The 107,533-nt window shown below is 41.8% G+C and overlaps 3 protein-coding genes and 1 pseudogene across 3 annotated transcripts; 3 read left to right on the plus strand and 1 right to left on the minus strand.

Moving 5' to 3' along the window:
- The first annotated feature begins 8,188 nt into the window (after window positions 1-8,188).
- Window positions 8,189-9,577, plus strand: LOC134368015 (protein crumbs homolog 3-like). The gene is made up of 2 exons (XM_063084638.1): window positions 8,189-8,211; window positions 9,268-9,577. Exons 1-2 carry the CDS (start codon window positions 8,189-8,191, stop codon window positions 9,575-9,577), a joined length of 333 nt encoding a protein of 110 aa, XP_062940708.1.
- A 13,153-nt stretch (window positions 9,578-22,730) lies between these two features.
- On the plus strand, window positions 22,731-73,588 carry ZNF157 (zinc finger protein 157). Its single transcript, XM_063083412.1, has 5 exons — window positions 22,731-22,782; window positions 24,413-24,600; window positions 70,844-70,970; window positions 71,261-71,356; window positions 72,259-73,588. Exons 2-5 carry the CDS (start codon window positions 24,529-24,531, stop codon window positions 73,479-73,481), a joined length of 1,518 nt encoding a protein of 505 aa, XP_062939482.1. The 5' UTR covers window positions 22,731-22,782; window positions 24,413-24,528; the 3' UTR covers window positions 73,482-73,588.
- Window positions 43,042-44,616, minus strand: LOC134367049 (UBX domain-containing protein 4-like; annotated as a pseudogene).
- On the plus strand, window positions 45,112-45,504 carry LOC134367747 (centrosomal protein 15). Its single transcript, XM_063084466.1, has one exon. The coding sequence runs from the start codon at window positions 45,118-45,120 to the stop codon at window positions 45,502-45,504; it is 387 nt and encodes a 128-aa protein (XP_062940536.1). The 5' UTR covers window positions 45,112-45,117.
- Window positions 73,589-107,533: the final 33,945 nt, after the last annotated feature.

A 107,533-nucleotide genomic window follows, 5' to 3' on the forward strand; every position in this document is an offset into this window, starting at 1 on the left:
AGGGTGAATCAGCCAGTATATTTCACCATTATACAACCAAATCCTCTTATGACCACTAAGTGCATCTTAGGATTTAGAAAGATACCTATATATAAAAATATCTATATATCACTAAATAGAAAATATTTAGAGACTTATTTTGATATGTACATACTCACACCTATTTTATTTATAATAAATATATTTATGGCACACACATATATAACTACAAATATCCAAAGACCTCTTATACCCCTATGTCCATATTGCATATATTTAGAAAGATGGATTTAGATATACTTAAATGCAATTTTATTATATATCCTGGTAGAAACATAAATGTATTCTGCACATATCTCTATATATGTAAATATAGTGTAATTTGTCTATATGTAGTATTGACCTTGTATCTTTGTGCATCTGTGAATGTATTTCCCTATCATATAGTGTACATGTGTTTATGTGTATCTATCTCCTAGTTATCTATTGCCATGTAACAGATTACCCCAAACCATGATGACAGAGGGAGCTTTTCTGTTGTTCCATGGAAACCACCTGAGATGGCACCCCTCCACCTAGAAGCCACCCACAGACAAAACCATGTTCTCCACCCTACATTAACACTGAGGTACCCCATTGGATGTGTACAATCAACTATGTTACAATAAAAAATAAATTAAATAACCAAACAAAAAAAACACCAAGGTGCCATGTAGTGGACTGAGTTATGCTCCCCCAAAACTCATTGAAGCTTGAATTTTGTCCCCCAAGTGTTATGTATTAGAAACTTGGCCCCCACTGTGACTGTTAAAAGGGTGGGAAATCCTATTATGATAATGAAAGGTGGAGCCTTGAAGAGATGATTGGATTGTAGAACCATGCAGTAGTGAATGAATTAATAATGGTGGTCAGGGGTGTGTTTCTGAGGGCTTTAAAAGGAGAGAGTCTGTCTGTCTGTCTCTCTCTCTGCTACACCATTTTCACAATGTGATACCTTGCCTTCACCAGATGTGTTCTCTGGAATTTGGACTTCCAAGCCTCTGAAACAGTAAGGAATAAATTTATTTTTCTTTATAAATCACCCAGTTTGGAATATTTTGTTATATGCAACAGAAATGGACTAATACATACTGGAAATGAGGAAAGTCCATGTGATTGTGAGAAGCCCGATGAGGGTTGTAGTAGTCCATTTGTGTATTCCTATAATAGTGATAGAGTTTGGATGCATTGTCCCTGCCAAAACTCATGTGGAAATTTGATCTCCAATGTGGCAGTGCTGAAAGCTGTTTGAGTCATGGGGGTGGATCCCTCATGAATGGATTAATGCTCTCCCTGAGGGGTGGGGGCGGGTAGTGAGTGAGTTCTCGCTCCATTAGTTACCACGAGAGCTGGTTGTTTAAAAGACCCTGGCACCTCCCCTCTCTCTCTTGCTTCCTCTCTCTTGCTTCCTCTTGCCATGTGATCTGCTTGTACCCGCCGGCTGCCTGCCACTTTCCGCCACAAATAGAAGCAGCCTGAGGCCCATGCCAGATGCAGCTGTCCCAGAATCATAAGCCAAATAAATTTCGTTTTCTTTATAAATTACCCAGTCTCAGATAATGTGTCATAGCAACACAAAATGTACTAGTACAAATAGATTACTGAAACTGGGTAATTCATAATGAAAAGAGGCTCATGATTCTGGCGTGGGCCTCAGGCTGCTTCTATTCATGGTGGAAAATGGCAGGGCAGCCAGCAAGTATGAGGAGATCATGTATCAGAGGATGGCCAGAGGAAGCAAGAGAGAGAGGGAGGAGAGGTGCCAATGTCCTTTAAACAACCAGCTCTTGTGGGAACTAACAGAGTGAGAAGTCACTCACTACCCCCCACCCCTGAGGGAGAGCATTAATCTATTCATGTGGGCTCTGCTCCCATGACCCAAACACTTCCCAACACTGCCACATTGGGGATCAGATTTCCACATGAGCTTTGGGGGGACAAACATATCAAAAGTATATCAAGGGTTGTGGGTGAGTGATGGGATCTGTTTGGTGAGTGGTCTATGAGGACAGTGATGGGGAGTCTGCAGGGGTGCATGTTGGGGTCCTAGAGTTATGTTGCTGAGTGATGGGCTCTGTGGGGTGAGATATGAGATGGCAGTGGGGTGAATATTAGGGGTCAGGTGAGTGATGGAGGTCTGTGGGTTGCTGAGTGATGGCATCTGTGAGTGAGTGATGAGTTCGTGGGGTGAGTGACGGGGGTGTGTTAGGTGAGTGACAGGTTCTTTGAGATATGTGTTAGGGGTTCTGGGGGGAGTGAAGGGGTCTGTGCAGTGAGTTATATCAGATCTGTGGGACAAATGATGGAATCTGTAGGAAGTGTGGGAGCCTGTGCGGTGAGTGATGAAATGGGTGTGTTGTGTGAGGAACAGGGTTCTTTGTGATGAGTAATGGTGAGTCTGCAGGGTGAGTGATTAGATTCTGTTCAGTGAGTGATGTGGGGAGATCTGTGGGGTGAGGAATGAGGTCAGTGTGGTGAGTGAAGGTGTAAATAGTGTGAGGATTGGGTTTTTGCTTTGTTTGGTTTTTGGCAGCTGGCTGGTAGAGGGATCGAACCCTGGACTTCAGTGTTATCAGTGCCATGCTCTACCCAACTGAGCTAACCGGCCAGCCCAGGAATGGGTTTCATGGGGTAAAAAATGGAGGGTGTTTGGGTTACGTTATGAGGTCTGTGCGGTGAGTGAAGGCGTTCTGGGGATGGGGATATCTTCCCGGTGAGTAATGGGAGTGTTGGGGTGAATGACGGGGTGTCTGTGAGGTCAGTGATAGGATCTGTTTGCACAGTGTAGGGGTCTGTGCAGTGAATGATGGGGTGTCTATACGTTTAGGGATGGGAGTCTGTAGTGTGAGCGAGGGGACCTCTGGGAGTGAGTGATGGAGGGGCTGTAGGTGAGCAATTGTGGTCTGCAGTGTAAGTTATGGTTGATCTTCGTGGTCAATGATCAGGGGTTGTTCATGGGCTGCATGATTGCTGCCTGTGGAGTATGTGATGGGGAGTCTTTGGGGTACATGATGGTGTGACTACGTGGTGAGGAATGAGGTCTCTGAGCACTGTGGGTGGTTAATGGGGGTCTCCTGCATTTGTAATGGGAGTCTCTGTTCAGTAATAGGATGCCTCTCTTTATCTCCTCTTAAATTTCCTCACTGATTTAGGGGCTGGCTGGTTAGCTCAGTTGTTTAGACCGTGGTGTTGGTTATCATGGTTGGTTATGAGTCAAGGGCTCAGATACCCATACCGGCCAGCTGCAAAAAATAAAAAAAATAAAATTCTCTTCACTGGTTTTCTGTTTTTCATCCATCTTTTTTTTTTTTTTTTTTTTCTTTTGGCAGCTGGCCAGTATAGGGGTCCGAACCTGTGACCTGGGTGTTATAAGGCTGCGCCCTAACCAACTGAGCTAACCAGCCAGCTCATGTTATGTTTTAATTTTATCTTTTTTTAGATAATTACCAGAGATTGTTACCTGTTAAATACCTTCTATTTAATATTTATCAGCCTTGTCTTGTTGTGCAGGTAAATGATAGGTATTTTAAGATTCGTATGGCTGTATGTGTGATTAGATCTATGCAATTTTGTTACATTTGTAGACTTGTGTTACCACCACCACAATCAGGATACAGAACGGTTCCGTCATTACAAAAGATCTCCTTCATGCTACCTCCCTATAGTCCCACCCCCACACACCACTCCAGTCCCCAATCTCTAGCAATCACTAATCTACTCCATCTCTGCAATTTTGTCATTTTGAGAATGTCACATAAATGGAATCATACATTATGTAAATTTTGAGATTGGGTATTTTCACTCAGCATTTCATCCAAGTTGTGTGTATCAAGAGTTGGTTCCTTTTTATTGCTGAGTAGTATTCTATAGTATGAGTGTACCACAGTTTAACAGTTCATCTTTTGAAGGATATCTGGGCTGATTCCAGTTTTTGGCTTTTACAAATAAAGCTGTTATGAACATTCATGTACAGGTTTTGTGCAAACATAGATTCTCATTTCTCTGAGATAAATGCCCAGGAATGCAATTGCTGCATTATATGTTTAGTTCTATAAGAAACTGCCAAACTACTTTCTAGAGTGGCTGTATCATTCTGTATGACACCAGCAATGTCAGCATGACCAAGTTTCTCCATATACTAGACAGCGTTTGTGCTGTCACTGTATTTTATTTCAGCCATTCTGATATGTGTATACTGATATCTCATTGTGGTGCAGGTAACACCAAGGTCACGGATTCAGATCCAGCAACAAAACAAACAAAAAAACAAAACTAAACTTGTATTTCCCTAATGGCTAATGATGTTGAACATCTTTTCATGTGCTTATTTGCCATCTCTATATCCTCTTTGATGAAATGTCTCTTCATGTATTTTGCCCATTTTCTAATTGGATTGTTTGTTTTTATATTCTTAGTTTTGAGAGTTCCTTATACATTCTAGAAATTGGTGCTTTGTGGGATAGATAGTTTGCCAATATTTTCTCCTAGTCTGTAACTTGTCTTTCATCTTCCGTCTTCACATGGATTTTGCAGAATAAAGGTTTTTAATTTTGATGAGGCACAATCGATCAATTTTTCCTTTTATGGATCATGTTTTTGGGATCAAGTTTAAGAAATCTCTGCCTACTCCTAGATCTCAAAGATTTTCTCTCGGGCCGAGCCCGTGGCGCACTTGGTAGAGTGCTGCGCTGGGAGCGCGGCGACGCTCCCGCCGCGGGTTCGGATCCTATATAGGACTGACCGGTGCACTCACTGGCTGAGTGCTGGTCACGAAAAAACGACAAAAAAAAAAAAAAAAAAAAAAAGATTTTCTCTTATGTTTTTTTCTTAAAGTTTTACAGTTTTACATTTTGCATTAATTTTTGTATAAGGTGTATGACTTAGATGAATATTTATTTTTTCGCCTATGGATATCCACTTACTCCAGCACCATTTGTTGAAAAGGCTATCTTCCACTGAATTGCTTTTGCAACTTTATCAAAATAAATTGGCTGTACTTGTGATGGGCTTTTTCTGGGTTCTCTGTTCTGTTCCACTGATTTATGTGTTTATTCCTCCACCAGTACTATACTGTCTCACTGTCTTGATCACTGTAGCTATATAGTAAGCCTTAATACTGAGTAGAGTGATTCCTCCTGCTTTGTTATTCTTTTTCAAAACCGTTTTAGCTATTTTAGTTCCTTTGTCTTTCTGTATAAATTTGAAAAAATTGTCTATGTCTACAAAACCAGTTTGCCGGGATTTTGATAGGAATTGCATGAAATCTATGTGTCAATTTGGGGAAAATTGGCATCTTTATTGTGTTGACCCTCCCAATTCATCAACACTGTATGCCTCTCCGTTTATTTAGGTCTTCTTTTACTTTATCAGGATTTTGTAATGCCCATCATATATATCCTTTACATGTTTTGTTAAGGGTGTACCCATGTATTTCATTTTCTTAGGACTGATTGTAAATCATATAGTATTTTAAATTTCACTTTCTGTAAGGTCACTGTTAGTATGCAGAAATGTGCTTGTTTTTGCTTATTGATCTTGTATCCGGAAACCTCGCTGAACTCCCTGATTAAGTCTGGGAGATTTTTTTTCCTGTAAATTTCTTGGAATATATTGCACAGATAATCATGTCATTTACAAATAGGATCAGTTTTATTTCTCCCTTTACAACCTGTATACTTGTATTCTTTTTCTTGTGTTATTGTGGTGGCTAGGACTTTTAGTGCTATGTTAAGTAAGAATGGTGAGAGAAGATATTCTTGCCCTGTTCTTTATATTAGGGGAAAATAATTCAGTCTTTCACTAATATGATGTTAGCTGTAGGTTTTTTGTAGATGCTCTTTATCAAGTTGAAGTAATTCTCTTCTATTCCTAATTTGCTGAGACTTTTTCTTTTCAATCAAGGATGGGTGTTGGATTTTATTTTATTTATTTATTTATTTATTTATTTTTTTAAAAAGATGACCGGTAAGGGGATCTTAACCCTTGACTTAGTGTTGTCAGCACCAAGCTCACCCAGTGAGCAACTGGCCATCCCTATATGGGATCCGAACCCATGGCCTTGGTGTTATCAGCACCACACTCTCCCGAGTGAGCCACGGGCTGGCCTGTTGGATTTTATCAAATACTTTTTTCTGCATCAACTAATATGATTATATGATTTTTCTTCTTCAGGTTGTTAATATGGTGAATGACATTGATTGATTTTCAAATATTGAACCAGCCTTGCATGTCTGGAATAAATCCCACTTGGTTGTGGTGTATAATTCTTTTTATACATTATTGTATTTGGTTTGCTAATAATTTGTTGGAATTTTTGTGTCTAAGTTCATGAGGGACATTGGTTTGCAGTTTTCTTTTTTTATATTGGCATTGTCTGGTTTTTATGTCAAGGTTATTCTGCTGTCATAAAATGAGTTGGGATATCCTCTCTTCTATTTTTTGTAAGAAGCTGTGTAAAATTGGCTTTAATTCTTCTTTAAACGTTTAGTAGAAACTCCACTGAAACCATCTAGATATGGAGATTTTATTTTCATGAGTTTTTAAATTATAAATTCAGTTCAATTTATTTAGTGGTTATTCAGATTATCTTCTTCATCTTTGGGTTTTGGTGGTTCGGGGATTCTGAGGAATTGTTCCATTTTGTCTAAGTTGTCGAGTTTATGAGTATAACATGTTTTCTAGTATTCCTTTATTATCTTTGTAATGGCTTCAGACCTATAATGACATTCCCTGTTTCATTTCTGATATTTGAGATGTGTGTCTTCTCTCTTTTCATTTTTGTGCATCTTGCTAGAAGTTTATCAATATTATTGAACTTTTTAAATAACTAGCTTTTTGTTTCATTGATTTTCTCTATTGTTTTCCTGTTTTTAATTTCATTGATTTCTGCTCTTGTCTTTATTATTTCCCCTTTCTCCTGCTTGCTTTGTGTTTATTTTGCTCTTTGTTATCTAGTTTCATAAGAATCATTGTTATTGATTTGAGATCTTTCTTCTTCTCTAATGTAAGCATTTGGTGCTGTAAATTCCCCTCTGAGCACTGCTTTAGCTTCATCCCACATGTTTTCATATGTATTATTATTTTATTTAGTTTTATTTATTTTTAAAAATTCTATGAGATTTCCAATTTGGCCCATGAATTATTCATAAATGTGTTTAGTTTATAAGTGTGTGTTCAGAGATTTTCCTATTGTCTTCCATTATTGATTTCTAGTCTGATTCCATTTTGGTCCAAGAACACACTTCAATTCTTTTGAATTTGTTGAAGTTTGTTTTATTTCCTAGCATATTGTCTGTGTTGGTGAATTTTCTATGGGTGTTTGAAAAAAAAATATGTATTGTGATGTTGTTGGGTGGAGTGTTTTATAAATGTCAAGTAGATACTGTTGGTTTATTGTGTTGTGCAGATTTTCTGTATCCTTGTTGATTTTTGTCTAGTAGTTGTATAACTTGGGAGAAGTGGGTGTTAAAGTTTCCAACTGTAATTGTGGATTTAATTATTTCTCCTTTTAGCTCTATCATTTTTTGCTTAATGCATTTTGAGGCTCTGTTGTTTGGGGCATACACATGTAGGATCATTTTAGCTTGCTGGTGGATTGCTCCTTTTATCATAATGTAATGTTCCTCTTTTTCTCTACTAATTTTCATTTCTCTGAAGTCTGCTCTGTCAGGTATTAACATAGCCACTCCTTTATTTTTTATTAATATTTGCATGGTATATCTTTCTCTATCTTTTTAGTTTCAACCTACATATGCGATTGAATTTGAACTTAGTTTTTGTAATAGAACATAGCTGGGTTGTGTTTTTTTAAATCCATTCTACCAATCTCTGTCTTTTTGTGTGTGTATTTAGACCATTTACATTTAACCTAATTACTGATATGCTAACTCTTGAGTTTTCCACTTTATTATTTGTTTTCTGTTTGTATTCTTTGGTTCTCAGTCCTTTGTTTCTCTTTTCTTGCCTTACTGTGGGTTATTTGAATATTTTATAGAATTCTATCTTCAACTATTTAGTGCTTTTGAGTGTATCTCCTTCCTTGTGTAGTTTTCATGGCGGTTGCTCTGGGTATTAAAATACACATATGTGCCTTATTATAGTCTACTGTATATTAACCATGTCTTTTTATTTTCTCTTTTCTAATAATTTGCCATTTGATATCTTGCTGACCATGGAGGGGCTGCCCCTCCCAAGGTTAGTCAATTCCTAGAGATAATATGCAACTTGCCCCTGTGTGCACCTTTTAAATACAAACCAACCAATCCAAAGCCCATCTTCCCAACTACCTACTCTATAGGGCTGTCACACTCCAGGCCACTATCCCCCTTTCCCTGATCACCCCAGGGCCAGATACCAGACAACTAGAGACAACCCCTCTGCCCCAGAGCCTGCTAGCTGATATTGTTCAAACTAGCCAAACCTAAACTGGCTTACCTTACAGAGAGAGAGAGAGCACCTTGGTGTCTCTTCTTATATATAGCCACATTGGAGCTAGGGCTTCAACACATGAATTTGGGGCAGGGACACAGATATTCAGTCTATAACACTCATGTTTTCCCCATGCTCCCTCTACCTCCTGACTAATCCTGGTTCTTCCACATGTGGCCCCCTGCCTGGCATGCCCCTCCTCTTGGGATCTTTGTATATAGAAAAATATCTTCTCAGGGACAACCATCTCCTGATCTGTTGGCCTCACAATACTTGAATAATAAGAAAAATCTATTGTCTTAGTCTGTTCAGGCTGCTATAACAAAATAGTTTAAACTGGGTAATTCATAATGAACAGAAATTGATTCCTCACAGTTCTGGAGGCTGGAAGCTCCAAGATCAAGGTGCTGGAAGATTCAGTGTCTGGTGAAGGCTGCTCCCTGGTTCATAGATGGTGCCTTCTATGTATCTTCACATGGCAAAAGGGGAGATCAAGCTCCTTCAGGCCTCTTTATAAGAGCACTAATCCCATCCATGAGGGCAGACCTCCTAAAAACCCCATCTCTTAATATTATTGCATTGGCAATTAGGTTTCAATGTATGAACTGTGGGAGGACACAAACATTGAGATTAGGTGGGGTCAAACCAAGTGACACACGGCTAGGGCTAGACCAAGGGTTCCAGCTGGGGACCCAGACAGGGAACCTGTGCAAGGTCAAAGACGCCTGGACCAGTTACCCAGTCACTGTTGCCCCCTGCTTGAGATGCAGTAGGAGCAGCACATGAGAAGCCCCATCCCTGGTACCACCAACCTGTTGCCAGGCCCTTGTTGATCCCTGACCTGGGGCTGTTCTTGGCACTCTGCCTGCCGCTGCGGCCAGGCCTAGGGACAAACCCCACAGCACTGGACTCCTCTATAAAGAAGAACAGCACCATTATACCCAGCATCCCTGGCTCCAATGGGGCCCTGTCTCAGGAGGCCATCACTGCCATCATTGTGGTCTTCTCCATCCTGGCTGCCCTGCTCCTGGCTGTGGGGTTAGCATTACTGGTGCATAAACTTTGGGAAAAATGTCAGATGGAAGGCACCAACTGGCCCAGCAGCGAGGAGCAGTTCTCCCATGCAGCCTAGGCCTGGGGCCCCCAGGACTCCAAGGAGGCCGTGTGGGGCTGTCTGTCCATCTAGGTACCCCTCCCTCCATCCATCTCCTTTCCTTACTGTGTGACCTTAGGGGAAGGCAGAGCCCACTCTGGGCAATCAGACCCACTCAGTGTTTATGAATAGATGGGATCCCTGCAGGGGTGGGGGTGGAGTGGGAAAGAGGGTTGTCCTTGAGGGCAAAGGAGGGTGGAGCTGCTCACTTTTTATATATTTATATAAAATTGGTAGTGAGATATAATAGGAGCTTTTTTGAGCTGATGGGAGCATTAGCCCAGATGGAGGAGATGAATTGTAAGGTTGAAAGGATCCTAGAATACTGAAGTGCCTTCTTGGAAGGGGGGGGGCTTTTAGATGCACCTAGGAGCCAGTTAGAGGCAGCCTCTGGGAGGAGGGTGATCAGGGGAGCAGAGAGAGAGCCCCCATAAACTCACAAGGAAAAACCAAAAAACAAAACAAAAGAAAACCTAAAAACCATTCAGACCACATTTTAAGCATACTGGTTGTATTAGTCCATTTTGTGTTGCTATAACAGAATAACTGAAACTGAGTAATTTATAAAGAATGGAGGTTTATTTGGCTTACAGTTTCTGAGACTGGTAAGTCCAATGTCCATCTGATGGTTGCAACAGTGACTCAGGGGTCTCACATTGCAAGATGGTGGAAGCAGAGAGAGCAGAGTGAGCAGAGAGAGAAAGACTCTCCTCTTCTTTTAAAGCCCTCAGAACCACGCCCTGACCACCATTTTTAATCCATTCACTACTGCACGGTCCTACAATCCAATCATCTCTTCAAGGCTCCACCTTCCAATTACAATAATAGGATTTCCCACTCTCTTAACAGTCACAGTGGGGGCCAAGTTTCTAATACATAAAACTCAATTTGAGCTTCAGGGAGTTTTGGGGGGACATAATTCAACCCAGTACACTGGTACTTACATTTTTCCACTTTGAGTCAACTGTGGAAACCTCAGTTCCATTTAGGTCCTTTACCTTCCCCACTTTTAAATATCATTGCCTTGGGCCGAGCCCGTGGCGCACTTGGGAGAGTGCGGCGCTGGGAGCGCAGCAACGCTCCCGCCGAGGGTTCGGATCCTATATAGGAATGGCCGGTGCACTCACTGGCTGAGTGCCGGTCACGAAACAGATAAATATCATTGCCTTAGTATTAGATGGTGTTATAATTTTTATTTCAACCACCAAATATGATAGATAAAACTCAAAAGGAAAAGGATAGTCTATTTTATGTACCCATCTTCCTGTTCTTTTCTTTTTTGTTTTTTTTTTTCTTCTTGCTCTTCATTGAGTCTTTTTCCTTCCTGATGCTCCAAAGATTCTTTCTTTCCTTTTGCTTCGCTCTCTCTCTCTCTCTCTCTCTCTGTCCTTTTTTTCTCTTTCAACTTCCTTAGCCAATTGTTAAGGGTAGGCCTCTTGGCAAATTCTTTTAGTTTTTCTGTCTATGTCTTTATTTCCTCTTCCTCTCTGAAGAATAGTTCAATCAGATACAGAATTCATAGTTAACAGTTCTTTTCCAGCATTTTGAAAAATGTTGTGCCCCTTTCTTCTGTCCTCCAGGTGATAAAACTGCTGTCATTTAAATTGGTGTTTCCAGGCTATCAGGTTAGCTCAGTTGGACACCAAGGTCAGGGTTCAGATCCCCATACCAGCCAGCCACAAAAACAAACAAACAGAATAAATAAATAAATTGGTATTTCCCTATAGGTAATGCTTTGTTTCTCTCTGGGTTGCTTAAAGTTATTTTCATTATCTTTATTTATTTATTTATTTATTTATTGGCAACTGACTGGTATGGGGATCCACCCTTGACCTTGGTGTTATAACACCGAAGTATAACCAACTCAGCTAACTGGCCAGCCCTATTTGCATTGTATTTAGTTTTCAAAAGTTTACTAGTGATATATCTTGACATGGATTTCCTTGAGTTTATCCTGTTTCAGTTTCCCTGAGCTTCTTGGACCTGTAGGTTTGTGTCCTTCACCAAATTTGGGACATTTTATTCATTATTACTTCAAATATTCTTGCTCTCATTGTCTTTTTCCTGCCCTGGGACTTCCATGGTATGAATGCTGGATCTTTTGCTATTTTATCACCAGTTTATGAAGCTCTGTTCAACATTTTCGATCAATTTTCTCTGTTTTTGTTACCGAACTCAGGTCCGGCTGCCTGCCCCCTTGACAAGGAAAGAAAAAAGACTCAGAAGTCAAATGGTTGGTGTTAGAAAAGCAGATGTATTCAGCTGAAGGAGATGGTAGGCTGTCTCATCTCAAAGATTTAGGTATACTGAAGGGTTTTTAAAGGAAGGGTTGAGGGAATGGAATATGGGAGGTGAAAAGCAGGAGAGAAGGAGATGTGAGTTATGAGGGGTCCATGTCTGTGAGCCAGGTACAAGGTCTTGCCGAGGCCTCATCTGGTTTCTGTTCTCATCTTCGCTGTTCTCTCAGGACCCTGCAAGATTTTGATTTGGACCAGTGTGCTTGGCTGGTGCCCAAGGTCAGCTTCCAGTCGTTTGGCCTTGATCATTTCTCAAAACTCTACAAGTCTCAAAGAAAGAACTGTTAGCTTTGCAAAGTACGAATTAGCTTCTCAGCCTTGTTTTCCTACTTAGCGAGCAAGATAAGAAAGTCAGGGGATGGGAAGCAAGAGTGGAGAGAAGAAAACTGTCCTTTTAAAAATCCTCCCCCGCCCTGCAAACCAGGCAGCTTTAGGTCCCAACATGGCTTCAGTCCTGCTCACTCCAACATTTTGTTCAGATTGGGTGAATTCTACTGATCTATTTTTAAGTTTACTGATTCTATCTTCTGTCATCTCCACTCTACTTTTGAGCCCATCCAGTGAGGATTTTATTTCTGTTATTGCACTTTCTAGTCGGGATTTTTTTTTAATTCCTATTTCTTTGCTGAGATTTTTTAATTTTCTAATTTGTTCCAAGAGAATATTTGTAACTGATTGTTGAAATCTTTTTTGTTTTGGTACAGGGATCAAACCCTGGACCTTGGTGTCTGTCATCAGCACCATGCTCTAACCAACTGAGCTAACTCGCCAGCCCTAATTAATTCAGTGTCTTAATTGAAAAATAAAAATAGTATATATTTATTGTGTACATGATGTTTTGAAATATGTATACATTGTGGAATGGCTAAACTGAGCTAATTAACATATGCACTACCTCACATATTTATCATTTTTTGTGGCGAGAGCACTTAAAATCTACTCTCAGTGAGTTTCAAGAATACAATATTGTTATTAACTATAGCTACCATGTTGTTCGATAGATCTTTAACTTATTTCTGCTAACTGAAATTTTGTATCCTTTGACCAACATCTCTCCAAGTCCTCTCCCTCAGTCCCTGGCAGCTACCATTCTACTCTCTGCTTCTGTGAGTTCAACTTTTTTAGATTCCACATACAAGTGAGACTGTGCCATATTTGTCTTTCTGTGCCTGGCTTATTTCATTTAGTGTATTGTCCTCCAGGTTCATCCATGTTGGCACAAATGATGGGATTTCCCTCTTTTTAAAGGCTCAATAGTATTCCATTGTGTATACGAGAGTATTTCAAAAAGTTCCTGGACTGTACCGGCTAACTGCCAAAAAAAAAAAGAAAAAAAAGGTTTCCAGAAAAATAGAATTAAAAGATAAAATGAATATTTCCATGAATTTTTAAAAAAATCCTCATATATACATTTTCTTTATCCATTTATGTGATGATAGATACTTAGGCTGATTTCGTATCTCAGCTACTGTGAATAGTGCTGCAATGAACATGGGAGTCCAGGTGTCTCTTTGACATACTGCTTTCATTTCCTTTGGATATGTGAGGGTATTCAAAAAGTTTGTGGAAAAATTGAATTAAAAGATAATACAATCTTTCCATGAACTTTTTGAAGACAGTGGGATTGTGGGATCATATGGTAATTCTGTTTTTAATTTTTTCTCTCTCTTTTTTTTTTTTGGCAACTGGCTGGTAAGGGGATCTGAACCCTTGACCTTGGGGTTATAAAGCTGAGCTCTAACCAACTGAGCTAACCAGTCAGCCCCCCCTATTTTTAATTTTTTGAGGGGTGTCCTGGTCATTTGGTTTATTATATTAGGAGACTCTGGGTTCTATATAAGTCTTTTATTTTAGCAGGCGTTCCCCCTGTTTAGGTTTAACATGAAGGTTTTGGCCTAGTTTTTGTACTGTGGTTTTAATGGCAGTTTAATCTCAGAGCCTTTGTGGTGTTATTCTCCTCTTCTTGGTCTATCTGGTGCCTCTCAGGCTCCCACTTGTCTCTGCTGGTGTTGCCTGAGGGGGCAGGAGGGATTTCTACAGGCCAGGCCTCCTGGTGTTTGTTGGTGTTGGAGGGATGTGATGGGATCCCCTACCAGTGCCTGCCAGCTGCCCAGGTGTCTCTCTGAAAGGAAGGGGAAGGGCTGACCGGTTAGCTCAGTTGGTTAGAGTGTGGTGCTGATAACACCATGGTCAAGCGTTTGGATCCCTGTACCGGCCAAACACCCACCCCACCCCCCAAAAAAGGAAGGGGAGTCTCAGGCCTGTCAGGTCAAAGAGGCTTCCTGGGACAGGATGCTTGTTGTGACTGGGTCTCTCTTGCTGGTTCTGCCTGTCTGTCCCAGTGACTCTGGGCAGGAGAGGGGCTTTCTAAGCCTGGCCACCTCATTTCTGCTACCTCTTGTTGGGAGGAGGGAATCTCAGAAGTCTCAGGTCTTCGAGGCCCTCAAGGTAAGAGAGATTTTCCAGGCCTGGCCTCTTGCTGTGGCTTTGTCCGTCCTGCAGGTGTGTGTGTGGGGGGGTGACTCTCATGGGAGAGGGGAGTCTAGGGCTCAGTGGCGAAGGAGAGCACTTCTCATGGCACTTAATGTTAGCAGGCTCCCGATCCATCCCCCTTGCTCTTGGTGTTGGGCTTGCATCATGTTGTCACAGGGACTTCTGTTTGATCCAGGGGAGGAACGAGCCTGTTTGGGCTGCCTTCTGTTGCTAGGATTGGGGTCGGGAAATACTGGCCTTGAGTTGCCTTCTTCTGTTGGGTGGGGGGGACGGAAGATGTCATACAGTTGTGCTGTTCCTACTCTTGTGTTGTTGTTACTGAAAGAAAGTGAGCTGAGACACTGGGTACTGATCAAGCTTAATTAAAGGAAAAGAATCTGCCGGGCTGTGCTCAAAGTGGCAGGCAGCCCAGGGCTGCCCTGAAAATGGGGGACAGCACCAGGTTTGGGGGTGGTAGAGCTTATATAGGGTGCCAAGGGCTGGCTGATACCATCAAGGAGGGGCATTATGCTAATGTGGAAACTATGCAACCAGGCTGGAGAACTGCACTCTTCCTGTTTAAGTCACAAGGCTTCTCGTAAAGGGAAGCGGGGAGGGGTTTGGTGCTGGAGTGGAAGGCGAGGCCGGCAGCTATTTTGTGCTTATTGTGTGCACAATGGCTCTGGTCAAGTCCAAGATCCATCAGTTACCAGCAGATCAGGCTTGGCTTGCCCTCTCACACTAAAAAAAAATGACTCGAAAGTCCAGAAGTGGTGCAAGGATTGGAAGCTTTATTCAGATAACCGGCATCTGGGGGATGACCAGTCTAAAATCATTCCACCTTCTGATGCCTGTTCTGGAGTTTATAAATGGGAAGAGGCAGGCAGATGAGGTAAGGGTCTTTGTTCTGTGAAAAAAGTGGGAGGCTGGGATTAGCAGATGGTCTGAGTCAGATGTCAGGGTCCCAGGATGGACTGGGAACTTCAGTGTCACAGAGTCTGCAGCCAGCTTCAAGTCCTTGATGTTACTTCAGGGTTGGAGTCCTTATCTCCTAGGGAGAGCTCAAGGATAGTAACCTCAGTCAAACATCATAAAAATACCTGACTTGGATTTCTAATTAACATGGATGCACTTTTCCTTCAAGTAAAAAGGGGAGTTTATAATCAGCTAGGTTGTCTTGCCTCTCTCTTATATCTCCTCTTGCTTGCAGCTGATTAGAGAGGTAAGAAAAACAAGAAACTTAGTTTCAGTCCTTAATTGTAGGTGCACAACGTCTGAAGTAAATCAGTACAAGAGGGGGTGATTTCAGCTCCGGTTGGGCTCAGCCATGTGGTCAGTCTCTCAATTCTTCTGCTAACCTCAGGGAATTGATGATTACCGGTTCCCAAGTTAGTGGCTGACTGAAATTTTCTGCTTGGTCTTAGTTACCCCAAAGATATCTGTTTTTCCGGCTAGGGTCCATTTCATTATTTCCAGGGCTGATAGTTGTGCTTAGCAGGAAGGAGCAGGGAGAAATGGGTCTATGCTGTCTTGTCCAGACTGGAAATCTCTATTTTTTTAACCCTCAATGCCTCTCAAGTCTGACCTCAAACCCAGGCCTCTGTTCACTCTTCCACTATCAATGCTACTTTGGTTTGTCCTTGACTATGGGCTCTGTCAACAGATTGTGACTTGTGCTTCTGACTGGCTGGCTATAAATTGGGGTTCCTGCGATCCCTTCCTTGGGTTCCATTAGTTTGCTAGAGCAGCTCACAGAACTCAGGGAAAAAATTTACCTACCTTTGCCAGTTTATTATAAAGGATATTACAAAGGATAAAAATGAACAGCCAGATGGAAGAGAAGCATAGGGCAAGGTATGTGGGAAGGGCTGCAGAGCTTCTCCGCCTTCCCCAGGTACTTCCACATATTCAGCTATGGGAAAGCTCCCCGAACCCAGTCTTTTTGGGTTTTTATGGTGGCTTTGTTCTGTAACCATCTTTTTTTTTTTTTTTTTTTTGCAGCTGGCAGGTAAGGGGGTTCGAACCCTTGACCTTGGTGTTAGAACACCATGCTCTGGGCCAGCCCTGTGGCGCACTCAGGAGAGAGCAGCGCTTGGGAGCGCAGCGGTGCTCCCACTGCGGGTTCGGATCCTATATAGGAATGACCGGTGCGCTCACTGGCTGAGTGCGGTGCAAGCGAAACCACACCAAGGGTAGGGATCCCCTTACCTGTCACAAAAAGACAAAAAAAAAAAAAAAAAACCCCGAAAAACAAAAAAAACCACAAATAGTCTGGGAGATGCACGGGTGTTTCCTGGAAGGGCATTTCAGGGCCAGCCCGTGGCTCACTCGGGAGAGTGTGGTGCTGATAACACCAAGGCCATGGGTTCAGATCCTATATAGGGATGGCTGGTTAGCTCACTGGCTGAGCGTGGTGCTGATGACACCAAGCCAAGGGTTGAGATCCCCTTACCGGTCATCTTTAAAAAAAAAAAAAAAAAAAAAAGAACACCATGCTCTACCCAACTGAGCTAACTGGCCATCTCTGTGGGCACAATTAATTAAATCATTGGCTATTGATGATTAACTTAACCTTCAGACTCCCCAGCCCTCCCCTCCAGGCCTTGGTCTTTAAGGTGACCAGCCCCCCTCCCGAAGCTTTCTGGAGGCCCCAGCCACCACTCATTCATTAGCATACAAAAGACTCATGCTGGAGATTACAAGGATTTTAGGAGCTATACGTCAGTAAACAGGAAGACCAAATATGTATTTCATAATACAGCTCTAACACCATCATTGGCATGTTGTCTAGAATTGTGCCATCTGATATGGCAGACATAGCCATGTGGCTATTGAGCACTTGAAATGAGGCTAATGAGACTGAAGGACTGAATTTTAAAATTTATTGTAATTAATTTAAAATTTAAAATAGATACTCAACTCAATTATTGGAAAACTTTTAAACTATGTTTGGAACAACTTGTGGATGTTAATCCATATTTTCAACTGTAAGTTTTATAAAATCTAAGTACACGTCAAGTGTTTCTGGTGAAAATTTAGCATTCAAATTGAGATGTAGGGCTGGCTGGTTAGCTCAGTTGTTTAGAGCAAGACCAGGGTCTAGGGTTCCATCGCTGCCCCAGCCAGCCACCAAAAAATAAAAATACCCATCAAATTGAGATGTGCTGTCAGTATAAAACATGCATACGATTTCACAGACTCTTTTTTTTTTTTTGGCGGCTGGCAGGTATGGAGAACCAAACCGTTAACCTTTGTGTTACAAGGCCTTGCTCTAACCAACTGATCTAACTGGCTGGCCTCTAATTGCAGACTTATTACAACAAAATGAATGCCAAATATATCGTTACTAATTTTTAAAGTTGATTACACCTTGAAATGATGTTTTGGATATGTACTTTAAACAAACTATATTATTAAAATTAATTTCACTTGTTTATTTTTTAAATATATTAATTGGATTTTATTATTATTTATAAAATAGAATGAGTGTTCAATTTAGCCTAGCAGAGGAGGTTGGTTTTATAGATAGAAAAAGGCTGAGGAAAACAGAAAACAAAAAGCCTCTTTTTCTTTTTAATGAGTCATCTGTCTGCAGCCCTCAAGTTAAATCTCCTCCCCCTCTTCCACCTGGGTTGGAAATTGAGGCTGCTGCTCTGTGTCAAAGTGATTTAGATCCTCCAGGCATGAGCTTTCACTCTTACCGATATAATTTGGAACAGCCAGGTTATTTCCGCCTAGAGACAGGGATGTCTGAATTTCACTGGCCATGGAGACTACAGCCTGCCTCCCGCACAGAGCCACTGGCCAGCTGCGCAATCTGTCCAAAGCAACCTCAGGCTGTGCCGCCACCCACTTCCACTTCTCCCACACTGGCTTGGCCGGCTGTGCCATCTTATCTGTGCCACCTCAGGCTGTGCCCTGCTCCTGCCCGCATTGGACATGGGGACTTCTTCTGATTACAGACCAGACAGCCTCATATGGACTGGGGAGACCAGATCCTGATTTTTTTTAAAAAAGATGACCAGTAAGGGGATCTTAACCCTTGACTTGGTGTTGTCAGCACTACGCTCTCCCAGGTGAGCAACCGGCCATCCCTATATAGGGATCCGAACCCATGGCCTTGGTGTTATCAGCACCGCACTCTCCCAAGTGAGCCACGGGCCGGCCCCCAGATCCTGATTCTTACATTCAGCCATCGGCTAAGTGTGTCTTCTGGCTACAGCCTCTCAGGCTAGCTTTGGCTGCCTCACTTCACATGGCAACAGGGGTTAGTTACTACCTAGTAACAGCTTGTCATTACCTACATAGGCTGAAAAGGCTAAAGCCCAGCTTCTCCGTGCAGTCATTGGTTAACTGTTTGTAGCAACTCAGGCCGCTTCCACCCTGCACATAGCAACAGGGGCTTCTCCCTAGTAACAGGCTGCTGCTTCGTTCCATTGGCCACCAGAAACCAGATCCCACCGCCCATCCACAGTCACTGGCCAGCTGCGCCATCTACCTACTAACCCTCAGACATGGTCTAGACAAGAGATCTCAAATTGCCGGTTTCTGTGAACTCTTCCACCACCACTGCTCATCTGGTTGGCCTTCGAACTTGGTCATCTGATACCTAATCCACCATCAATAACTCCCTTGTCAAAATCTGAAATCTGGGCCCCTGTTAACATTTCCACCACTTCTGGACCAACTTCCAGCCTCATCAGTATTACTGTAGTCTTACCTCAAATTTAGAGATCTGATAACTCTTTCACCATCAATGCCTTTCTGGTATGGTTTAGCATTCAGCCTTGGATTAACTCTTCCCCCAGCAGTGCCCCTCTGATCTGGAGCCTGAACCAGGCTTGTTAAATTTGCATTAGGGCAAACCATTAATGCATATTAAGTCTCAAGCTTGACCTCTATGAACTCTTCCAACATTAATAACCTTGATGAGACCACTAGGATCACATCCATAGTCCGACAGAAATAGGTTCATTAACCTGCTGGAGCAAGGAAAACCATACCCCATAGGAACTGTGGAGATGTCTCACGTAGAGTGACCAACTTGTTCCAGTTTGCCTGGGACTTTCCTGGTTTTAGCACTGAATGTCCCTTGTCCCAATAAACCCCTCAGTCCTGGGCCAACAGGTTTGGTTGAACACCTGTAGTGTCACCAAACAAAAAAAGAGATGGGTTACTATAGGATTTAGAAATGGATTACTGTAGATTTAGGAGCGGAGTTTAAGTAAACTTTAAATTATAGCAGTGTTTTGATAAGCCCAAAGCAAAATGCGTTGGTATTTAAAAAGGGCAACATCAGGTCTGAACTGTAAAGTGGACCCAGGGTCCTTTTTCTTTAGAAACGCTAAAGTAAGACAGATATGAATTGTTGGCTCTAGATATGCCTTATCTGAAGCTCGGCACCTGGGTTGGAAATCCAGGCTGTTTCTCTGTGTCTAAGTAACTCAGATCTCCCAGGCAAGAGTGAGATATTTTATTCTTACTGATATAATTTCAAAGAGGAAACACAATAGTCTATGATTTTAGAGAACAAGGTTTCTCTGCAGGGCTAGGACTAGGGTGGGGTGAGTGACACAGTCAACTCAAGTGCAAAGTTTAAGGGGGTGCCCCCAAAAAACCCTCAGTAAGCAAGATCAATACATTTTTTAAAACAGTATTTTCAAAAGTGAAAATTAATGAAAAAAAATCCACAATGAACAAAATGCCAAACCTTTAAATAAATGCTTGTATTATTTATCTATTGCTGCGTAACAAATTACCCCCAAACACAGAAGCTTAAACCAATAAACATTTATTATCTCACAGTTTCTGTGGGGTCAAGAATTTGGTAGTGGCTTGATTGGGTGGTTCTGTCACAGGGTCTCTTGTAACACTGTAGTCAAGTTGTTGACTAGGGTTGTTGATAGCTGGAGGTTTCACTTCCAAGCTGGTTCATTCGAATAGCTGTAGGCTAGAAGCCTGAGTTTCTCACTGGCTATTGGCAGGAGTGCTTGACATATGGGCCTCTCCAAAGGCTGCCTCAATGTCGATATGACATAGGAGCTGGCTTTCCCCAGCTTTTCCCCCTGGATGGTGATGATGATGATGATGATGATGATATATAGAGAGAGATGGGGTGGGGGAAACCACAGTCTTTTGTAACCTAATCTGACATAACATCAGTTCTGACCTTGAACCCTTGAATGCTAGACCTCCATTAGCTATTCCATGTCTATATCCTAAGAAAATATTAACTTTCTCATCATCAGTCCTCCTGGTTTGATCTAAAAACTCTGTTAATGATTTTGGCAGAAATCACCATCTTGTTTTACCCGCAGCAAAGCCAGACATTTAAGCAATCTTCCACCATGAATGAACTTTTACCTTCAATGGTTCTCTGGTCCAGTTCTTGAGCCCGGGCCTCTTTACAAACATCATTGCCCCTCTGGTTTGAACTAGAACCTAGGCATCTGCTAAAAGAGGTCTGTTTGGATATCTAATCAAAAGGATTTTGATGGTAGAAAAGTTAACCGTGGTCCCATAGTTGAGATATGGAACAAAGAGGCATTGACAATGGAAAATTAACATATGCCCAGTATCTCAATCTGTGTGCGTGTGTGTGCATATATGTATACATATATATATATGTAAAAAATATATATGTATATATATATATTTTTTGGGTGGCTGGTGGTACAGAGATTGAACTCTAAACCTTGGAGTTATCAGCATCACACTCTAACCAACTGAACTAACTAGCCAGCCCAACCCAGTCTGTCTATGTATAAAAGAAAGGTACATATGGTATACCAGTAAGGTGTAGCTTGGAATCGGGGTGAAAATACAAGGACATTCCTAGACAGTATAGTGGTAAAAAACAAAACAAAAAAGGGACATGGATGATGGAATCATTAATACAGAAAATGAACTCAGATCAGATGAGTGCAAAATAGGTGTTAGTAGAGTTAAGAAAGGCCCATGTTTGAGATCAGCCCAGAGAGGCATTGATGGTGGAAGAGTTAGAGAGTCCAGGATTTGAGATGTTGACCAGGAGTTACAACAATAATAAATTTTGGAAATTTTTGTAGAAGTCTATGGGTTACAGCAATATTCTCACAGATGCCATTTTGTCTTCCATTCAATTTGTAAATACTGCAGGGGAGACAGAAAAAATGGGAAAATCTGAGAGGCTGATACTCTAACTCTTCAGATTGTTGAGCTGAGGCCCAGAGAGAGTATTCAAATTCCTTAGGGTACCCAGCAATCCTTACTCAGGGTAAGCCAGAGCCTGCCTGCTATGTCTGAAACACCTTCAGCAGGGAAAAGAATCCTCCACCTCCTGTCAGAGAAGGCTTCTGGAAGAGGGTATATTTGGACTAGGTTTTTAAGAATGTGTAGGAGTTGGTTAGAGCATGGTGCTAAAAACACCTAAGTCCAGGGTTTGATCCGTGTACCAGCCAGCTGCCCAAAACAACAACGACAACAAGAAAAATGTGAAGGAGTTCACAGGTAAAGAACATCCTGAATTTCTATATAAGAGAGGCTAAGTGGCTGCAACCTGGTTGGCAACAGCAGGAGTTGGGGACATGTTTTGGAGGTGCATTTTCATCAAAAGTATGCTTATAATGTTTGTAAACATTTTTCTATTGACAGTTTGGTAAAAAATATTAGTTGTCCAAATCAAAGGCTATTACTATTATACCTTGCTACTATCGTTTTAGTAGGGTGATGGGGATAATGGAGATTGAGGGGGATTCAAGTCCCCTCGATAGCAATTCCAGCACATTAAGAGGAGAATCTATCACCCTGACTCCTCCCCGCTCTTCGCCAGTGGTATCGCCCAGGAGATTAAAGATTAATCTGACCTCTCCCCCTCTTGCCAGTGGTATCTCCAGGGAGGGGATTGTACCACCCTGACTCCTTTTCACTCTGGCTCGGTGGTGTCTCCTTTGAAGATCAGGACACGCCGCCCTCCGCCCCCGAAATGGGGGCACTTCTGCTTCTCTAAACGTTAGAAAGACCTACAGAATCTAGTTCTAAAGATCAGCTTCTCCCGGAAGCTTGCCCTCAGAAGGTTTCTACCTCTGAACACCCCCTTGTCCCTGTCTCCTGTGGAACAGCCCGGTGTACGGAATGGGCTCTAAGATGGCGGCGCTCATGGAGAAAGGCCTTGGCGCAGCCATTTTTCTCTCCCGACAACGCCACTCGTGGACAAAGTCTCTACCGATCCGTAACGGCGGCTTGTTCAGTGTGAGTAGACTACAACCACTCAGCCTTTATGATCGTGTGCAAAACCAACAGCCCTAGAAGGGGCAATGTCAGGGGTGAAGACAGGAAACGGAAATGGCCCTCCGAGGCCGTTTAAGTCTTGTTGGCGCGCGGCACTAAAGGGAGTGCATGAGGGTTTATGGCGTGACAGTCTCAGGTGTTTTTGAGGTGATGGCTTTGTTGGCTTTTGGAGATGATAAATTGGCAGTTTGTGGTGTCAGGTGGTGAGGAATTAAGGAATCTAGCGAATGGGAATTTGTGGGGGTCAGGAATGGGGGGGTCAGGTTTTAGATCCCTTGCTGCATCTTGTTGTCAAGTCTTAATAGTATGTGTTTAGTTTTTTTCTTGATCGGTCTTTCCAGAGGTTTGCTGATTTTATTAGTCTTTCCAGAGAACCAACTTTTGACCTTGTTGATCTTCTCTGATATACCTTTGTTTTCTATTGCCTTAATTTCTGCTCTTACCTTTACTATTTTGTCTTTTCTTAACTTCTTAAATTGGATGTTAATTCATTAATGTTCAGCCTGTCTTTGTTAAAAAAAAATTTAAGAACATAGGTTTCCCTTTAAGAATCTCTTTATCTGTATTCTGTAATATTTTGTATATACCGTCTTATTATTATTGAGCTTTGTGTTTGATTTTTCTTATTTACTTATTTATGCTTTTCATTACTTTAACATAATACTTTTGGGGGGTTGACATTTTTATTAAATCTTCTTATCCAGGGATATGATATGTCTGTGTGACTATTTTATGCTTGTCTTTTTTTTTTTTTCTTTTGTAATTGTATAGGTCCAGCCCCTTTAAAAAGTTTATTCTTACATAGTTGATATATTTCGTGCTATCATTTTTAATGCATTTTTTCTGTTTCCATTTGCTTATTGCAACTATAGAGAACAACTATCTGCTTTTATAATTTTATCTTGTATCCAGCCCCCTGTCAAATTACCCTATGAATTCTAGTATCCTTTTGACAGAGTCTGGTAGGTTTTCTATGTATAACATCATATCATTGGCAAAGAAAGCTACCTTTTCATCTCTTCCCAGTATTTACTCTGATTATTTCATCGCTATTGTGTGAGCTAGGGCCCACAAAACACTTTTGAGTTACAACAGACATCCCTATCTTTTTACTAATTTTTATGGCAATAGCTTCATTCTTTACTTTTTAGCATGGTATTTCAGGGCTGTGTTTCATAATTGATTTTGTGATATTTAAGTGATTTACTTCTTTCCTAATTTTAGTTTGAACTATTATTAGTAATGGCTGCAGAATTGTTTAGACGTTTTTTGGTGAAAGTTAGTAGCAGCATGTTTCCCCTCCTAATGTGTTGATAATATTTCTAATGTTGAACCACCTTCTGGAAGGAAGAGGCTAAAGGCTTCCCTGCAGAAAAACTTAGGAGGGATTTTTCACCTTATAATGGAAAAATAAGACACAGAAAAGATGACTCATTTTCTTTCACTCAGATTACTGGGTTTCCAGGTTTACTCTCTGCACAGTCATCCACCAGGTTCCCCATGGACAAAGTCCCTCCCTGGTCCACCCCATGAGCCTTAAGCACCATTTACTGCCCCATTCTACCCTCCCCCTAAACCCAGATCTGCCTTGAACCTGAATTGAGGGGTAGGTTGGCTGGGTAGGGTGTGAAGCACCCTGTAGAGCCATCCAAGAATTAGCGACTCCAAACATCATGATCATTTCTATAACCCACCCTGACTAATACAGAGTGGAAGTTGCGGAACTTTGTGGGGTGAATATGGAATGACACTGATCATATGGATACTGTCCTTTTAGGATTTCTTGGTGTCTCTGTGGAGCCACTGAGCTTTACCCCTTACTGGAGGCTGCAGGATCATCTGCATACAGACACCCCTCCAGCTTTGGAAGGTGGGCTGAGGCCCAGGGTGAACATGCCAGCTAATGGGAAGTCACCCCAGAGGTTCCCTTCCCTGATTCCAGGAGAACCTAGCAGATCATTTGAGGTAAGGAGGAGGAGCCTACTTTTTTGTATTTGTTCTTGCTTTTATTAATTTTTTAGTTAAATTTTTATTTTGAAATAGTTGTACATTCAAATGCAATGTACCATTTACCCAGTTTTCCCCAATGGTAACATCTTATAACAAAATCACAACCAGGATATTGACATACAGAACATTTCCATCACCACAAGGAACCCTGGTGTTGCCCTTTAATAGCCACAACCACTTCTGTCCCTCCTCGAGCCCCTCTTTAATCCCTGGAACCACAAAGCTGTTTTGCAGTACTATAATTTTGTCATTTCAAGAGTGTATAAATGGAATCATACAGTATGTAACCGTTTGGAACTGGCTGTTTTCACTCAGCATAATTCTCTGGAGATGGCAATAGTTAACAGTATATCAATAGTTCTTTTTTATTGCTGAATAGTATTTCATGGTATGGATGGACCAGTTTAACCGTTCACTGGTTGAAGGACATCTTGGTTGTTTCTAGTTTTTGGTTATTATGAATAAAGCTGCTATGACCATTTGTGTAAGATTTTTGTGTGGGTTTGATATTGTGAAATATATATTTGGTTTTTGACCTATTTCCTGGCATAAGCTCCTAAAATCCTTGAAATTTTTTTTTTTTTTTTTTTTAAAGATGACTCTTAAGGGGATATTAACTTTGACTTGGTGTTGTCAGGATCACGCTCTCCCAAGTGAGCTAACCAGCCATCCCTATTTAGGGATTCGAACCCATGGCCTTGGTGTTATAAGCACCACACTCTCCCAAGTGAGCCACAGCCGGCCCACATTCTTGGAATTTTTACTGTAATAAATGTCTTTTTGTATGCTAATGAGTTGACTGATGGCTGGCAGCCCCTGGGTAGCTTCAGGATGGGGTCTGGTCTTGGTTTTGGGAAGACCAAGGCAGGATTAGAGGCTTGGGAGTGGGGAGGAGCTGAAAGTCAAGTTGATTATTAGTGGCCAATGATTTAGTCAGTTATGCCTATGTAGTGAAGCCCCTATAAAAATCCAAAAGGACAGGGTTCTGTGTGCTGGGGGTGCCTGAACAGGTGGAGGTTCCTGGAGGGTGGCACACCTGGGGAGGGCACGGATGCTCTGCGCCCAACCCCACATGCCTTGCCCTGTGCATCTCTTCATCTGGCTGTTTATTCGTATCCTTTATAATAAACCAGTAAGCATAAATGTTTCCCTGAGTTCTGTGAGCCACTCTAGCCAATTAATTGAACCCGAGATTGTGTGACCTCGAATTATGTTCGGGAGCCCTGGACTTGTGCTCCTGGTAGTCTTGGAGACTGAGCCCTCAACCTGTGGGACCCGACGCTATCTTCAGGTAGATAGTGTTGGAATTGATTTGAATTAGAAGATCCCCAGCAGGTGTCCACTGCAGAATTGCTTGCTTGCTTGGGGTGTAGGGAAAACCCCTTCACATCTGGTGTCAGAAACGTGTTATGAAAGTATAGTGGGAGAAACTGACTTTGGTTTTTCCTTCATCATCAGAATTGGTGTCAGTGAAGCAGGATTTCCTGGTTCATGGAAACACGTGGTTTGGGAAGAGAAAGGATGAAAGGGTGGGGGATGAGGAACTTTTGATTCCCGGATGGCTACCAGGTCATCTGTGGTGTGAAACTGCAGTTGCGCTGCCTTCAGTATAGGCTGATGTTGGTAAAATGGAACAATTTGGTCAGTCTCCCCTCCTTGGAGCCGGTTCAGGGTGGTTCGGTAACATTGAGTGTGTGCGTGGAGTAAGTGCGCCCCAGGTCATCACTTTTGCTGGTGTTTTACTGCCTCGGTCTCCTGCCCTGTGCGGCCATGTTTTTCCAGACCTGCAGCTTCCAAGGACCGTGTGGCCAGTTGCCTAGCTTATAGACCTGCGTGAAGGGGTCTGGTGACCCAGCCTGGCGTGTGAAGGGTTTGTGACCCAGTCTGTGAATGGGCTTGAGGGGTCTGGGAGCTCCAGACCCAGCCCCAGCTCAACCATTGGCCCAGTTGGTGCAGGATTACCAGCAGGTAAAAGAGCCACGACAACTAGCGTGGTCGCCTAGCGTTACAATTGGCATCACGAACAGGATTAAGAGCTAGACAACTGGTGCTGTGAGCAGGATTTGTGACATCAGCCTTAGCCTTGCAGTAGCCCTTGTCATAGCCAAACTGCCGAGGTAAAGGTAAAAGTTACCAATGGATTTCGACATGGTGGTAGACCTAACTCCTGAGCAGCTGGCTAATTGGATACATAGGGAAATGCAAAGTGAGCATGCTGAACACACAGTCCCTTGTTATTGCTACAGGTAGCAGCTGAGATGAAAGTAAAAGAGAGTGCCAGGTTAGGCCTTGAGGCTGGACCAAGCTCAGATGTCGGTTTGTCTGGGCTCAGGCCAGTAGCCTCAGAGCCACCCACAAAGGGGGAAAATTATGCCAGGACAGCAGAAAGTAGTACCTCGGAGACCTTTGGTCACCAAGAAGGAAGTCAGTGTGGGGGGAGGGCAAGCCTGAGGAACTGCTGAGATCAAGGGGTGTAGTGTAAACGAACTGAACAATCACGGATGGCCGTATGTGATTCAGACACACGGGAGGTCACTCCTGAGGGAACGGCCAGCCTGGTGGACTGGATAAAGGCCACTGTGAAGTGTGTTTACCCTTAGAAAGGGGGCTGCCCAACTCCCCCTTATAAATGCCAAGTGGAATATCCCAGATGAAGCAGCTGGTGTGCTTCATACGCAAGCCACGTGGAACTGGCTTTATGGTGACCTGGATGTTCACCTGCTGAACAGGCCCATTACCCAGGTCATGGTAAATGCTGTGATTAAGGGAGCCCCTTTTGTGTAGGTACCCCATGTGACATTACTCCTGCAAATCTGAACAATGGAGAAGTCTCATCTGACTTGCTGTTTCAACTTCCCTGTATGGGTCTTGCCAATACCAAGGGCATTAAAGTGATAAAAAGAAAATGGGGAGAGAAAGAAGAAAAGAAAGAAAATGAGGAGAGACAAAGGGGAGAGTCAAGGGAACTCTTCCCAGCAGGGTAGAAATTTTGAAATGGTTATTGAAAAATGGGATGAATGGGACGGTGCTTTTGCTGAAACAAAAGTGTTGATGCAGCACCATCGTGGCTGCGTGGGCCAATGGGACCCCTGCTGGCCCTCCAACCTTAAAAGCCCCCAAGCAAGTCAGCTCCATTTATACCAACTTGGAGGAATTTAAAAAGCCTATGATTATGATGAGAAACCCACCTGGAATCACGTGGGGCAATGGTTAGACTGATTAATCAGGGTAATGATTGGCAGAGAGGCCTGGATCTCCTGGCGTGTGGGTAAAATGGCCAGATGGGGGAGAAGAAACCTTTTTGGGATGTGTTGTCACTTGGCCCAGTGCACTGTGATCCTAAAGCCTGTTGGTGAACTCTTTTTTTTTTTTTTTTTTGTCTTTTTTGTGACCGGCACTCAGCCAGTGAGTGCACCGGCCATTCCCATATAGGATCCGAACCCGCCGCGGGAGCGTCGCCGCGCTCCCAGCGCCGCACTCTCCCGAGTACGTCACGGGCTCGGCCCCTGTTGGTGAACTCTTAACAGGGCTGAGGTTAGATTGGGAGGATATGGAGATGCAGCTGTTGATGGGACTAAGTTAAGCTTGGATGAAAATTTGGATTTTTGAACAAACTTTGGTTTGTCAAAGAACAAAATTACAAGAAACAGATGAAGATCTCAATCAGCCTTATTGCGATTCCAGAATCTGGCAAAGCTTTATTCTGTAAAATAGAATAAGTGTTCCAACGAGCCAAGCAGAGGAGATTGGTTTTATAGACAGAAAAAGGCTGAGGAGAGAAGAAACAGAACACAAAGCAAATTGGTCATTTCTTTTCTTTTCTTTTTTTTTCATAAAGATGACCGGTAAGGGGATCTTAACCCTTGGCTTGGTGTTGTCAGCACCATGCTCTCCCAAGTGAGCTAACTGGCCATCCCTATATGGGATCCGAACTCATGGCCTTAGTGTTATCAGCACCGCACTCTCCCAAGGAGCCACGGTCCAGCCCCCAGATTGGTCATTTCAAAGTTACTTTCCTTGTTAGGAGGGGACCGGAAGACAGAACAATGGAAAAATAACATCAGGTTACTTCAGGCTCTTTTGTGTAAGGATTAAAGCAGAGGGAACTTCATTATCATACCTACTGAAGATTTGAACTACCCTGTTGGGGAAAAATTGGCTGTTATCTTTCTCCTGACTTCTGGGAAGGTCTCAGACCACAGCCTAAATGAATGGAACTTAGCAGGGGTGACTCCATTTTGATTTTCAGTCTGATCTTTTGGGGTCTAGTGCAGGAACTTAGTCCAAAACAATGGCCTTCCTATGATTTTTATTTAACATCAAAGGACACAATTACAACAAATTTATTTAAAGATCTCCAGTTGTCTTTATTGTGACTCTAATTGGGCAACAGGTTATTCCATAATAAGTATTCCAATGAGCTGAGCAAAAGACTGTTGATTTTATAGATGGAAAGAGGCTGAAGAAAACAAAGAACAAAAGGAGGACTGGTCATTTCAAAGTTACTTTATTTGTAAGGTGGGGACAGGGAGATAGAACAATAGAAAAATAACTGACTAGTTAACATCAGGTTACTTCAGGCTGTCTCTTTTGTGTAAGAATTAAAGTAGAGGGAACTTCATTATCATGCCCTTTGAAGATTTAAACCCTGTTTGGGAAATTGGCTGTTATCTTTCCCGATTTCTGGGAGAGTCAGATAACTACTTAGTTTTATTTTGGTGACTGGAAATTTAGCTGGAGTGTCTCCATTTTGATTTTCAGTCTGGCCTTTGGGGCCTAGTGCAGGAACTTAGTCCGAAACAATGGCCTCCTATAATTTTTATTTAACACTTTATATGGGGTGGTCACGTATCCTTTACCTGATGTATTATTGGGATGGATATTATGTCTGACTGGGGATTGCTTCCCCTTCCCAATACAGTCGACCCTCAGTATACACAGGGGATTGGGTGAGGGTCCCCCCCGTGGATACTAGATCCTGCAGGTGCTCAAGTCCCTGATATAAAATGGTGTAGTATTTGCATATACCCTACGTACGTCCTCCTGTATGCTTTAAATAATCTCTAGGTTACTTATAATACCTAATATAAATGAAAATGCCATGCAAATAGTTGTTATACTGTATTGTTTAGGGAATAGTGACAAAAAAAAGTCTGTACACGTTCAGTACAGACGCAACCCCCCCTCCCCCCATATTTTCGATTGCGTGGCTGGTTGAATCCGCAGATGCAGAGGGCCCACTGTATTGTAAAACAGAAGGCTTGCAGGTCCGCCCTCAGGCCTGTCTTGATGGGCCGTGCTAAAAAGGGAAGCACTAGAACTGCCAGAACCCACACAGGTGGTTAATTTAAAGCCGTATAGAATACCTGCTGGGCAGAAAGAGATTGCCACTTTAATCAACATCCTGGAAGCTGGAGTGCTGATACCAATGAACTCTTTGAACTCTTTGTACAGTAGCCTTGAGCAGCCTGTGAAAAGGGGGGATGGCTCATGGAGACTGACAGTCGACTATCAGTGGCTTAACTAAAGTGGTACCACCTCAGCAGTCCCAGACACAGAAAACACAGCAGGCTAGCTGGCCAGTTAGCTCAGTTGGTTAGACTGTGGTGCTGATAACACGAAGGTCCTGGGTTTGATCACCATCTGGACCAGCAAGGGAAAAAAAAAAGGCTAAAGGAGAGGAGACTGGCTTTCTTCTCTATCCCAGTTTTGGAAAAAAGGCAATCATAGTTTGCTTTCACATGGGATGGATCTCAATTTACATTTACCATGCTGCCACTAGTTATCTGAATTCACCAGCTTACTGTCATAATTTGGTCAGGAGAGATTTGGACTTGTGTAGTAATATGCCATATCAGTGATGTTATGATAATATCGGAAACTGAAGAGCAAGCTAGGACTGATTTGAATACAGTGGTGACTCACATGACCAACTGAGGCTGGTTAGTAAATCTACCCAAGGGCCTGCCCAAACGGTAAAATTCTTAGGAATAACCTGGGCAGGAGCCACTTGGAATATTCTACAAGTGACTGAAAATAAACTGCTGTTGCTACCCACCCCTAGGACCAAAAGGAAGCTGTTGGGAAAATAGAATAATTTAATCAGGCCCCCTAGCCTTAGGCATGGTTGGGGGTGGTGCAGTGCATTCTTTGTAAGCAAATTGTGTGTGTGGGTGGAGTTAGTGCAGATGAGGCGGTGCTGCAGCTTGGCTGGCTTCTGCCTTGGGCATCTGGTCTGGGTGGCCCTGCTCTCGAACCTACATCTCCAAGGCTCGACAGTTGGCCCAGTCGGCAGGATTACGGGTAGGTAAAAGAGTGCAACAGAAGCCCAGCATTTGGTCAGTTTGTTTGGATTTTGGAGAACACACATTCCACATCTGGGAATATTGCTAGCTCCTATCTATAAGACTACCTGAAAGAAAGCTATATTTGAGTGGGGACCTGAACAAAAGCAAGAAATGTCTGAATTAGAAAAAGCAGTAGCTCCCTCAACACCTTTGAGCTCCCATGATCCCTACTGAGATAAAATTTTGGAAGCGTCTGCTGCTTGCACTCATGTAGATTGGAGCTTGTGGCAAAAGCCCATGAGCGCTTCCCAGTGGCTACCACTGGGCTTTATGTGAAGTGGTTGCATCTCTTTTACCTGAACGTATTATGGAGATGGACATTGTATCTGACTAGAAAGTTTCCCCTTCCTAGTATTGTAAATCCACTCTTCAAGCAGTATTACTTGGATATGCTAAATGGCAACTGATAAAATTGCCCAAACCCACAGAGTATAGAGTAGAACCTGGAGTGCTGATACAGACAAATTCTCTGTACAGTAGCCCTATGTGGAGCATAGACTGGGGCTTTTGGCAAAAGCCTGTGAGCACCTCCCAGTGGTAACTACTAGGACTTTGGACTAGAGAATTTCCATTTGAGGCGCAATTACTAGTTTGCTATCAGACATTAATGGAAACAACCTTCTGATTGCAGGGCATAAAATAGTTTTGAAACCTAAGATACCCATGATGTCTTGAGTGATGGAGAAATGCTCTATAGGGGAGGGCAATGCTCAGAGGACATCCATAATAAAATGGAAGTGGTTTGTACAGGAACGTGCTACCAGGGGACTGTAGGGAGTTAGCATGTTCACGAGCAGGTAGACACTTTTCCCCTAGGACTGATACGTGAGGAGCTGTCGGATTCTGTTGTCACTTGGACAGGGCCCTAGCTCTCGACTGACCAACAAAGAGCTGCTTGGTTTCTGGATGGCAGTTCCAAGGTGAATGGACAGCATCCTGTTTGGAAGGCCACCACCGTGATTGCAGAAGGTAAAAACAAAGCAACTGAGTCGGCTGAATTGCTTGCTCTCTTCCTAGCAGTAATGGAAGAATTGAACAATATTAAAAGCCCCTATGTTTGGGTTTTTACTGATTCATGGGGGGTGGCCACTGGCCTGGCCATATGGTCATGCAGAAGGGCAGTAGAAAACTGGCCTGACAAAGGCCTGGCCCTGTGGAAGTCACTGTGGGAATTTGAGGGGTGCATTAAAGTAGAATATGTCAGTCTCCACCAGAAGCCGCTGCAGCATTGGAAGGTGATTGGAATCAACAAGCAGACCTCCCTGTGTGCTTGCTTAAGGCGGCCCCCTGTGTCTATGACATGAGTGGGTGTGGGAGTGCTGCAACCGTGCGGGGATGGGCGAGAATCTAGATGTGTTCCTCTTGCATCCCTCGAAGCACAAAATGCTGATAACTATTCTGTTTGCCAACAAAAGAGACAGAGACAGCAGATGGCTATGTGGCATATTCCCCAGGGCCCTGAACGTAGCTGGCAAGTGAAACTGTTGCCAGTAGCCCCAGGGGGCCACAAATGAGTCCCGACAGGAATAGACACTGTCTCTGTACTGGGCTTTGTTTACTGGGTGGTAGATGCAAATATGGAAAAACCAGAACAGCAGGTATTGCACCAGTTTGGGCCACCAAGTCACATTTCTTCAGACCAAGGAACACATTTTCATCCTCAGAGAATTTGAACAGGCAATTTAAACATTGGTTGTTTAAAACGAGGGGTGGGGGGAGATATAGACATGAAGGACTGGCTTCTACACCTTCATGAGTGTGTGAAGTAAGGAAGTGTCCCCACCAAATAGACTGTTTTTCTGGGGCAGTGGGGGTGGGGAAGGATGCTTAATGTGACTGTGTAATTCTTCCCGAAGTGGGAAGATGCTGGTATGATAACTATACTATTTTCTTTCTTTCTTTCTTCCCCACATCACCTCAACTTTCTTTTTTCCTACTTGATGCAGTGGTCACAGGACCAGGGCTGCAGCTACAAATGTTGGAAGCAGGAAGTCCATCTGGCAGAATCAGGCTCAAAGTGAATGCAGCTGTATTGCTTGATGGTAAATAGCCCACTAGTTGTGCACCTGTGTAACCTTGCCCTATCCGAATGGGAGTGGACGAGGGGCCAGTACTTGCCAAATGAGTATTGCCGCCTGCAGTCTAGACAAGCACAGTATTCCTTCCAAAGGTGGAAAAATTGGGGTAAAAATGGAGAGAAGTAGGAAGAGTAGCTTAGAGTAAAGGAATGAATGAAAGGGTTGTATGATGAAGGAAACCCAGTAATGTATTAATATCTCGAAAGAGTTTGGGAACAAGAAATGATATTATCTCTTAGCTCAATTATACCACATGCCTGAAAGGGTGAAGTCACGTATTGCTGAAACCACTCCTGCTTTTGGAACCTGGCAAGGTCGAATGGAAGCCTGCAAACCTGAGTAGCCTCGCCCTGGGCGACGTGTTCATGTAACATGATGATGGGCTGGACAGATTGTCAGTGACTTGAATGGGCCTCTAACAACGTGCCAGTATCTTTCGACTTAATTTACGATCCTTTTGCTATAAGGAATCTGTGGTCAAAGACCAGGAGTGACCTGTGGCATAACGTAGTTCATCTTTTTTCATAATGATATTTTATATTCTGGATACTAACTCTTTGTCCGTTATATGTATAGAAAATTTCTTCTCCCTGGCTGTGACTTTTCTTTTACGTTTTTGATAGTGTGTTTTGACGAATAGATTCTGTTTTGTTTCAATAGTTTTTATTTAAACCATCTCAAGCTTACAGAAAAATTGCAAATGCAGTAAAAATACCTTTTATTCTCAACTATTTGAAAGTAAGTTGCCGACCTGATGCCCGTCATCCCTGAATACTTCATTGTTTTCTACAGACAAGGACCTTGTCTGATATAAGCACAGGACAAGCAGCAAAATCCGGAGATATACATGATGACCCCCTCCTGGGGGTCCCAATAGCGTCCATCACAGCAGGAGGATCCACTTTAGGATCGCGCTCAGCCTTTAGTTGTCATCGCTTCAGCGTTCTTCAGTCGGGAAGGGTTCCTCAGTCTCTCTTTGTCTTTCATAACCTTTCGAAGGTCAGGGCAGTTATTTTGTAGAATGTCTCACAACTTGGTTATGCCTGATGTTTCCTCATGATTAGGTGCAGGTGATGTAGCTCTGTCAGAGAAGTCACAGAAGTGATGCTGTGTCCTGAGTGCATCCAACCAGGTGGCCGTGATATCAATTTGTCCCACTACCGGTGATATTCACTGTGATCACTTGATGGAGGTGGCTCTGCCAGGCTTCTCCACCACAAAGTCGCTCTCTGCCCTTTGTAACTAATAAGTAGTTTGTGGAAGGGCACCTCGAGAGCATGTGAATATCCTGTTCCTCATCAGACTTTCAATTTATTCGTTTTTTAAATAATCAGTATGGACTCATGGTTTCCTATTTTATTCTATGGGTTCTAATGAGTTATTGTTGTTATTTATTTAAATTTTTTTATATTATTTTTATTCCACAAATTAGGATAAAGCTGGAGAAAAATGAAGTAATGCAAAAGGAAAGCAGCAAATCTGAGCAGTCACACAAATGACTGTGTATAGTACATGTTAGCTATGCCAGAGCATGAGTAGCGAAATTCTCCTGAGTGAAATATTCATGTGATGTGATTTGACAGTATTACTTTAAGATGTCAGTCTAGCATTTCCAGTCGAGCATGTCCATCCCAGGTGAAATAATAGAAATAGCAACAAACCCTGAGAGCTAACCATGTGTCAGGTGCTGCTGTAAGTGATCGCTGCGAAACCCATCCACATTTTACAGATGAGGAGACCGAGGCTTGGAGGAAGTGACTTAGCCAGGGCCGTGGAACGAGAGTGTGGCAGAGCCACGATTCTGACCCAGGCGGTGTGGTCTCACCGCCACGTTCTTGCTTGTTCTTCTCTTTTGCCTCCAGAAGATTCTCTCCTACCCGAGCTTATTCTCAGCGTCCTCTGCTTACTACTATGGAGCCATGATCTAAGCCAGGGGCACATCCGTCCTGGGTGAGGTGCGCATTTTTAAAAACTAAACTTTTGAGTTGAGATCATTGTAGACTGACGTGTGCTTGCAGGAAATAATACGGAGAGATCTTATGTGCTTGTACCCAGTTTCCTCCCATGGTCACACCTCAGAAAACTCCAGTACACTGTGGCAACCAGGATATTGCCATTGCCACGATCCCGGGATGTCTCTTGCTGCCCTTTATAGCCACGCCCACGACCCTGCCACATCCACGACCCTGCCACGTCCACCTCCTCCTTCACCTCCATCTGTTCTCTATCTCTAGAACTCTGTCACTTCACGACTGTTGTATAAATGGAATGTGACCTTTTGGGTTTGGCTTTTCTACTCAGCATAGTTCCCTGGAGATTCATCCAAGTCGTTGCATGTATCAGCATTCCGTTGCTTTTAATTGCTGAGCAGTGTTCCGTAGCCTGGATGTGCCATAGTTTGTTGACCCACTACCCTGTCGAAGGACCTCTGGGTTGTTTCTGTAAGACCCGTGCACTAAGCACAAATCCCACACGTCAGGGGTGGCTCACTTCACCAAGACCACGAGACAAGAGATCGCTGCAATCAAGCAAGAGGAGTTTATTTCAGCATGCTGGGTCGCTTTGTCATAAGCGGCCCTGAGTTCTTTAACATCAAGGTTTTTAGACAGTTTTTTAGACAGTTTTTCATAACAGAAATAATTGCTAATTAACTGAAGTGCCTTAACAGGCTTGCACCCTGATAAGAGATGATAAGTTTTTCAATCGTTTATCTTCCCTGGTCCAGCCAGGTGTCTTGAAGATAAGGGGGGGGAGGGCTGGTTTAGTCCTTGGGACCAACTGGTTCCTGGAATGTGTGTTTAAGTCTTCCTGACCTCTTCTTGAACTCTTAGAAGCTGCTTTACTTAAAATGCCTTTAGATATGTTTCCCCATTTTAGCAAGCGTTTGCAGAATTGTGCAGGTTAAAGCTAGCAAATTGTGCAGGTTAGAGCTATATTTTTCTATTACAATTTGTGCAGGTTAAAGTTATACAGGCAAATAGTGTAGGTTAAAGTTACACTTTTCTGTTACAATTTCTTTTCTATTACATTTCCAGTTTTTCACTAACACTAATAAAGCCGCTATGGACAATCATGTACAGGTTTTGTTTTTTGTTTTTATTTATTATTTCATTGTACATGTTTATGGGGTATGGTTTGTTGTTTCTATACACACATATGTTGTATAATGATCCAATCAGAATAGTTAGCATATCTGTTACCTAAAGATTTATCATTTCTTTGTGGTTATAACATTCAAGATCCTCTTTTCTGGCTATATTGAAATATACAATACAATATTATTAGCTGTAGTCAGTCACCCTAGAGCACCAGAACTCAGTCTTCCTATTTAACCGTAACCTTGTAACTCTGTGCCTGTTTACCAGCTTCTCCCCATCCTCCCCCACTTCCCCTTTCCTGCCTCTGGTAACCACTGTTCTACTCTCTATTTCTTTTTAATTTATTTTTTCTTAATTGACCCCATGTACAGGTTTTTCTGTGAACATAAATTTTTATTTCTCTGTGATAAATGCTAATTTGTGTGAATTGCTGGATTACATTTAAGTGCATTTTAATTTTAAAAGCAAACTGCCAAGCTCTCTTTCAGAGTGACTGGACCATTTTGCTTTCTCAGCAGCAATGTATGAATGATCCAGTTTTCCACATACTGCCAAAATTCGTCACTATTTTTTATTTTAGTCTTTCTGATAGATGTGTAGTGGTATTTCATTTGTTTTCTTCTCTAATTGCTAATGATGTTGAATATCTTCTTATTTGCTTATTTCCCATCTGTATATCCTATTAGATGAAATATTGCTTCATGTCTTTTGCCCTTTTCCTGATTGGATTGTTTGCTTTTTCACTGTTGAGTTTTTTGTTTGTTTGTTTGTTTGTTTTTGCAGCTGGCCAGTATGGGAATATGAGCCCTTGAACTTGCCATTCTAACTGTGCTCTAACAAACTGAGTAACCGGCCAGCCCATTGTTGAGTTTTGATAATGCTTTATATATTCTAGTTACACGGACTTTGTTGGATATGTGGTTTGCACACATTTTCTCCCAGTCTGTAGTTCTTCTTTTCTTCCTCTTATCAGAGTCTTTCACAGAGCAAACCATTTTAATTTTGATGAAGTCCAATTTATCAATTTTTAAAAAATGTTTTATAGTTTTGGTGTCAGATCTAAGCAATCTTTCCCTAAATCCAAATCCCAAAGATTTTCTTTTTCTTTCTTTCTTTTTTTTTTTTTTGTTTTTTACAGCTGGCCAGCATGGGGATCCCAAAGATTTTCTAAAAGGTTTTTTTCTAAAAGGCTGTCTTTTTTCTATCAAATTGCTTTTACATCTTTGTAAAAGTTCAGTTGGACATATTTGTATGGTCTTTTTCTTTCTGGGTTTTCTCGTCTGTTCCACTGACCTATGTGTCTATCCCTCTGCTCAGTCTTGATTACTGTAGCTATATAATATGTCTTGAAGTTAGGTAGACTGATTTCTCCCACGTTATTCTTTCTCAAAATTGTTTTTAGCTGTTGTAGTTCCTTTGCCTTTTAATGTAAATTTTAGAATAAGCTTGACTAATATCTACAAAAAGTTTTCTTGGGAATTTGATAGGAATTGCATTAACCCTGCATATCAATTTTGGGAGAATTGACATCTTTGCTGTGTTGAGTCTTCCCTTCCATTGATGTTGGAGGTAGGGTCCAGCGGGGCCTGATAGTAGGCCTCAACCCACCCTGTCCTCTTACCAGGTTCTTGAATCCATCCCAGAAAAGAATTCAAGAGCAGAGTCACAGTAGAAAGTGAGAATAGGTTTAATATAAATGAATAAGAAATATAGATTTCACAGAGAGAGTGCAGCATAGCTCCAGAGACTGAGCAGGGCCCACACCAAGTTTAACACAGAAGCAAGAAATACATACTTAAAGCTCAGTACAAAATGCAGGCTGGCTCAAGAGAGTGAGCAGCTGCTTGCTGAAAGTAAGTTTGGTACAAAGAAAGGTATACACACCTCAGCCAGCAAAGTGTGGGTTGCTTCCAGGAAAGGGAGCAGCCACTTCACCTTCTGCTGGGATTTGGCTTTTGTAGTTTTGCTATCTAATGAATACTCAGTTAAGGGTGATTCCCAGTTATGTAACATGGTCTTGCACATGCTCAGTTGGTTTCTTCATGGAACATGTTCATTGGTCAAATCTTATCACATGTACCAGACATATTCAAGAATATTCTGTGCTTTCCAGCACCTCTAGTGGAAGGTCATTGAGAGGGTAAACTCCACTTTACTGAGCATGCCTGGCTACTAGGGTTATATAACCCTTCTCTACTGAGCATGCCTAGCCACTAGATTTGCATAAGCCAGCCCCTTGTGGTCTCATTTTCCCAGGTTGGTGCTGAAAATAGGTCAAACTAGCAACAGTAACTATAAGGTCCTGGAGGAAGGAGACACTAGCCAGCTAAAGGAAGAAAAGAAGGTTTTAATAAAAGTGGCAAGCGGACCTGCCAGGCTGAGCCAAAAAATGGCATCAGCCCTGAGAGGCAGTTGGGTGTCTTCTTTTATAGGATTAAGATTAACATCTGGCCCAGCCTAGGAAGACGGTTACAATTGTTCCATTCCAGGCACAGCTTGCTCATAGGAACAGAGACTTAGGGAGACAGAAACCTTGGACTAACCCAGGGAAGCAGTTACAATGTTACACTCTGGGTACAGCCTGCTTAGCCTGCTTGTGGGAGCAGAGACTTAGGGAGATAGAAACTTAGAGGGATGAAATTGAAGGGTGGGGGCTTTTTAAAGGTCAGGTTCTCCATTCCAGGGACCTAACAGTAACTTTCTTCTGGGGAGGGCAGAGAGGATGGGCCTGAGACCTCAGGGAGTGGCTTGAAACACAGAGGCATGTCCTGAAACCTGAGCCCAGGGAAACTGAGCACCTCCTATCTCACGAATGCATTATATCTCTCCATTTTCTTAAATCTTTTAAAATTTCTTTCATCAGTGCTTTGTAGTATATCTCTCCATTTTCTTAAATCTTTTAAAATTTCTTTCATCAGTGCTTTGTAGTATTTAATATATGAGTCTTATACATGCTTTGTTAGTATTTAATTTTTTGTATTTAGTTTTTGTGCAATTATAAATGGTTTTATATTTTTTATTTTGATGTTCATGTTTTTATTGTAGAAATACAACTGGTTTTTGTATGTTTATCTTGTTTACTGTGATCTTGCTGCTGTCAATTATTCTACTAGTTTTTTTTTTTTTTTTGGTAGATTCCTTGGAATTTTTGACATAGGCCATCTGTAAATAGGGACAGTTTATTTCTTCCTTTTTATTCTGTATACCTTTATTTCCATTTCTTCCTTATTGCACTGGCTAGAACTTCCAGCACTATGTTGAATAAGAGTTGTGAGAATGGACATCCTTGCCTTGCTTTTGATCTTCATTATTTTGCCATTAAATTTAATGTTATCTGTAGTTTTGTTTTAGATGCTTTTAATCAGGTTTAGGAAGTTCTTCTCTATTCCTATTTTTCTGAGAGTATTTTTCAGAAATTCATGTTGGATTTTGTGAAATGCTTTTTCTCTGTTGATTGATATGTGTTATGGTCTGACTGTATCCCCCAAAATTCATGTGTTGAATCCCTAATGCGATAGTATTGGGAGGTGGGTCCTAATGTGAGGTGCTTAGGTCATGCCTCATTAATGGATCAATGCCGCTATCAAAAGGTCTTGTAGAAGTGGTTTCTCTCTTCTGCTCTTCTACCATGTGAGGATACAACATTCCTCCTCTCCAGAGGATGCAGCAGCAAGGCACCATGTTGGAACCAGAGACTGAACCTGCCAGTGACTTGATCTTGGACTTCCCAGTCTCCGGAACTGTGAGAGAATAAGTTTCTGTTCTTTATAAATTACCTGGTCTCAGGTATTCTGTTATAGCAGTACAAAACAGACTAAGACAATATGATTATGTGATTTTTCTTTATCCTGTTAATGTGGATTACATAGATTGCTTTTTGATTATTGAACCGGTCTTGCATTCCTGGAAAAAACCCCACTTGGTCATGATGTGTAATTGTTTTAATTATAATTGCTCAATTCTTTTTACTAATATTTTGTTAAGAATTTTTGCCTTTATGTTCATGATGGATATTGGTCTTTAGTTTTCTTTTTTATACTGTATTTGAGTTTGTAATCAGGAAATGTATTAGTTTCACGTAGCTGCTGTAACAAATTACCACAAACTTGGTGGCTTAAAATAACAGAAATTTATTCTTTAGTAGTTCTGGAGACCGGAGTCCAAAATCAGTATCAAAGGGCCAAAATCAAGGTGTTGGCTGGGCAGTGCTCCCTCTGGAAGCTCTAAGGGGAAAGTCTTTTCCTTGCTTCTCTCACCTGCATTACTCTTGTCATTGTGGCCAACATCTTCAAGTCTCTCTCTCCTCCGTCTTCACTTTGCCACCTTCTCTGTGTGTGTCAAGTCTTCTTCTGCCTCTCTCTTATTATGATAAGATAGTGACTGCCCTTTTCCATTGGTGTTCACAACATAGCTGTTTGCTTCTTCTTGGCTAGCAAGAGAGTATCTCTTTTTCTCCTCAATTTTTTTTATTATGATAAAACACAATAAAATACACTGTACAGTTCAGTGCTTTTAGATGCATTCATAATGTTGTGCAACCATCACCACCGTGCATCCCCAGAACTCTTTTCATCTTGTAAAACTGAAACTCTCCCCATTTCCTAATGTCAGAATAAACAGACCAAAGTGTTTTTCCTATAGTCTTACTCAGCAACAATAAACACAGAAGAATTCTGTGACCAAATATATGGGTTTTTTCCCCACACACCAAGCAAGCAATTCTTCAGTGAACATCAGCTGATGTCCTCTAATTTAATTCAATTCCAACACTATCTACCTGGAGATAGGGTCAGATCCCATAGGTGAGGGCTCAGTCCCTGGGACTTCCCCTCCCCCCGCCAAATCCTGATGCCAGCCACAAGCTCCAGGTGTTTTGCCTGTGCTTCTGACTGACTGGCTATAATTGGGACTCCCATGACCTTCTCCTTGGGTTTAATTAATTTGCTGGGTGGTTCAGAGAACTCAGGCAAACACTTAAGCTTCACCACTTATTACAAAGGATACAGATGAAGAGATGCATAGAGTGAATTATGGGAGAAGAGGTGTGCCACCCTCCAGGAACCTTCATGTGTTCAGCTATCCGAAAGCTCTCTGAGGGCCGGCCCGTGGCTCACTCGGGAGAGTGCGGTGCTGATAACACCAAGGCCCCGGGTTCGGATCCCATATAGGGATGGCCAGTTAGCTCACTGGCTGAGCGTGGTGCTGACAACACCAAGTCAAGGGTTAAGATCCCCTTACCGGTCATCTTTTAAAAAAAAAAGAAAAAAAGACAAAAGCTCTCTGAACACAGGCCTTTTGGGTTTTTATGGAAGCTTCATTACGTAGACATGATTGGTTAAATCATTTGTCATTGGTAATCAACTTAACCTTCAGCACCTCTCCCCTCCCTAGACATTGGGGGTGTGTGGCTGAAAGTCCCAACCCTCTAATCCTGCTTTGGTGTTTCCAGTGACCAGCCCCCATTCTGAAGCTATCTAAGGGCTGCCAGCTATCAGCCAACTCATTAGCCTACAAAAAGATCACTTTGGAGATTCTAAGGATTTTAGGAGTTGTATGCCAGGAAAGGGATTGGGATGAGAGGACCAAATACATATTTCATAATATCACACCATTAAGCAATAACTCCCCGTTCTCCCCTCCCCCTAGCCCCTGGCAACTACTATTCTATTTTCTGTCCCTATAATTTTGACTATTGTAAGTATCTTATATAAGTGGAATCATAATATTTATCTTTTTTTGTGACTGGCTTATTTTACTTAGCATAATATCCTCAAGTTTAATACATATTTTAGTATATATCAGAATTTCCTTCTTTTTAAAGGCTAAATAATATTCCACTGTACGTGTATACCACATTTTGCTTATCCATTCATCTATTGATGGACACTTGGGTTGCTTCCACATTTTAGCTATTGTGAATAATGCTGCTATTAATATGGGTATACAAATATCTCTTTGAGACTCTGCTTTCAATTCTTCTGTGTATATACCCAGAAGTGGAATTGCTGGATCATAGGGTAATTATATTTTTAATTTTTTGAGGAAGCACAGTGGCTGTACCATTTTACATTCCCACCAACCATGTACAAGGGTACTATTTCTCCACATTTTTGTCAACACTTATTTTCTGTTTTTGTTGTTCGTTTGTTTTTGTTTTTTTGGCGGCTGGCCGGTAAGGGGAACCGAACCCTTGACCTTGTTATAAGGCCATGCTCTAACCAACTGAGCTAACCAGCCAGCCCCATTTGGTAAATCTTCATATGGATGATGGAAACAATATCTTCAATTACAACTTTGTTATAAATTCTATTACAGGTCTCCTGTGGCTATTTTTCTTTTTGAAATGATTTTTCATTCAGTTTTTAAGTAAGATTAAAAACTGCGAAATTTTGCTTGCAATTGATGAGTGATAAAGAGAAAAGCTAAACATAAATTATCATCTTAATTGGTTAATCAAAATGCTTCTGACCCAGAGTCAAATAACTCAGGGATGCATCAGTTACTTTGCATGGGCTTAAGAGTTTTAGAGCAAAATAACTTGAAACAAAATGAGTCGTCTGAGAGCATATGGGCAATGGGTAATGCAATAACTGCATAAGAAAGCCGATGGAGAGTTGTGTCAGAGTTTTTGATTCTTTAGGTTCCTAGCAGTTGATTACCATGTGCAAAGACTTAGCAGCTATTTGGTTACTTTATCTCTTGATTTTTCTGAGTTACTATTTTAACCCACACCCTGTAAGTGGAATTAAAGAGATACTTTATAATAAAGATTAGTTGGAAAACATAAAAAGCAGCCCCACATCCCCAGTAGAATTTTAGTTGAATTAAATTGTAAGAGAAGCTATGACTATTGTACATACTGTACCTGTCTCTCTACATCCGAGTAGCATTTGCATTCCAAGCGATTTCACCTTCACCATCATCTTGAATCCTCAGTCTGCCCTTTTTGAAATCTTCCTCATGGCTTTTCCAGCACTCTTTTTTCTGGTTGGTTTTTTTTTTTCTGAGTTGTCAAGTGGGTGCACAATTTGAGTGTTCTGATGAAGTTGTTCTCAAAAAAGTCTGTGCAGGTGGAACATTACTAAATAATTAAGTGCTAATCAATATCCAGATGATGAAGCATTGTCCCCAACAGTGTCCAAATATCTCTACTGGAAGAGTGTACCATGGCTGTTGTTGGTCTTCCTGCCTGCTATGCTTCTTCTTGAGGAGCTTCCAAAGGGTACTGATGTGTAAAGAAAGAACCATCAGGAAGACAGAATTGAATTGTTGCAATAACACTTCTGTCTCTCACATAAAATTCTTGAATTCCATTTCTGCCTGTTTTCAGCAAAGCAGCAGCTTTGACAGCTTCTGCTTTATCTTTTGTCTTTGTAAAATGAGCAGTGCTCTCTGCATGGTCCTCTCCAATCTGCCGTTTTATACATCCTTGAGCTGCCCTGTCTTCTGCCTTTTCTGTTTCTTTGTGCTTACATTCTTTTTAACTCTTGCATTCTTTTAATATTCAACATTTCTTTTCCAGTTTTCCTCCTCAATTTCCTTCTTAATCTCTCTTTGTTCTTTCACTTTCCTTTTCTTTCTTCTTCTTAAATGTTTTGGTTAGTCTGTTCACTCTGACAGTGAGGTGCTTGGTAGGTCTCTGATTTGAACTTCCGTTAGGCTCCTGAGAGGGGATAGCACGGCCTGAACTGTCTCCTCCTATTTAAGTATCTGACTTTGTATCAGGAGAGGTGGGTGGTATATCACAAACTCTACATTTCTGGACTGAGAGTTTTCAGAAGTGTTGGGTTCAAATGAGAGATGAAACAGAGACTAAGCTTTCTGACTGGCTCCCATTTGCAATTGATGTTTCAACTTTTTTTTTTTTTTTAAATTTTATTTTGTCAATATACATTGTGGCTGATTATTGCTCCCCATCACCAAAACCTCCCTCCCTCCTCCCTCTCCTCCCTCCCCCCCAACAATGTCCTTTCTGTTTGCTTGTCGTATCAACTTCAACTAATTGTAGTTGTTATATCTTCTCTCCCCCGCCCCCGGTTTTCTTTGTGTGTGTGTGTGTGTGTGTGAATTTATATATTAATTTTTAGCTCCCACCAATAAGTGAGAACATGTGGTATTTCTCTTTCTGTGCCTGACTCGTTTCACTTAATATAATTCTCTCAAGGTCCATCCATGTTGTTGCAAATGGCAGTACTTCATTCGTTTTTATAGCTGAGTAGTATTCCATTGTGTAGATATACCACATTTTCCGTATCCACTCATCTGATGATGGGCATTTGGGCTGGTTCTAACTCTTGGCTATTGTAAAGAGTGCTGCCATGAGATGTTTCAACTTTTAGTGTGTGGATCTTTTGGTATTGATTTTAATAGTAACATGACTGTTTAAGGATGCTTCTGTCACTTTCTCATCTTCCCAGTTTGCAGCCGTCTGTGTATACTACTCATCATCATCTGTTACGAACACCATGAAGACCATGCTGCTCCTCTTGACCACTGTGATGGCAACCTGAATGGCCCCTGGAACCACAGCATCACTCCCCTCTCCTCTTCTGTCTGTTAAGAGGACACTTGTCATTGGATTTAGGGCCTACCCAGGCTAGGATGATCCAACTCAAGATCCTTAACTACATCTGCAAAGATCCTTTTCTCAAATAAGGTAACATTCATAGGGCTTGGGTTGTTAGAATGTGGGCATATCTTGCCCAGAAGAGCTCAGAGGCGGGCTCGGGCAGTCACCTTCAGCTTTTGTGCCCAATCATATGATTTGCCTTCCTGCTTGGGGCCTTCGAAGCATTTCGCTATACCTCTGTCTATATTGGCCCAGGCTCTTTAGCCAAGGTGAGCTTTCTCCTATTTTCATGTACCATGAAAATAGGTTTTCCTAAACCCCCAACATGAGAGTGCTGAGCGGCCAGGGTAAGAAAGCTTATAACACACCTTTCATTAACGATGACTTCCTTGTTCGCTCAAGAAATTCGCCTTTCTAAAAGACATGAAGAAATAGTATCACAAAGATTAATGTTACTTCAACAAATGGAGAATAAATGTGGAGATCAAAACACAGAAAAGGCATCTCAGCTGCAAGCAGCTGAGATTGCTTTTAAAAGGAATCTTAGTCTTTTAAAGGATATAGAAGCAGCAGAAAAGTCTCTGCAGACTAGGATTCACCCACTTCCACGGTCTGAAGTGGTTTCTCTTGAGACTCGTTACTGGACATCAGTAGAAGAATATATTCCCAAATGGGAACAGTTTCTTTTAGGAAGAAAACCATATCCTATTTGTACTGAAAATCAAAATGAGGCAGAAAATACCATTCAAAATGAGGCACAGCGATAACTTCTTCACATGCTACTTCAAAAAACCTGTTTAATAATACTGAATAGTAAACTTAATAGTATGTAGGTAATTGCAGGAACTTTAGGAATTGAATATGTTCATATTGTTTCATTATCTCCTAAGTGACAATGAAGATATGAGAAGCTACTGGGAAGTTTCAGGTTATCACCTACTAGTACTTCAAGGTTATGAGTTTGCTTTCTATCAAACCCATAGACATGTTAAAAACTAAGAATTAAAAGTGAATTGTTTTAAATAAAAAAAAAAAAAAAAAAAAAAAGAATGTGGGCATATCTTTTGTGATGGCACCATTCAACCAACTACAGCTCGTCCTCCTCTGGAACCCAAATCACATCCATCCTATATGCAAAATACATTCACCCCATCCCAACAACCCCAAAAGTCTTAACCCATTATAGCATGAATATCCATCTGTGGATCTGCAAAACTAGAAAACAAGTTATATGCTTCCAAAATAAAATTGTAGGACAGGCATAGCCTAAGCATTCCCATTCCAAAAAGGAGAAATGGGAAGTCATAAAAGGGTCAATAGTCCCAAGCAAGTTTGACATCTAGTGGAGAAAAAGATTTCTTTTTCTTTTCTTTTTTTTGGCAGCTGGCTGGTATGGGGTCCATTAGATTTCAGGGCCTGAAAATAATTCTCTGTGGCTTGATGCTCTGCTCTCTGGGCTGGCAGTGGCTCTATCTTTTGGACCCATGGCAGCACTTCGAGCCTTTGCACTGTCTGTGGTGGCTCTATGGGCCTTTGCCTCTGGGCCATGCCTCTGTCCTCAGCCTCTGCACCTGTGGCTCTGCCTGTGGAATCATTCTTTTTCTTACAGCCAGGTAGTTCTGTCAGCCTGTTTTCTGCCTATAAAATTCTGGAAGTTTGACAACATTCTGTTATTTTGTCCTGTCTCTGTCCCTTTCAGTTTAATCTGGCAATGTTTCTACTGATATAAGATTCTCAATAGCTTTGTGGCTCTCCTATGTATGTCCCCTTTAGAGAAAAAGGTCCTCCACAGATCTTTGTTGGATAATCCCATCTCTATTCCTGGCTTCTGCCAAGATGGTTCAGTGGATCTGTGAGTCACATACCTAATTTTCAAGAAAAGAAGAGCACACTTTCCCAACAGTGAATTTTCTAATTTTAGCATCTTTTGCAATCTGGATAGGCTGAGACTCTCCCAAATCATCAAGTGCTGGTTCCTTTTTGCTTAATACTTTCTTACTCAATATATCTCTTTTGTATCATGTTTTACTATAAGCAGTGAGGCAAAGTCTGGCCACACCTTCAACACATTGTTTGGAAATCTCTCAGCTAAGTAAATACCCAAGTTTATTGCTTATAAGTTCTACTTTCCACACAGTGTAGAACACAAGTCTGCCAAGTTTTCTGCCTCTTTATAACGAGGAGAGTTTTTCCTCCAGTTTCCAGTAACATGTTCCTCATTTCCTTCTGAGTCCTCACCAGGAGCATCTTTAATGTTTATATTTGTACTAGCATTTTGTGCATGATGATATGGGTTTTACGTAAGATGATAGAAGCTTTCTTGACCATGTTCCTCACTTCCTTCTTTTTCTTTTCTTTTTTGGTTTGTTTTTTGGCAGCTGGCCAGTACAGGGATATGAACTCTTGACCTTTCTTCACTTCCTTCTCAGCCCTCTCCAGCAGTGACTTTAACATCCATATTTCTGCCTATAGTCTCTTCAAGGCAATCTAAGTTTTTTTTTTCATCATGTGCCTCAAAATTCTTCTGATCTCTGCATGTTATCCCATTCCAAAGCCATTTCCACATTTTTAGGTATTCGTTACAGCAGTGCCCCACTTCCTAGTAACAAAAATCTGTGTTAGTTTCCTGAGTATGCCATATTTAATGACACAAAGTTGGTGGCTAAAAACAGCAAAAATTTATTCTCTCACAGTTCTGGAGGTCGTAAGTCTGAAACCAAGGTGTTGACATGAGCCTGCTCTCTTTAAGGTTCTAGGGGATTATCCTTCCTTGCCTCTCTGGCTTCTGGCAGTTCCAGGCATTTCTTGGTTTTTGGCTGCATCACTACAGTCTCTGCCTCTGTCTTCACATGTCATCTTCCTCTGTTTGTCTTCTCGTTCGTTTCTTATAAGGACATTTGTCATTCAGTTAAGGGCCCTCTGGGTACTCTGTATGAGTCAGGGTTGTACAAGAAAAATAGAACCAGTAGGGGTTATATGTGGTGTGTGTGTATGTGTGTGTGCGTGTGTGTGTAGAGATTTATTGAAAGGAATTGGATTAAGCAGTTATGAAGGCTGGCTAGGCAAGTCAAGAATCCATAGGGTAGGCCATCAGGAAGTGCATGCTTGAAACTCTCTAGCAGAAGATGACATTGCTGTCCACAGGTGGGGTTTCTTCTTCCTCAGGAAACCTCAGTTTTGCTCTTAAGGCCTTTCAACTGATTGGATGAGACCCGCCCATGTTATCAAGGTCTTCACAGCAACAACTAGGTTAGTGTTTAATTGAATAAATGGGGACTGTAACCAACCCAGTTGACACATAAAACTGACCATCACAGTCCACACTTGTTATCTTGGCGTCTGTATATGTCTCGTTAAATCATACTTAATCTCCACATAAAGATACTAGCAAGCTCTTGCTTCTGCCTAACACACACAGTTATCATATGTACAACTGAAAACACACTTTGTCCTCAGAAGAAGATACAAAGTCATTGGGTAGTTGTTCACACTTCTCATCGATATCCTGTAACTTAAATAAATACCGTGATATAAAATTAACTTATTAATAGATTTTATATTAGATGATGAGGATAAGAGAGGGGACAAAATAATTTGTGAGATATATATGTGCGTATGTATATGTACACAGACACGCACACATATACACATGTATTCATAACAAAATAAGGAAGAAATACTCATAAAAATTACAGTTCTAATTTCTTCAATGTCACATGGTCATAGCTGGTATTTATAACTACCCTCTTCTACTACTCATTTCATATTCCCTTTTGCCTCAGCAAGCACCTCAGCTGGTCACGCTCCTTTACCTGGTGGGTGACCCAAACCTTTCCTGCAGAGTCTAGGCTATAGTTAGTCCTGCCTGAATCGGGTTGTAGTTTTCCATTGACTTTAATCACAGGGCGTGGTAGTATGCTTTAAGGGGTTGTCTGTATTCCAGACATACTCTTCCTTACCTCTATTGTGTAGTAACAGTCCAGTTGCCCCTTCCTTGGTAATCAGGATCAGTCACTCCAGCCAGTGCAGTAACTCCCTTCCTTGCTTATTGATTCAGAGGCATGAGGAACCCAAAGTGACTGGGTGGCAGTCTTAGCTTCCAGTTCAATGGAGGCACTGTGTCTCCTGGTGGAAGCATTTTTTTTTTAATTGAGTCATAATTGATTATACATATTTTTGGGATTCAACGTTGACACATGTTGATCAAATCAATATTATTAGTATGTATATTGTTACAAATTGTACTTATTCTTTATGCCCCTTGTCCAATCTCTACCTACCCCCCTCTCCCTCCCCCCTCCCACCACTGATAACCCTAGATTTCTTCTCTCCCTCTGAAAGAGTAATGGTTACTAAGACCTCTACACCAGCAGAGCATAAATTCACAGGGACACGAAGCAAAAATTTTGCTAGTGGGTCACTGGGAGTAATAGTGAGTGGTGGCATTTCCGCTTTTACTCCTTGATTCCTGGACCTGAGAATCCTGGCTAAGAAGAAATAGCACTGTATATTATATGCTGATTCAGAGAATATACAGCTGCCTGGGGGACACTGCTCCAGCCCTGCAAGGTATTGCCACCTAGCTGGCACTGTAACTGAGTCTCCAAAAGGCCATTCTACCATTCTTTCAACAAGCTGCCTCAGGATGGTGGGGATCATGATAAGACAGGTGAATTCCATGAGCATAGGCCCACTGCCACGCTTCTTTTACTGTGAAATGAGTTCCTTGATCAGAAGCAATGCTGAGTAGGCATTCTGTAAGCCCGCAGATGGTAGTTTGGGCAGAAGCATTGTGTGCAGAGAAGGCAAATTCATATCCAGAATAAGTGTTTATTCCAGTATGAACAATGCACTGCCCCTTCCATGATGGAAATGGTCCAGTGTAATCAGCCTGCCACTACACTGGCTGATCACCCTGGGAAAAAGTGCCATATTGGACACTCAGTGTTGGCCTCTGCTACTGGCAGAATGCATGCTCAGCAGTGGCTGTAGCCAGATTGGCTTTGGTGAGTAGATGTCCATGCTACTGAGCCCATGAATAACCTGTCCCTGCCACCGTGGCCACTTTGTTCATGAGCCCACTGGACAATGACAGGAGCAGCTGGGGATAGAGGCTCACTGGTACCTACAGAATGGGCCATTCTCTTTACTTGATTATTAAAATCCTGTTCTGCCGAGGTCACCCTGTGGTGAGCATTCACTTGGAACACAAATATGTTTATGTTTTTATCCCACTCAGAAAAGTCTATCCACATACCTCTTCCCAGAGCTCCTTGCCACCAATTTTCAATCATATTCTTTCCAAGTCCCTTATCAACCCAAACCATTGGCCATAGTCCGTGAATTGGTATACAACTACACATCTGGCTATTTCTCCTTCCAAGCAAACTGAACAACCAGCTGAACACTTTGATGTTCTGCCCACTGGGAGGATTCCCCTTCACTGTCCTTCAGGGATGTTCCAGAGAGGGGCTGTAGTGCTGCAGCTGTCCACTTTCAGGTGGTGCCAGCATGTTGTACAGAACCATTTGCAAAGCAGGCCTGAGTTTTTGTTCCTCAGGCAGCTGATTATGGGGAACTCCCCAGGAAGCCATAGGTGCAGGCAGGGAGAGGGAAAGTAATGTAGCAGGAGTGGGGGCCATGAGCATTTGGGCCATTTTCTCATGTAGTTTACTTGTGCTTTCGGAGCCTGCTCAAGGCTAGTCTTGTATATATGTCCCTCACTGGGTGCCTGAAACTGGATAGTAACGAACCTGATTGCTGTCAATCAGAACACATTTCTGTTCATGTCTTCCACCTACAAATGTATTGCCTTTTCCATCTTAACTAAGCACTTACCATGCACTGTGGCCATAACTTTTGCAGTTTGAGGTGCGATAGCCAAAATAGCACAAATTTCTTTTTCCTTCTTCGCAATTTCATGGATAGAAGATTCGTTCTTGAACACAAGCACTGTGATACCACAACAGTCGATCTGAGATGGCCCCTAAGTGACTAACAGGTAGATAGCGTCTACAGTGTGGATACACTGGCCAAAGGGATGATTTGTGTCCTAGGTCAACAGTGTGAGATTTCATCATGCTAATCAGAATGTCATGCAATCTAAAACTTATGAATTGTTTATTTCTGGAATTTTCCATTTAATATTTTTGGATCATGGTTGACTGCCAGTAACCAAAACCGTGCAAAGCGAAATCGTGGGTAAAGGGGGGATCATTGTATCTGATGACTATACCTTGCATATCTCTACAGGACTACCAGTGCCCTCTTTACAAATGGAAATGGAGTCTAATCTAATCAGAATTGAGAACCAATTCTAGAAAACTCAACCAATCCAGAAAACTCATCCTTAAGATTCTATTCCTCTAGAACCACTTCTGGTACCAAAATGTATATCAGTTAGGGTTATACCAGAGAAACAGAATCAATAGGAGATATCTATTCACCAGAGAATCCAGACCCACCATGTGATAACTACTCCTTTAATCAGAAACTGGCTATCTTTTTTCTATTCTCTTTAATAGCTTTCCAGCCACAAAAACAAGGGTGATGTGTATTTGCGTACAGCACAATGGGGCATTTGAGGTGATGTGCAGAGGAATATATTTTGTCCATGATAGCCAAGGACCTTTCTAAGTGTTCGTTCATTGTTGCTTTGTGTTGCTTCGCCCCCCACGGATTTGTCACCCCACTTCCCCTGGGTGACGGAGATGCAAAGGATTACTCAAAGCGCATCTCTTCTGAGCAGTGAGAGACCCCAAAGTGGTTAATCTCCTGCTGGAGCTCTCAAGCAAGAGGCAACCCTTCCTTGGGAAATTAACGCCAAATTGGGGTTTTCTTCCTGCATTTATTTTCCAGACCAGGAAGTTACAGGAAGAGAACATAGGTGGGATTATAGTTTAACAATATAGGCTGGTAACTTTCAGTGAAACAAGCCAGATGACATTCCAGTAGACAATTAAGTGATCTTACAGCAATTTCTCAGTATCTTTACATAACAATACTGAATTTGCCTTCTCTGCACACAATGCTTCTGCCCAAACTACCATCTGTGGGCTTACAGAATGCCTACTCAGCATTGCTTCTGATCAAGGAACTCATTTCACAGTAAAAGAAGTGTGGCAGTGGGCCCATGCTCATGGAATTCACCTGTCTTACCATGTTCCCCACCATCCTGAGGCAGCTTGTTGAAAGAATGGTAGAATGGCCTTTTGAAGACTCAGTTACAGTGCCAGCTAGGTGGCAATACCTTGCAGGGCTGGAGCAGTGTACCCAGGCGGCTTGTCATTTTTGACAAGTGTTTCAATTGCCCATTCCAATTCTCTATCAAACCACTACTCTAAGGATGGTATGCAACATAATATGTTCATTTGGTGTTATCCTTTTGCCCACTGTTGTATACTGTGGGCTGTAAAGTGTGTTCCTTGGGCTGAAGAAATGTAACTTGGCAGTCCAAATTGCTATAGTATCTTCTGTTTCATTTCTTTTTGTAGTATTTGAGTATTTGCATCTACCATCAGTTATGAAAGTCCAGTCCAGAGTGTCTATTTCTGTCACCTATTTATAGCTTCCTGGGGTTATCAGTAGTGGTCAAGTGTACTCTACTTGCTGACTAAGTGTGCGGTCTTTCCCCTGGGCAATTTGCCCCATAGCTATCTGCAGTCTCTGTCTTTCTTGCTGGCAAACAGAAGCTGGTTGATAAGTTCTTGTTGTTCTGATTGAACAGTTCTTGTTGGCATTTTGTGCCTCAGAGGGTGCAAGAGGAAGATGTCAACTATTAGCTCATCTTTATATTGCTGCAGCTCCCCCATGTCCACTCTTTTAATGGAAACAGATGGCCACCTCAGGTGAGCATACCAGGCTATCCATTTGCTGGTTCCAATCTCCTTTTGATCCCAGAAGAAGTTTCTTTTATGGGCATCAACATATCCTACTTTAATGCTCCCTGTTGAGGACCAGTACCCAAGGGGAGACAGTAGAGAATTAACAAGGAGTCACGTTTATGGGATCAGGAGGGCTTCCCAAGTTGCTGACCTGTGAAGCACCTTAGTTTATTTTAGGTTCTTTTTATAAGGCAGTAAAAAAAAAAATTATACTGATTAAGCCAGTTATGTCTGGTACAAAGCTGTTTATAGAACATTTTCTGTTGCCATGGCACTTGAGGGTTCATGGCTAACTACTTATCAGCAAAATAAGAGCATAAATTCCTCCTTTACAAAGTTCTCAGGATCCTGGGTTCATTCAAAGGTCAGATCTCAAGGAGAAGGGGGAGACAGGAAAACGGGAAGCCAGCCTTGCTGGCATAATTCCAAAATAACAAGGACACTGTCAGCTTGTTATTTAGTGCCTCACATCTCCCCCCTCTGTATTTTGGACAATGAAGACCCCGTGACTTCCCATTTGAACCTGTAATTGGTGGGTAATGGTATGGAGTAGTCACAATTGGTCGTTGTTACAGTGGAGAAAGACTGAAAAACACAAAAGGGCAAATACAGAGACAATTATAAAAGCTACCAACAGGTATAACATTTGTTGCACCATATTCAAGGGATTCAGCTGAGACAGTTTATCGAACAATGTCTTTGCAAGTTCCTCAGGAGCCATAATATTTAACTGACTGTTTTGAATGTTTAAAATGTCTTGATGTAGGCCGGCCCATGGCTCACTTGGGAGAGTGTGGTGCTGATAACAACAAGGCTGTGGGTTCAGATCCTATATAGGGATGGCCGGTTTGCTCACTTGGGAGAGGACGGTGCTGACACCACCAAGTTAAGGGTTGAGATCCCCTTACTGGTCATCTTTTAAAAAAATAAATTAATTAAATGTCTTGAAGTAAAACGTCCAAATCCACACTAAAATTGTTTGAATGCCAGACACCCAGCAGATGGCGACATATCCTCTCCCATTCCCACTCTGTTTTATTATAAGGCTTTGTGGTTACACAAATCCATTTATAGGTGGCATGGCCTCGCAACGACATGCGTGTTTTTAAAATCTGTACCTCTTCTCCTAAATAGTCTATTGCCATTTCAAGAGCATTAAGCTTGGCATTAATTTTTCTATCTATCTCCTCTTGTACCATTAAGGCTCGTGTAGTATTTTGAACTAATTGATTTACATAATGGGCAGTATGGATACTTTGAGACAGAGCAAGTGTAGAGGTCACTGCACTAGCCACAACAGAAATAAGTGCAAGGACTCTGACAAGCAATCCTAAAAAGTGCTTTTTTCGAGATAACAGTGCAGAAACATGGGATAAGACCTGAGTACCTGTATCCTCATACCAAGAGCCATTTACATGCACAGGGAGGACTACAAAAGGGGGTTGTGGTAAAACCATCAATCCTCTTTCTTTGTGTTCATTCCCAATACTGGAAGAAATACAGGATGTTAAAATACATTGGTTACTGGAAATATTATAACCATTACCATGGGGCGTTATTTTAAAATTTCCCACAAGTAGCACACTGGGAGGAGCTACACAGGAATGTAGACCACAGGAAACCACAAGATGTTGGTCTGGGTCTATGATAGTTGTAGTAACAACACTCAGTGAAGCAAGCAATCTCCACAAATCTGGATGGGCTATACCCTGAATTGCATACCGTATACTAGTCACCCAACCCTCGGGTGCCACCCAGTCGGATGGCAACCCGGATTCTAGGTGACGATGAGACCAGTCCCATAACACCTTCTCATCATCTGAAGAAAACCCAGCAGGGTGGTGCAATGCGGGAGTGGGATAATAACATTCCAGCCAGTGGGGGTGTTTGACAGAAGGCTGTCCATGTTGATCCGCACAGGAGGACAGCCCTGGGAGGGCTCCTAGAGCACCAGCTTTTTAAATCTTTTATCCCATCCAATCCATACATTCTTACAGTCTGCATATGAACTCCTGGATGAGATTGGAGTCCTTCTGAAGGTGCCTCTATTCTGTATGCCAATTTTCCTATGATGTGGGTATGAAAGCAACCAAACCTAGGCTTAGTGGTAAAACAAATAGGTAAAGGAGAAGAGTGAGCAGAGTAATTAAGAGACCTTTTTATTTCAGGAATTATAGATCCATCCTTCTTGGCCATCAATAGAGTATCATTAGTGAAAACACAAAAACTCGGGTCAGCCCAAGTCCTAGGCCTTAACATAGGAGGATTAGGATAATATGCCCCCAAAGTTTCTCCCCATACCTGACAAGATAGAAGTGCCATCATAGCTAAAAATAGCGCCTCCAGAGTCAACTGCCCTCCTGCCCTCTTTACTACTTCTTGTGCATCCGACGTGAGTCGTTTGATTTGGCCCCAGGTGACCAGGGACGCTGTCCTAGTACCGTGTGCTTTTCTACTCATCAGAGCCAGAGGAATCAGCCTTAGGCGCTTCATTCTCTCCATCACTTCTTCGGTTTGGTTTTGTTCTGCTTTCTCCAAGTCGCACCAGCCTCTCCGGAATCCAGCGTGGGGCATCTGCATTTTTAGGAAAAACACACACATGTCCTCTACCCCATGTCAATACCGGATTGGGTCCATGCCAGTTATTGGTCTGAGGGTCTCTCCAGAGAACCTCAGGCCATGCCTGTCGTTCTTGAGGATGCAAATGTTCAGCAGCAGACAGACCATCTACATTTATATTAAGAAAATTCAAAACAAACAAGGCATGGTTTAAAATATTATGTGGTGACTGGGGGTATGTTTCGCCCTTCTGTAATTTGAGTCTTTGAGTTTTCAGCGTGCTATGAACAAGTTCACCGATGCCTTGTCCTTGTGGTTTGTAAGGAATACCTGTGCGTAAATCAATGTTAAATGAAGAACAAAATGTAGCAAAAGCTTTAGAAGTGTAACCTGGAACATTATCTGTCTTGATGCATTTAGGCACTCCCAAAATAGTGAAAGCAAATAAGCAATGAGCAATAACATGCTGAGTAGCTTCTCCAGTTCACGCTGAAGCCACAAGAAAGCCAGAGAATGTATCAATAGAGACACGAACAAAAGAAAGAGACCCAAAAGAAGAAATATGAGTGACATCCATCTGCCAGTATTGTGCAGGCAACAGACCACGAGGGTTAACTCCATAATGGGGAACTGGGTGATGTAAAGGGCAAGATTTATAAGACCGGACAATCTGGTGAGTGGCCTCTGGTAAGGTTAAATTGGCAACATAGCGCTTGAGAATTTTGATAATGAGGAGCATGTGAATGTTGAGCAGATTCAAAAGCATTATAAATCTTACATGTAATTGAATCTGCAGGAGTGTTTGTAGATGAAAGAGGACCTGGTAAAGCTGAATGTGCATGGATATGGGCAGCAAAAAAAGGGCAAGTGTGGTTGTGAATGAAAGTTCGTAAGGAGACGAAGAACGTAATTCAGGGTCAGAGGTGGAAATTACATGAGCTGTTTCAATATCCTGCAAAACTAAAATCAAATATTGACTGCCTGAATATAAATTAAAGGGACTGTTCTGTAGTAAGGAATAGCATAAATAACAGCATGAAGTTCAATGCGCTGTGCAGAGGAGACTTGAACATACCTAGAAAAAGGTTGGCCATCAGTAATTACTGCTGCTAGTCCAGTGCTGGAACCATTGGTAAACACAAGAGAAGCGTTAGATAAAGGAATCCAAGTAGTATTTTTAGGAAGGATGAAGAAAGTACGCTGAAAAAATTGTAACAGTTTATTCTGAGGGTAATGGACAGAGATTTGACCAGTAAACTCTGCAAAGGCTTCTTTGCTAAGCAGCGACAGAGCTTATTAACCATTGAAACCGCTGCAGTGAGAAAGGAATAACAATATGAGGGTCAATCCCAAACAACTGTTGTAATTGATGCCGCCCTTTGATAATTAAAGCTGTGAGAAACAGATAATAAGGAGTTAAAGTACGAGTTTGGTGAGATGGTAAAAAAAGCCACTCCAATGGGCCGTGTTGCCATATTAACACAGTGGGAACAATAGGTGTGGGAAATAGGGTAAGCAATATGGGTGAAAATGGGTCTACACGAAAAACCTGTGATTTGTGGATGGCTTGTTCTACTTTCTGCAATGCATGGATTGCTGCAGGAGTTAAGCTTCTGGGAGAATTAGGTGATGAGTCACCCTTTAAAATGTCAAATAAAGGCTGAAGATCCACAGTTGTAAGTCGGAGGGAAAGACGAAGCCAGTTAATGTCTCCTAGTAATTTTTGGAAATCATTAATGTTTTGAGAGAATCATGCCTGATTTGATTTTTTTGTGGGTGGATGGTCTTGTTGTTCATGTTATGACCCAGATAGGAAAAGGGGTGCTGCATTTGAATTTTTTCCGGAGATAGAAACAAACCATAAGTAGTTAATACTTTGGAAAGGGAATCAAATATTGGAATTAAACGCTGTTGATTTTCATGAGCAATTAAAATATCATCCATATAATGGATGATATATGCCTGAGGATATTGGCATCGTAAAGGCTCAAGAACATTAGAAATTTATTTTTGACATAATGTAGGACTGTTAGCCATACCTTGTGGCAATACCTTCCATTAATATCTTTTCATGGGGGCTTGAAAATTAAAAGAGGGTACACTAAAAGCAAACCATTCACAATCTGAAGGAGACAAGGGGATAGAAAAGAAACAGTCTTGCAGGTCCAGGACCATTAAATAAAATGAAGCAGGATGGCTATAGGAGATGGAAGGCCAGGTTGTAAAATGCCCATGGGTTTCACAACTGCATTAATAGCTTGGAGGTCTTGCAAAAATCTCCACGAGCCAGATTTTTTCTTAATGACAAAAACAGAGGTATTCCAAGGCTCAATATGGCCCTTTTGAAGTTGATCTTGAACCAAATTTTGACAAGCAAGCAATTTCTCCTGAGTAAGGGGCCACTGATCCACCCATACAGGTGTATCTGAGATCCAAGAAATTGGATCAGCAGTAGCAGGAGATATCAGGGTCCCCATTATAAAGGGGGAGAGGAATGGTGCAGAATTTCATGGGACTCAATAGGAAAGCTCCCGTTTGCTGCAAGACATCATGTGCCCACAAATTAATAGGTATAGAAGAAAGCACATAGGGACGAAAAGTCCCGGAATGGCCTTCATTGTCAGTCCAAGTGAGGAAAGAGCTACTCTGCCAAGGTGCACTTGATTGGCTGATCCTGTGGAGCTCAGTCATGGCTGGCTGCAAAGGCCAAGAAGCAGGCCAGTATGCTCGGGATATGACAGAAATGTCAGCTCCCATATCTAACAACCGTTTAAAGAGTTTTCCCTTTCCTATTTGTTGTACCCAATAGGTTTTATCAGATGATCCAAACCTTTGCTCTCCCCATGGGGTATTTTGGAGAACCTTACCTGTAATTAAAAGAGGGACTAATACTAGTTGAGCTGTTTTCATGTCAGGAGAGACAGTGATGATTCCTTGCCTTGTGGCAGCCATAACTCATATGTCTCCAATATAATCAGAGTCAGTGACCCCAGGAAACACCTGAAAACCTTTTAAAGTAAGGCTGCTTCATCCCAAAATAATCCCTACACTGCCTGAAGGTAAAGGGCCAAATATACCAGTAGGGATAGCTTGTGGTCCCATAATAGGGGTTAACACAAACCAAGCTGTGGGGCTGAGATCCAATCCTCCACTTCCTCTGGTTGCTCAGCAGAGGTTGGCGATGGTTTTTCAGAAGCCGACTCCAGAATTTGGGGAGGGTAGATGGACATGGCCACCATTGTTTGATGGGGCCGGGCCAGGCCCCGCTTCCCATTTTCCTGTTGGGGAAGGGGCCAGCCTTCTACTGTGGTCTTGGAATGGCATTCATTAACTCAGTGATGTCCTCTCCGACATTGCAGACAGATATTAGGGGCAGAAGTAGAATGTGAAATGCCAGAATCGGAGTCCTGAATAGGACATTGCTTTGCAAAATAACCTCCCCTTCTGCATTTAAAGCACGTTTTGGGTCTGCACTGAGGCTTTTTCTTCTCTTGTTCTCTAAAATATTGGGAGGGCATTATATTTCACAGAGCAGTTGCAAAAGCCACTCCCTGCATATATGAAGGTCCAATATCCTTACAGAGATGGACATAATCAGAGAGTGTTCCCTTTTTTCTGTAAGGGCGAATAGCAGCCTGGCAAGCTCTGTTGGCATTTTCATAAGCCCGCTGTTTAGTTAGTAACATTCCACCTTCCCCATCTACCACTAGGCATCCCACGGCCTGCGGCAAATGGGACCAGAAATCCTGATATGCCTCATCACGACCTTGACGGATCTTACTAAGTGCTTCTGTTTTAGTGCCAGCTGTGGGAAGCCTCCTCCAAGCTTGTTGAGCAAGAGTATTAATCTGCTGATACACATCAGCAGAGAATCCAAGCTGTCGTGCTACTGTAGCAAATTCACCTTCTCCTGCTAGCGTATCAAAAGTAACCTCGAGTCCTTCCCTGTGATTGTGCTCAGTTTGTTCATGAGTGTGTTCAGAAAACTCTGATTCCCACAAAAGGTATTTCTCTCCACTAAGACAGGTGGTTGCTATATTTTTCCAGTCTACTGGGGGGGAGAACTTCAACTGCCATTATCTCAAGTAAGCTTAAAGTGAAAGGAGCCATGGCCCCATACTGTGCCACTGCAGTTTTTAACTCCTTCAGAATTGTAAAAGGGAGCAGTTGATACTCTCGTACCGCTTGTCCCTGAGCATTTACAGACTCAGTAAAAGGATACCATCTGTATCCCCGCAAGCTATCTTCCCCTCTCTCCTGTGCCATTAGGAGAGCCTTCTGTAAAGGAGACATTTAAGGAGCACGGTGTAGGATGGGGTATGTCTGAGGCACCACGGGGTCATGGGAAGACAGAGAGGACACCTTTGAAGACCATTTACGATTTTGATGGCAGGACTTTATCAGATGGTCGAAAGCCAACTGAAAATCACGGGACTCAATGGCCAAAGGTAGGGGTGGAGACAATGGCTCAACAAGAGGTGATTCCACCTCTATATCTATTTCCTCTTTATCCTCTATCTCTTCAGTGCATTCCCCAGATCAAAGATTTTTCAATAACATCAGTGGGGGAAGAAAGTATATCAGAAACTTCAATAGATTTAGAGACAGTTGAGGCCACAGGTGCTTTAGAAGCCTCATGGCTGGGATGTAAACAGTCTCTGATTAAATTCCATAAAGAAAATGTGTCACCAGGGACCTTAGAAGGACCCACAACACAATAATGATCTTGGAGCTGTCTCCCAACATGTTCCCAAGTTTCAATATTGACTGTCCCTTCTTCAGGAAACCAGAGGCAGACTACTTGAATGTGATGTAAAAATTTTTCTAACTGAACAATAGAGACCTTGCAGCCCCAGGCTTTAAGCATAGATTTCAAGACTTGGAGAAAGAGGTCCCACTCTTTGCTCCCGCCTTGTCCCATTAGTTTTACTCCTGACTATTGACTATATGCCTTTGTTCCTAAACAGAATAGGTGCACACCCTAAAACAAAGTTTCCCTTACCCGTTTCCAAGAAGTTTCTCCATATTTAGGTCCCTGTTCGGGTGCCACTTGTTGAGGTATATGCCTTCGTTCCTAAACAGAATAGGAGCATACCCTAAAACATGAAGGTTCCCTTACCTATTTTGAAGAAGTTTCTGTGTACTTAGGTCCCTGTTTGGGTGCCACTTGTTGAGGACCAGTATCTGAGGGGAGACAGTAGAGAATTAACGAAGAGTCACATTTATGGGATCAGGAGGGCTTCCCAAGCTGCTGACCTGTGAAGCACCTTAGTTTATTTTAGGTTCTTTTTATAAGGCAGTAAAAAAAAATTATACTGATTAAGCCAGTTATGTCTGGTACAAAGCTGTTTATAGAAAACTTTCTGTTGCCATGGCACTTGAAGGTTCATGGCTAACTACTTATCAGCAAAATAAGAGCATAAATTCCTCCTTTGCAAAGTTCTCAGAATCCCGGGTTCAGGACTGTGTCAGCTTGTTATTTAATGCCTCACAGCTCCCCTTAAATTCCTATAGTGGTTTCCATAGAGCCATGTCCCATCTGGATGTTCCCTTAGTAGACCAGTTTTCCATTGGCCAGACCATTGGGCACTGGCTATGCTTTGGTAAACACCCAAACATAGGGTCTCTTATTGTACAGTTCTTCCACCACTGCCAGGGAAACAGTATGTTATTCAGCCCACTGAGCTCATTTGTTCTTACCTTCTTCAATCAGTTTTTCTATCAGGTGGTTATAGTGTAATGACCTTCCTAACAGGATATTGTCCATCCAGTTTGGAACTGCCATCCGTAAACCAAGAAGCTTTTTGTTGGCCAGTTGATAGCTGTTCACAGGGTGCTGTACATGTGGCAATAGGATCTGTCAGTTCCTCTGGTGGTTCCAAAGTTGGCCCTAGAGGAAAAGAGGCTACCTGCTTGTGAATATGATGAGTACTACCTTGTAGTCCTCCAGTGGCATGTTCCTGTAAAAACTGTTTCTATTATATTATAGAACTCTTCTGGGCACTGCCATCTTTATTAAGAGGGTTTCTCTGACAGCACCCAAATCATTATGGGTGTTTCAAGTTTCAAGATTATTTTATGTCTTTTAGTCACAAATGGTGTATACTATTCCACCACATCTGGAAGTTCTCTGGTCCAGAGTTTCAGCCATTGCTGTTGGTAGTACTCTCATGGGCTTTTGCCATAAGCTTCAGTCTCTGTAAGTACAAGTTGCAGACATTTCCAAAATCATGTCTTAGTGTGGATCATAAAGGTCCAAAGGCATCAAGTGAGCTACTGCTTTTTGCAATTCACATAGTCTGCTTTTTTTCAAGCCCTTATTCAAATATGGCCCTCTTTAGGGTTGTTTAATAGACAGAAGCTAGCAATATTTTTAGATGTGGAATATGCATCCTGCAGATTCCAAGTAACCTTATCAGGTGTTGCTTTTCTTGCTTAGTACCAGGGGTAGGCGATGACAGCAGTTCATTTTTTGTTGCCAGTGGAATGTCAGGGGTAGCTCCTGGCCATGTTATTCCTAGGAATTTTACCATTCAAGTGGGCCCTTGGGTTTTTATTGGATTTATCAACCAGCCTCTGTTGGTCACCAGTGTCACTACTGTGTTTAAGTCAGTCCTAGCTGTATATTCAGTTTCTGCTATTATCATGATATCATCAGTGTAGTGTATTATTACACTTGGGAGGGACCTGCACCAAGTCCAAATCCCTTCTAACTAACTTACGACAGTAAGCTGGTGAATTCAGATAACACTGTGGCAATACAGTAAATGTAAACTGGGATCCTTTCCATGTGAAAGCAAACTGCATTTGACTTTTCTGATGTTGAGACAGAGAAAAATGGATTTGCAGGATCAATCACTGAGCACCAGTCTCCTTTAGTTTCCTGTGTTTTTTCACTATTAAAACCCTGTCAGGAACTTCTGATGCTGTAGGCAGTGCTACTTCATTTAAGCCTTCCTAGTTTCCTGTTAGTCTCCCTGAGCCACCTTCTTCACAGGCCACACAGGGCTATTCTAAGAGAATTTGTTGGACCAGCACCTCAGCCTAACATGTCATTAAAGTGGTAATCTCTTTCTGTCCACCACGTATTCTGTGCTGCTTCAAATTAACAACTTGTATGGGCTCAGGCAATTCTAAAGATTTTCATTTATCATTTATCATGTGCAATTAATATTGGCCAAGGGGTGAACTTATATGCCTTCAGTTTTACAGTTCTAGGTAGGGGAAGTCTTCCATAGTCAGACATAGTATCTATCTCGGTAATACATTTAGGTAGGGGAGATGCAACCACCCATTCAAACATTCCCATTTTCATCCAAACTTTCACCTTAATTCCATCAACTGTTGTATCCCTGTATCCTCCCAATCTGACTGTGGCCCCTGTTAGAATTCCACCAACTGATTTTGGAATCACAGTTCATTGTACTTACGTATCAGGAGTCCCAGAAAAGTTTTTTCTCCACATTTTACTTACACATGTGCATATGGCCTTGGGTCCCCAGACAAGATAAACCACGAGTCCATACTGACAATAAATCGAATGTATGAGGGAGAAGGGAAAGATCTTTCTTATGATTGAATGCCAATTAATAATGTGGAAAGAATAAGATAGAAAAGTAACCATCAGCAACTGAGTAGAAAAAACAAACTTTTTTTTCCTACTGTACTCTCACAGTACGGAACACTTCTGCAACCAATGTGTGTGTGAGTTTTCCCCACACACCAAGCAAGCAATCAATTCTGCAGTGACACCAGCTGGGTGTCCTTTAATTCAATGAGATTCTGACACTATCTACCTGGAGGTAGCATCAGATCCCGTAGGAGAGCTCAGTCCCACAACACTGTCTCCAACTTCAGATGCTAGTCACAAGTCCAGGCTTCCAGGAACTTCTGACCAACTGGCTGTAAATCAAGGTTCCCTTGACCCCCTCCTCGGATTCAATTAATTTGCTGGAGTTATTCATAGAACTCAGGGAAACACTTTACTTACATTTACTGATTTATTATCAAAGATCTTACAAAGGATACAGATGAACACCAGAAGGAAAAGATGCATACGGCAAGGTAAGTTGCGGTGGTGGGGTGGGGGGGTTGTGGAGCTTCCATGCCCCTCTGGGGCATGCCACCCTTCAGAAACGTCCAGGAGTTCAGCTATCCAGAAGCTCCCAGAACTCAGTCCTTTGGGGTTTATATGGAGGCTTCATTACATAGGCATGTTGATTAAATCATTGGCCATTGGTTTATCAACTCAACTTTCAGCCCCTCTCCCTTCTCTGAAATTCAGGGTGGGGTGGGACTGAAAGTTCTAACCTTCTAATCATGTGGTTGATTCTCCTGGCAACCATCCTCCATCCTGAGGCTGTCTAGCTGCACCCCCCAGCCACCAGTCATCTCATTAGCATACAAAAGATGCTTTGTTACTCTGGAGATCTCCAGGATTTTAGAAGCTGTATGTCAGGAAATGGGAGGAAGACCAAACACATATTTCACAATATCACAGCAACTGCTGTAGTAATAATTGAGTCAAGCAAGAATCATTGATGGATGCCAAAGCTATTGTATGAAAATTTAATGAGGAACAGAATATTTACATAATCCCAAAATATGTTCCTATAGATTACTCATTAGTTACATAGGGAAAATTGGCAACTTTACAGTGGAGAAACTTGATAGATACTACCTTAACTAAATGATCAGAAATATGAAAATTAATTTGAAAATTCCTTCTAATCTCACCTTCTGGAGATAACCAGTCTTATTATTATTATTATTATTTTTTTGGCGGCTAGCTGGTACAGGGATCTGAACCCTTGACTTTGGTGTTACAAGGCTGCATTCCAACGAACTGGCCTAACGGGCCAGTGCAAAGAGAAAGTGATGATTTTTTTTTTGGCAGCTGGCCAGTATGGGGATCCAAACCCTTGACCTTCGTGTTATAACACCGCCCTCTTAACAACTGAGCTAACCAGTCATCCCCAAGATAACCAGTCTTAACAGTTCAGTGAATATCTTTCCAGAACTCTGAAGTTTTTGAACATGGCTATCCAGTTGTCCCAGTACCATTTGTCGGGAAGAGTATCCTTTCCCCACTGAATATCCTTAACACCTTTGTCAGATATCAATTGGCCATACATGTATGGGTCTTTTTCTAGACTATTTTGTCACATATTCAAGGGGTCTTCAAAAAGTTCATGGAAAGATTCATATTATCTTTTAATCCCATTTTTCCATGAATTTTTTGAAGTACCTTTGTTTATCTTTACAAAAGTACCACACTGTCTCGAAAACTATAGCTTTATAATAAGTTTTTTTTAATTTTTAAATTTTTTTATAATAAGTTTTGAAATTAGGTAGTGTAAGTCTTCTAACTTTTCCTTTTTCAAAATTGCTCTGGCTATTCTAGGTCCTTTTAAGTTGCATGTGAATTTTAGAATCAGCTTGTCAATTTCTAATTATTAAATTTCTTGGTTTATTGATTGGGATCAGTGTTGTTTGTAATATATCTATTTTAAGGAACCTACTGAGATTGTTTTCTTTATCCCCTAGTATATGATCAATTTTTCTGAATGTTCTGGGTGCACTTAAGAAAAAGTATATTCTGTATGATCAGGGTGTAGTGTTCAATATATATATTGATCCAAAAGATCTACTTTATTGATTATGTTGTTTAGGTCTTTTTTATATCATTACTTGTTTATTTATTTTTGTCTACTTAATCTGTGTCATTCTGCAAGTGGTATGTTAAAAGTCTCTCATTAGAGAATACTTGTATTTCTTCTTGCATTCCTTTCGTTTTTGGTTTATGCAGGGTGTTGCTTTGTTACCGTATTGCTTTCATTGGGTAAGTCTTTGTCCAACCCTTTAATTTTAGCCTTTTTGAACTACTGTGTTTTAAGCATGTCTCTTGTATACAGCATAATGCTGAGTTTCTCTTTATGAGGCAATGTAAAAACCCTTTTCTTTTACTAAGCAAATTAAGCCCATTCCTATTTGTTAGCATTGATGTTATGTTTGGTCTCAGTTCTCTCATTTTATTTTATGTTGTAATTACTGTGTGTATGTGTTACATTTACTGTATTTCTTACTCTATTGAATGTTTTCTCTAAGTGTCTTTTGGTAATTAGGAAGGTTTTTTTTTTTTTTTTTTTTGTCTTTTTCGTGACCGGCACTCAGCCAGTGAGTTCACCGGCCATTCCTATATAGGATCCGAACCCGTGGCGGGAGCGTCGCCGCGCCCCCAGCACTGCACTCTCCCGAGTGCGCTATGGGCTCGGCCTGGTAATTAGGAAGGTTTGTATTGTTATACTAGTGGTTACCTTGGTGTTAGTATTGTCTATAGTACCTTTAGTCAACCCTTTTTTTAGCCCTTTCATCTTTTGCCATCTGATTTGTTCCTCACCTATTACTTGTACAGCAGTTAGTGATCTTATTCAGCTTTCTTCATTTTTTATCTCTTCTCCTCATGTTTTTTAGTTGCATTCTTTCCACCTTGTCAGAACATTTACTATTTATACATTATTCTTCAACCCATGCCCCCCAGTCTCGTTTTATACAATCTTAGCTTTACAATTAGATATATGAAATGCTTACTGTCAGTCCTTTTGCCAAAATTTCCCCAGTCATCATTTTTGATTGGGTGAAGTGAATTCTTTAGTATGGTGCTGTCCAATAGAACTTCTTGCAATGCTGGGAATGTTCTGTATTTGTGCTGTCTGGTACTACTACTAGCCACATGTACACTGGAACACTGGAAATGTTCCTAGTGTGACTGAGGAGCTGAATTTAGAAATTTTTATTTCATTTTAGTTAATCAAGATTTAAATTTAAGTAGCTACATGTGGCTAGTAGCTACGAAACTGTACAGAAGAACTCTAGTAAATTCCTTAGGAGGGGCACATGAGTTCTGGCACATTCAAAACTGTTTACCCTCGATAGTTTTAAGGATATCTTGGCTGGAATTGGTCCATTTCATCTAAGTTCTTGAATTCACACGAATAAAGGTGTTCATAGTATTTCCTTATTCTCATTTTAATGTCTGTGGGCTATACAGTGATATCTCATCTTCCACTTCTTTTTTTTCCTCCCCTTGACCAAACTTATCCTCTTCCACTTCTGATATTGATAATTTGTGTCTTTTTTTGTTTGTTTGTTAGTCTGGCTAGAAGTTTAACCATATTTTGTCAATCTCTTAAAAAATAAACTTTTGGTGTCATTGATTTATCTCTATTGTTTTTCCTATTTTTAATTTCACTGGTCTCTTTATTATTTCTTTTCTTCTTCTTGCTTTGAGTTTACTTTACTCTCTTTTCTAATTTTGTAAGGAATAAACTTAGATTGTTGATTTCAGACCTTTTTTTCTTTTTTATTATAAGTATTTGTTGCTGTAAATTTCCATTTTAGCACTACTTTAGCTGTATCCTGCAGATATTGATATATTATATTTTAATTTTCTTTCTGTTCAAAATATTTCTAATTTACCTTGAGGCTTCCTTTTTGCTTTTTAAAAAAATTTATTTTATTTATTGAATCAAAATTGGTTATACATATTTTTGGGGCTGAACATTGAGATATGTTGATTAAATCAATATTACTAGCATATATATTGTTACAAATCATAATTATTCTTTATGCCTCTTGTCCAATATCTCCTTATCCCCTTTCCCTCCCCCTTCCCCTCTAATTACCCTAGATTTCTTCTCTCCTTCTGAAAGAATAATGGTTACTCTGTTAACTTGTTGCCTAGATGATCTGTCCAAAGCTGAGAGATGTGATCAGTTCCCCCAATATTACCATAGAGCAGATGCTTCTTCTGTCACTTTGGAATGGGCTTTGTGGAGAGAGACATCCTCTCCTTTTCTTTGTCTCTCCTGGTGACTCTTCTTGTGTGAATGCCCTCCAGTGGCTGGCAGACCATCTATACGGTGGTTGTGGCATCTAGCCACTTTTGTGGCAGCCATGGTTATTGTGGTGGCTGTGGTGGGCCACCCACGTAGAGGTACTATTTTTGGTATGCTCCTTGGCACTGGTGGTATGCCTGGTTGTGGGGTGTGTTTGGTCCCCTTCTCCATGCCTCTGGTCCCTGGGTGGGCCCCAAGGTGCTGGTGCCATGTGCCTGGTTGCAGGAGGGGTGGCTGGTCCCCTTCTCCATGTCTTGGGTCACCAGGTGAGACCCAAGGAGCTGGCTTGGTGTGCCTGGTAGTGGGAGAGGGGTCCGGTCCCCTTCTCCATGCTGTGGGTCCCTGGGCAGGCCCTGAGGTGCTGGCACAGTGTGCCTGGTTGAGGGAGGGTGGTCTGGTCTCTGTCTCCATGCCCCAGGTCTCTGGGCGGGCCCCAAGGAACTGGTGCCATGTGCCTGGTTGTGGGAGGAGGGTCCGGTCCCCTTCTCCATGCCTTGGGTACCCAGGTGGGCCCCGAGGTGCTGGCATTTTGTGCCTGGTGTGGGAAGAGGGTCCGGTCCCCGGCTCCATACCTCACGTCACTGGGTGGGACCTGAGGGACTGGCTTGGTGTGCCTGGTTGTGGGAGAGAAGTCCAGTCCCATTCTCCATGCCTCAGGTCACCAGGAATGCCCTGAGTCACTGGTGTGGTGTGCCTGGTTGTGGGAGAGAGATCCAGTCCCCTTCTTCATGCCTCTGGACCAGGTAGGCCCCAAGGTGCTGGCATGGTGTGCCTGGTTGTGAGAGAGAGGTCCGGTCCCCTTCTCCCTGCCTTGGGTCTTCGGGCTGGCCCTGAGGCACTGGCACAGTTTGCCTGGAAGTGGGAGTGGGGTCCAGTCCCCAGATCCAAGCCTCCAGTTCCCAGGCAGGCCTCAAGGTGCTGGTGGTGTGCCTGGGCAGGAACTAATTTTTTGTCCTTTGCTTCTAACATGGGGGAACTCCCTGTGGGAAACAGTATTTGAGCTGTGTGGTTGTTTAAATTGCTACTTTGCTGCTGTTTCCCTAGGGAAGGCTTTTTGTGCAGCTCAGGTTTAATGGTTGATTTTATAGGTACTTCCAGCTCTCCAGAGACCTGGTGGATCTGTGTTCTGTAGAATCTCTGATCTGGGCCTGAGTTTTTTCATCAAACTGCACCCCATGCAATTTTGCATTCCTGACCATTCTCCTCTGAGTAGTCCTGTGCTGATTGGGGGGCAGGTCGGCTGTCCTTGCTGTGTCCCAGTGTTCCCATCTCACCCACTGCTCATGCTCCAAACAGTTCCCATGGGATGAGCCCTACACTGGTCCCTTGCGATGACTCACCGGCCTCTGAATGGCTCCCTTTTTTCAGTTGTTCTGGCTCCTCGCTCCTGCGTGGGTCCGTGGGAAACCTATTAGTGGTCTTGCTGTCCTGAGGCCACCAAGGCCCTCTTCTCTCCTGCTGCCTCCAAGTAACTCCATCTGAAGGCCACAGCTGCGGCTCCTGCCGGCTCCTGCTCCTGTGCTCATCAGCTCGAGCCTTAAAGCAGCTACAGCCCAAAATGCTCAGAGCAGCTTTTTCTTTCTCTCATCGTAGTTTCTCCCGCCTTCACGAACTCCGTAGGTCTCTCCTCCTCTTCCCCTAAGTTCCAACGGCCCCAGCTTGGCTGATGTTACATTTTTATAGTTGTAAATTTGGTTGATTTGTGGGAGAGAGTGATGCTGGGAACTGTCTATTCTGCCATCTTGACTGGAACTCCCCTGAGGCTTCCGTTTTGAACCATGCATTGTGTTCTTTAGTTTCCAAATATTTAGGGATTTTCTGGATGTCTTTCTCTTATTGATTTCTAGTTTAATTCCATTATGGTCAAAGAGTATACTTTGAATGGTTTTAGTTCTTTTAAATTTGTTCTGGTTTGTATTATCATTCAAGATGTGGCCTAGCTTGGTAAATATTCTATGAGTACTTGAAGAAACTGTCTATTCTGTGTGGTTTTATGTGGAGTGTTTTGCAAAGTCAATAGGTTGATTGGTGGTATTCAGTTTTTCTGTATCCTTGCTGATTTTCTGTCTACTAGTTCTTATTACTGAGAGAGATGTTGAAGTCTCCAGCCATAACTGTGAATTTGTCCATTTCTCCTTCCATTCATTTCAGTTTTGCTTCATATATATCGGAGCTCTGTTATTAGGAGCAGTCTCCCTGACACCGCAGCTCCCAGGGGCTTCCTTTCCTGTCCTCTGGCTAGACAGTTGGGGCTTTAGTCTCTCCACCCTGGCACTCATGGTTTTGCAGCTAGGTTTGCCTTTGGGGCCAACTAGTGGCAGGATAGGAAAAAAGCAATGGGGTCCTTTTCACATTCTTCAGACCATTATTCTTGTGGTCAGGGAAGAGGACTTCTGTCCCTTTGAGTTTGAGGTGCCTGCTGCTGCAGGGTTGCAGCTTTGAGTCTGGGGCTTGCTTGGGGGTAAGACTGCCTGAGAAAAAAAGACAGGATTTCTCTTATTCTCTCTGTCCCACAGCCCCCCACCCCCGGCTTTTTCCTGAGACCAGAAAGAGAGGTCTTTTCTTAGCTTTTCAAGATAGGGGAGGTAAATGGGTATCCTCTTATCTACTACCTTAACCTGGAAATGGTGCTGTTACTTGAAACTGTCTCCCCTCTTTCTTACTTTCCAAGACTCCACATTTTTCTGGTTCTATTTTTACCATTCAAAAATTTGCATTGCCATCTTTATGGCATATTGGTGTCCCCTCAGATTCTGTACTTGATGCTTTTCTGAAACTCTGTGTTCTCTCTTAGCTATCCAATTTATTCTGGTGGCTTCAGCTAGTACTGAACTGATCTTGCCTCCCAAACCTTGGTCTATCCTAGTCTTCTCTCCTGAGCTCCACCTAGACAATTCCATCAGTATGTTCCATAAACACTGCAGTTTAGTTCCAAGATCTATCTCAATTTCTCCTCTGACCTATTGTCTCTCCTGTTTTGCCAATCTCAATATATGGCACCAGCCCCAATGCAGCTGTTCATGCAGTTATCCTGGGAGTAATACTCTCTCTCCCTTTCTCTTCTGTATCATTTATAAATATAAATATATTGTGGATCGTCAGAAAATATTCCAATGGTGTAAGGAGTAAAGTGTTTTGGAGACTGATGATCTATAGGGGAAAAAAAAAGGTGAAGGACCATCCACATTTGGGCTCCTGAATGTGTCTGTAGCCCTTTATCTCATCACAACCTGCAGCATAATTTTCTTGTCATTGTGCTGTATGTAGTTCCATGAACTCATCATGTGTGTTTCATGTCTTCCTGCATTTCTTCTGCTGTTGCCCCATATCCACAAGGGAAACAATATTCTTGTTTAAAAGATTCAAAGCTCTACCTCCCCAGGTGAAGTGCAGTCTGATAATACCAAGTGAATTCAGTTCTGTCCTCTGTGAAATTCAGTCCCAGTGCCCCTGTCCCATATCTAGCATCTTTTCTGTGTGTGAGGTCCTTGAGAGCAACCCCTGTGCTTCTTCATTTTTGTTTCCCTGGCAACTTGCACAGGTTCAGGCACATACAAGCAGGGTTAATTCAGTAGTCTAGTAGTCTTTTCTTTATGAATTAACAAATTAACACAGTAGTGGGGTTTTTCAGGATCTCTCCCCCAAGACAAAGAGTTGGGTATCTGGTGTGGCTCTTTCTAGTTAACTCAACAGGGCTCCATTGAGAGAATTAGTTCCCACATCTTTTCCATGCATCCCATTCTGATCATTTCAGATTGCTGTTACAGGGATCCGTGTCATTTGAGGATGTGGCTGTGGATTTCACCCGACAGGAGTGGCACAGACTGGACCCTGCTCAGAGGACCATGCACAAGGATGTGATGCTGGAGACCTACAGCAACCTGGAATCTGTGGGTGAGGATCATTGTCTTTGTAACTCTTGGGGGCATGTATTTCCTTTCTTGATTGCTGTGATGTGTACAACCTCTGTAAAGTTAATGATATGTTAGTTTCAGATTCAAGGGTCACAGATGACTGATCAGTTTATGGCACCAGGAAGAATGTATGTATTCTCACTTCCCCAATGAAAGGTTTAAATGGGCCCCCTTCCTTGTGTAGCTCATGAAGATGCACCTTCCTCCTCCATCAGAGGTCCTAAAGCTCAGACAACTTGGCCCATGTCCTGTGCCATTTCCTGTTAACAGGCTTCTGCGTGGCCAAACCAGAGATGATTTTCAAGTTGGAGCGAGGAGAAGAGCTGTGGATATTAGAGGAGGAATCCTCAGGCCATGGTTACCCAGGTGAGTGAGCAACAGCCACACATATGGAAAATAGGGGAAATAAAATCCCAGGAATTGAGGTCAGAGGTTATCCTTGTGCAATATTTTTCAGGTATCTCTTTTTAGAGGCTGTAGCTCTTTGAAAATAAGGACAGAAGGTATACATGCTTCAGATATCTAAACCACACATCCCAATATTATGCTCATGTTCAGTGCACTCTCCTGTTTTATCTTGATTTTTGTAAAGTTATTTACCGCTCTTATCTCTGCCTCATCTTAGACATTTATTTTCCCTTCCCTCCATTGCCTTGGTTGCCTTCTGTTGTCAGACATTCATTCATACGTTCATTGTCATTCACCAAACCTTAAATGAATATCAGCTATACAAGGGTACTTCAAGAAGTTCATGGAAGATAAATTAAAAGATAATACAAATCTTTCCATGAACTTTTTGAAGTATCCTCATATGCTAGTCACATGCTAGGTGTGGGGATCCAGCAGTGAATGAAATAATATCACTGTTCTCTTGCAGCTTGCAACCTAGTGTTATAAGGATAGACAGTAATGTGTACTTTTAGGAAATACAGTCAGGGAAGGCTTTTTGGTGAGGTTAACATTTGTACACAAGCATCAGTAGAGTGAGAGACAGAACCATGTAGATTTTGAGTATTCTGGGCACACAGAACAGTAAGTGCGAAACCTAGTCTGAGGGATATATCCCAGGACTAGCAAAGAGGCTGGTGTGGTTTAAAAGGGGGTGAGAAAGGGTGATAATGTTAAGAGGTGATATCAGAAAGTTAGCAGGGGGTCAGATTACATAGAGTTTTAAAGGCTATGTTAAGGAGTTTAATTTTATACTGTGACAAGGAAGCCCTTTTGGAGTTTTGCATGAAAGAGTGACATGCTCTGATTTGTTTTTAAAGGATCTCTGTCACTGCTGTGTAGCAACAGTTCTGTTGGGGGTAATGCCCTCAGGCATGATAGTGACTTTCAGCATCAGAAGATTCAAACTTTGGATCAAAACATTGAATATAATGTATGTGGGAAAGGCTTGCATGAGAAAACTTGCTTTGTTAGACACAAAAGAACACATACAGGAGATAAAAACTTTGAATGTCATGAATGTGGGAAAGCTTACTGCAGGAAATCAAACCTTGTTGAACATCTGAGAATACACACAGGGGAGAGACCCTATGGATGTGGTGAATGTGCAAAAACCTTCAGTGCAAGATCATACCTCATTGCTCATCGGAAAACTCACACAGGGGAGAAGCCTTTTGAATGTACTGAATGTGGGAAATCTTTTGGCAGGAAATCACAACTCATTCTACATCAGAGAACACACACAGGAGAGAGACCCTATGAATGTACCGAATGTGGGAAAACCTTTTCTGAGAAGGCAACCCTCACAATTCATCAAAGAACTCATACAGGGGAGAAACCCTATGAATGTACTGAATGTGGTAAAACATTTCGTGTAAAGATATCCCTTACCCAACACCAGAGAACTCACACGGGGGAGAAACCCTATGAATGTGGGGAATGTGGGAAAAACTTCCGTGAAAAGAAATCCCTAAATCAGCATCAAAGAATTCACACAGGTGAGAAACCCTATGAATGTGATGAATGTGGGAAATTCTTCCGAATAAAGACAACTCTCAATAATCATCAGAGAACTCACACAGGAGAAAAACCCTATCAGTGTAATGAATGTGGGAAATCTTTCAGGGTGCACTCATCTCTCGGGATCCATCAGAGAATTCACACAGGAGAGAAACCATATGAATGTAATGAATGTGGTAATGCCTTCTATGTGAAAGCACGCCTCATTGAACATCAGAGAATGCATTCAGGAGAGAGACCTTATGAATGTAGTCAATGTGGAAAAATCTTCAGTATGAAGAAATCTCTTCGTCAACACCAGAGAACTCACACAGGAGAGAAACCTTATGAATGTAGTGAATGTGGAAATGCCTTCTATGTGAAAGTACGCCTCATTGAACATCAGCGAATTCACACAGGAGAGAGACCCTTTGAGTGTCAGGAATGTGGGAAAGCTTTCTGCCGGAAAGCACACCTCACAGAACATCAGAGAACTCACATGGGCCGATCCTTGCCTTTTACAATGCAGAAAGCTTCTCCCTGAAGACTCCCCTCACCACTGGGTCTAGCCCCTTGGGCATCTGATCACCTGGGCATATACAGTGTGTCTGTAACAATTTGGCACCTACATTGGGTTTTTCCTTCTATGCATTGACTGTTCATATCTTTTGCTCATTGTTTTCTAATGGGCTGTTCATTTTTTCTTCTTGGTTTAAATGTTGTTGTTTAATATATGAGAATATAAAAATTCTTTTTTAGTCATGTCTGTTACAAATATCTTTTCCCAGACTGTAGCTGGTTCTTTAATTTTCTTATCTCTTTTCTTCTGCTGAAATTTTATGTTTTAATATTATCAGTTTCAAGGTGATAATATTGTCCTATACTTCCCTTTAAGGTTAAGGTTTTCTTTTCAACATTTAGAATTTTAATCTACCCTGAGGGGTTTTTTTTTTCTTTCTTTTTTTTTTTTTTTGTATAGTATGAAGTACAATATATAATACCCTATTGTCTTTTTAAATTTTTACATACACAGTATCACACTATATTTAAAGTTCTGCAGCTTGCTTTTTTCATGTAATATCACCTTTTGAAGATCTATCCATGCTGATAAATATGGTCTTGTTTATTCATTTATCTTCCCATTCTCCTAGTGAAAGACATTTGCATTATTTCTGTGTTTAGTGTCTAAAACTAGAGGTGGAAATATAGTTCATAGGGTTTAGGCAGTGTGTCGGTTATTAAACGATTGTGTCCCAGTTCCAAACCCACCCTTCTAGACTATGCTTTATGCTTCTACAAGCCACATTTCAGCCTTGTCAGCTGTGCCCTGTTGGGCCTTGTCAATGAGAGATACTAGATATAAACTTTGGGGCTAGGGAAGGAAGAAGGAACTTGCTCCCTTTTTCCTTCCTTTTAGTTTCCTCTTCATCAGAATGTCCACCCAGCATTGCTTCTTCACTCGGGCAGCAGCAGTTCCTTGTAGCAGTAGTTTAATACAGTTTTCAGTTTTCTGGCACAGACAGAATCAGCCACATCTGAGACACAGCATCAGCACTTCTAGAGGAATGAGTTGCAGCTGCATGGGATCACTCCTCCACACCCTTGTAATTTTTAATAATTTCAACTTTTTCACTTTGTTACCTTAGCTTGGCTGCTTTCTTCAGTTGCTACCTTCCTGATAACTTGAATGTTCTTGATAGAGTTTGGATGTGTGGTTCCCACCAAAACTCTTGTGGAAATCTGATCCTCAGTGTGGCAGTGTTGGGAGCTGTTTGAGTCATGGGGGCAGATCCCTCATGAATGGATTAATGCTCTCCCTGGGAGAGGGGGGCCTGAGTGAGATGTCACTCTGTTAGTTCCTGCAAGAGCTGGTTGTTGTTCAAAAGACCCTGGCACCTCCTCTCTTGCTTGCTCTTGCCATGTGATCTGCTTGTACCTGCTGGCTGCCTGCCACTTTCTGCCATGAGTAGAAGCAGTCTGAGTCTTGTGCCAGACACAGTTGTCCCAGAATTGTAATCCAAATAAACCTCCGTTCTTTATATATTACCCAGTCTCTGTTATAGCATCATAAAATGGACTAAGACAGTTCTCTTTTAATTTCTTCAATTATGTAGTTAACAACATTACAACTAGTTAAAATTATTTATTATAAATTCTTTCTATTAAAATAACTGGAGTGTTGCTTCCTGGCTGGGCCTTGATTGATACAGAAGTTTTCTAACTTTATTAAGTATTGATTTTTTCCTTCCAAATTTTATTAATTTACACTTGCATGAGCAGTTTGAGAAAGTTTCCATTTTTCTACAGTCACCAGCACTTATTATCAGTTCATTAAATTGTTGCCAATCTGAAAGGTATGAAATGGCTTTAAGCCTTTGCATTCATGAATGTAGTTTGTCTTTTTATTTCTTAACTCATACTTTTTGACCTTCAGTAAGATTTTGTGGTTTTCTCCAAGAAATTGTCATTGACAGTCAATTTCTTAATAGCTACTTTTCTCATGTATGTGTATATATATATATGCAAGGGTACTTCAAGAAGTTCATGGAAAAATAGAATTGAAAGATACCATGAATCTTTCCACGAACTTTTTGATGTATCCTTGTATATTTCAAAATAGAATGATGTTATGGAGTTTATATACATATATATATATATGCACACATATACACACACCCACATATTTATATGTAATATGTGTGACACACACATACATACCCGCAAAGAATTTATGTTTTATGTGAGCAGTATTCATTTTATTTTACCTACATGTTCACCATCTTGATTACTCTTCATTACTTTCTGCATTCTATCCAGGATCAATTTCCCCTTTGTCTGAAAGATATCCTGTGGAGATTTTGCTAGTGGGGGTCTGTTAGTAGTAAAAGTCTCAACTTTATCTAAGAATGTTTTTTATTGCACCTTGTTTGACAAGCAAAAGTGAATCCTTTACCTTTAATATTTCATAGCACAATGACACAGCAAATGGATGCTAAATTAAATACATTTTGGGGGGTGGCCAGATAGCTCAGTTGGTTAGAGCATGGTGCTGCTCACACTGAGGTCCAGGGTTTGATCCCTGTACCAGCCAACTGCCAAAACAGACACAAACAAAGAAACAACAAATAAATGGGTTTTTTTGCTTCTTTTCTGAATGTCCCACAATGATTTGATCCCTGTACTTGCCCGCCACCAAAAACAAATACAAATAAATAAATAAATAAATACTTTTTTGCTTTTTTCCAAATGTCCACAATGATTATGATGACCCAGGTTATATGAACTAATTATCAGATACCCCACAATATAGCATATACTTGAATATGCATATTATACTTTTTATATTTTCTATACATCATGCCCTCACATTTACTAAGTATTAATTACATTTATCAAGATGCCATCTCATCAGTTGTTTCAATCTTTAGCTCACCCATTTAAAACATTAAACTTAAGTTTTAAAATTTTTATCATGAAAAATGTCAAACATAAATAAAGGTAATCTATAGTGACAGAAAACAGATCACTGGTTGCCTCTGGGATGGGAATTAATTCACAAGGGGTAGGAGGAAACTTCCTGGTGTGATAGAAACAGTCCATATCTTGAAAGAAATAATTAAGATCAGAGCAGCAGTAAATGAAAGAGACCCAAAAAATGATACAAAAGATCAATGAAACAAAAATTGGTTTTTAGAGAAGATAAGAGAAGACTGAAATAAATTCAGAAATGAAAAAGGAGACATTATAACTGATTCTACAGAAATACAGAATCATTAGAGAATATTATAAACAACTATGCCAACAAATTTGAAAACCTGGAGGAAATGGATAAATTTCTGGATACATGCAAACTACCAACACTGAACCAAGAACACAAAGAAAACCAGACCAATAACAAGCAATGATATTGAAGCAGTAATCAGCAGTCTTCCAACAATGAAAAGCCCAGAACTGGTTGACTTTACTGCTGAATTCTGTCATACTTTTAAAGAGGAATTAATACCAATTCTCTTCAAACTATTCCAAAAAATTCAAACAGAGGCCATTCTCCTGAACTCATTCTGTGAGGCCAGCACCACCCTGATACCAAAACCAGACAAAGATACAACAACAACAACAAAAGAAAACTACAAGCCAATATCTCTGATGAACATAGATGCAAAAATCCTCAATGAGATATTAGCAATCAGAATACGACAACACATCGAAAAAATTATACACCATTATCAAGTGGGATTTATCCCAGGTATGCAAGGATGGTTCAACATATGCAAATCAATAAATGTGATACATCACATCAACAAAATCAAGGACCAGAAACATGATTATCTCAATAGATGTGGAAAAAGCATTTGACCAAATTCAACATCTTTTCATGATAAAGGCTCTCAAAAAATTAGGTATAGAGAGCCAGCCCATGGCTCACTTGGGAGAGCATGGTGCTGATAACACCAAGGCCATAGGTTTGGATCCTTATATAGGGATGGCCAGTTAGCTCACTTGGGAGAGCATGGTGCTGGCAACACAAGTCAAGGGTTAAGATCCCCTTACCGGTCATCTTTAAAAAAAAAAGGTAGAGGAGGAATGTATCTTAACATAATAAAAGCTGTGTATGACAGACTCACCACCAATATCATCCTGAATAGGGAAAGATTGAAAGCTTTCCCCTTAAGAACAGGAATGAGACAAAGATGCCCACTCTCACCACTCCTATTCAACATAGTATTGGAAGTACTAGCCAGAATAATCAGGCAAGAGAAAGAATTAAAGGGCATTCGGATTGGAAAAGACAAAGTCAAACTGTTCCTTTTTGCAGATGACATGATCCTATATATAGAAGAACCTGAAGACTCTACCAAAAAATTCTTAGAGCTGATAAACAATTTCAGTGAGGTTGCAGGATACAAAATCAACAGGCAAAAATCAGTAGTATTTTAATACTCCAATTCTGAACTAGCAGAAAAATAAATCAAGAAATCAAGCCCATTTACAATAGTCACCAAAAGAATAAAATACCTAGAAGAGGTGAAAGAGAACTTTCTTTCTTTCTTTTTTTTTTTTACAGTGAGAACTACAAATCACTGCTGGAAGAAATAAAAGGGGACACAAAGAGATGGAAAGACATTCCATGCTCTTGGATTAACAGTGTGAAAATGTCCTTACTACCCAAAGCAATCTACAGGTCGAATGCAGTCCCCATCAAAATACCAATGACATTTGTCACAGAAATGGAAAAAACAATCCTAACATTCATATGAAACAAAAAAAGACCCTGAGTAGCCAAAGCAATCCTGAGCAAATAAAATAAATAAAGCTGGAGACATAACATGACCTGACTTCAAATTATACTACAAAGCTATAGTAACCCAAACAGCATGGCACTGACATAAAAACAGACACTTGGACTCATGAAACAGAATAGAGAACCCAGAAATCAACCCACGTATTTATAGCCAACTGATCTTTGGCAAAGACACCAAGAACATACATTGGGGGAAAGACTGGCTCTTCAATAAATGGGAAAACTGGACATCCATATGTAGAAGAATAAAACTAGACCTGTACCTCTCACCATATACCAAAACCAACTCAAAATGGATTATAGACCTAAATATAAGACCTGAAACAATAAAACTACTAAAAGAAAACATAGGGGAAACACTTCAGGAAGTAGGACTGGGCAGCAACTTTGTATGTAAAGATCCCCAAAGCACAGGCAACAAGAGAAAAAATAAGTAGGATTATATCAAACTAAAAAGCTTCTGCACAGCAAAACAAATAATTAGCAGAGCAAAAAAAGAAGACAACCTACAGAATGGGAGAAAATATTTGCAAACTATGCACCAACAAGGTATTGATATCCAGAATATACAAGGAACTCAAAAAACTTAGTGAAAAAACAACCCCATTAAAAAATCGGCAAAGGGGCTAAATAGGCATTTCTCAAAGGAAGATAAAAGAATAGCCAACAGACACATGAAAAAATGCTCAACATCTGTAAGCATCAGGGAAATGTAAATCAAAACCACATTGAGATATCATGTCACACCAGTTAGACTGGCCATTATCAAAAAGACAGAGAATAACAAATGTTGGCGAGGATGAGGAGAAAGGGGAACCCTCCTACACTGTTGGTGTGACTGAAAATTAGTGCAGCCACTATGGAAAACAGTATGAAGTTTCCTCAAACAACTTCAGGTAGGACTGCCATACAATCCGGCAATCCCACTGCTAGGTATATACCCAAAGGAATGGAAATCATCATGTTGGAGGGATACCAGCACTCCCATTTTTATCACAGCTCTATTCACAGTAGCTAAGAGTTGGAACCAACCTGAATGTCCGTGGGTGGATGACTGGATAAGAAAAATGTGGTATATTTGCACAATGTTATTACACAATACTACTCTGCCATAAAACAATGAAATTCTGCTATTCACAGCAACATGGATGAACTTAGAGAAAACTATTTTAAGTGAAATAAGCCAGGCACAGAAAGAGAAATACTCCATGTCCTCATTCATAAGTGGGAGGTGAAAAAACAAATAAATAAAAGAAGGAAAGATACAACAAATCACAATAATTCTTTGAACTTTCAAAAGGAAAGAACAGAACTGAGGCCACCAGAGAAGGGAAAGGGGGAGGGGGCAGTTACTGAGAAATTGGTAAAGAGCCACAAAAATGATTACATTGTGTAATGATATAGTGATTATCCTGATTTGAGCATCACATGAGTATTGATATTCAACACTGTACTCCACAGATATGTACAATCAATTATGTTTAAATAAAAAAAAAGAAATAAAAAAATTCTGTATATTGATTGGAATGTATGTTAATGGGTGTGTACAATAGTCATCACGTGAGTAAACTTAAGATGCATTTTATTGTATGAAAACTACATCTCAATTAAAATTGAAAACAAAACAATAAAAAGTTCCCTGTTTCCATACCAGAAGTCAGACCCGGGCTTTCTGGGAGAAAACCAGGAATCCTGACCAGTGGAGCAGATGAAAGATTCTGGCAGTGGGAGATCCAGTCCTCCTAGGGCTTTAGAAATTGCCTTGCCCCCTGAAAACGACCTTTTGTTAGGCCCCACACAGGGACATACTCACCCTGCCTTAGCTACCATCACTATCTTGGTGCTACCCCACTGGCCAACACTACAGTGTTTATTTGACTCCCAATAGCCTAAGTATAGTCTCTCCTGAGCCTCCATTAGCCACCCCTACAGTAGTTTTTACCCCCATGACAGTGTCAGCCCAGTGTCTAACACCCCCTTTAGCTCATAGCAGTTCTTCTCACCCTCTGTAGCCCAGAGCACTGTGTCTGCTGACCTTAGCTTCCAACATCTTATTACACCATTTTGCCCCAGCAAATTGGTTCAAAATCTTCTGAACCCTCATTAGCTCATAGCATCATGTCTTACCACCCCTTTTAGCTGCCATTATAATTTTTGCTGACCCTCATTAGCACACAGCATTGTGTCTTATCCCCCCCTTTCACCTCTAGCTTAGTGTCTGATGATCTTCCATTAAGTCAGTATCATGTCTTATTGCCTTCCTCTAGACTTGGCATGATGGCAGCTGACCTCCCATTAGTTCACAGCCATGTGTCTTCTCACCTTTCAACCTAAGGTAGTGTCTGTAGACCCCATGGTATCCCCTCACCATGTCTGCTGATCCACCTTGGCTCCTGGTACAATGTATTTAACCTGATGAGTTCTCTTCATGGTGTGTGTTCACCCTTCATTAGATCCCATCACTGTGTCTGCACAGTGGCTTCAGCACAGCACAATTGCACCAAGATCTGCATGCTGTTCCCTAATTAGCCACCAGTGTGGCAACTTTGATCCTCCTGAGCCCCAGTTCAACCTACATTAGATCTCATCACAATGTCTGCAGAACTCACATGAACTTGCTGCTCTATCTTCTGATTCCCATTTAACAGGTTGCAAGTTTGTTAAATTTGAGGACCTAGTGATGTCTGCTTTCTTTAATATAGCCCCCATCACTGTGTCTTCTGACCATACATTATATCCCATCAGTGTTTCTCCTGACTGTGCATTAATGTCTTTTGATTTATTTACCACCAGCACAGAGTATTACCCCCTTTTGGGCCCATCCCCATGGTTCTTGTCCTTTCAATGGCCCAATTATTGTGTCTGCTGAATCCCCCTGTAAACCACTAGTATCACGTCATTGGCCCACTGCGGCCTCAGTAGAGTCTGCTGACCCCATTTAGCCCATATCACAGTATCTGTTGATTCTCCATTAGCCAACAGTACAATTTCTTTGAAACCGATGAGGCCCCAGCAATGTATTGGCTGACCCTACCTTAGCTACCGTCATTGTCTGCTGATCCCCAATTAGTCACAAGAGCAGAGACTTGAACTTCCATGAGCTCCCAGCACAGTATCTGCCGATTCCACGAGCCTCACCTTGTTGGTCACCCATCAGCCATGAGTAGTGTCTTTGCTGACCCTGCTTTGACCCCCTTTACTGTGCCTTTTGATCTCCCGTTAGCCACTAATACAATGTCTTTGAATGCAGTGATGCCCCAGCTCTGTGCCTGTCAGTCCATCATCAGAGCCCATCACGTGTATGCTAACCATACAGCAGCCTCAACACTGACTGCCGACATCTAGCCTCTACTATAGAGTCTTTGCCTTGTGTTTCTAAATCACAATATTTGCCCACCCTATATTAGTATCATCACTTGCTAATCTTGGTGACGAGTACAATGTCTTTGATCTTCGTAGACAGTGTACTGACCTCAAACACTGCCCCAGAACACTGCCTGGGACTCTTTAGAGCCTACCCTTTACATTAGAGCCCATCGTGGTTCAGATGAAATCATACTGACCATGAGTACGGTGTCTTTGACCTCTGTGAGTTCCCATCGCTGTGTCTGCTGATACTATGTTAGTTGCCGTTGCTGTGTCTGTATCATTAGTCATTAGTATAGTGGCTTTGATCTCTGTGATGATGCCACAAGTTTTCTGATGATCCTAAATTAGGGCCTGTCATTGTTCCCTGATCTCTGTATGCTGATTTGTTGGCTGTTCTTTCAATCTCCACAATTATTCCTTCGACTCTGGTGGTTCCCTAGTCCTTCAGGCTGTTTTCTTGTTATTCTGTCTTCAGTGAGCTTCAGAGACTATTCCTTGGTCTGTTTGGCTGTGGGGCCTATCCCCCTTTCCTCTGGCTGTTCTGTAGTCCCTCTGACTGTTCCAAATAGAAGGACCATTTTGTGGTCTCCAGATGTTTGACAATCCTGCTGTTCCTCAGGTAGAGACACTTTCTCCTTGTGCATCCAGCTGTTTCCTTGTTTCTCTGGGTGTTCCCTCAGCCCTAGAGATTGTTCCCTAATCTCTGGCTTGTCTCCTAGGGAGTTCTCGCTGTTGTATGATATTTGGGGATGGTTTTTCATCTGGCTGTTCTAGAGTCTGTGCCTGGACAGTACTCTAACCACGAGTACTATTATCTGGTGCCTCTGGCTGTTTGATAGTCACTCTGACTGTTGACATCATGGCAGGACTGTACCCCAGCCCCTGTGACTGTTTTCTAGTGTCCTGGCATATTTCCCCGGCCCTGGGTTATTTATTGTCTGGAGCCACAGACTGTTCCTGCTGCTTCTGGCTGCTCCCAATAGCTGGAATAGGTTACCTTATCTTGCCTGCTGTTGCCTCAATCCTGGGTATGATCAGACTTCCTACTGCCTATTTTCTGGTCTCACCAACTGTTTCTCAACTCTAAGGACTGTTGTATGCCCTGGATGCAGCTGGGGGCATTAAACAGCAAGAGGGAATTGCAGGCTGCAGAGGGAGTCCCTGTTTTCCAGGTAGACCCCTTTAGCTATGGCTGCAATGGGAAGTAGTCCTTACAGAGAGGCTGCCTGCTTCAGAGCCCTGCTGTGGCCTTTTGGCAGGATATCTGTAGCCTTGGAGTCCCTACATTTCTTCCTGTTACCTTTCTAGAAATTCCATTAAAGTGAACACTCCCCAGCACTTGGTGTGTCTGTGTGCATCTCCGTTTGGGAGAGGCTGACGGCTGAGAGGAAGCACGTGGGGCCCAGCTCGGTGGGTAGCCTGGGGACTGGCCCTTCCCTCACCCGAGCCTCAGTCCTTCTCCCTAAAAAATAAGCATCACAGCCCCTACCCAGAACCCTTCAGAGGTCTGTGCTAGGGTTGGAGGATGGTTATGGGATGTATTCAACCCTTGGATATTTTTCAGGTCAAAACACAAAACCTTCATAATAATAACAATGTGCCATATTGCTAATAGTGATTTAATTTCCAGGCAGGCATTGTTGTAGTGGTTAAGAACATGAATGTTGGAGCTAGATCTGTATTCATATCTTGCCCCTTAATAGTTTCTTAGATACAACACCAAAAGCACTCTCTATGAAACAAAAAGTAGATAAATTTGGCTTCATCAAAACTGATAACTTTTGTGCTGCAAAATATATTATCAAGAAAGTAAAAAGTCAGCCCACAAAATGGGAGGAGGTATTTGCAAATCATATATCTGATTAGAGATTTGTACCTATTTGTTTATATAAAGAACTCTTACATTTTGATTAAAAAAACATAAATAACCCAACTAAAAGTGTGCAAAGGATCTGAATAGACATTTGTCCAAAGAAAAGATACAGGTGCCCATTAAACACATGAAGAGCCGCTCAACATCATTAGCCATGAGGGAAATAGAAATCAAAACCACAATGAGGTTATACAGCCACTAGGGTGGCTAGAATAAAAAAAGACAGACAAATAACAAGTGTTGGAGAGGATGTAGACACATTGGAGCCCTCTTACATGTAAAGTGGTGCAGCCATTTTGGAAAACACTTTGGCAGTTTCACAAAATGTTAAACATAGGGGTACCATGTGATCCATCAATTCCACTTGGGTGTCTACCTGAGAGAAATAAAAACATATCTTCACACAAAAACTTGCACAGAGATGTTCACAGCAGCATTATTTATGGTTGCCCCAAAGTGGAGACAACCCTAATGTCCATCAACTGATGAATGGATAAACAAAATGTGTTATATCTGTAAAATGAAATATTAATCAGTAATAAAAAGGAATGATGTACTGATACATGCTACAACTTTGAAAGCATGTTAAATGAAAGCAGCCAGTCACAAAACACCAGATATTGTATGATTCCATTTATATGAAATGTCCAGATTAGGCACAACCGTGGAGACAGAAAGTAGAGTAGTGTCTGTCTAGGCCTAGGGTGGAGAAAGGTGGTAGAAATGAAGAGTGGTTGCTAATAGGGATGGGGTTTCTTTTGGGGATATGAAAATATTCTAAAATTCTATTGTGATAGTTGTATAACTGTGAATATACTAAAACTAATTGTGTTAAATGGGTGAATTTTATTGTATGAGAATTACATCTCAATAAAGTTGTTTTAAAAAAGAAAAAATTATAAAAAATATTTGAATTGTCAGTATTTTTAAAATTTGAGTCCTTGTTATATATATATATATTTATATTTATATGTATATTTATATATATTTATATATATAAATAATATTATATTCTTTTTTGGCAGCTGGCCAGTACAGGGACCAAACCACCCTGGGCCTTGGTTTTATCACCACCACACTCTAAACAACTGAGCTAACCAGCCAGCCCATATATATATATATATATATATATATATATAAGTATATTTCGTATAATATAAAAATATATATATTATTTAAAATATATATATATATATATATATATATATATATATATTTGGCAGCTGGCCAGTGTGGGGATCTGAACCCTTGACCTTGATGTTACAATGTAATTTTTTTTTAAGGAAAAAATTTTAATCAGTGCCTACTTAAGATTTTTGGGGAAAAAATCTTGCCTCTGCCTTGTTTTAGCTGTGTGTCTTTGGGGAAGTCATATTACCTGTCTGTATCTCAGTTTCTGCATCTGTAAAGTGAGGATAAAAATAATGCCTAACTCAAAGGGACAATGTGAATATTAAGTGAAGTCATATATATAAAGTGCTTAGAATAGTGATAGACACGTAGTCAGCTCTCTGTACATATTAGTTATTATTAGTAGTAGTAATGGTAAATTTAATTTATAACTTAGTAGTGATTAGTCTTATCAGTAAGGATTATTTGCAATATTGCAAATAATGTTTAATATTAGGAATGATAATTTACAGTATTGGAAATGATGTATAAAATTAGTAGCAATAATTTCACGCACCCTGGCAATTTTAATTAACTCATGATTCTGACAGTCTTTCCCAAAGGCATTACAAATATAATATGCTTGTTGGTAATGTATTTCTTCTTATTATGATGTTTGTACACTAATTTCTGGTGTGTAAATCTCTCCACTGACAAATACCAACGTTCCAAAGACTTCTGAGGACAATCATGCCCCCAGTGATATTGTTCCTGTTCCTATTTCCAAGTAAGGTCACATTCTACAGTACTGGGGGTCAGGACTTCAATGCATCTTTTGAGGGGACAAAATTGAATCTGTAACAGTTCCCCACTGTCGACCTAGGGCTCGGTCTCACAGATCCCTCAAGCCCGTTGTCCAGACTGGGTCACAAACCCTTCACACGCAGGTCTGTGAGCTGGGTATTAGGAAAAGGTCCTTGGAGCCGTGGGTGAAGAAATAATAGGCTTTATTCAGAGCTAGAAGCGAGTCCTCTAGAAGCTTCACGCATCTGCACCGTTAGTCCTTTTTCTCAAGTCCATAATCCAAAAAAAAAAACCCCTGATGCACATGCGCAATCACATTAGACACTAACAAGGAACACCCGTGTGCACGCGCACGCCCACCTCAGATGCTCGGCAAGACTCCAAACATCTGAGGGGTCCTGACCATTTTCCTTATATTTTCCCAACAATCCACCCCTTCAGGGTCCCTTGCCATACAATCTATGCATTCAGAATCTTCCACGATGTTCCCTTAGTGAGGATAAATGACCCTTACATTTATATAACCTATTGTCTGTTCAGTATGCCTTAAGGCTTGTCCTATTGTTCTGTCCTTTCAACTATTAGCTGCTCATGTTCGGTTAGTAGTCATCATTGGTGTGATTTTCCATGGGAATCCTGTAGTCATACTGATGGGAAGTTCAATGCATGTTTAGTAGGCCGACACGTCGATCACGTGACTCTGGTGCAGTGCCTGCAGCCAGAACACTATGGGTGAAAAGACAGAAGGGTTATGGTACCAGTAGGGGACGTTCTCACCCCTCTGGTAAGATACACGCCAGTTTGCCATCCTGAGAAAGGATGGTTGCAGGAATAGGTATCTTGCCTGGTTTATGATACCATACTTTATCTACTAACACTGTTGGATCTGTAGGTTCTACATGTAACAGTATAGGGGAACTCATAATTGGCCATAATGATAATACAAATGTGCCCTTTAGAATAGAGCTCTTATCTGTTCCAGGCCATGTTACCTTTATTCAAGGAGGCCAGGTACTTGTCACCCAAGGAGAAACTTGCAAGTTTTCTTCTAATCCTTTCCCCCAAGGCCCTATTAAGCCTACCCAGTGTAAACAGGGGGCTTCTGTTTTCCAAGGCCATTCCCATTGTACTGTCTGTCGCTGTTGTAAACAGGTTGGGGCTGGTAAGAGAATGTTTACATTCCTGCCATATTCTGGCTTCAAAAGCTTATCTTTAGTAGTGATTTGCAGCTGTATAGGTGCTGCAGCCCTATGCAACAGAGCTTCCACTGAAGAGGGCCCGCCCTTGTGGGGTCTCATTTAGAATTCTGACTGTCGGCCCTAACTGCCATGTCCACCCCTTCAGGGATGGGGGTTGGGCAGATAGCCTTAGTCCCTTTTTAAAAAGACCATTGTACCGTTCAATCATTCCCACTGCCTGGGGATGATATGGCACATGTAACTTCCACTGAATGGACAACTGGGAGGCCCACCTCTGAAACCCATGTCCAGTAAAGTGGGTTCCATTGTCACTCTCTACGACTACAGGCTGGCCGTACATGGCTGTAAGGCTATTCAATGCCTTCACAGTGTTCACCTGGTCTGGGGCCTTACAAGGCCATATGAACAGAAGACCAGTAGCCGTATCAATAGCTGTGAAGATGTATCTGAAATTCTCTGACCTTGGCAGTGGTCTGACAAAGTCCACTTGCCATTGAGTCAGGGGCACCCTTCCTCGAGTTATCTGCCCATCTGTATGGGGCACCCGCCGGGGGTGTGGACTCTCGAGTATACACTGGACAAGCATGACAGGCATTCACAACATCTTCCCATTTTATAGGCAAGGCCCATCTTTGAGCCACCATCCACATGGTTTTGCTGCCAGCATGCTGCATTCGTCGATGTAACCACTGGGGTACATCAGTAGCTGGGGCTCTCTCCAGCCATCTTACCTTAGCCAAGGCATCGGCTTCATCATTTCCTGGACTGGCTAAGGGGAAGTGTCCTGTGACATGGAAAAGAGTTACTTCTTTTTCATGTCCTCATTCCCATAACTCTTGCCACATGGCTTATTCCCACAGGGGTCGGTGGCCTACCATCCACCATTGATACTTCCAAGTAGAGATCCAAAGGGTTAAACCTTTGTACACAGCCCAGCTGTCAGTACAGATGGTTAATGGCCCAGGCTCATTTTTTATCACCATCCAAACAGCTCTCAATTCAGCCCATTGACTGCTTTGCCCTGTGCCATTTTCATACCACATGGTATCTGTTAAGGGCTGGACAGCAACAGCTGTCCACGATGCTGAGGGTCCCATGCTAGAGCCATCTGTATACCAAGCTTGCTCTGCGATAGGTCCCTGTCCCTCATGGAAAGGTGTAGCTTCCACCTCCATGGGTAAGGGTTGTGTCAAAGTTTCCTCCACAACCTCTACTGGTCCTAGCACAGTTTGCAACTCTTTGGACCGAGGACTCGTTGACACAGTGCTCCTTTGTTCTATATATGCTCCCCATTTAGACAAAGTGGGAGTCTGAGCTATGCCCGTTTTAGGGTTGGTTGCCCACGTGTGCAGCCAACCTATTATGGGGTATGTCATCCTTACTAGGACTTTGGCAGTTCCTGTGATAGCTTCAGTGGCCATCAAGGCAGAATACATAGCCACTGCTTTTCTATTAGAGTATAATGCACTTCAGCGCCCTTCCAGAGCTGAGACCAGAATCCTACAGGTGTTCGGAATTGGTCTTGTCTCTGCCACAAACCCCATCCTAACTCTTCTTGGGTTATATGTAAGTCTAATTCAAAAGGCTTAGTGGGATCAGCCACTTGTAAAGCCTGTATTGCCCTTTTTGTAGCTCGGTAAGCCTGTTCTACTTCCTCAGGGCTCCTTTCTTTGTCAATGCATATACTGGGTGTGCCATATGGGGTACAAAATCTCTCCGATAACCCAGAAATCCCAAATATGTCTGTAGCTGAGCTACAGTTGTGAGTCGAGGGTATGCCTGTATCTTATCTATAATAGCTTCTGGGATGACCCTTGTCTTACCTGACCAGAGCACTCCCAGGAATATGACTGAGAGCCCAAGTCCTTGCACCTTGGCTGTGTTCACAGCCCACCCACATTGTTCCAAATGACTTAGCAGCATTGGAGCTGCCTGGGTTAAATCTGTAAGAGAATCAGAGGTTAGTAACAAGTCATCAATGTAGTGAAACATTGTAACTGTGCTGGGCCTAGTCCACTTGGCTAGGTCCCCAGCCACTAAACCATGACAAATGGTTGGGCCATGCAGATAACCTCAGAGCAATACTTGAAAGGTCCACTGTCTCCCTTCCCACATGAAGGGGAACTGATCTTGGCTATTAGCCGAGATTGGAATGGAGAAAAAAGCATTTGCAAGGTCCAATACATAATGATAAGTCCCCAGCTGAGTCGTCAGCTGATCCATCAAGTTGTGAACTGAAGGCATGGCTGCATGCAAAGGAGGCACTACTTTGTTCAGTTCTCGATAGTCTTCAGTCATTCTCCAGGTACCATCAGGCTTTTTCACTGGCCATGCCAGAGCATTAAAGGGATTATGAGCCAGACGAATAATGCCAACATTCTCTGACTCCAATATAGTGGCACTTATCTCTGCATGTCCTCCTGGTAGGTGATACTGCTTTACATTAACTACACATCTTGGCTTGTGTACCACCTGTGGGTCATGTTTAGCATATCCTCATAACACAGGCTTTACTGTCCGTATTCGCAGCTGAAACTCTCCAACTGTTGTTTGCAGGTGCAAGCAATAAAGTACATCCATACCCAAGATGTATTCAACTATGGGGAATATATATACAGTATACACACGAGGAGGTAATCGTCCTATGCCCAGTGGCAATGACACAGCTTTAACTTCAGTAGTATGTCCTCCATAGCCATCTATACAAACCGTTGCCCTTGGAAACTTATCTGGATTGCCGTATATCAGGCTACATTCTGCACCTGTATCCACCAATGCCAAAACATGCTGCACATTTGTCCTTGACCAATGTATTGCCAATTCAACATGAGGCCTCCGGTCCTCGCCTGCCCCTAAAAGATGAGTACCTTGGCCTGTTCCCTAATCAAAATGGAACAGTTCATCCACCTCTTCGGGAGCAACCAAAAAATCCTTTAAATCCACTGAGCATACCTTGCTACCTGTTTCCTGCCGTTTGGTGAAACGCTGTTCAGGGTGCAATTGCTGCCACAAGGCAAACAGGACTGCATTTGGCTGCCAGTCAATTTTCTTGCTATCAACCCCTGCTGCAAGCAAGTCAAGCCACATCTGCTTATGGCTGGTCTTGCTTGGTCCCTTTGGGATAAAATCCCGAGCATTTCTTGGGGGTTTGGACTTAGCCAACTTTCGGACTCCCTTTGCTTGTCTCCTATCCTCTACTTCACCCAAGCTGGCTATCAAGGTCGTTACCTCATGTATAGGATGACCAATGTATGGGGCCAGTATGGCCATCAGTGACCCAAAGGATGTTGATGGAGCATTCTGCAGCACTATGTCTCTCATGCTGCCTGTAAAATTTTCATCATCTGTGCCACAAGTGTTCACATTAAACATGAACTGCCACATCCCCAGTTCCCTAATTATTTGAACCAACTCAGCATATGTTTGCCATTTGCTCACAATCTTGGGCAGTTCTCCAGCATTCGCCTACATGGTTCAGGCAGCTGCATTCACCCAGTCCATTAAGGAGTGATTACTTCGCCCTTGTGCATACCTGCGGCTATTTTGTAGCCACTGCCTCAGGGACGGGTGCATGGTGATGGAGGCCAATTTCTCCATCTCTTCATCAGAGCACCTCACACCGTTACCCCTAGGTCCCATAACCGCAGCAGCCAAGCAACCAGAGGCTCCCCCTGTTTCTGCTGGAACTGTCTCCCCAAGTCAACTAATTCAACCTGGATATACGGGACACAGGTAGTGAGTTGGGTCACCTGTGGATCGCCCGCTGGTTGTCCACCTGGTCCCATAGACCGCTCATGTTTCATTTTCTGGTGCACAACAGGTCATGACTGGAGATGCACGGTCTTCTCCAACTCGCCACTGGGCTTGTTATCTTCTCTGGTGTGAGAGGCAGGGGTGGCCAGTCGCTGCACATCATCTTCCAGGACATTTTCTGCACTTCCAATAACTCTGCTTTCTGCTTCAAATCTCGATCAGCTTGCAGTATAGTGAGCAGCAACCAGATCCCAGTCAACAGGAAAGTGGCCATAGGGCACCACATATTCAAGAGTAGCCACGTTTCCTCCTCCCAAGGGGCTTTTGGCTCCTATACCTGCTCAGAATCCTGCTGACTATGCCAGTTGTAAAGCTAGGGCTAATGATGGAATCCTGCCAACTATGTCAATTGTTGAGCTACGGCTAGGTCTTAGAGACCCTCGAGCCCTTTGTCCAGTCTGGGTCACAAACCCTTCACACGCAGGTCTACAAGCTAGGTAATAGGAAAAGGTCCTTGGAGCTGTGGGTGAAGAAACAATAGGCTTTATTCAGAGTTAGAAGCAGTCGACCGAATATGGCTTCCTGGAGTGTCCTCTAGAAGCTTTGCACATCTGCACCCTTAGTCCTTTTTCTCAAGTCCGTAATCCAACAACAACAACAAAAACCCAGATGCGTATATGCAATCACGTTAGACAATAACAAGAAACACCCGTGTGCACGTGCACGCCCACCTCAGATGCTTGGCATGACTTCGAACCTCCGAGGGGCCCTGACCATTTTCCTTATATTTTCCCAATACCCACTCTGCAGTCCTCACTGGACAAATCCCCACGTTTATAAATCTCTACTGTTGCCAAGACTATAGATGACAAACTCCCAAGCCGTTGGTAAATAATTCCCTTGAAAAGTCCCCTTTCTTCAGTGTGGCATATGCTCTCTTTCACAAATACCCAACTGGCAAATACTATTGTATTAGTTTTCTATTGATGTGTAACAAATTACCACAAATTTAGCAGCTTAAAACAATACACATTTATTAACTCACAGTTCTGTAGGTCAGAAATCCAGGCAGGCTTGGCTGGGTTCTCTGCTTAATGGTCTCACAAGGTCAAAGTCAAAGTGTTGGCTACACTGGACTCTTATCTGGAGGTTCTTGGGGAAAGCCCACTTCCAACCTTATTCAGGTTATTGGCAGAATTCAGCTCTTTGCAACTGTAGGACTAAGGACTCAGTTTCCTTGCTAGCTGTCAGCTAGTGGCTGTTTTCTGCTATTAGAGACCATCTGCATTCCTTACCACATGGGCCTCTACATCTTCAGTGCTGGGTAGGACATGTCAAAGGCTTCCAATCTCTCTGACTTCCTCTTCTGCCACCCGAGAAGAAAACTGCGTGTTTGAAGGGCTCATGTGCTTAGACTAGACTCACCTGAATATTCTCCCTATTTTAAGGCCAACTGATTAGTAACCTTAGTTTATCTGCAAGATCCCTTTTACTATATAATTTAATATAATGACAGAGTGATATCTCATCATATTCATAGGTTCTACCCACATTCAAGGAGTTTATACAACTGAGAGGGATATTGGGGGTCATTCTTAGAATTTCACCTACTACAACCACTTTTTTTCCCCGCTGTGGAATCTTTCTAGTCATACTGCAACCACTTTTGAGCTATCTCCTTATTCATGAATATCCCACTGGCATATTCCCCCATTGGCAAATCTCCCTTTTCATAAATACCTACCCATTGGCAGATCTTTCATTCATGAACCTGTTGCGGGGATAAAACATTAAAAAAATACCCATCAAAACATCCATTCATGACCCCTCTTGACAAATTTTCCCATTTAGAAATAAACACCACTGACATATCACCCATGGATGTTTCCCACTGAAAAATCTTGTTTATGAACACCCATTGGCATATTTCTTATTTACAACCCCTGCTGAAAAGTCTCTTTTTATAAATTCCCCCTATAATACTGTCTTAGTCTGTTAGGGTTGCTATAACAAAACACTATAAACTGGGTAGCTTGTAAACAGCAGAAATTTATTTCTCACAATTCTGGAGGCCGGGAAGTCGAGGATCAAGGTGCCTGCAGCTTCAATGTCCTGGTTCATAGATGGCACCTTCTTACTGCATCCTCACATGGTAGAAGGGGCAAGGGAACTCTTTGAGTCCTCTTTTATAAGGGCACTAATCCCATAAGGGTAGAGCCCTTATGGCTACAAAGGTCCCACCTCCTGATACCATCACATTGGAGATTAGGTTTTAACATGAATTTTGGGGGGTACAGACATTCAGACCATAGCAAATACATACTCTCTTGTTGCTACCCACTGAAAAATCTGTATTCTTAAATGATGATAATCCACTTATGGCCTTTGATGACAAGTTGGCTTATTTATTTATTTATTTTATTGTTTTTAAAAAAATTTACCATTATACAATGTAATTAATTTTCATGGCCCTTAACCAATTCTCCCTCTCCCCCTTTTCCACCCATGGCAACCTCAGTTCTGTTCACTTTTCTTAACAAGTTCAAAGAATTATTGTGATTGTCATGTCTTTTCTTTCTATTTATTTGTTTGTTTATTTATTTATTTTTATTAGCTCCCACATAGAAGTGAGAACATGAGGTATTCCTCTTTCTGTGCTTGGCTTATTTCACTTAACATAATTTTCTCTAAGTTCATCCCTTTTTGTGCGAATGGCAGAATTTCATTCTTATTTATAGCAGAGTAGTATTTCATTTTGTACATATACCACATTTTCCTTATTCACTCATCCAATGATGGGCATTTAGTCTGGTTCGAACTCTTGGCAATTGTAAATAGAGCTGCAATAAACATGGGAGTACAGGTATCCCTTCAAAATGATGATTTCCATTCCTTTGGGTATATACCCAGCAGTGGGATAGCTGGGTCATATTGTAGTTCTATCTGTAGTCTGAGGAACCTCCATACCATTTTCCACAATGGCTGCACCATTTTATAGTCCCACTGACAGTGTATGAGTGTTCCCCTTTCTCTGCATCCTCACCAGCATTTGTTATTCTAAGTCTTTTTGATATTAGCCAGCCTGACTGGGGTGAGATGGTATCTCAATGTGGTTTTGATTTGTATTTCTCAGATGCTGAGTGATGTTGAGCATTTTTTCATATGTCTGTTGGCCATTTGTTTATCTTCCTTAGAGAAATGCCTATTTGGCTCCTTTGCCCATTTTTTAGTTGGGTTACTTGTTTTTTTGCTATTAAGTTGTTTGAATTCCTCATATATTTTGGATATTAATCCTTTGTTGGATACATAGTTTGAAAATATTTTCTCCCACTCTGTTGGTTGTTTTTCTACTCTGTTAATTGTTTCTTTTGCTGTGCAGAAGCTTTCTAGTTTGATATAATCCCGTTTGTTTATTTTTCCTTTAGTTGCCTGTGCTTTTGGGGTCGTATCCATAAAGTCTATGCCTGGTCCTACTTTCCGCTATGTTTTCTTTTAGGTGTTTTGTAGTTTCAGGTCTTATATTTGATTCTTTAATCCATTTTAGAGTTGATTTTGGTATATGGCAAGAGGTATGGGTCTAGTTTCATTCTTCTACATATGGATGTCCAGTTTTCCCAGAACCATTTATTGAAGAGGCAGTCTTTTCCCCAGTTTGTGTTCTTGATGCTTTTGTCAAAGACCAGATGGCTGTAGGCATATGGGCTGATTTCTGGGTTCTCTTATTGTCTTCCAGTAGTCCATGTGTCTGTTTTTATGGTGGTACCCTGCTGTTTTGGTTACTATAGCTTTGCAGTATAGTTTGAAGTCAGGTAGTATTATGCCTCTGGCTTTTAAAATTTTTTTCTCAATATTGCTTTGGCTATTCAGGGTCTTTTGTTGTTCCCTATGAATGTTAGGATTGTTTTTTCCATTTCTGTGAGGAATGTCATTGGTATTTTGATGAAGATTACATGGAATCTGTAGATCACTTTGGGTTGTATGGGTATTTTCACAATGTTAATTCTTACAATCCAACAGCATGGAATATCTTTCCATCTTGTGTCCTCTTTAATTTCTCTCAACAGGGATTTGTAGTTCTCGTTGTAGAGATCTTTCATATCCTTGGCTAACTTTATTCCTAGGTTTGTTTGTTTTTTTTCGTGACTATTGTAAATGGGCTTGGGTTTCTTGATTTCTTTTTCTGCTAGCTCATTGTTGGAGTATAAAAATGCTACTGATTTTTGCATGTTGATTTTGTATCCTGCAACTTTGCTGAAATTGTTTTTCAACTCTAAGAGTTTTTTTTTGTAGAGTCTTTAGGCTATTCTATATACAGGATCATGTCATCTGTAAACAGGGACAATTTGACTTCATTTTTTTCCAATCTGGATACCCTTTACTTCTTTCTCTTGCCTGATTGATCTGGCTAGTAATTCCAAAACTATGTTGAATAGGAGTGGCAAGAGTGGGCATCTTTGTCTCATTCCTGTTCTTAAGGGGAAAGCTTTCAACTTTTCCCCATTCAGGATGATATTGGCAGTGGGTTTGTCATACAGGGCTTTAATTGTGTAGAGATACTTTCCTCCTATACCTAATTTTTTGAGAGTCTTTCTCATGAATGGTTTTGAATTTTGTCAAATGTTGTTTCAAAATCTATTGAGGTAATCATAGGCTTTTTGTCTTTGATTTTGTTGATGTGGTGTATCACATTTATCGACTTGTGTATATTGAACCATCCCTGCATCCCTGGGATGAATCCCATTTGATCATGGTGTATAATTTTATGGATGTGTTGCTATATTCTTTTAGGTAGTATTTCATTGAGGATTTTTGTGTCTATGTTCATCAAAGCTATTGGCCTCTAGTTTTCTTTTTTTGTTGCATCTTTGGTTTGGGCATCAGGATGGTGTTTGCCTCATAGAATGAATTGGGAGAATGGCCTCTGTTTCAATTTTTTTGGAATAGATTGTAGAGGATTGGTATTAATTCTTCTTTGAACATTTGGTAGAATTTGCCAGTGAAGTCATCCAGTCCTGGGCTTTTCTTTGTTGAGAGACTGCTGATTACAGCTTCAATCTTTTTGACTGTTATTGGTCTTTTCAGGTTTTCTATGTGTTCTTGGTTCAGTCTTGGTAGTTTGTGTGTGTCCAGAAACTTGTTCATTTCCTCCAGGTTTTCACTTTTTTTGGTGTATAGTTGTTTATAATAGTCTCTAATGATTCTTTGTATTTCCATGGTGTCAGTTGTAAAGTCTTTTCTTTTCTAATTTTTGTTATTTGTGTTTCCTCTCTTGGTTTTTTTTAGTAAGCCTAGTTAATGGCTTGTTTCTTTTGTTTATCTTCTCAAAAAACCAACTCTTTGTTTCATCAATCCTTTGTATTGTTTTTTGGGTTTCTATTTCATTTAGTTCTGCTCTGATCTTTATTTCTTTCCATCTACTAACTTTGGGGTTGGGTTGTTCTTGTTTTTCTAGTTGTTTGAGGTGAAGTGTTAGGTTGTTTATTTGTCATCTTTCCATTCTTCTGAAGTAAGCATTTATTGTGATAAACTTCCCTCTTAGTACTGCTTTTGCAGTATCCCACAGGTTTGGTATGATGTGTCATTATTTTCATTAGTTTCAATACATTTTTTGATTTCCTATTTGATTTCTTCTTGGACCCAGATGTCATTCAGTAGAATGTTGTTTAATTTCTGTGTTTTTGTATAGTTTCCAGAGTTTCATTTTTTATTGACTTCTAGTTTAAATCCATTGTGGTCTGAAAAAATACATGAAATAATTTCAGTTTTTAAAAATTTGTTGAGACTTGATTTGTGACCTAACATATGATCTATCTTGGAGAATATTCCATGTGCTGATGAGAAGAATGTATATTCTGTGGTTGTTGGATGAAATGTTCTGTTGATGTCTGCCAAGTCCAACTGGTCTAACGTGTTGTTTAGATCTTGTGTTTCTCTGCTGATTTTTTGCCTAGATGATCTGTCCAGTTTTGAGAGTGGGGTGTTCAGTTCCCCTACTGTTATGGTATTTGGGTCTATCTCTTTCTTTAGGTCTAATAGTGCTGGCTTTATATGTCTGGCTGCTCTGATGTTGGGTGCATATATATTTATAATTGTTATGCCTTCTTGCTGGATAGATCACTTTATCATTATTTAGTGGCCTTCTTTGTCTCTTTTTATGGTTTTTGGTTTAAAGTCTATTCTAAACAACATAAGAATAGCTACTCCAGCTCATTTTTGGTTTCCATTTGCATGGTATATCTTTTTCCATCCTTTCATTCTTAGTCTGTGTGTGTCTTTACAGATAAGCTGAGTCTCCTGAAGACACCATATTTTTGGGTCTATCTTTTTAATTCAATTACTCAGTCTGTGTCTTTTGAGTGGGGAATTTAATCCTTTTACATTAAGAGTTATTATTGAAAGGTGTCGATTTACTCCTGACATTTTACTGATTTTTGTTTGGATGTTTAAAATATCTTTTGTTCTTTTCTTTCTGTTTTACTGTTTGTATTCTGTTGGTTGGTTTCTTGAGGTGGTAAAGTTCTTTTCTCTTTATTGTTTGCATTTTTGTTTTACTGTTGTGTTTTATTCTTTCTTAAGTATTCATGTTAGTGATGGTTGTTTTTCAGGTACCAGATGCAGTAATCCCTTGAGAAGTTCTCATAGGGCTGGTCGTGTGATGGTGAACTCCTACAGTTTTTGTTTGTCTGAGAAATATACTATTTGTCCTTCATTTTGGAAGGATAGCCTTGCTGGGTATAGTATTCTTGGCTGGCAACATTTGTCTTTTTGTAGTTTGAATATATCATCCCATTCTCTTTTGGCTTTTAGGGTTTCTGATGAAAAGTCAGCTGTTAGCCTGATAGAAGGTCCCTTATAGGTGACTTGATTCTTTTCTCTTGCAGATATTAAGATTCTCTCTTTGAGCTTTGCCAATTTGACTATAATGTGTCTTGGAGAGGACCTTTTTGGGTTGAATTTGTTTGAGCATCTTTGAGCATCCTGGATCTGAAAATCTGTATCTCTCCCTAAACCTGGGAAGTTTTCTGTTATTATTTCATTGAATATGTTTTCAATGCCTTTTTTCTTTTTCCTCCCCTTCTTGAACACCCATGATTCAGATATTTGAGTGCTTAAGGTTGTCTGCTATCTCTCTTAGATTTTCTTCATCTTTTAAAATTCTTCTTTCTTCTTTTTTTTTGTCCACCTGGGTTATTTCAAAAAGGCCATCTTTAAGATCAGAAATTCTCTCTTCTGCTACTCTGCTGTTTAAATTTTCTGTTGTGTTTTTTGTTTCATTAAAAGAATCCTTCAGCTCCACAAGCTCTGCTACATTCTTTTTTTGGCCATTAATTTCTTTGTACATTTCCTCCTTCAGGTCCTGGATACTTTTTCTCATTTTTTTTGTGTTGTCTAACTGAGTCTTCTTGTATCTAACTGAATTTCCTTAGAATTGTTGCTTCAAATTCCTTTTCAGTCATTTTGAGGACTTCCTGTTCTATAGGATCTGGTATTTGAGAGTTATTATATTTCTTTGGTGGTGTCATATTTTCTTGTTTTTTCATATTTCTAGTATCTCTGGGCTGATGTTTAGTCATCTGGTAGAGAAGTTGCTTTTTCTTGTACTCTGGAGTGGTATTTGCAAAGAGGGAATTCCTCTTGTGGTATATTTTATAATGATGGTTGAATGAGGTGTTTTAGTATTGGTTCCAGGTAGATGCAGTAGTGTAGTCTCCACATAGGTACTTTGGCAGAATTTGGTGTTGGAGTTATGTGAGAGTGCCTCTATGACCTAGTCCCTGGGACACTTAGAATTTCCATGCTGAGGTTGGTGATGCTATGTTGGTTTGTCAGGACCAACAGGCAAGCTCTCAAATTTTGAGTGGTAGCATTTTGGAGCCTTGTCATTCTTAGGTTATGGTGAGCGTTACTGGGTGGGATTATTGGCACACTGGCTAGCTCACCCTGACCCTGATGAGTACATTGGGGTATACTAGTGCACCTCAATTTGAATGGATGACTCTGGATGGCTTTTCTCTTTTTTCTTTCCTCTTTCCCTAAGCTCTGCTGGTGACTCTCCTTCTGTCTATATAAATGAGTGGTCACCAGGTACCTTATGAGGTATCAGTGGCTACTGTTATGGCAGCGAGTCATCCTTGTGGCAGCAGTTGCTGTGGTGGTGGCTGTCATGGCCCACTTGTTCTGAACTGGTGTCTGCAGCAGTGGCAGGGAGTGTTGCTGATGGTGTGGCTTCCTGTCTCTCTGGCAGGGCCTTGGTGGCAGCTGGGAAGGTCTCTCAGGGTGGGGTTCAATTGCCTAGATCCTGTGCAGCTTCCTAAGTTGCCTTATTTTTAAAATACATGACTTTTGGCATATACCCCATGAACAACACCTACTGTATATCTCCCCATTCATATATCCACTTATCAATATACCCCTGATAGCTGGCTCCACATTGACCAGGATCTATATTCATAAATGACCCCTTTTTGCCAGTATAACTCCATTGATGGTCATTGGTGACAAATTTCTATGGTTAAATACTCACCAATTGGCATATCTCTCATGGACAACCTGATTTGCAAATATCTGATTTGCAAATATCTGTCCACTGGAATTTTTATATTGAAAGTCCCTGTCAAATATATTCATAAATTTTCACCAACTGGAAAGTATCTCCCGTTGACAGCCTGCAATAACATATCCCCCCTTTCTTAAATACTTGCTCCTCAATACATCCCATACTGATGAGCACTTGGTAGATAGAAGCTCTCCATTCATAGGTACAGGTTCATTGGCATACTCATCTCTGAAAAACACAAGTGACAATATTCCTGATTCATAAATATCACACCAAGTTGAATATATCTTTTATTGATGACCTCCATTGACAAGTCTCCACATCAGTAAACTCCTGCCTGTGACTTCTTCCAGCCATGATGGCGTCACAAGGACTGGACTTACCCTTCTGCCTGGAACCAAAAAACCTGACAAAATATATGAAAAAAATGGTTTTCAAGACACTGGATATCAGGCAATGAAAAACAGTGGTCCCTGAGAAAAGTTAAACAAATGAGGTGAACCTTATAATTGCTCCAGCTTACTTCCTTGAGAGAGTTTCCAGAGCACTGCACAGAGAAGGGGAACTGAGTCAGAGGCTGGTGAATTGCCTGAGTTGAGGAGATGAAGCTGAGAGTCTAGAGAGAACAGGCAGCTAGAGTTCATATGACATATCACCAGAGAGGCAAAAGCCACACAGAGAAGACCCAGGTGATCTGCCACGAGTCCTCCTTGAATATTCAATATAGCACCGATCAGCACATGTGTGTGTGGTTGGGGAAAGAGCCATCTGAAAGAGTAAGAAGAAATGGTGTCTGATGCTCACACAGGGCTGGGAATAGTGCTCATTCTCACCAGCCAGGCTGGAAAAACAGGGCATTGAGTAGAGAACTTAAGAGAGGAGAATAATTTAGCCTTAGGCTGATCACTATTCCAGATATACCAAAAAAGTTATAAAAACAAGACCTATAAGGATCAAACTGTTTCCAAGAAACTTATATTGTGTCTCAGAACAAAACTCAAGATAGTTTATAGGAATGCATAATATCCAGCACCCAAAAAGATAAAATTCACAATGTCTGGCATTCAATTAAATATTACCAGGTATGCAGAGAAGTAGGAAACCAGGACACATATTAGAATAATCAATCAATCAATAAACCGACCCAGAACAGACACAGATATTAGGGCTTCAACATATAAATTTGGGGGAAGACACAGGTCAGTCCATAACAAAAGCCCATAATGTCCAACAATGGGTAAAGAGATATTCTCAGAGTAGTGGTTTAACAGAGAATTGAAACAGGCTATTGAAACATTTGTTGTCTAAAGCTGGAGGATACAAAAGCATGAAGGGCTGACTTACACACCTTCACAAGTGTGTGCTCACAGCTGACATGAGAAGGGCCGAGGGAGGGTCTCCACTAGATGGTTTCCTTCACTTTCAGAAAGATCTGGAGAACAGCAGGTGGGAGACGTTTCTGGTATGACTGTACAGCTTCCCCCACATCACCTCAGTTTTCTGATTTTCCCTACCTGATGCTGTGGTCCCAAGCCTAGGGCTGCAACTGCAGCTTCCAGCAGCAATGATGATCTCTGAGCCAGAAACGTTAACTGCACTTTAAACATTTATGTTAGGACTCCTAAGGGCCTGATGTGATAGATCGTGCCTTTACCTCGTTTGGCAAATTGGAGTTAACAGTGAATGTAGCTGTATTACCTAGCGGTGAGGTAGCCGACTGGTTCTGTACCTATGTAACTACACCCTATATAAATGGAAGTGTGGACCAAAGGGGAAGCATTTGCTAGATTGGTATTGTTGCCGGCAATCTGTCAGCACCACGCTCACCCAGTGAGCAAACCGGCCATCCCTATATGGGATCCGAACCCGCGGCCTTGGCGCTCCCAGCGCCACACTCTCCCGAGTGAGCCACGGGCTCAGCCCGTTGCCGGCAATCTGGACTAGCACAGTGGCTGAACCTAATGTCCCTTCCAAAGGTGGAAATGTTTGGGTCAAATTCAGTGATGAATGGAGAGAAGGAGGAGTGGCAGATGAGAGTAAAAGAATGAATAAATGTGTTATGTAACAAGGGAAATCTATTACGTTGGTGCCCTGAGAGGCTAAGAGCAAGAGATAATATTGTCTCTTGGCTCAAGGAAGCCATATGTTGCTAAGACTACTCCTACTTTTGGAACCTGACAATGTCAGTATCTTTTGACTCTTATTTTGCAGGTTATATCTACTACCATACCATGATGCAGTGTAGCACTGGCATTGTTGCTAAATTATAATTATAATATTTATAACATATATTCATATAAATATATAGATTTATATATAAATATATACTTATATTTATATATTACATATTATATAATATTTATATTATATAATTATAATATTTATATTGATGGTCAATTTCCATTGAGTTAATTTCCATTTAACTCAATTGAGTTAAAGCCTTCTCAGGATATAATACTAATAAAATAACTGGCCTGAGGAAGAACTGAATTTAGCTAACCACCAGCTAATTTCTACGCTAAATAGTTCCACACAAATTTATCATAAGGTACAAATAGAGGAAGATCAAAGGGGAAGAGTAATCAAATTAGTACACAAATATGAAAATGTATGTAATGGCTTGATAAGTTGGATTAGTTTTTTACTATAGTTGTATGTCATATAAATACTGTGTTAAAAGTAGATGCCCAGACAAATATGATCATTTTGCTACAAATGAGCCTTGGTCAAAGGCAGGTGGTAGCTTGCGTAGTAACAAATTTAACCTTACCCAAAGAGAGGTCTGGCCTTTGCCCTCAGATTCCGGGAATAGGAATCTGTCTGGGCAAGGAGAGAAATTAAAGAATACTTAAAGCAATGGAGAGATATACCTTATTTATGAGTCAGAAAACTCAATAGAAAGATTTCAGTTCTCTCCAAATTGGTCTATAGAATCAAACCAATCCCAATAAAATTCATATTAGCCTTTTTTTAGAAATGTGCATTTATTTTACAATTCATATGGAAATGTAAAGGACCTAGAATAGCCAAAACAACTCTGAAAAAAGAAACTTTGAGGTATAATTTATATTCCATATTTAAATTTTATAATTCAGTGACCTTTATTAAATCTATGACTCAAGATCTAGGGCATTTATATCACTCCAGTAAGGTCCCTCATACTAATTTTCAATTAATACCCATTGTCATTCCTACCCACAGACAACCACTGATCTATACATATCTCTATAGATTTGCCTTTTCTGGATGTTTTATATACACACAATACACAAATATAACATTTGGTCTTTTGTGTCTAGTTTCTTCACTTTGCATCTTTTTTTTTTTTTCCACAGCTGGCTGGTAAGGGTATCAGAACCCTTGACCTTGGTGTTGTAACACCATGCTCTAACTGACTGAGCTAACCGGCCAGCCCTCACTTGGCATGTTTTTCAGGTTCATCCATGTTGTAGTATTTATCGGTACTTTGTTCCTTTTTATTGCTGAATACTCCACATTTTATTTATCCATTCACAAGTTGATGGACATTTGGGTTGTCTGAACTTTTTAGCTAGTATGAATAATGCTGTTATGAATAATCAAGTGTAAGTGTTTGTGTGAACGTATTACCTTTCTTTTGAGCAGTTAATCTCGGAGTGGCATTGCTGGATCATATGGTAAATTCATGATCAACTTTTAAAAAAACTGCCAAACTTTTCCAAAGTGGCTATAACCACTTTACATTCACATCAGAAATGTGTGAAACTTACTGATTCTCCACATCCCTTTTAACATTTGTTATAACTGTCTTTTTAAGTTATAGCTACTTTAGTGTATATGAAGTGGTATCTCACTGTAGTTTTAATTAGAATTTCCCTAATGGCTAAAGATGTTGTGCATCTTTTCTTTCTTTCTTTTTTTTTTTTTTTTCAGGTATTTTAATTTAACTTTTTATTTTATTATGTATTCTTTAAAATTTTTAAAATTTTTATTGAATCAAAATTGATTATACATATTTTTGGGGATCAACATTGAGATATGTTGATCAAGTCAATATTACTAGCATATATATTGTTACAAATCAATTTATCTCCCCTCCCCCCTCTAATTACCCTAGATTTCTTCTCTCCTTCTGAAAGAGTAATGATTACTCTATTGATTTGCTGCCCAAATGATCTGTCCAATGCTGAGAGGTGTGATCAGGTCCCCCAATACTGTCATACAGCAGATGCCTCTTCCATCACTCTGAAAGGGGCTCTGTAGAGACAGACATCCTCCTCCTTTCTTTATCTCTTCTGGTGACTCTCCTTGTGTCAATGCACTCCAGTGGCTGGTGGACCATCTGTGTGGTGGCTGTGGTGTCTAGCCGCATTCACGGCAGCCATGGTTATCATGGTGGCTGTGGTGGGCCACCCACATGGAGGAGATGTTTTCGGCATGCTCCTGGTGGTGTGCCTGGTTGTGGAGAGTGTCTGATTCCCAGCTGCATATCCTGGGTCCCCGGGCAGGACCAGAGGTACTGGCAAGGTGTGCCTGGTTGTGGAAGGGGGAGTCTGGTCCCTGGCTCCATACCCCAGGTCCCTGGACAGGTCCTGAGGCACTGGCATGGTGTGCCTGGTTGTGGGAGAGGGAGTCTGCTATCCTCCATACCCCGGGATCCCAGGTGGTCCCCAAGGCACTGGTGAGGTGTGCCTGGTTGCAGGAGGGGGGTCCAGTACCCTTCTCCATGCCTTGGGTCCCCTGGTGGGCCCCGAGGTGCTGATGCGGCGTGCCTGGTTGCAGGAGGGGGATCTGGTCCCTTTCTCCATGCCCCGGTTCCCTGAGAGGGCCCTGAGGCACTGGCAAGGTGTGCCTGGTTGTGGGAGTGGGATTCAGTCCCCTTCTCCATGCCCCAGGTCCCTGGCAGGCCCCGAGGCTCTGGTGTGGTGAGCCTGGTTGCAGGATGGGGTTCCAGTCCCCTTCTCCATACTCTGGGTCCCTGAGCAGGCCGTGAGGCACTGGGGTGGTGTGCCTGGTTGTGGGAGGGGGTCCAGTCCCCTTCTTCATGCTCCAGGTCCCCAGGCAGGTCCTGAGGCACTGGCGCAGTGTTCCTGGTTGTGGGGGGATGTCCAGTCCCTGGCTCCATGCCCTGGAACCCTGGGCAGGCCCCAACGCACTGGCACGGTGTGCCTGGTTGTGTGTGGGGGGGTCTGGTCCCTTTCTCCCTGCTCCAGGTCCTTGGGCAGGCCCCGAGGTGCTGGTGATGTGTGCCTGGTTGTGGGAGGGGGAGTCCGGTCCTGGCTCCATATCCTGGGACTTGGGTTGGCCCCAAGGCACTGGCATAGTGTGCCTGGTTGTGGGAGGGGGATCCAGTTCACTTCTCCACGCCCTGGGTCCCCAGGTGGGTCCTGAGGCACTGGTGCAATGTGCCTGGTTGCGGGAGAGGGTCCAGTCCCCTTCTCCATGCCCCTGGTCCCCAGGCAGGCTCTGAGGTGCTGGCACAGTGTGCCTGGTTGTGGGAGGGGGGGTCGGGTCCCATTCTCCATGCCTCGGGCCCCTCGGTGGGGCCCTGAGGTGCTGTCACGTTGTGCCTGGGTGTGGGAAGGGGGTCCAGTCCCCGTCTGCTATCCCCAGGTTCCCAGGTGGGCCCCGAGGCACTGGTGGTGTGCCTGGATGTGGTAGTTTGGTCTGGTCCCCTTCTCTATGCCTTTGGTCCCCAGGCAGGCCCCAAAGTGCTGGTGGTGTGCCTGGGCTGGAACTAATTTTCTGTCCTTTGCTTACTTCTAAAATGGGGTACTTCGTGTGGGAACCAGTACTTGCACTCTGTGGTTGACTTAAATTGCTGCTTTGCTGCTGTTTCCCTAGGGAAGACTTTTTATGCAGCTCAGGGTTTAATGGTGACCTTATAGGTACTTCCAGCTCTCCAGATACTCGGTGCACCTGGTTGTGTAGAAACTCTGATCTGGGACTGAATTTTTTCATCAAACTGCACCCCATGCAATTCTGCATTCCTGACCATTCTCCTCTGTGTGGTCCTGTGCTGACCGGGGGGCAGATCGGCTGTCCTTGCTGTGTCCCAGTGTTCTCCTGGAGGGCCTGTCTCCCCCACTGCCTGTACTCCAAACACTTCCCATGGGACGGGCCCTGTGCCAGTCCCTTGTGTTGGCTCACCGGCCTCTGAATGGCTCGCCATTTTCAGCTGTTCTGGCTCCTCACTCCTGCGTGGGTACACAGGAACCCTATTAGTGGTCTTGCTGTCCTGGGGGCCACCAAAGTCCTCTTCTCCCCTGCCACCTCCAAGTAACTCCATCTGAAGGGCACAGCTGCAGCTTCTGCTGGCTCCTGCTCCACGTGCTCCAGCATTAAAGCGGCCGCAGCCTGAAACGCTGAGAGCAGTTTTTCCTTTCTCTCATCGTGGTTTTTCCTGCCTTCGTGAGTTCCATATGTCTCTCCTCCTCTTCACCTGAGCTCCAGTGGCCCCAGCTTGGCTGATGTTACATTTTGATAGTTGTAAATTTGTTGATTTGTGGGAGAGAGTGACACTGGGGACCGTCTATTCCGCTATCTTGACCAGAACTCCAGCTCAGGTATTTTTCAAAAAGGAAAGTCATAGGCAAAGAGCTGAAACTAGTGTGGATAGGAGCTAAGCGTTCTTCTTACATGTTATTTAGAGTAGAGAGTAAAGTATCAGTAGAACAACCATTTTCTTAGTCCAAGGTTCTTGGTGTCCACCTCATTGCTTACTTCAAAAGATATGAATGAGGCCCGGCCCACTTTGGGGAACCATCCTTTACAGGGTAGGTGTCTGCTGTGGGTGGGTGTGCATATTTTCATGTATTTAATTATATACCTTCTTCGGTGAAATGTCTTTTCAAATCTTGCCTTTTTTTTTTAAAAAATTTCGGAATTTTCTTTAGTTCTCTTGTTTCAACAATAAAAGTAATACAAACCATTTTAATAAAAAGGGGACATTTAAACAGTACAGGAATATATGAAAGAGAAACTCTCCGCTCCTCAATGCACACCCCTTCCCCGCCATAATACCTAATAGTCTGACATGACCTTCCAGACCTTTCCCTGTGCATTTACTGAAAATATATGTATAGAAACAGAAAGTGAAATAAATATACTTAATGTGGGTTTTTACAGAAACCAGAGCTTGCTGCACATACTATGTTTTTTTTTTTTCTTGGAGGCTGGCCAGTCTAGGGATCCAAACCTGCGAGCTTGGTGTTGTAAGGCTGTGCTCTAACCAACTGAGCTACCCAGCCAGCCCCCTGCACATACTTCTTGTCATCTGCCTTTTCCGCCTAGCAGTGTTTCTTCATTGGTGGCACTGTATGCTTGTGTGGTGGCTGTCCTCCAGTTTCTTAACGAATACACAAGTGATGTATTCGGGTTATTTCCAATTCTTCTTTTTTTTTTTTTAATTGAAACATAATTAATTAGACATATTTTGAGGGTACAGAGTTGACTATCAGTATTCATGTGCAATATGTGATGATCAAATCAGTATTATTAGCATATTCATCATTACAAAAACTAATTATTCTTTGTGTCCCTTACCCGATTACTCCCTAACCCCCTCCCCTCTTCCTTTCCCACCCCTAGAAACCATAGTTCTGCTCTCTCCTGAAAGTTCAACATATTATTGTGGTGGTGATTTTTCTTCCTTCCTTCCTTCCTTCCCTTTCTTTCCTTTCTTCTCTCTCTTTCTTTTCTCTCACTCATGAGTGAGGACATGTGGTATTTCTCTTTCTGTGCCTGGCTTATTTCACTTAACACAATTTTCTCTAAGTTCACCCATGTTGCTGCTAATGACAGAATTTCATTCTTTTTTATGGCACAGTAGTATTCTATGGTGTATATATGCCACAGTTTCCTTATCCAGTCGTCCCTCGTGGACACTTACGTTGGTTCCATGTCTTGGCTGCCGTAAACAGGCAGCAATAAACATGGGAGTGCACGTTTCCCTTTGACATGATGATTTCTATTCCTTCGAGTGTATACCCAGCAGTGGGAATGCTGGATCATGTGGTAGTTCTATATGCAGTTGTTGGAGAAACCCCCTCTTCTCTACTACATAGTAAACACTTTATTTACTTTATTCCTCTGCTCCTCACAAGGTACGCACCATTCTCATTCTCCAGTGACAAAGGAGTCTCTGTTAGGAGAGGATCTGGACTGACAGGGGTTGTTCAGCAGGACAAGGCAGGTGGGAACGGTGACCTGGCTGGTTGGAGTCCCGTGCTCTGTCCCCAGCAGCCTCGCCTGCTCAGAGCCGAGCCAGTGGTGGGGAGTGGGTGCAGAGGCGTGGGGACAGCCTGGCACTTTCCTGCTCTGCATGCCCTCTGCGGCCTCGGCCTTGGAGTGCTGCCCCAGGACACACACAGTCTTTCGCCCATTTTTAAACTAGGTTGTCTTTTTTTATTGAGTTGTAAGTGTTGTTTTAATAATCTGGATAAAAGTCCTTGTATCCAGAATATATAAAGATATAAGGACTTTACAAGATATTGTATACAACATTGATATATAAAGATAAAATTGTACCTTGCTACCACTTCCAGATACATGATTTGCAACCGTTTTCTGCCAGTGTGTGTTTTGTCCTTTCATTTTCTTAATGATGTCTTTTGAAGCACAAATCTTTTTGGTTTTGATGAAGTCCAAT

Source organism: Cynocephalus volans, chromosome X (assembly GCF_027409185.1).
Source record: "Cynocephalus volans isolate mCynVol1 chromosome X, mCynVol1.pri, whole genome shotgun sequence".
NCBI lineage: Eukaryota > Metazoa > Chordata > Mammalia > Dermoptera > Cynocephalidae > Cynocephalus > Cynocephalus volans.

Excerpts from the sequence above, each read along its gene's own strand:
- ZNF157 (XM_063083412.1), top strand. The coding sequence starts at position 24,529 with ATGCCAGCTAATGGGAAGTCACCCCAGAGGTTCCCTTCCCTGATTCCA. Across the intron at positions 24,601-70,843 it reads AACCTAGCAGATCATTTGAG|GGATCCGTGTCATTTGAGGA; the intron begins GTAAGGAGGAGG and ends TTGCTGTTACAG. Across the intron at positions 70,971-71,260 it reads CAGCAACCTGGAATCTGTGG|GCTTCTGCGTGGCCAAACCA; the intron begins GTGAGGATCATT and ends TCCTGTTAACAG.
- LOC134368015 (XM_063084638.1), top strand. The coding sequence starts at position 8,189 with ATGGAGGGGCTGCCCCTCCCAAG. Across the intron at positions 8,212-9,267 it reads GAGGGGCTGCCCCTCCCAAG|GCCCTTGTTGATCCCTGACC; the intron begins GTTAGTCAATTC and ends ACCTGTTGCCAG.
- LOC134367747 (XM_063084466.1), top strand. The coding sequence starts at position 45,118 with ATGACTTCCTTGTTCGCTCAAGAAATTCGCCTTTCTAAAAGACATGAA.